Source organism: Grampus griseus (genome assembly GCF_964374135.1).
Source record: "Grampus griseus genome assembly, chromosome: 19".
NCBI classification, from domain to species: domain Eukaryota; kingdom Metazoa; phylum Chordata; class Mammalia; order Artiodactyla; family Delphinidae; genus Grampus; species Grampus griseus.
Window position 1 is genome coordinate 9,105,983 of NC_139013.1, and position 142,518 is coordinate 9,248,500.

A 142,518-nucleotide genomic window follows, 5' to 3' on the forward strand; every position below is an offset into this window, starting at 1 on the left:
AAGAGGGAAGCAGGAGGGTCAGAGTCAGAGAAGGAGGGAAGCAGAGTTCCGAGAGAGGCACGGAAGGGCCGTGAGCCAGGGAATGCAGGCAGCCTCTATACAATGGAAAAGGCAGGGAAAGGGATTCGTCCCTCGAGCCTCTAGAAGGAAGACAGCCCTGCTGACCTGTTTAGATTTCTAATCTCCAGAATTTAAGACCATAAATGTGTATTGTTTTAAGTCACTGAGTTTGTGGTAATTTATTACCGTAGCAGAAACTCGGTAGAGCAGCTCTCTTCATCTCCCTGGGCCTCAATTTCTCAATCTGTAAATTGGGGATAACTGAATCCTCACAGCATTGTAATGAAGGTTTGGTGCATGGATACATTGGAGGTGCTTAGGGTGGTCGCTGGCACACAGTAAGTGCACAACCAACAGCAGCTCTCTTTATCTTCCAAATGGAGATCAACCATTCCTGTATCCAACTGATATTTATTGAGCATCTTCTATGTTTCAGGCACTGTTCTAAGTGCTGGAGATGCAGCATGAATGAGACAGGCAAACACCCCAGCCCTTGGGGAGCTTCCACTCTAGAGAAGGAGAAAAACAAAAGAAATGAATAAACTCTACGGGCAGTTAGATGGTGCTAAGGGCTAGGTAACCAACAAATCAAGAAGGAGGAACTGACAGAGCTGGGGGACTGGGTCAAGGAGACCTTGGGGAGAAAGGGACATCTCAGTAGAGACCTGAAGGAGGCGAGGGAGCAAGTCCTCTGGAAATTGGGAAAGAACCTTAGCAGAAGGATTTAGCAAGTGCAAAGGTCCTGGGGCAGGAGCATGCCTAGAGCTTGCAAGAAAAAAGCAAGGAAGCTAGTGTGGCTGGCAGGGTGAGAAGTAGGGGGAAATGAGGTCAGAGAGATGACAGGTGGAGGGAGGGCAGATTGTCTGAGGCTTTTGGGTCCACGGCAAGGACTCTGGCTTTTACTGTGAGTGAGGGAGGAGCTGTGGGAGGGCTCTGAGCTAAGGAGAGACATAATCTGACTTCAGTTTTAAAGATTCCCTCTGGCTGCTGAGTGGGGAACACACTGTGGGGAATACGAGTGAAGCTGTGAGCCCAGTGAGGATATGATCATAGGAGTAATCATAGGGTTTGTTTGAGCAATAAATGAGTCTGTGTTTGTAGAGCAGGTGCCTGGCACATATGTTAGTTGCTAATTATTACTGTTGTATTATTATTGTTGTTTCTGTTACTTCCCCCTTGTCACAGAAGATTCCAGAGTCACAACTGACCATGGATTGTCCCCCAGCTGTAAATTACACCCCCCATAGAAAGGAATCATCCTCACACCCCATAAGAACTTCTGTTTCCTCCTTGTCTCAGGCTCTTCCTTATTCATCACATTCATGACACTGAACTCCAGTGGTTCCTATGGTAACCCAAAGATCATTCCCAGCCCCCTTCTTCACTACCCACCACTGTTTTCGAGGCTGAAAGACAAGGACTCATTTTCCCAGCATCCTTGACTATTACTCACAGTCATGTGACACCATCATGGCCAAGGAGATGAAAGCAGAAGTCAGCTGGGAGGCTTCGCGCAAACCTTTGTGTCCCTGATAATAAGGGTCAGAAAGGGCTTTCCCCTTATTCGTACCTTGATTGTGGATGTGATGGTCAGAGCTGTAGCAGCCATCCTGTGGTCATGAAGCAACAGGCACAAACGTGAAAGTCAACACTCTAAGGATGGTGAGGCAGAGAGACAAAGAACCTGGGACATCAGATGTCATTGAACCAATACCTTCAATACCATTGAACCAATACCAAACCACATTCTTCCGGATTTTTTGTTATGCGAGAAAAATAAGTACATATTTTTTATATCATCGTTTTCTATTACTTTCGGTCAAACACATTCTTTACTGACTGACTTACAGAAGAGAAACTGGGCCCAGAGAGCCATGGGGTGTTACTCAGCATTACGCAGACAGTTGTTGGAGATGCCAGGACAGGATTGCAGGAGGGGACAGGTGGGCTCTCAGACCTTAAGACCAGAGACAGCCTCAATTCTTCTTTGGAAAAATGAGAATTTGGGGAATGTGAGCTTAGAATGTGCCAGGAGCTTCTCCTGAAAAAAAAAAAGGTGGTCTCAGATTCAAAAAATAAAGCCAACAGGCAGAGACGTGCAGAGAAGGCAGACTCAGAGAGACAGCCATTTATATCCCAATTGTTGTAAAGGTGTCCAAACAAAAAACCAAAAAATACAACCCACTCTGCTCTGCCCGCACTGTATTTCCAAGAGCCAATTCAGCTTTTTTAAAACAGAAGCCTGAGCTTCTGTAGCTTAAAAGTAAAATAGCCTAATAAATACAGCCTCTTAAGTTGATGTGATCAATACATAGGGAAGAGGGTTGCTATCAGTCCTCCTTGGAAAGACACTCCATGAATTTTATACCAGAACCTGCCTTTGACTACTAGGTCCAGAGCTGGGAAAGGAATATGTATCTCTCTATCAACTAGACTTCACCTGGGGAAACTATAAACCTCATTTCTCCTGTTGTCTTAGTCAGGGGAACATTAGCTGCTGTAACAAACACGCCCCCCAAAAATGTCTAATGGCTCAAATAATGATAGGAGTTTATTCCTGCTCATGTGAAGTCATGGTTGTTCTTGATCGTAGATGCTTTTCCTCAAGGTGTGATCCAGGAACCCGAGTTCCTTCCACCTTTTAGCTCCTCCATGTTCAACTTTTGGCTTCTGAGGTGGTGCCGGGAGGCTTCTCTGTTCCAGTTGGCTTCAACGAGGAACAAGTAGAGAGAATCATGGGCAGGAGGTTTAAATTCCCTTCCACTCAGGTCCCGTTGCTTAGAACTCAGTCATGTGGTCAGAGGAGGCTGGGAAGTGTCTTACAGAGGTGTGCACAGCAAAAGAAGGAAAAAAGGGCTTCCCTGGTGGTGCAGTGGTTAAGAATCTGCCTGCCAATGCAGGGGACACGGGTTCGAGCCCTGGTCCGGGAAGATCCCATGCCGCGGAGCAACTAAGCCCGTGCGCCACAACTACTGAGCCTATGCTCTAGAGCCTGCGAGCCACAACTACTGAACCCGCGCACCTAGAGCCTGTGCTCCGCAACAAGAGAAGCCACTGCAATGAGAATCCCACGCACCGCAAGGAAGAGTAACCCCTGCTCACCGCCAACTAGAGAAAGCCCACACGCAGCAACTAAGACCCAACGCAGCCAAAAAGAAAGAAAGAAAAAAAGAAAATTCCTGCCCTCATGGAGCTTATATTCTAGTAGGAGGAGACAAATAAATAAATAAATAAAACAGTAAGTGATGAAGTGATAAATTCTAAAGATATGGGGGGGGAGGAGGGAGGCATTTTTTGGTAGAGTGGTCAGAGCGTGTGTCATTGAAAAGATGCCATCTGAACAAAGACTTAAAGGAAATGAGAGAGTAAGTCATGGAACTATCTGGAGCAACAGCAGTTCAGGCAGACAGAACAGCCAGTGCAAAGGCCCCGAGGCAGGACTATGCGTACTGTGATCAAGGAATAGCAGGGTAGCTGTGTTACGGACCAGGGTTCTTGGCCTTCTTCAACAATAGAAATTGATCAGAGGCCAGACAAGAAAGTCAGGCAAGGCTTTTTGGGGGCCCCTGCGGCAGCGGGGGGAGCGAGAACAAACAACAGGTTCCCTTGCTGGCTCGCTCCCTGGGGCCAGGGGGTTGGGGGGGCGAGCTTGTTCCTTACATGGGGTGAGGGTAGGGGTGTGTCCAGGGGTCCGGCTGGAGCGGTGGCTTAGGTGGTTTGCCCACCCCTTAGGTGGTGTTGTGTGCAGGGGGCGAGCGCAGTACCCTGTCTTTGCTCCCGACCCCCCACCCCCACCCCGACCCCTGCTTTTGCTCCAGGCTCTTCAAAAGTGGCAGTTGGGTCTTTTTGGTCTCTTTGTATCTTTGGTCCAGAATTTGCCCCAAGTGCACATGCACACAATTATTTTTAGTCCCACACAGTTTCTTTGTATTCTGTTGCTGGAGGAGAGGAGTGTCCAGGTGCAAGCATGGCAGCACTGCAGCAAAGGGTCCCAGGTCCCAGCCTGTCTCAGCTGGAGCAGAGTAAACAAGGGACAGAGTGGAGGGAGGTGAAGGCAAAGAAGTAAGTAGAAGGTAAAGTTAGTAGGGCCATGATGAGATTTTGGGCTTTGATTCTGAGGGATATAGGAGCCAGGGTTCTGAGCAGAGAGGGACATGATCTGCCTTAGGGGCTAACAGGAACCCTCTGGCCGCATGTGGGGAATCTTCTATAGTGAGGCTAGAGGTTGCTGGATATAATAAATTAAAAGGTAGGTTGCCCAGTGAAATTTTAATTTCAGATAAACAATGAATATTATTTTAGTTATAAGCATGTCCCATACAATATTTGGGACATACTTATACCAAACCAAATCATTTATCTGAAATCTAAATTTCATTGGGTTTATGTGGCAATCATGGGAGCAGGCAGGGAGGTGGGAGGAGATGGAGACCAATCCAGGGTAAAAAGTGAATGGATTCTGGGTCCATCCGGAAAGTAGAACTGATGATATTTCTTAATAGATCCTGCGTGGGGCTTCCCTGGTGGTGCAGTGGTTTAAGAATCCACCTGCCAATGCAGGGGACACGGGTTCGAGCCCTGGTCCGGGAAGATCCCACATGCTGCAGAGCAACTAAGCCCACGAGCCACAACTACTGAGCCCGCATGCCACAGCTACTGAAGCCCATGCACCTAAAGCCCATGCTCTGCAACAAGAGAAGTCACAGCAATAAGTCCACGAACCACAACGAAGAGTAGCCCCCACTCGCTGCAACTAGAGGAAGGCCTGCGTGCAGCAACGAAGACACAATGCAGCCCAAAATTTAAAAATCAATTAATTAATTAATACAAAAATAGATCCTGTGTGATATATAAGCAGCTACTTATGCTGTTATCACAGACACATATACAAAAACACATACACACCAACATATATGCATACATTTATACATGCACACATATACATGTGTACATATCCAACCATGTATACAGATATAAATACATATGCGTCTATATACATATACATACATTTACACACCTGTACACAAGACATATAGACACAGACACATATACACACACAAATATATGCATACGCACACACATAGAGAGATGTGCGCCAGTATATACATAAACATTTTTTCTCTTTTAGAAGGAAAAATGTGAATGTGCTACAGCCATTGGCTTTAGGGGAGGCAGAGGACAAGTGGGATGGGATCGTGCTTTCTATTTTCAATCCTGCACTGCCTCAGTGTCTAACACTGTGCATATCTTATTTTTAAATGTCCACAGGGGCTATTTTGGCAGTAGGTTAATGGGTCACTTCTTGTTTTCTTCTTTATATGGGTCCTTATTAAATAAAAACCAAGCCACCACAACCTAAAAATAGAATCTGTTGGAAGCCAAGACCACATTATTGGCAGCAACCACAGTGATGCTTTTTTCTTTCTTTCTTTTTTTCTTCCCCTTCCTTTTTCTGCAGCTCTGATTGCGCTTGTAAATCTGTCACTGAATAAAACACTTATAGCCGTATCTGAATAGTCCGGCCCTGGCACGTCCTCGCCAGTGAGATTGTTTAAGCCAGCAGTTGCCACCTCTCACATTCCTCAGGCTCCACAAAATGACAAGAGCATCTGCTAAGGATTTATTCAGCCTTGTGACATAACAGCTTTATAACAAATGACTGGGTGACAAGTTTGAACACAAGGGTTTGCTATTCTAGATGGCTTCATGCTGGCAAATTCAGGGTATTTCCCTTCTCATCTGTGGTAAGAAATGACAAGAGTTTCACAATTCCATTCAGATGTTAAAAAAAAAAAGTCCCCCACTGCACCACTTTGAATCCTTCTGGACCTGCGTAACCAAGATTAGAAATGACAAGAATTTCACAATTTGATCAAAAATTTAAAAACCCCCACAACTTCCTCATTGCCCCACTTTGAATCCTTTTGGATATGTGTAACCAAGATTAGAACTGACAGCTGTTTAAAAACTGGTACCAGGGCTGGGACATTGCTGAAAAGAAAGTTGAGAACAGCTCATTTAACAACCATTAAAATGTTAAAAAAAAAATCAATTAAAAGATTTTGGAAATGGAGAAAAAAAAAAGAACGCATCGATGGAATGATTTCAAATATAGGCATTCAGTTTGTCAGTTTTTTAGACTTTACAATTCTTTGATCGTATACAAGCTTTCAAATTCAAATGTATCAAGCTTGCTCCTCATAGCGTCTGAGTTCTGTTTTTCCACTTAGAAAAATATTTCCCCCACTTCTAAGTGCATATATTAATTCACCAGTTTTTTTTGGAGTGCTTGATGGCTTCATGGTTTGCATTTAACTTTCGGATCCATCTGGATTTCAGTGAAAGGAACGTAGAAATCCAGCTTTTATCCCCTCACTCTCCAAAGAAAGGTTTGGCTGCTTGGTCCTCATCTTGCCTGGTGAATAGCAGGGCTGCCTTCATTAAAACCAAAAACCTTGTACCTGGGGGCACCAAACGGTTAGGACGCATTTTGCTGTCTGAAAGGGCTTACTCTTGTCCCTACCTTCAAAGTTTCTCCATTATTCTCTTATGGTAACAATTTTTCAGCAGCTTCTCCTGCAAGCTTATGTCAATTTCCAGGAGGTGGACAAACAGGTAGGGGGGGATTTTCATTTTAGAGTTAATAAGAATCTCAGCTGTTCGCACTCCTTAGCCTGAATGTCAAAGTCACGGGGAGGCACCCAACCCGTGTCCCCGACAGCATGTGATCACGCCTCAGTTGTTACACATTCACTGGCTTTTATAGAACTATTACTCAGGGATTGGAACTTTCTCCACGACAGCAGTGCCCAAGGTTTACTTGTCATTACGTTGAGTGTGACAAGGCTTGTGCTTTGCAGAAATGGTGGAGTTTTTCAGGCATGGACCTGCCCAGACGAAAAATGTTTAAAAACTAACGAGCGTCCAAAGGGATACACCTTCCAAGACAAAGGTACTTTATAAGAAGTACATATTGTACAGAAACGACAGGAAACACTGCCAAGAAGAGCAGAAAAATCTGGTTAACTTAGCAAATATCTATGAATGTGGTGTGCGGGTAATTTCATTTTTTTTTTTAAACTACAGTGTCATTTTTTAATGCAAAGAGGTACAGAGAAAATGAAAAAGTCTTACTATCTCGCCATGTCGGCATTCTAAAAAATAATGTGCTTTCAAATGTGAGAGCTACAGACAAGGATGGCAGTAAAGCCCTCCCACACCCACACCCACCCACCTTCCACTCATTTCCCTACCTCAGAAGAATCCCTTTTCAAAGTTTGTTGTTTTTCCTTCCAGGGGGAAAAAAAAAAGAATTGATGCATATACTACCATTTGTAACCACATAACATTTTTTTTTTTTTTTTTGTGGTACACGGGCCTCTCACTGTTGTGACCTCTCCCGTTGCGGAGCACAGGCTCAGCGGCCATGGCTCATGGGCCCAGCCGCTCCACGGCATGTGGGATCCTCCTGGACAGGGGCACGAACCCGTGTCCCCTGCATCGGCAGGCGGACTCTCAACCACTGCGCCACCAGGGAAGCCCCACATAATATTTTTCATTTATACCAAGGTGATCCCATGTGCCCTACTGCACCTGGGTATTTTAAAAATATTTTCCGGAACCTCACTGGTGGCGCAGTGGTTAAGAATCCGCCTGCCAATGCAGGGGACATGGGTTGGAGTCCTGGTCCAGGAAGCTCCCACATGCCACGAAGCAACTAAGCCCGAGCTACACAACTACTGAGCCTGTGCTCTAGAGTCTGCGAGCCACAACTACTGAGCCCACGCGCCACAACTACTGAAGCCCGTGTGCCTACAGCCTGTGCTCCGCAACAAGAGAAGCCACCACAATGAGAAGCCTGCACCCCGCAAGGAAGGGTAGCCCCCGCTCCCGCAACTAGAGAAAGCCGGCGCACAGCAACAAAGACTCAATGCAGCCAAAAATAAATAAATTAAAAAAAAAAAAGAAATGCTTAGATGTCTATCACTGATGTATTATAGTACAACTTGGAAAATATTTTTCAATTAATTAATTTTATTTATTTATTTATTTTTGGCTGCATTGGGTCTTTGTTGCTGCGCGCGGGCTTTCTCTAGTTGTGGCGAGTGGGGGCTACTCCTTGTTGCGGTGCGCGGGCTTCTGATTGCGGTGGCTTCTCTTGTTGCGGAGCACGGGTTCTAGGCCCACGGGCTTCAGTAGCTGTGGCACGCGGGCTCAGTAGTTGTGGCTCACAGGCTCTAGAGCGCAGGCTTAGTAGTTGTGGCTCACGGGTCTAGCTGCTCCGCGGCACGTGGGATCTTCCGGGACCAGGGATCGAACCCATGTCCCCTGCATTGGCAGGTGGATTCTTAACCACTGCGCCGCCAGGGAAGTCCTAAGCATTTCTTTTTCATGTCTATAGAGTGTCCCATCCTCCCAGCGTTGTACCCCAGTTCATTTAATCAGTTCCATACTGATGGACCCTTGGATCACTTTCATTTTCCACTCTTTTTTTTTTTTTTTTTTTTGCGTTATGTGGGCCTCTCACTGTCGTGGCCTCTCTCGTTGCGGAGCACAGGCTCCGGACGCGCTGGCTCAGCGGCCATGGCTTATGGGCCTAGCCGCTCCGCGGCATGTGGGATCTTCCCAGACCGGGGCACGAACCCGTGTCCCCTGCATCGGCAGGTGAACTCTCAACCACTGCGCCACCAGGGAAGCCCCATTTTCCACTCTTACAAACCCTCCCCTTTAATAGCTCTTGAGAGCTATGGCATATATTTGAGACTATGTGGCAGGAGAAAACTGCTAGCAGCAGGTTCCCTGGGACCCAAAACAGAAGTCTTTTGAAACTTTGACAGCTATTGCCACATGGCCTTTGGACCAGTTCACACTCCCAATAATAATGAGTGACACTGTTTCACCACATCCTGGTCAACACTGGCTATTACACAACTTTTAGAACTTTTGCCAATCACGTACGTGGACAATGGTATCTCCTGGTTGTTTTCTAGGCTCTCGGCTCTACTCCCCTGATCTCTAAGTCCATCCTTATCTTGTGACTGTTTCTGCTCTGCTTTTCTTTAAGTGTGACGCTGAGCATCTTTTTATGTGTTTACTAGCTGTGGACGCTTGTTTTCCGGTAAACTTCCAATCCGTGTCTCTTGCTTATTTTTCTCAGCTGTTCCTCTTTCTGTTGATCATTTACATGCGTTTTTTGTAAAGGGAGGCAGGAAACCTCTATTTTTCCCCAGTTTGTCACTATCTTTTGACTTTGTTATTTTTTTCTTGTATAAAAATCTTAACTTTTCTGTTAATCACAGTGGCTGAGAAGCCGGTTTTCTTTGATGGTTTCAGGTTACATGAGACTGGAACCCCTCGCTGGGTCCCGGCTGAGCCTACATTTGTGTTAAGATCTTTGAACTCTGCGAGTCCACTCAGCTTTGAAAAGCTTCCTCCCCTCCAGAGGATGTGGAGAAAAGGGAATCCTCCTACACTGTTGGTGGGAATGTAAACTGGTGAAGCCACTATGGAGAACGGTATGGAGGTTCCTCAGAAAACTAAAAATAGAGTTACCATAAGATCCAGCCATCCCATTCCTGGGTATATATCCAGACAGAACTATAATTCAAAAAGATGCATGCACCCCTATGTTCATAGCAGCACTATTCACAATAGCGAAGACATGGAAACAACCTACCTGTCCATTCACAGATGAATGGATAAAGATGTGGTACATATACATAATGAAATACTACTCAGGCATAAAAAAGAACAAAATAATGCCATTTGCAGCAACATGGATGCAACTAGAGATTAGCATACTAAATGAAGTAAGTCAGAAAGAGAAAGACGAATACCATATGATATCACTTATATGTGGAATCTAAAATATGACACAAAGCAGCCTATCTATGAAACAGAAACAGAATCAGGGACCTAGAGGATAGACTTGTGGTTGCCAAGGGGGAGGGGGTTGGGGGAGGGATGGAGTGGGAGTTTGGGGTTAGCAGATGCAAACTATTATACATGGAATGGATAAAAAAAAGGTCCTACTGTATAGCACAGAGAACTATATTCAGTATCCTATGATTATCCATAATGGAAAAGAATATTTAAAAAAGAATGTACATATTTATATATATGTGTGTATATATATATAAAACTCAATCACTTTGTACAGCAGAAATTAACACAACTTTGTAAATCAACTATACTTCAATTTAAAAGAATGAAAAATAAAAAAGAGACAAGCTTCCTCCCCTCCAAGATGATCAACGATCCACCCATCTTTCCCTCTGCAACTCTTACAATTTCATTTTATACACTTGGATCCGTCTGGAATTAATTTTGATGTAAGGAGTGGGCTGTTTTCCCCCAAACTGTTAGCTTGTTGTCCCAAGACCACTTTTTGAATAATTCACCTTTCCTGTGCCGATTTGAAACCCCACCTATATTTGTAAACACTCTTCGTCGATTTACGTTGCTCTGTTCCTCCCTTTCTTCGGTCTGTACTGGACTGTTTTAATTATTGCAGGCTCATCATACAGTTTCATATTTATCCGAGCCAATCCCCTTGCGTGACTGACCTATCTCTCTGTTTTCCGGTTGTTTATTCGGGATGTTTCCCTCCCTATTCCTACATGTTGACAGTTTTAAAAGCAGCTCAGCCTGCCCTCATAGGAAATGCTTCAGTTAAGTGCGTACAGGATCACGGAAAAGCAGTGGGAGGGAATTTTTACTTCAGCGTTTTGCCCTTGAACATTCTGTAAATGCTCTCATTTCTCATCGAAGTGTGAAAGTCATAGGGGAAACACCCAGAACACGCCTGGAGCATGAAAGTGGGCTGTAATCGTTGACATTAGCTACACACTCACGCTTGTTTCAGAACGTTCCCACTGAGGCGGGGGCCCCATGGCTTCGCTTTGCTTGAGCATGACCAGACTTGTACTCTCTGCAAGCCCTCTTCCTTTTCCAGTTTTGTGAGAATGGAAGAGCCCAGGCTGGAATTTTAAAAACTGACCCTTGGAAAGCTAAAAACTTTCCAACCAAAACATGTTGATTAAAAAAACTCAAATACGGCTTCCCTGGTGGTGCAGTGGTTGAGAGTCCGCCTGCCGATGCAGGGGACGCGGGTTCGTGCCCCGGTCCGGGAAGATCCCACGTGCCGCGGAGCGGCTGGGCCCGTGAGCCATGGCCGCTGAGCCTGCGCGTCCGGAGCCCGTGCTCCGCAACAGGAGAGGCCACAGCAGTGAGAGGTCTGCGTACCACAAAAAAACAAAACAAAAACCAAACCAAAACAAAAACTCAAATACACATCTAAAGAGGACAGCAAAAGTTTTCTTCCGAGATCTGCAGCAGAGCTACATTCCCCAGCAGCCAGAGCTAACACGGGCGTTTGGCTTTGTGGCTTTTTAAATTCAAGGTGAAGTATAAAGAAGAACCTCTACCGTACCCCCCCTCAAAAAAGGTCCATGATCCAGATGCCAGACTTTTTTTTACTACTTAAAAACATTGCACTGAAATTCACGTGACATAAAATGAGCCATTTTACTAGATTATTTATTTATTTATTTATTTTTTGCGATACGCGGGCCCCTCACTGTTGTGGCCTCTCCCGTTGCGGAGCACAGGCTCCGGACGCGCAGGCTCGGCGGCCATGGCTCACGGGCCCAGCCGCTCCGCGGCATGTGGGATCTTCCCGGACCGGGGCACGAACCCATGTCTCCTGCATCGGCAGGCGGACTCTCAACCACTGCGCCACCAGGGAAGCCCCAGTTTGTTTTCTTTTGACTTTGTGGATTTTTTTTTTTCTAAGTATTTGTTTAATATAATCAGGTTGATTTCATCTTTTCCTTCATGACCTCTGGGCTTTGAGTCCTTCTTGGAAATGCCTCCTGCTTCCAAAATGGTAAGTAAAGTTACTCCTGTTTTTATCTAAATATTTGTTGATTTCTTTTTTACATGTACGTCTGTGATCCTTCTGGAAGGTATTTTGGCAGAAGGAAGCAGAGAACCCAACTTTAGTCCTGTTTTCCAAGTGGCTGCCCAGTTTTCTAAGCACTAGCTATGCCTAGAAAATCCCCTTTCTCCCCTGCTAACTTAAAATAAATAGCACCATAGTCAGAGTCTAACTTCTCAGCTGTATGAATTTCTATTTATGTACTCATTATTGTCTCACTGTTTTGTTGGTTTATTTCGTTTCTTTTTTTTAAATTAAAGTATTTTGAATTAAAATACCGTGTTAGTTTCAGGTATACAGCAAAGTGGTTCAGATATATATATATATATACACACACACACACGTTTTCTTTTTTTTTTGATTCCTTTCCATTATAGTTTATTACAAGATATTGAATATAGTGGTTGGTCTATTTCTTCAGCATAAACAAACTAAGTGATATCTCAGCTTCATAATCCATTTCACTATCTACTAGGACTCACTCCCCTATCTTAATTTTCATTTTCCTGAGTGTTCTGGCCGTTCTCAGAGGGTGGCAGATTTTAAGTAGTTTGCCTTTATAATGTCAGGATGTGGTTCGGTTAAACCAAATGCTTGTAAGTCAAGTATGGGGAATTGGGTTCATTTGAATCATTAATATCCTTTAATAACTGAGCACCTTCCCCTCAGAAGTGTCAAGGTCACAGGATCCAACAGGAAAATCCATTCCAACAGCTCCTCCTCCGGGGCGGAGATTTGTTGCATCCTCACACTGGACCAAGCAGCCTCCACCCCTCTGTCTGAGCCCCCGACCTTGAACTGAATGTGACTTCCACACCCCTGAGATGTGACTCACATGCACAGTTTTATGAGAACGGACGTGTCAGACCTGAATTGCAAACAGAGACCCAAGCTGGGCTATAACAGTCTTAATCCACATCGCGTTGATGGGTAATGTAAACAGGCTCACAAAGTGAGCTGGAGCTGGCTTACCACAAGATTTATAACCACACACAAAATGCGTTAAACCAGCCCCGTCACGGTGATGTGGCTTTTAGTGTACAACATAGTTATGGTTTTGGCTGTTAATCATTCAGTGCACAGAACTATAAAGATGAAAATAAAATCACCCCCCTTTTTATTTTTAAATATTTATTTTTATTTTGGCTGCGCCAGGTCTTAGTTGCAGCACGCAGGATCTTCTTTTTTTTTTCTTTTAGGATCTTCTTGCAGCATGTGGAATCTTTTAGTTGTGGCATGCAGGCTCTTAATTGTGGCATGCGGGATCTAGTTCCCCAACCAGGGATCGAACCCGGGCCCCCTCCACTGGGAGTGTGTAGTCTTACCCACTGGACCACCAGGGAAGTCCTCCCCTTTACTTTCTGTTTAAAATAAATTTATTTATTTTATTTATTTATTATTTGTTTTTGGCTGCGTTGGGTCTTTGTTGCTGCACGCGGTCTTTCTCTAGTTGCGGTGAGCGGGGGCTACTCTTTGTTAAGGTGCGCGGGCTTCTCACTGCGGTGGCTTCTCTTGTTATGGAGCTCGGGCTCTAGGCGCGCGGGCTTCAATAGTTGTGGCTCACAGGTTTAATTGTTCCGCAGCGTGTGGGATCTTCCCAGACCAGGGCTTGAACCCGTGTCCCCTGCACTGGCAGGCGGATTCTTAACCACTGCGCCACCAGGGAAGCCCTACCCCGCTTTACTTTTTAAAAACTGTGTTTATTGAGGTGTCATTTACGCACAGTGAAATGCACACATTCTAAGTGTATAATTCGGTGAGTTTGGACAGACACGTATACCTGTGCAACCACCACCCCGGTCACAGAACATTCCACCAAACCCCCTCGCAAACACCTTCCCCCAACTGAGGCAAGCACGGTTCTGATTTTTTCCACCAGAGATTAGCTCTTCCTGTTCTAAAACTTCTTATAAATGGACTCATACAGTAATGCTACCGATTGAATGTTTGTGTCCCCCTAAAATTCATATGTTGAAATCCCAATCCTTGAGGTGATGTGTTAGGAGGTGGGGGGTCTTGGGGGTGATTAGATCATTAGGGTGGAGCCCTCCTGAATGGGATTAGTGCCGTTATAAAAGAGACCCCGGAGAGATCCCTAGCCATGTCAGGATTCAAAGAGAAGTCTGCCATCTGCAACCTGGAAGGAGGCCCTCCCCAGAACCATGCTGGCATCCTGATCTCGAATTTCCAGTCTGCAGAACTGTGAGAAATAAACTTCTGTTGTTTATAAGTCGCCGGTCTATGGCGCTCTGTTCAAGCAGCCTGAACTAAGACTAGTATGTGTATTTATTTTGTATCTGGGTTCTTCCCCTTAAAATAAAACCTTTGATAGATAAACAAGGACCTACTGTAGAGCACAGGGAACTAGATTCAATATCTTTTAATAACGTCTAATGGAAAAGAATCTGAAAAAAATTATATATATATATGTATAATTGAATCACTTTGCTGTACACCTGAAACATTGTAAATAAAGTGTACTTCAATTTAAAAAAAAAACAACCTTGAGATTTGTCCATATTGTTGTGGGTATCAGTATTTCATTCCTTTTTGTCATTGAGTAATATTCCATTGAGTGGATGAACCACTTCCTAGGTAACCCAAGAGAAAAGAAAACATATGGCAACCCAAAAATTTGTTACATGAATGTTCACAGCAGCATTATTCACGACAGCCAAACAGTGGAGACAGCCCAACTCTCCATCAACTCATGGATAACTAAAATTGGTATGACATTTGGGTTGTTTCCAGATTTGGGCTATAATCAGCAAGAGGCTGCTGTGAACGTTCAGGTACACGTTTTTGGTAGATAGAGGTTTTCATTTCTCTTGGGCAAAAATACTAGGAGTAGATTGCCTGCGTCATGTGGCAAGGGTACGGCTAACCTTAAGAAACTTCCAAGTAGTTCCCCAGAGTGGTTGTACTATCGCTGGTTATTTTGTTTTCTTGTTTGTTTGTTTTATTTTTGGCAGCATCGGGTCTTGGTTGCTGCGTGCGGCAAGCAGGGGCTACTTGTCGTTGTGGTGTGTGGGCTTCTCATTGCGGTGGCTTCTCTTGTTGCGGAGAATGGGCTCTAAGTGTGTGGGCTTCAGTAGTTGTGGCGCGCGGGCTCAGTAGTTGTGGCTTGTGGGCTCTAGCACACAGGCTCAGCAGTTGTGGCACATGGGCTTAGTTGCTCTGTGGCATGTGGGATCTTCCCAGGCCAGGGATCGAACCCGTGTCCCCTGTATTGGCAGATGGATTCTTATCCACTGATGAATGAATGAATTGTTCATTGTTGGAATATTCAGAGTACTTAAAGACAAAATATGAAAAGTGAGACTCACCTTATTGCTACTCCTCCCCTAGACCCTTCCCCAAAAGGACAGCTTTGTTATTACTCTTTATTTACTTGTTACTATCAGAAAAATAAATTATTCATAAACCAGCATGTATATACAAATCTTTTGTGTTTAAACAAAAATGATCTTAATATGCATTCTTCTGAATGTTTCCTTAAATTAATAAGATAGCTCAGAAATCCTTTTGCGTCGGCACATACGAATGGCTGATAATTGATTTAACCAGTCCTGAAACCACAGGCATTGAGATCATTTCCGGATTGGACACATTCACCTCCCTACAAACAGTGGAGGAGATTGCCCATTTCTCCACAGCCTCACCAGCAGTGGGTTGTTATCCAATTTTCAAATTTCTGATTGGTGAAAAACTATAATTCATTGCTTTTGATTTTAATTCTTAAAATAGGAATGGGGTCGAGCGTTGTTCTTTTCACACACTTAATAGTCATCTTGTTTTTTTTTCTCCAAACTGCCTGTCCTGGCCTTTGTATACTTTTCTGCCAGGTTGTCTTTTTCATATTATTATTCTGAATCAGCTTTTGGTAAATTAATTAGCCCATGTGTGTTATACATGCTGTTAACATTATTCCCAGTTTGCAGTTCATCTTTCTTTTTTTCCACTTCCTCTTCAGTGGCTAAAAGCACAGACACTATACTTCTAAATGAATTAAGATATACATGTTTACATTTTTATGTGTTACATACATTTTTTAAGATTATGTGGTAATCCCTACTCAGTACATTTTTTTTCCCCAGAAATTTCCCTATCTTCTCGTATGATCATTTTTCTATAGCTCGCTTTGCAAACCCAGGATACACTTCAATTAAATGGAGCCAGAAGCTTGAAAGTGAAGTCAGAGGAAACGTGGTCTCATAGTGGACCCACTAAGTCTATCTAATAAGTCCTTCCTTTCCTCATCAAAATTGCAGCAGTCACAGGACAAACGTCAAATCTTACACCGGGCACTAAGATGATCCCAGGACCATGGAGTCATGCTGAGACCTGCCATGCATCCTCTTGCTGTTCCATGGCCATCAGGGCTCGACAAGAGCCAGGACCCAAAGGACCTGGGACGGTCCCACCTGACGCTTAACTGAGAAGGACAGACGCGCTCTGTAGACCCAGGACTTCCGGGGCCACTTTTACAGGCCTGGACGTACCCAGGTGGTGTTAGCACAGACCAGCACAGCTCTCTGATCTCAGTCACTCGTTCTGTTGCAAAAAGGACAAATCTCTAAGCACAATGTGTAGAAAAAGTCACTGCTTTATCTGTGGAGAAATGAATTCATCCGACCACACTGGCTAATGTTTGGATCGAATCATGTCTCTGTTTGCGTGCTTTTAAATCTCTGTGGTGTTGTATTTTTTAATGTGAGGAAATATAAAAAAGTAAATTTTTCAAAGTATGTGGCATTCCACCATGTAAGTAGCACCACCAGATTGATTATTTTGTTAAAGTAACAGAGGCTCACTGGTGCTCTGTGAAAATATTAGTTGTAATCACCAAATATCGATTAAAAACTCCAGAAACTTGGCATCAGTTTAAACACATACGCTCTACGAAGCTGCCTTTCCCTAATATGGTTGCCAGGAGGGAGTATGTACGATGTGTAAGAAGGTTTGCCCGTCAGGTGAACAAGGCTCTCTTGTTTTGATTTGCACTGATTGTAGCTTGAGTGCAGTAAGCTTACTTTTCACATAATTTATCAGTTGTTCGTAATATCTTCCCAGTGAATTGCCTGTTCATATGCTTTGCCCATTTTTCTATTAGGGTGTTCATCTTTTGCTCATTAACTTGAACCAGCTCTTACTAGAGTTAAAAAATTAGCTCTTTCCTATGATATACATTAGAAACATTCTGCAAGTGTATCGTGTCTTTTTTTTTTAATAGTAACATCTGTCACAGGGTGACTTTTAATTTTTATGTTGAAAAATGAATTGATTTCTTCCTTGGTGTGGCCCTTAGGGTTTGTATCCTGCTTAGATCTTTCTCATGCCAGAATGACGGACAAATTCGCCTGTATTTTCTTCTACGACTTTCATCCTTTTAGTTTTTTGTGTTTTATTCTTTGATACATCTGGAATTTATAAGAGTAACTAGCCTCTCTTCCCACTGCTGCCACAACATCAGCTGTTCAGTAATCTCTCTTTTCCCACTGATTTGCAAAACCACCAAACAAAATTCCCCAAATCTGTGTGTCTATTCCTGGATTTGCCGGTCTGTTCTACTGCACTATCTGTTATTGTGGATTCATAACATATTTTTATAATATCTTTAATAACCCGCAAGGCTCATCCTCTTTCCTGGTCTGTTTTAGAATTTTCTTGGTTACTCCAGCTGTGAGAATGTTAAAACTGTTCACCCTGCAATTACCGGAAATGCTCAAAGTTAACAGATCTTAAGGCCTGGAAGAAGAGTGGTGTACTTTTGTTTCAGTGTTGAATTTTTAACACTATTTAACAAGTGCTCACATTCCTTCCCATAAACAGAGGGTATTAGGAGAACACCTCAAATTTACAGTAAGCACAGCCATCCTCTGTCATGCCAGATTATGCTGGCAAAATCTGTTCCAGGTTCACTCATCATTATCACAGTGAAAGTGGAGCATACTGGCGGCAGATGGGCCGGAGAAGTTTCTGCCATGTGGTCCCCTGCTTCTACAATTTTGCAGAAAAAGGCTGGGATTTCAAAATCAAGGGAGCATGGGACTTCCCTGGTGGTCCAGTGGTTAGGAATCCGTCTTCCAAAGCAGGGGACGTGGGTTCGATCCCTGGTCGGAGAACTAAGATCCCACATCCACGGGGCAACGAAGCCCACGCGCCACAATTACTCAGCACGCGAGCCACAACTAGAGAGCCCGCATGCCGCAACTACTGAGTCTGCGTGCTGCAGTGGAGGATCCCGCATGCCACAGTGAAGATCCCCTGTGCTGCAACTAAGACCTGATGCAGCCAAAAACAAAACAAAACAAAAATGAAAACAAAAAACCAAACCAAAACAAAAAAATCAAGGGAGCAGGATGGAAAACAGTATGGCAGTTCCTCAAAAAATTAAAAATAGAATTACCATATGATCCAGCAATTCCACTTCTGGGTATATACCTGAGAGAATTGAAAGCAGGGAGTGAAAGAGATATTTATACGCCCATGTTGATAGCAGCACTATTTGCAACAGCCAAAAGGTGGAAGCAACCCAAGTGTCCATCAGTGGATGAACGGATAAACAAAATGTGATACATACATACAATGGGATATTATTGGGGAAGAACATTCTTCTTTTTTAAAAGGAAGAAAATTCTGACACATGCTATGACAGAGATGAACCTTGAGGACATTATTCTAGGTGATACAAGCCAGTCATAAAAAGTGAGTCCACTTCTATGGTGGTTGTTGAACACTGGAGGGAGGATGCCATGGAGTTATTGTTATCGGTTCGAGTTTCAGTTTTACAAGATGAAAAGATTCTATGGATGGATGGGGGTGATGACTGCACAGCCACGTGAATGTACTTAATGCCACTGGACTGTACACTGAAAACAAACGGTTCAACTGCTACATTTTATGTTATGTGTATTTTACCACAATTTTTTTCAAAGGCAGCACAAAGCTACCAATTCACCTACCCGTGGCACATTTAACACGATGTCAAATATATGTGCGTATCTCAAAGGAATCTTTATTCCAAAACCTCTAGAAAAACAAGTTATCTCGGCAACCTTAGTCAATGCGCTTTAGGTTACAGAACACAAATATTGGGGAGGAAAAAAACGGCCTGTCATCCCACCTCTCAGAAAACAGCCCTACTGACATCTTACAGAAGTAAAAAGAATTCATGGGCAAGGCCAAAAACGCAAAAGGTACAAAAAAGGAACAAAATGAAAAAGAAATTCTTCTCTCCCCATCACCTTCTCATCCCTCTCCCCAAAGACACCCCCCGTTTAAAATATTTCTTACTTACCTTCTAGTTATGGTGCTTATCATAAAGGATTTTAAAGACCCAACAGTCTTACCCATTACTGTAGAGTCTCCCGCCTTGGGAGGACTCTGTGAAGTTGATAGGCCCCATTTTACGGGTAAAGAAATGAAGGGGAAGGGACCTGCCCAAGGTCACACAGTCAGAGAGTGGAGCTGGGATTCAAACTCAAGCAGGTTGTCTCCCTTACCCACTCCCCTAGGCTGTATCTCCCCCAGGCCCATCCTGTGGCCTGCCCTCTAGGGTCTCTCCAAGGCTTTACTCTGAGCTGGAGAACTAAAGATTTGTCCTGAATAGGAGTCATTCGGTATCTATTTTGTCCTCTCTGCATCCCTCTTGAAAACCGGTCCCTCCCTTCTTCCACTGATATCTGGAGGGGCTGGCTGTCTATCAAAGGGACTACACCCACTGTCACAGGGATATGTGACCCAGGCTGGCCAATCAGCCACTCTGGTTTGGAGCTAGACATGTTATGGGGGGTGGGGGGGCTATCAGAAGTCTTCCCTGAGACAGTATCTGGAACCATCGGAAAACACACCCATTTTTACTGGGAGCTTTTCAGGATCAAATAGCTTTACACTGCTGGCAGCTACCTTTGTCGCCATGGAGAGGCTGGCCCGAGAAGGAAACCAACACACAGGAAAGAGCTTAGAGTGGCCGGGGAGCCAGATTCCTGAGACTTGTCTTTGAGCTGCTGGATACAAACGTACCTGAAGCCATTAACCCAGACACTAGGCAGCCAGACGATGAAAACTGGAACATTCTCTAAGATATATCAGGTGAAAAAACAAGGCCCAGAAAAATGTGCATAGTATTCTTACATTTGAGTGAAAAAGAGGATGAAAATATATCTGCATATAAATGCTGTAAATCTTCCATCTACATAGAGCATCTCTGGAAGGACACAAAAGAAACCACTAAACTCTGGAATCTAGGCTGGATGGGTGATTTAGTTTTCATTGTACTCCTTTTCGTAGTTTCATTAATCAGGAAACTGTCAGGCGTGAAATAAGCTAATTCAGATTGCTGGGGGGGGCGGGGGAGAGGATAGGCAAAGGCAAGAGAAAGAAAAGAAAAAGTAAGGTATTTATTGATTCATGTAACCCCAAAGTCCAAGAGTCTGGCTTTCAGGCAAGGCTGGAGCCAGGCTCTCACTTAATACAAACAATATTCTCTTTTTCTCTCCTCTGCATCTGCTTTCCTCTGTATTGCCTTGGGTTCAGAAAGTCTACCCACTCTGACCTCACCTCCTATTTCCCCTCCTGCTCACTCTGTTCCAGCTGCACTGGCCTCCCCGACACAAGAAATACTCCTGCCTCAGGGCCTTTGCACTTCCTGATACATGGTGGCAAGATGACCTCCATCAGCATCTACTGGTCTGGTTTTTTTCTGTTTTTTTTTGCAGTACGCGGGCCTCTCACTGTTGTGGCCTCTCCCGTTGCGGAGCACAGGCTCCGGACGCGCAGGCTCAGCAGCCATGGCCCACGGGCCCAGCCGCTCCGCGGCATGTGGGATCTTCCCGGACTGGGGCACAAACCCGTGTCCCCTGCATCGGCAGGCGGACTCTCAACCACTGCGCCACCAGGGAAGCCCTTATCTACTGGTCTTTTACATCTAGCAGTTTACATTCTACTAGTAGGGAACTCCAGAAGAGAGTGGAAGGACGTAAAAACAAATCAGCTCGGTGGGCTGAAGTGCATGATGTTTCCCCAACGGTGGTGGAAGAATTAAAGTGGTAAAATCCGCTTTGGTTTTTACTGACTCATGAGTGATGGTCAATGGCCTGGCCATGGGAAACCTGGCCTTTAAAGGGATGTCCAGGGGCTTCCCTGGTGGCTCAGTGGTTGAGAATCCGCCTGCCAGTGCAGGGGACGTGGGTTCAAGCCCTGGTCTGGGAAGATCACACATGCCGCAGAGCAACTAAGCCCGTGCGCCACAACTGCTGAGCCTGTGCTCTGGAGCCCGCAAGCCACAACTACTGAGTCCACGTGCCACAACTACTGAGTCCACCTGCCACAACTACTGAAGCCCACACACCTAGAGCCCATGCTCCACAACAAGAGAAGCCAACGCAATGGGAAGCCGGCGCACCGCAACAAAGAGTAGCCCCCACTCAACGCAACTGGAGAAAGCCTGCGCGCAGCAACAGAGACTCAACACAGACAAAGATAAATAAATAAATAAAGGGATGCCCATATGGGGCACAGCCCTGTGGAAATCACTAGGGGAATTTAGGAGGTGCGTTAAAGTAGGACATGCCGGTGCCTTTCAGAACTCCCAGGTTTGGAAGGTGACTGGAATCCACAAGCAGATATCCTCATGTGGTCCCTTGAGTTGGTCACCTGGGGCCACGGAATGAGTGGCTATGGGGGCACTGCAGCAATACAGAGAGGGGCTGAAGCCAGACACAGTCCTCTTGCACCCTCTGAGGCACAAAATGCCAGTAAGAACTGCTGGATCTGCCAACGAGAGACAGAGACTGCACATGGCTGTGCGGCAAACCCTCTGGTGGGAAGGCCTGATCTTAGGTAGCCGGCACGTGAGGCTGACGCCGCTAGCCCGGGGTGGGGGGGCTCCAAACGGAGGTTGATGGAAATGGAAACTGACTCCAGACTAGGCTTTTCTCACTCAGCGGAAGATGCAAGTGCCCAGAGTCCTATAAAAGAGCCACAAGATACTGGACCAGTTTGGACGGCGGAGCATCACTTCTTCAGATCAAGGATTACACTTTACAGCCTGTATGTCCAACCACGAGCAGAGAAATCTCCTCCTCAGAGTAACAGTTGGATGGAGAATTGGAACGGGGAAGGGAGCCTGTGAACATCGTAGCTGGATCACGACCCTCCCCTCTCCTGACTCGCTCAGACGAAAGCCGAATTCCATCCTTCCTGAGTCGTTTCCTCACTTCTTCCTTGCTTCCCTCCACTGCAGCCACGCCGGCCTTTTTCTCAGACCAGGCACCCTCGTGCCTCCTTTCACACCGATTGTTCCCTCTGCTTGGGATGCTGTCCCACCAGCCGGTGGTCTGTCTCACCCTTCACCTCCTTCAGGTCTGTTCAAACGTCACCTCCTAAGAGAGGCGCTCCCTGACCACTGTGTAAAACAGCCAATTCTCTCTTCTCTCTCGCACACACACTCACCTCGACCCTCTCCTGCTTTATACCTTGTCACGGTACTCACCAACTCTTACCCGCCGTCATATATCTATGCATATCGTCCACTTCCCTGTTGGAATGTCAGCTCCCGGAGGGTAGGGCTCTGTCTTGTTCCTGGCTGTCCCATGGTAGATGCTCGATAAATTCTGGCTAAACAGAAGCACGAATGGATGAGCAAACTTTACCTTCAGGTCCTCCTGGTGGCGTGCAACCCTCTCCTCAGCACGTGCGCCTTGCCCTGGAGGCCCCTGCGGCCAGGCCTTGCTCTGAGGCCCGCCCCTGAACAGAATGCTGCCCCGTCCAAGCAGCGGTCTGAGGGGTTTCCTTGGACGGCTGACTTCCCCTGTACCCCTCAGAGCCCCATCCCAGGATCTCCTCCCACTTCCGGCCATGTTCCCCCACTTCCAGCCTTTCCTGACAGACTGGGTGCAAACTGGAGGGAGGGGCTGGTCATGGGAGGTGCATAAAGATCTTGGCCAAACGTGGCTTTTCCCATAGAGGGGCGAAGTAAAGGACCCAGTAAATTAACCTCTGACCTGGGTTTTTAGGTGTGCATACTCCAGTGCCTAATTAGCTCCCCCGTCCTCAAAGTCCAGCTTCCCCTTTGGTCTCTTGTGCAGCAGGGGTGCACTCTGATGCGGTGGCCCCCTGGTTCAGGCGTCCCAAGCAGGGGAGGGGCTTGGTCAGGAGGAAACTTAACTCGAATTTTTCTTGAAACACCTCAGCTTCTGTCTGAGGGGAAGCTGCTTTTAAAAATAAACTCGCCTTCTCAGGTTAATTCACAACACCAGGTACCTGTTCTAGAAACTTCTAAAAAACGCAGACTGTCTGGGGAAGGCTTTCACGTTGGTGGCAGGCCATGTAGCAATGAGAGACATCTTGATGACTTCTTCTCTCACAGGAAATTGACGACCCTTCCAGCTTGAACCCAGGTCTGCAACAGCTGGGCTGGGTGTCTAGGACAGTGTGTATCGTTCAGCGTGGGGGGGGGAACCCTTTTCTCAAATTAAACAGTCCATACCACTGGCGCCTATAAGAGACTCAACAGATACTTAGTTTGCTAAACTTTATTTTACAGCATATACATTTACATTTACTAATCATGGTGTCAATCTGTTAACACAACGAAGCCCTAATGGACCTGATTCTGAAATTAGGAGCTGGAGAGCTGGAGGCTTTCGTCACCTCGAAAGGCCAATTCACTCCTGTTTTGTTTTGCTCGGACCCAAGGAAAACCGTGACGCGCGCAGGTGAAGAGCTACAAACGGAAACCACCTCCTTTCTTCCTGCATCCTCAGACTCATCCAGGCTTTTGAAATGAATCGTCAACAAGAAATCTGTTTTCCAAGTTGAATCACCAACAACGTCTAACAACTGTTCACGTTCTTCATCACAAAAACTGAAGCCAGAAGAGAGACCGTAAAGCTCTCTCGGATAGAATATGAATTACTGCGCGCCGTATTGATACATCTACCATCACACAATTGAGCATCACAGCAGGACAAGAGGATGTGAATTACAAAGGGAAACTTCTTTCCGAGTGTTCTACGACAGGCCATGCGCAGGACCAACTTCTCCCACGTGGAACTTTTCCTATCAGTCACATTTACAAGCAATTCAATTATAGGCAAATAGGTGGTGGAATGGACGAATTGGATACCTGTACCAAAACAAGCTAACGGGTGAACACAAGGTCCTATTTTGATAGTCTCTGAGGTGACTTGTTTGACTTACAACACCTTCAAGTAGTCATCTTTCAGTTGCTGTTGTTTTTTAAATACATGAAAAAATAGATTCGGATTACTTCTTTAAGCACAGCTCGGGCTTCCCCGGGATACAATCTGGAAACCACTGAGCTCAGGGAACCCGCCCCTCCCCCGACTCCTGCACACCCAGGACACATGGCATTCTGGTCTAGTCAGAGAGCAGAAATTCACAGCCAAGTTTTAAAGAATGTTTTTCTCTCTCTTCCTAGAATGTGAGATTTGGTCTTCAGCCTCAAAAAGAGTTTGGGGGTATTGGATGGAATTAGAGCCAGGGAGCCAGGAAGGCCAGAGTCCTTTCCTACCCATCGCTCCCCCATGCTTCCTGCAAGGGTTTCACCCCAAATGGGAATCCAAGTCCCATTTTTATTAACAGGACCGAAAACCAAACACTTCAAGGCCTAAGTGGACGATCTTTTTTCCCCCCAAACCGATGCTTGGACCTTAACATCCTCTGGTTAGAGAACTGGAGGATAGATATCGCAGACCAGTAGCGGCAAGGAAGTCAGGTCTGCAGCAAAGATCTTCGCTTAACCTACCCGGTGGTCGAAGCAGAGAAAGGGAAGGAGGGAGCGAGCGGTCGCCTCGTCCTTTACAATGCCAGGCCCTGCAGAGGTTGGCTGAGTATCCAGAAAAGGAAGCAGGGCATGGGGGAGAAAGGCCGAACGTGAATGAACGTAACAGTGACCTTGCCCATGTGCCAAGGTGAACGTTTTAGAGTCTTCCCAATCTGCTTAGTGACTCTCCAACCTCTGAAGGCGAGTCTAGGAGGAGGTGAAAAAGCAGGCCTGGCAGAGAAAAAGCACAGGGGTACGCCTCCTTACCCTAATTCCTCCCACCTACATCTCACATACCATTTACCTCTGAGAGCTGGATCTCTACGAACTGGGTGGGTCCCTAAAACAGTGAAAAGTCGACGACAAGAGAAACGTTGTTCCCCGCTTGGAACTTCTTCCTTGGTCTTTTTTCGACTGCTTAGGTGCAGACGGAAATCTAGGTTTTCTGGGTTCTGTGGATAAATTAGAACAGCTCGAGAGGGGAAGCAGGGAGAGGTGTCACTGGAAAGTTTTTTCACTTCCTTGGAACTTCTAAGTCCTTGAACATTTCCATCTCCCAAACAGGCCTCCAGAAAACTCCACCCTGAAAGCCACTTACTCTGACAAACAATATATAACCCCAAATGATTCAATTCTTACTGAGGGAGATGGAGCAGATGAAGTGTCAGATGACCGGAGAATACCACGGAGACACTCACCAACAAAAGCTAGGTCAGTGGGTTTGCTCCGCCACCTCCTGTCCCCACAGGTATCCCCAATGTTGGCCTCAGGGGCTCCTAGGAGGGGGGTCAGGGCTCCCAGCCTCTAAAACCTCAACTGGTGTGTCACCCACTCCCTCCACTGCACTGGGGTCCTCCTCAAAGACCATTGGACCCTCTGTCCCCTTGGGTTCCTCCGTCCCCACCTGCCCGTGCTGTTCCTCCCCCTTCAGCCGCTTGTTGACACAACCCAAATGACTTCTGCTGTCATTCTCACCACTGGAGGCATGAGGAGAGCCTTGTGGCTTGGCCTTTGGACCCTGGGAGGTTGAGGCTGGTGGCTCAGCGGGCTGTGGGCTCTGAAGGGCCTTCTGATCCAACGCATCCCTTCTCGAGCCTTGCCCTTTCTTTGGAATCTCTGGCTTCTTCCTGGTGTTTTCCGAATCGACAAGGACATAAGAGACGGGGCCCAAGCTCACCCTCTTCTTCTTCCTCGTGGGAGCAGGGCTCTTTGCCGAGGCCCAGACCATGGTATTCTTCTTTTGTGGACCCTCTGGACCGCCGTCTTGGTCTGACTCAGAGGCAACTCCAGGGCTCGCAGCTTCTGCCTGGGCATCGTGGGGCGGGTTGCTGGGAGACTTCCAGGCACATTTCGCTAGGGCCTTCTTCAAAGCTGACCCCTCCCGCTTCACACAGGGCTTTCTGCTGCTCCTGATGTATTCTGACATCTCCATATTTTCAGCGTCATCAGCTTCCGGATCCTCCAACAAGGCCGAGCTGTGGGAATGGCTGCCTCTGGATTTCTTCCAGGGCACTGGTTCCTGCTTGGGAGTTTTTTTCTGCTTCTTTCTCCTGGGGAAAGTCTTAGCTCCAGCCTTTTGAACCAGAGGTTCAAGAGGGTCACCCTCATCTTCCACGTCATTCCAGCCGTCCAGGTTCTCCATCTTCAAGGCAGAGCCCACCTCTGCAGCCCACCCTGGCTCCTTCTTGACCTTCCTCGCTGTTGCCAAAGTCAAGGATGCCACTGCTTGGGCTTCAGCCACCTCTCGAGCCCTAGCTTCCTCCCGGCTGCGGATCTCGCCCTCCATGCAGAAGATGATTTGCACCACCGCCCCCAGAAGCACCCCCAAAGCTTCTGCCCAGTCCTCTGGGGGCTGATTCCGGTTCTGGGGTGGTGGGGACTGGCTGAGCTGCAGCAGGCGGACCACATCCTCCCGGGTGCGCCCCTCTGCAGCCAGGAATTCACTCAGGTTTTTTAAAAACTCAGCATCCTGGGTGGGGTCCCTACTGACCACTCTCCAGATGCCCCCCCTTCCTGGGAATTCCCGGGGTACGGCCCTCAGATTCACACCCTCGCCTACCTCAACGAGGGCAGCTTTGGCATTCTCTTCCCTCAAAAAAATCTTGTTGAGCACAAAGTATGGGCCCAGCGGGGAGAGGACCCCATTCAAGGTCTCCTCAATTTCCACTTGGCCACAGTCCTCCGGGATGCCTGTGACCAACAGGCACCTGTGGATGTCCACTTCCATCCCCCGGCACCAGTCCTCCAAAAGGTTCACCGCCATGGTCGTGGACACCTGGCAGCTCGATTCCCACGTGTGCTGAAGAGTCTACGACGTGGACCGGGGCTGCAGTTGTCCCTAAACAGCAATCCTGTAAGGTGACAGGAGAGGGAGGTCAAATTCCCGGGAACAAGGCCAGGCCCAGAGCTCTCAGCTGCCCCCTCCAAGGCTGGCCTGCAGGAGGCCTCGCGCTTTCCCAAGGTCTTCCTCCCCAAACCGGGCCCCGGGTGCTCACACGTGTCCTGGAATCGCCGAAAACCGCGAGCGGCCTCCCCGGGGCCTGGCTCTCGGCCAGCCCGTCAGGGAAGCGGCAGCCCCGCCTCTGACCGCCCAGACGGGCCAAGGAGAGGCCGCCGGGATGCAGCCGGCTTGCCAGGTGCCAGCTCGGGCCACGCCGGCACGGATGCTCTGGGCCAAGTGCCCGAGCCGACAGCGTCCGCCCCCGCTCGGACAGGGCGCGTCAGGTGGCGTCTCGCCTGGGTCCAGGCAGCTGCGCTGAGCCGAGGCCGGCGTCCCAGGGCGCGCTTGCGCACTTGCTCCCGCGTAGTACCCGCGGTCTCCATGGCAACCGGTGGTTGCAAGCTAGCGCGTGGGCTGTGCAACTGGGCCTGGGGAATCGCGTGGGAGTGCGACTGTTCACCTATTCACCGAGCCCGAGGTCTGCATGTTCTCTGATTGCCCTCCCGGACCCGGTCTTTCCACCTTTCTCTACTCAACATGGGCCTCCGGGACGGGGGTGGGGGTGCTGACTTCTGTGGCCGCACCAACTACCCTTCTTACCCTCAGCCTTCCTGTTGGGTTGAGCCAACAAGACTCCTAGGAGACAACAGAAAGCAGAGGGCGCGAGGAAACAGCAGCTTCAGTCCCCCTGAGTTCCCCTAATAAAAGCCACAGCTCTTGTTGAGAGCCTTCTAGGTTAGCTACAGTTCCTTGTTCCAGAAATTTGCAGAAGTTTCTAGAAACTTCTCGATTTTCCACCCCCTTCAAGCCTGGGGATAGTGCCTCACCTTTCCTTGCTGGTTTCCTCAACTCACTGCCTACAGGTAACACCTTTGTTAATAGTTAATGAAACAGTCCTCAGTGACTCAGGATGAGTTGCCATGTTTCCTGTCAGGCCCTCACTGATACATCTATCAATGTGGCTTCCTAACTGTGCGATCTTAAACAAGAAATTTGAGCTCTCTGAGCTCCTTCCTCTTCTTCACAATAGGAATACCAATAAAAACTTTCCTGATCTGGAAATTTTGAAGATTGGGGGAGATCACATATGAAAAATGCAGTGGGCCTGGGTGTTCAACCAAAATCTGTTGTTTGGATTCCATTTTGGAATTGGCCTTTGCAAGACCAAATAGCCAGGTATCCATTTCACTTTCCTCTCTGATATCCCTGAACTTGGGCATGATCAATATTTGTGTGATTGATTGCCCGAGCTGCCATCATATTTTAGACATCATTCAAATTGCTAAATTTGAATATTCACATTCCAGTAAAGACAAACACTCTAGCTATAACTAAAGTTTTATTAGTTTTTAAAATTTATTTATTTTATTTTTGGCTGTGTTGGGTCTTTGTTGCGGTGCACAGGCTTCTTATTGCGGTGGCTTCTCTTGTTGCGGAGCATGGGCTCTAGGTGCGTGGGCTTCAGTAGTTGTGGTGTGTGGACTCAGTAGTTATGGCTCGAGGGCTCTAGAGCGCAGGCTCAGTAGTTGTGGCACACGAGCTTAGTTGCTCCACGGCATGTGGGATCTTCCTGAACCAGGGCTCAAACCCGTGTCCCCTGCATTGGCAGGCAGATTCTTAAACACTGCGCCACCAGGGAAGCCCATAACTAGAGTTTTAAAATCTCAAGTGTTTAACATGTTGAAATTCTATGAATCAGCTGAAGAATGAATGTATGTCACTATGCAGTGGTTTTAAAACGTTGCCATAAATTCTTTAACATTCTTTCTACAGAGAGGTGGGGATCTATGTCCCCTCCTCTTGAATCTGAGCAGACTTGTAACTGCATTAACCAATAGCGAGTGTGGTAGAAAGGAAATGATTGAACCAATAGTATCATGGAAGGGAAGCTATGTGACTCCTCAGGCTAGGAGGCCATGCAACTTCTTTTTTTTTTTTTTTTTTTTTTTTTTTTGTGGTACACGGGCCTCTCACTGTTGTGGCCTCTCCCGTTGTGGAGCACAGGCTCCGGACGTGCGGGCTCAGCGGCCATGGCTCACGGGCCCAGCCACTCCGCAGCATGTGGAATCTTCGCGGACCGGGGCACGAACCCGTGTCCCCTGCATTGGCAAGCAGACTCTCAACCACTGCGCCACGAGGGAAGCCCCGCAACTTCTTCCTTGTTCATTGGGACAATCTCATCCTTGGATCTTTGAGCATCCAAGTAAGAAGTTCAACTATCCTCTGGCTGCCATGCTGTGAGGAAGCCCAAGCCACATGGAGAAGCCACATGTGTGTGCTCCAGTCAACGATTCCCAGCTGAGCCCAGCCTTCAAGTGATCTCAGTCCAGGCACCACACATGGGAGTAAAGAAACTTGTAGATGATTCTACCCCTCAACCACTTGAGTCACTCTCTAACCACTTACATCATCCCAGTTGAGGGCTAGACATGGCGTAGCAAAAACAAACCATCATTGCTTTACCCTGTGTAAATTCCTGACCCATAGAATCAGTGCGTATAACAAACAGTTGTTCTATGCCGCTAAGTTTGGGGATGGCTTATTATGCAGCAAGTGATAACAAGAAGATATTGCAAAAGTAGAATGCGTCTAGGATTGGTGATGATTGACATCACTTCAAAAGATGCAGAGAGCCACGATCTTTGGTCCCTGAAAAGATTCCCCAAGGTAGCTTTTTCTAGCAGTGCACCGAGTTTCACTTCATGGGTTTGTTTCAATGATATACCATCATTACTATCAACAAGATCCTCCAGTTTCTCAGATGATGAGACAATAAATCTTCTACTCTAGTCAGTTACTTTTAGCAAGGAAGGAAAGGTTGATAGTTGGGTAAGTGTCACCATCAGCTGAGCTGGTCAAATATGTCTTGTTTCTTCTTCCTCCATTTAGTATCATAAAGTAGAGTCGCCAAAAGAGCAAGTTGTAGCTGACTTTGCTACAAGGTTATACACCCAAACTTAAGAAGAAATTGCGTACTAAATTTAAAAAATAAAATTGTAATAAAAAATTTTGAATTTGATAGAATTTCAGATTTATTCTTTTATTCCCTAAAGTTCATTCTATGATGATGATTTTTGCCTGTGACCAAATACTCAGCATTCAACGTTTTATTTTTAAAAAATGTGTATTTGGGGGCTTCCCTGGTGGTGCAGTGGTTAAGAATCCACCTGCCAATGCGGGGAGGCGGGTTTCATCCCTGATCCGGGAAGATCCCATGTGCCGCAGAGCAACTAAGCCTGTGCACCACATGTACTGAAGCCTGAGCACCTGAGCCTGTGCTCTGCAACGAGAAGCCACCGCAATGAGAAGCCCGCACACCGCAACGAAGTGTAGACCCCGCTGGCCGCAACTAGAGAAAGCCCGTGAGCAGCAACGAAGATCCAATGCAGCCAAAAAATAAAATAAAATAAAATAAAAAATGTGAATTTGGAGCTTTCCTGGTGGCTCAGTGGTTAAGAATCCTCCTGCCAATGTGGGAGACATGGGTTCCATCCCTGACCCAGGAAGCTCCCACATGCCACGGAGGAACTAAGCCCATGTACCACAACTACTGAAGCCCGTGCACCTACAGCCCATGCTCCGCAGCAGGAGAAGCCACTGCAATGAGAAGCCTGCACACTGCAACGAAAAGTAGCCCCGCTCTCCACAACTAGAGAAAGCCCACACACAGCAACGAAGACCCAGCGCAGCCAAAAATAAATAAATAAGTAAACAATGTGTATTTGGTCCTGACACATAGTAAACTGTTATTATTGTAAAGGCAAGAGTTCCAGGAGTCCTCCCACTGTTTGTTTGTTTTTTGTTTTTTTTTTTGCGGTACGCAGGCCTCTCACTGTTGTGACCTCTCCCGTTGCGGAGCACAGGCTCCGGATGCGCAGGCTCAGCGGCCATGGCTCACGGGACCAGCCGCTCCGCGGCATGTGGGGTCCTCCCAGACCGGGGCATGAACCCGTGTCTCCTGCATCGGCAGGCGGACTCTCACCTACTGTGCCACCAGGGAAGCCCCACTCCCACTGTTGAGTGGAATTCTTCTTATACCATCTTTCCATTGACCTGGAGTTTGTTCTGGGATGGTTGAACCATTGGGTCCAGGAAAGTAACAAGAAGATTGGTAGCATAATGTCTACCAAATGGGATGTTCTTGTTAGAAGAGTGTAGCAAGTTGTACTAAAATCTAGTGGTAGCACAAGGGCGCTGTTGTAAATTTGCTGATGGAAAATGGATAAAATTAAAAGGTCAAAAAATGCCAAGTGTTGATGAGGAGAAGATTGACTGGAACTCTCATACGTGTAATACGTGTACACGTCCCGTGTATGTGTATTTTGGAAACGCTTTGGCTGTATCCACTAAAGGAAAGCAGATGCTAGCCCTACAGCTTAGGAACCCCACGCCTAGCTATGTATGTACCCAACAGAAATGTGTTCACTAAAACTATAGACAAGGATATTCATTGCAGCATAGTTCCTAGTAGCCAAAATCTAGAAGCTACCCAAACACCAGTCAACAGAAGAGCAGATAAACTGTAGAATGTTCACACAATAAAATACTAAACAATTAGAATGAATGATCTACAATGACACGCAACAATATAAATGAATCCTGCAAAATCTTGAGCAAAAGAAACCAGATACACAAGAGCACATACTGTATCATACCATTTATATGAAGTACAAAAACAGGCAAAATTAACCATGTTTTTAGAAGTCGGGAGAGTTGTTTCCTGTGGAATGTCTAATGACTTGAAATGTGTCTCCCTCCCGCTCTGTTTCTTGTTCTGGTTGTCGGTTATAGGTGTGTTCCGATTGTGAAAATTCAACATGTTATATGCCTATGATATGTGCACTTTTCTGTAAATATTTCATACCAGTCTTCACTGTTTTGCTGATTGATTAGATGTAGGGTGCAAGGTAAACTAAGCAAATATGACCCCAGGGTTTTGGAACGAGTAACTAGAAGGGGCATGACGGCACTTAGTTTTAAGTGCCGGGGAAGGTTTGATGGAGAACAGACTTGGGAAAGAAGGGAGAGGGTGAATCAGAAGTTTAGTTTGGGCCATGATGAATTTGAGATACTGTGTTGAGGGTCACAAGACCACCCTCAGTTTCAATGATTTGCTGGGAGTCTTCCTGGGACTCAGAAAAACGATTGTACTCACAATTATACTTTATTACAAGAAAAGAATACAGTTTAAAATCAGCAAAGGGAAAAGGTGCCTAAGGCAGAGTCTGGGAGAGACCAGGTGTCAGCTTCCAGTTATCCTCTCCCAGTGGAGTTACATGGACAGCACTTACTTTTCCCAGCAACAGTGTGTGACAACATACACAGAGTATTGCCAGCCAGGGAAGCTCACCTGAGCCTTAGAGTCCAGGATTTTCTTTTTCTGGGTCAGTCATGTAGGCATGGAGCACACATGTGACTGACTTTAGTTACTCAGCCGTCAGCATCTCCAGAGGTCAAAGCGATGCTGCGTGGCACAAGGCCACCACCATAAATTGCATTATTAGTACAGGATCCTCTAAGGCTTAGAGGTTACCCAGGAGTCAGAGAAGGGCTAGTTGATGCTTTAAAAGGTATGGGGTTTGGACAACGCAGACCTGTTGAGTTAACTCTTCACTACACGGATGCCTGAGAGTGTTTCAGTCAGGGTTGAATCAGAGAAGCAGATTGAGTTAATTAAGCATTCCAAAATAGTAAAGAGATAAATAAATGCGTGAGAGAGAAAAACTTTAAATTTGTTATTTATATATGAGCAAACAAATATTTATAATTACATATACAATATACAATTATATGTATAGGTAATTATAAATATATATTTGTACATATGTATATATGCATGTGTATATATATGTCTGTGAGTGTGTATGTGTGTGTGTAAGTGGAATCAGCTGCCTGAAACTTCTCCCAACAGTGAACCACCGATGATTACCAGTGGATCTAAAAATAGTTTTGAAGCAACTTTGGTAGGAGTCCTGGCTGTGGTTTCCATGACAACACTTCCAACTGCAGTTTCCATGACAACGCGTCCATGCAGCCCCAACACTTTCACCCGTCTTGGCACTTTAGGGTTACCTTTGCATCCTCTTCCTCTCTGTTTCACCTTTAGGTTTTTATTTTGTCTTCTTGTGTACTTTAAATGAGAACACACAGAATTTCCATGAATACTGAGGTCCAGGGGCTCTGGGCTCCCACCCAGATTTCCCCTCCTGAGTAAGTTGTAATAACCCACTGTGGTGGTTCTGTGACTCATCTGACTTGTTCTATCAGGTTTGTGCTGTGAGAGCTCCTTCTTGCTCCAGAGTTTCTTCAATTTGTACTTTCTAAAGGTCCTGTGACATGGCTTTCCCTGTCAATGCTAACCCCCAGACTGCTAACCTCAGCATCTGATGTGAGTCTGCACATATATTTCTCCGTCTCATATAATCATTAAAAATACACAGACTATAGGGAATTCCCTGGTGGTCCAGTGGTTAGGCCTCCACGCTTCCACTGCAGAGGGAATTAAGATCCCACAAGCTGTGCAGTGTGGCAAAAAAAAAAAAAAAAAAAATACACAGGCTATTTCCAAATACCCATATAGTTTGAAAAAAATTATGGTTAAAATACTCCAGAAAAAACAAGAGGGTAGGGGGATAGAAGGAACAAGATTGGCTGTGAGTTGACCCTGAAAAGAAATTTTTATAGGTAGAGGTAATTATACTATTCTCACTACTGTCATTTACATTTTTTAATTTCCATGAATTTTTTTTTAAGGAAAGAAAGAAAATGTCTTCTATCTTTGGTATTTTATTTTTCATTTTTCTTGCTAACAGAAAGAGTAAAATGCATCCCCACAGGATTTTATTGTTTTAATCCTAACTGTTCTCATAATATCTGGTACTACAACTTTTAAAAGGTAAAATTCATATTGTTAACTGGTTAGAAAGAGTCATCCTATCTGTCCTTGTTTTGTTGAAATATTTAACCAAATAAATATATACCCTGTTCTCTATTTAAATAATTATTCTCATAATTTTAGAAAACTGTCATTATTAAATATTTAGATATATGAAAAAAGGTATATACAATAATAGAATGAGTGCCTGCGTGCCAGTTTACCCACCACCCCACCCCCAGCTTAAGAACTGAATCATTTCCATGTTCATTTACATCTTTTTCAGCCATGATCTTCCACTATTCTCACCTTAGGATGTTTGTACTTGCTGTTCCCTATGTGGTTCCCTCCTTGCCCTTCAAGCCTTGGTCCAAATGTCACCTCCTCTAAGAAGCCTTACCAGATTCTACCTAACTGCAGGAGTTTCTCCTTCACACACACTCACAAAAATCACTATCACATCACGTTGGCTTATTAGTGTATCAGTTAGCATCGCTGCGTAACAAACAATTCCCAAAGTGGTTTAAAGATAGTACATACACTATCTAAATTTGTACTCCCCATGACAACAGAAGCCCCCAAGGGTAGGCACCTTCCCTGTCTTTTTCACCATCAGATTCCCAGAATCTAGACAGTGTTCGCCATAGAGGGACATTTAATCATTCTTTACTGAATGAATAAATGACTGCATCCATTGACTGTCCTGGGTTGGAAATGGAGCCGGCCATTTGGACAACCACTGGAACTCTGAAGCCAGAGAGTGAGACACTCTCTTTAAAAATAAATAAATAAGACAAAAGAAAGAGGGTTGCCTCTGTCTGCAGTGCTGGGAAGGGAGCCAGAACAAAGGAGTGCTTATTCGTCAGTGTAGACAGGTAAACAGTAAACTCCACAAGAGAGACGCCCGCCCTCCGCTGCCTTGGAGGGTGATTTTTTTTCTTGATGACAGTCAATAAGGCCAGTCAATCCAGGTGGCCATAAATCCTGTGGGTGGCCATTCCAGGGAAACTTTTCAACCTGTACTCTCTCTGCCTCTTCTCTCTAAGCTCAGGTCCCCCTAGTCAAATCAAGGTTGGAGTATTCACAGCTCAAGTCCCCTTCTCACCACCACCCTCCATTACTCTTCACATGTACATTTTCAAAAATCTCCACTGCTTGTTAACAGGCCTTACCACAAAAATTTACTTTTTATCCTGGCAAGCTTTCCCAGTGGATTTCTTGAATTCCCTCTCCTTGTTGGTCCAGCTAAAAGAAACATCAGATGGTCAGAGCCAATGAGAGCCATCTTCTAGGACAACCCCTGCTGGCCTGACTGTAGTGCACGCTGAGACCCAGAGAAAGTGAGGGCCAGAGGTAGGGGGGTTGTAATCAGGAAGAACAAATCTGACTCCGTACTGGATCTGTTTCTTTTATTTTAACCTTTGTATTTTATTGCTTTTGCTATAAGTTATTCACTAAAGGGATGTTGCCTATAAGCTTAAAGTATACATAATAGCCCATCTCCAGGAACTCTGTCTCCCATGCCTGAGCGTTAAGCTAAAGTACCTTTGTTTAGCTCACAGGAAACATCCTGACCAGACTTACCTGTGAATGGCTGCAGGAAGGAAGAAATTAACACATGCCCTCTGGAATCTGGCTGGAACCAGGAAATACAATAACTTATCACCTTTTATACTTTACCTCCTTACCTCCCCCTCTTTGTTTTATAGAAGAAACTAACATCCACCCCAGGCAAGGTGGTTCTTTGGGACACTAGTCCACCATCTTCTCAGTCTGCTGGCTTTCCAAATAAAGTTGCTATTTCTTGCCTCAACAATTCATCTCTCGACTTATTGACCCGTCATTCAGTAAGCAGTACAAGCTTAGACTTGGTAACAAGGTAACCTCAGGGATGGAGCTGAGCACTTGAATATGCCTAGGGGCTCTTGTAATAATTATGATCATCACTAATATCATTGTTATATTAATATAATATAATATAAAATTACTATTATTATTATTAAGCATGGTTCTAGTACTGTTTATACAGCAGTGAACAAAACAGATAAAATCCATGAGCCTTGCAGATAGATGGAGTAGAGTCTTTCCAGACAAGGAAACAGCCAGTGCAAAGGCCCAGGGGCTGGAGATCGTGAGATGTCTGAGGAGCAGCAAGGAGCCTAGTGTGACTGGTGCAGAGGGAGGGAGGGGGAGAAGGTGGGAGTTGTGATCAGAGAGGGACTGAGGTCTTGGGAGGACTTGGCTTTTTCTCAGAGGAACATGGGAGACACCATGGGGTTCTGAGCAGAGGTGTGATCTGATATGAATTTAACCCTCACAACAGGCACACGGACTAGAGATTATCAACCCATTATATAGATGAGGACACTGAGGCTCAGAAACCACACATCCAGGTTGTAGGGAGCCAGGATTTGGTGAGATTTTTTAAAAAATATTTTGGCCACACCATGTGGCATGTGGGATCTTAGTTCCCGGACCAGAGATCGAAACAGAGACCCCCGCAGTGGAAGCATGGAGTCTTAACCGCTGGACCACCAGAGAAGTCCCGGGAGTCAGGATTTGAACTTACATCTGTCTGGCTTGCTGTGTCCCTGACCGGGGACTTGGACCCCAAACAAAGAGGATAAGGGCAGCCTGGTGACCCTGGCTCTGGAACTGAGCAGAGTAGAGATCCACAGAGCTCCCTGAGTAGGGCTGGGCCTGGAAGAGACTGCCAGCTGCTCTCATCAGAGACCCTCCTCCTCTGTTCCATCACCTGCCCACCAGAGACCAAACCTCATGGCCAGTCCTAAGATATGTGATTATCCAAGAGCAGTTCTGGGGAGGATCTGGAATTTACCTTTCTTGTTCAGCTTGGATTCCTCCACTCACTGTAAGTTTTTCTGGAGTCTCACAGTGCCCTGGGCTTCTCCCTGCAAAGCCTTGGTCACACTTGACCTGGATCACACCTCCTTGTCCTTCAGGGCTCAGCTTCCTCCAAGAAGCCCTCCCTGACTGCCCAAGATGGGTCCAGCGCCTCCTTGAGGCTCCTTTGTCCCAACTCTGCACACTCTGGGTCATCACTGCCTGGAGATGGGTCTGTCTCCCCCACTGGATTGTGAATCCTGGGGGGGGTCAGAGCTGGGGCTGTCATTGGTCACCTCTGTGTCCCCAGCACAGGCCGAACACAGAGGAAGGGCTTGGGAATATTTTTATTGGATGGATTTGCCATAAATTCTCCAAAGACACTAATGCAAGAGGGGAGGACGTTTAAAGTGATGGTCATCTTGGGTCAGGCTCATGACCTCAGAGCTGGGAAACCTTGAGCACATCACTCCATCTTTCTGAGCCTCAGCTTCTCTGTTTGCAAAATGGGGTGTTGGGAGGATTCTGGGGATGTTACATATGAATCTCAGGGCCTGGCACCTAGAACTCACTCAGCACATAGCTTTCATCACTATTATTATCCAAGATGGGGAAATGAATGGTTTTCTGGACAAGCACTTATTTTATCTTTTCCTAATTTGTGTGAGGGGGGCAAGTATGAATAAGTGTCTTAATCTGATTATAGAACACCAAAAAAGAGCAATAGATAGCTATTATGAAAGAACATACTGAAAAGAGGACAATAAAAATCTCCCACAGGGCTTCCCTGGTGGCGCAGTGGTTGAGAGCCCGCCTGCCGGTGCAGGCGACACAGGTTCGTGCCCCGGTCCGGGAAGATCCTACACGCCGCGGAGCGGCTGGGCCCGTGAGCCATGGCCGCTGAGCCTGCGCGTCCGGAGCCTGTGCTCCGCAACGGGAGAGGCCACAGCAGTGAGAGGCCCACATACCGCAACAAAAAAACCCCCCCAAAACAGAAGCAATATTGTAACAAATTCAATAAAGACTTTAAAAATGGTCCACATCAAAATAAAAAAATTTAAAAATAAAATAAAATACGGCCTCATGCTTCAATACCACGGAACTGGCAACTCTATCCCCTCCCAGGGCCATTCTGAGTTCTCTCTCTCTTCCTCTCTGGAAATAATCGACAAAACCTTGGGATTATGTGTTGGGGGGAGAGATGTGTTCTCATCTGAGCTGGGGCTCAGGTTACAGCCACCAGCTGCAGGCCCTGAACTTTCTCCTGACAAAAAAATACCCAGCAGCTGTCTCCACTCTCTAAAGGGAAGGAACAAGGTTCCAAGGGAGGAAACATAGCCAGGAAACTGGGAGGCCCCATGTTCTTTTCCTTTGCTTAAGTTATTTTTCCTGAAAATCAGCCACACAGCAAAATAATCTATACAGTAGGATTGCATGAATATAACATTCAAAACTAGTCAGATCTATAGTGTTGAGAGATGCATAGCTTGGTAATAAACATACATATCTATAGAAAAGCAAGGAAGTGTTTATCACAAAGCAGGGTATGATTTACCCTGGGGGGAGGGAGGAATTTGTGATGAGCAGGACACGTGGGGCTTCTGGACTGACCGTTTCTTGATGGGTCATAGGACCATGGAGTTTGCTATGCTTTTTGTTAAACTGTGTTTGGGGCACATGTCTGTATGCATGATACATGTTCCATGACTTTAAAAAATGTTTTTTACAAGCAGCTACTCATTCAGGTACAGCAATGGAATGAATGTTATGTCTACTTTCTAGAATGTTCCATGGATGAAAATCTGAACCCAGCGGTACAAGTGCGCATTTTAAAAAGACCAAATGCACAAAACAGTCAGGCGAAGCTTCTCTCGTTTATGTTGTGGACACTGATCATATTTCTTCCTGGTGTCTGGAAAGTGTCACATGATGAGAATAGTCGTCTTGGCTGGTGACTAATCCTGCGTTTTTGTCTGAAGACTTTAACTAAAGGACAAGAGAATAAACTATTTTATTTATTTTTCTGAAAGAAGATGTGTATTGTTGTCTTCAAATTCTTTGAATACTAAATTATATTTACGTTTGCCAAACATTATAAATATCTACTTGAAGATGGCAACACAGCAGAAAGACAACTGGTAAACCAAATTTAATAAACAACATGAAGAGAGGTAGATCATACTCCCTTGTGGGCCTGAAAGCTACCACATGGAGGGAAAAATCACATATCTTTGGGTGTGTCCTCTTACACTGTTGCAGGGAATGTAAATTGGTGCAGCCACTATAGATAAGAGTATGGAGGTTCCTTAAAAAACAAAAAATAGAGTTACCATATGATCCAGCAATCCCACTCTTGGGCATATATCTGGAGAAAATTCTAATTCCAAAAGATACATGCACCCCAATGTTCATAGCAGCACTATTTACAATAGCCAAGATGTGGAAGCCACCTAAATGTCCATCAACAGATGAATGGATAAAGAAGATATATATATAATGGAATATCACTCAGCCATAAAAAGAATGCTATTTGCAGCAAAATGGATGGACCTGGAGATTATCATATCAAGTGAAGCATGTGAGACAGAGAAAGACAAATATCATAAGATATCATTTATATGTGGAATCTAAAAAAAAATGATATAAATAAACTTATTTACAAAATAGAAATAGACTCACAGACATAGAAAACAAACTTATGGTTACCGGGGGGATAGCGGGAGGTGGGAGGGGGAGATAAATTAAGAGTTTGGGATTAACACATACACACTACTATGTATAAAAGAGATAAACAGGGCTTCCCTGGTGGCGCAGTGGCTGAGAGTCCGCCTGCCGATGCAGGGGACACGGGTTCGTGCCCCCTCCGGGAAGATCCCATATGCCGCGGGGCGGCTGGGCCCGTGAGCCATGGCCGCTGAGCCTGCGCGTCCGGAGCCTGTGCTCCGCAGCGGGAGAGGCCACAGCAGTGAGAGGCCCGCGTACCGCCAAAAAAAAAAAAAAAGAGATAAACAACAAAGACCTACTGTACAGCAAAGGGAACTATATTCAATGTTTTGTAATAACCTATAATGGAAAAGAATACATATATATGTATATATATATATGAATATTCATATATATATATGAATCACTTTGCTGTACACCTGAAGCTAACACAGCACTGTAAATTAGCTATACTTTCATTAAAAATGGTTTTTAAAAATGACATATATTTAAGCCCTAAATGCAAGGAATTGGGCTATGGAGGACATTAGGAGAGGGGTCGTGGTAATGAGGCACATACGTCTGACCCACGACTAGAGAGATTTTATTCCAACTGAAATAAGGTTTATGCAGGAATGAGGCCACCCTCCAGGGCCACCCACTCACACACCAGGAAGGTTTTGAGCTTAGAGGTTGAAGGAAAAAATGAATCATTTGTACATTTTTCTTTTTTTTTTTCCTGGCTAGAGCTGGCGTTTCCATTAAAATGCTCCGTGGTCGCCTCACCCTAGTTACTTGTTTTTGTTTTTTTTACCCTCAGTGTCATTTCTATAGACATTCTTTATCTAACGATGTAAGTAATATATGATTACTATAGAAAAACCTCGATAAACATGGAAAAATGAGCCATCGTTTTGCCACGTATACACCATTTAAACATTTTGCTGTGGAACATTTTGCTTACTAAAGTTAGATTATTGGTTTTAATTCAAAGAACGTAGAAGCCTTTTGGGGACTTCCCCGGCAGTCCAGTGGTTAAGACTTTGCCTTCCAAGGCAGGGGGTGTGGGTTTGAGCCCTGGTAGGGGAGCTAAGATCCCACATGCCTCGGGGCCAAAAAACCAAAACATAAAACAGAAGCAACATTGTAACAGATTCAATAAAGACTTTAAAAATGGTCCACATCAAAAAAAAAAAAAAAAAATGGTCTACATCAAAAAAAAAATCTTAAAAAAAAAAAGAACGTAGGAGACTTCAAAGTAAGCCATATCAGTCTCCTCATGGCACATAAAAATAATTATTATTACTTTTAAAACAGCACCACCACCGACAGGGCCCAGGGCCGCCATATAGAATGAAAGGAAGCTTTGAGGGGGAATCAGGACTCCTGCGTTCTTCTCCTTCTCTGTCACCAACTTGCCCTGTGACCTTAGCAAGATCCTCCCCTTATCTGGCTTCAGCGTTTTGCCTCTGAAATTGGAGGATTGCAGTAGAAATGGTTCGAAGCCCTGGTCACACGTTAGGGTCACCTGGAGAGCTTTTCCAATTACGATGCCTACGCCCCATCCCAGACCAACAGGTCCAAACTCTCTGGGGATGTGGCCAGCGCATTCCGATTTTTAAAATGCTTCCCAGGGAATTCCAATGAGTAGCCAAGGTTAAGGATCACCATCCTGGGAGTTCTCTGGTGGCCTAGTGGTTAGGATTCCGGGCTTTCACTGCTGTGGCCCGAGTTCAGTCCCTGGTTGGGGAACTGAGATTCCCACAAGCCACACGGTGCAGCCAACAATAAATAAATACATGAAAAGAATCACCATCATCATCTTTTAATCATCCTTTATCTGGGGTTCTGAGTCAGTAGTTTCCAGGGAGGAGAGAACCCAGGCTACTGCAGCTGCTCCAAGGAACACATCTTGAGAATCACTGCCGTAGATGTTAGTTAACTCTCTCCCTGCTGTGACATCCTACAAGTTGATGAGTCTCTGGTCATTATAAACAAAACCGAGAAGGATTGGGAGTCTGGAATTAGCAGATGCCAACTACTTTATATAGGATGGATAAAGAACAAGGTCCTACTATAAAGCACAGGGAACTATATTCAGTATCTTGCAATAAAACATCATGGAAAAGAGTAAGAAATAGAATACAGATACATGTATAACTGAGTTACTTTGCTGTACAGCAGAAATGAACATGACATTGTAAATCAAATATATGTCAATTAAAAACAAATGATTCCTGCATGACAACACGTTTTTAACAGTGAAGTCCTCTTGTGGTTGCCCCATAAAAGGTGGTTTTGTGGTTGGGTGGATCAAACACACCCCAAATCAGTTGGGATGTCGAGACTTATGATACCACAAGCACCAAGAGGGTAGGAAAAGGTTTCTTACTCACAGGATGGATCTTTCTGGAGAGTCCAGGGCAGGCACAAGGCAGTCTGGTGGCTTGAACAGAGTTGGAGTGAGTTGGGTCTTTACGGTAGGTGGGGCTGGGGGTTGTAAGCCTTGACCTTCACACCATTGTCAAGGACAGGAGGGAGCGGGCTTTTCTATGAGCTTTCCCAGACATGGGGCGGGTGATCTAAACGCTGTGGATGGTCAAACCTCAAAAAGAAAGTCGGGGGACTTCCCTGGAGGTCCAGTGGTTAGGACTCCACACTTTTACTGCGGAGGGCCCGGGTGGACCCCTGGTTGGGGAACTAAGACCCCGCACAATTGCGTGGCCTGGCCAAGTGGTTGGTGGGGAGTTGGCCCCTTTATGACAGAGGCGTTACACTGTGAGTACATTTATACATGATTACAAAATGTAAGTGGCACAAGGAACGGGCAGACCTTGCTCTGGGCTGGGTACTCTGAGTCCTCTGTGCTGAGGACTAAAACTTCACAGCGACCAGCGGGGAAAGGGCTGCATCCAGCATCACCCCATTTTCAGATGTGGAAGCTGAGGCCCATGGAGCTGAATGACTTGTCTAAGTTCACACAGCCTAGGAGTTCGGAGCTTAGCACTTGAACCCAGATCAGGCCTCCAGAGATTAGACTCTTGGCCATTCGTGCTGTTCTCTCTCTCTTTTTTAAAAAAAAATAATTGATTTATTTTTGGCTGTGTTGGGTCTTCATTGCTGCGCCCGGGCTTTCTCTAGTTGCGGTGAGCGTGCGCTACTCTTTGTTGCGGTGCGAGGGCTTCTCAGTGCGGTGGCTTCTCTTGTTGCGGAGCATGGGCTCTAGGCGCGTGGGCTTCGGCAGTTGTGGCTCACGGGCTTAGTTGCTCCGCGGCATGTGGGATCTTCCCAGACCAGGGCCCGAACTTGTGTCCCCTGCATTGGAAGGCAGGTTCTTAACCACTGTGCCACCAGGGAAGTCCCACGTGCTGTTCTCTTTTTTTTACAGGAACCCAATGAAAACAAAATCCTTTGTTCATCCATACACATATTTTCTCTTTTTTTGGTAATTCAGATGGTAATGCGCAAATGGTAACGTGCACCCAGGTCACCTCGGTTAAAATGCAGATCCTGAGGCAGTAGTTCTAGGCTGGCGCCTGGTGTCTGCTGTTTAACCAGCTCCCAGATGATGCAAAAGGAGATGGCAAGCACTGTTCTACACTTGCCATTTTCAGTAAACAATACTTTTGTTCTATCATCTATCCATGTATCCAATCCAACTTTTTTCTTTTTTTTTTTTTTTTTGTGGTACGCGGGCCTCTCACTGTTGTGGCCTCTCCCGTTGCGGAGCACAGGCTCCGGACGCGCAGGCTCAGCGGCCATGGCTCACGGGCCCAGCCGCTCCGCGGCATGTGGGATCTTCCCGGACTGGGGCACGAACCTGTGTCCCCTGCATCGGCAGGCAGACTCTCAACCACTGCACCACCAGGGAAGCCCCCTGACAACATCTTTATTTCAGACTTCCAGCCTCCAGAACTGTAAGCGAATACATTTCTGTTGTCTTAAGCCACCCAATTTATGACAGGTGGCCAGAGCCATTGCTTCTGTGATTGGCTGTGACCAGCACACCAGCTTCTGGTGGCCCCAGGTGGTCCTGGGCTTGTGGCAGCATCACCCCATCTCTGCCTCTGTCTTCACGTGGCTGTCTCCTCTGTGTCTCACTGTGCCCAAATTCCCGTCTCCTCCCTTTATAAAGACACCAGTCATATTGGATTTGGAGCCCATCTAGAGATCCTTAAAGGATTACAGCCGCAGGGCTTCCCTGGCGGCACAGAGGTTAAGAATCCGCCTGCCAATGCAGGGGACACAGGTTCAAGCCCTGGTCCAGGAAGATCTCACTTGCCGTGGAGCAACTAGGCCGGTGCACCACGACTACTGATCCTGTGCTCTAGAGCCTGCGAGCCACAACTACTGAGCCCATGTGCCACAACTACTGAAGCTCGCGCACCTAGAGCCTATGCTCCACAACAAGAGAAGCCACCGCAGTGAGAAGCCCACACACTACTACGAAGAGTAGCCCCCGCTCACTGCAACTAGAGAAAGCCCGCGTGCAGCAACAAAGACCCAACACAGCCATAAATAAATAAATGAAAAAAAACCAAAAAGAATTACATCCACAAACACCCTATTTCCAAACAATGTTGTGCTCCAAGGGACTGGGTGGACCTGAATTTTTTTTCCTTGGCCGCGCTGCGTGGCTTGCAGGATCTTAGTTTCCCAACCAGGGATCGAACTCTCGGCAGTGAAACCTCAGAACCCTAACCAATGGGCCGCTAGGGAACTCCCTGGACCTGAATTTTTAAAAGACACTCTTCAACCCAATACACCGCCTTAAGCAGAAAAGGCTTTGTTGGAAGTTTCAGAAGTGGGCTCAGAGAGACTCTGACAGCTTGACAAGAAGAGGATCATCCTACAATTTTTCTTTTAAAAAGTAGTTCTGCTTAATTTCCTTCTGCACACACATCACTTTACATGACTGGATAAACATGATCGCATAGGTGGTGACCCTTTGTGCCCTTTGTGGTTTAGATCCACCCCCCACCCCACCCCATTCCCCTATAAATGCCCCTTTTCCCTGCATAACCAGGTTAACTAGTGACTTGTGTACTTATTGAGCACTTACTGTGGGCCAGGAGCTACTAGAAGCCCTTTACATGTCTCCCAGTCACCCTGCAAGGCAGATACTATTATCTCCATTTTACAGATGAGGAAACTGAGGCCCAGAGAGGTCACCTGAGTTCACACAAGTCACAGAGCCAAGATTTGGCTACGCTGTAACCCTCACCTTTATAGCCTGACACAGCCGTTCACATTTTCTCATTGTTCATGGACTCATAGAGATACAGAGGTTATTTGCAGTATTTTATTTTTGACAAAAAAAAAAAAAAAAAGGAAATCCTATGACATACAACTTTTCTTGCCTCTCTCTGTGCTTACTCCAAAGGACCCCAGTCCATACATTCCGGGTGCATAAGACACCAGCGTGGTGTTGCACCATCATTTTCAGCCACTCTCCCAGCAATGGCATTTCCGGTGTTTCTGATGTTCTGCCCACGCAGGTAAGCCACCCTGAGGCTTGAAACCCAAGCCCCAGGCCAGCCTGCACTGCACTAGAAATCCTCACTTCTTTCTGAGCCTACTAATTGTCTTGTGCACATCAGTGATTGTCTTTATTTGTCGCGTGTACTCCAGTCTTCCTTCCTTAAATGTAACTGGTCAAATTAGACCACTGTTTAGTGGTGTGTTCAGAATGTTTGGACACATCTTCTTCTTTTTTTTTTTTTTTTGGCCGCACGGTTTGTGGGATCTCAGTTCCCCCGCCAGGGACGGAACCCGGGCCATGGCAGTGAAAGTGCTGAGTCCTAACCACCAGACCACCAGGGAACTCCCGGGCACATCTTCATTTTTTAATGAACTAGGGGACTTTTTAAAAACTGCGATGTGATTCTGACTTTTCTAGGGGGTTAGAGGTATCCTGAAGAGTTTGCCTGAGCCTTGGTGTCTATGTTTTTGTTTTTTGTTTTTGTTTTTGTTTTTTAAAGAAGATGTTGGTGGGTAGGAGTTTATTAATTAATTTATTTATTTTTGCTGTGTTGGGTCTTCGTTTCTGTGCGAGGGCTTTCTCCAGTTGCGGAGGGTGGGGCCACTCTTCATCGCGGTGCGCGGGCCTCTCACTGTCGCGGCCTCTCTTGTTGCGGAGCACAAGCTCCAGACGTGCAGGCTCAGTACTTGTGGCTCACGGGCCTAGTTGCTCCGCGGCATGTGGGATCCTCCCAGACCAGGGCTCGAACCCGTGTCCCCTGCATTAGCAGGCAGATTCTCAACCACTGCGCCACCAGGGAAACCCTGTCTATGGTTTTTATTGGGGATTGGTCACGTAAGTCTCGTTACTCAGTCTCCAGCCCCTCCAGGGATCAAACTCAGCAGCCTGGCCCAAACCCCCCCATGAACAAAAACAGGCATTCAGCATAAATCGCGTTGTTAGCATAGACTCTCTGCCCCAAGGCCCCAGGGGAAACAAAGACATTCTTATCAGGCAGTACATTCCAAGGGCTTAGAAGTTCCCTCCCAGGAGGCCAGTTCTTTTTTTTGAAAGTGCACGGGCCAAGCCCACTGAGTTAACCCCTTACCGCACAGGGACCATCTCTGGAGCCTACAGAGAGGAGGCTTGAGTGCCAGGATTGGAGGGAGGGAAACTGCTGGCCACAGACTCAGGAGCCCTCACCTATTTGGGAATCTGCAAGGTGGGAGGGTGTGGGAGAAGCAGAGATGGAGAGAGACCCTGGGAGGAGTTCAGGGAGCTGGGATCGGGGACCGCTGCCCCAAGGAGCTCAGAGAGGAACTCATGCTATAGCAGTTTCTGGTAAACCCTGCTCAAAGCCAGCTGAGTGTCCTTTTGTGCCTTGGTCACATGAACAGACCCACCCTTGTTAATCTTGAAACTGTTCTCCCTGAGGAGACTGTTTACTCCCTCCCTCACACCTACACACCCACAATCACAAACACACACAGGCATTCACACAGCCACAGACATGCAGACACACACCAAGGCATAAAGACTCATTCACGAATTCACAAACCATTACCCACCTTTTAAAACACCAGGCACCTGCTAGGACTTTCAATACAATGTTAAATAGATATGGGGAGATTGGGCATGTTGCCTTGTTCACAATCCTGGGAGGAAACACTTCAATCAAGTATGATGAAGTTTATGATATAGTATTTTGTTTTATCAGATGCCCTTTATCTGGTTGAAGAAAAATAAAATGGAATAGAATAAAATAAAATAAATAAAAAATGAAATGAAATGAAATAATATACCATGCACCAACACCCATCAGCCCAGATACACACACACACACACACACACACACACACGAGCCTACAATCAACACAGGTCTATACATACACCCACACAATTCTCTGGGTAGACATACACACCCACTCATACACACACTCACAAACACACATTCACATGGACACATGCACCCACATACACCTAATGGTTGAGACACAAACACACGCTGGCATCCACACTGGGGCACTGACGTATGCACACGCAGTTTCACCCACCACAAACATGTGCAAACACACACTCAGAGACACACTTGTCAAATCACACACAAGGTTCTCATCTTCACACCCCCTCTGAGTAGCCCTGAGACTGGACAAATTTGTCCCTTACTGAGTGTCTGTCTCTCCTTTGAGTGGACACAGGTTTCTCTGCCCTGCCATCCTGTGTCCCCGGCATGAGGATCCAGTGAGACCCCCAAGGTGGGAGGTCCCTTGGGTAACCTGAGACAGGGCTTTCACTATTACTTTTAATCCAAGGGGGCTTCAAATGTCACCAGCAGGGCCCAGTCCCCAAATGCAGTCTGTTGGTGCCTTCCAGGCTGTGGTTTCAAATGTGCCAAGATTTTCAGGGAAGAAGCCCCAGAACTGGAGTTTTGACTCCAAACCAGCACTTATCTGGACTGACCTAGCCGCCATTCAACTATCACCACGGAGAAAAACAGTGAATCACAGACGTGGAGGGGATAGATACCACCCTGTGACAGGTGAAGACCTCCTGAGTCCCCCACCCCAGGGCCCAGGGTGGTGTGACAGGAAAAGAGGAAATCGTTGCGGGGGATAAGATGAAGAGGGATTTCTGGAAGAGAGATTTGGAGCCTGACTCACCCCTGGCACTGCCAATTATAAGCTGTGTGACCCTGGGCTGATTACTTAACCTCTCTGGGCCTCCACTTACTCATCTGAAAGGGGGATCATAATAGAGCTTTCCTCTCAGTTCAGATGTAAGGATTGAAGAAGATACTGTGTCAGTGTATCAGGGGCTGAGAACCGCTACCCTAGGGTTCCAGGGGAGATTCCGACCCCACAGCAGGCGTTCTCAAACGGGTCGTGCATCAGAATCACCTGGAGAGCCTTTTAAAACACAGATTGTTGGGCACCTCCCTCCGGGTTTCTGATTCTGTAGGTTGGAGGCTGGCCCGAGAATATGCATTTCTAAGTTGATGCAGCTGACCTCAGGATCTTACTTTGAGAACCACTGCCCTAGAGGAAAGTCCACTTTCTGCAGCCTGGCGTTCAAAACACAGGCGGAGGGACTTCCCTTGGGGTGCAGTGGTTAAGAATCTGCCTGCCAACGAAGGGGACATGGGTTTGAGCTGGGAAGATCCCACATGCCCCAGAGCAACTAAGCCCATGTGCCACAACTACTGAGCCTTCGCTCTAGAGCCCGTGAGCTACAACTACTGGGCTGCATGCCACAACTACTGCATCCCCCGTGCCTAGAGCCTGTGCTCTGCAACAAGGAGTAGCCCCTGCCCGCGCACAGCAACGAAGACCCAACACAGGCAAAAAATTAATTAATTAATTAATTAATTAATTAACGAAACAAAACACAGGCGGAGCTTTGGAGCTTAAGACGGCAGGCTAGTGCTCCGCACACCTTGAGCGCTCAGGAAACGCCATCAACCTCATGATTTTAACCGTCAGTCCTAGAGCGCCTCCTGGTGGGGACCGTGGGCGCACCCTGAGAGCCACCGCGGGCGCGACTTTAACCATCGGTCTTGGAGCGCCACCTGGTGGATAATCGGGCTACGGCAACTTGCCTGAGTTGACACCGTCTCCGCAGGCCTAGACGAAGGAGAGGCGGGGCGTCCTGTGTGAGGGGCGGGGCCAGCAATGAGGAAGGCGGGGCCTTGTGGGCATAAGGCTTTGGGGAACCTGATGGCAGGAAAGGGGGGTTCTTTTCTGTTCTTGGAGTCCTGGCTTCTCACTCCGGCTCTTCTAGGACCAAGTCACATCCCTAGGAGTCTCAGGGCGCCCCCGTCTGTTTGATCCGGTCAAGGGTCGGGACAGTGCCTCTTCGAGGTCCGAGCCTGGGGCACGCTCCCGGCCTATCTGTACGCCGCGACCTGCCCCCTACCCCAGGGACCTCTGCAAGCAAGGAATCCTGGCACCAGAGGGGTCAGGGGTTACATGTGAATAAATCCCGATCACTACGGCCCGGCTCGGGCCTTTTGCACCAGCTGTTCCTGCCTCCTGAGTGCGGTTCCCTCCTGCATCCTCCGGCCTCACCCCTCCCCTCCTTCGGGTCTTTGCTCAGAAGCCACCTACATTTTTAGTGAGGGCTTCTCTGAACAACCTTAACTAGGTCATGACCGCGAACCCTCTCCCGCCCCAGCTTCCTCAGGCCCCTGCCCTCCTGATTTTTCTGCTCTGCAGTCACCACAGCACAGGGGAGAAGCTTGTACTTGTCTAGGAAGCTTATGATTTGTCCCCCGATGACGCTCCGCGAGGGTCTGTGCTTGTCCGTCCCGCTTCCTGCCGCAGCCCCGGCGTGGCCTGGATCCGCGGCTCCCTCGGGCCTTTCCCGGGACGCCGCCTTCTTTTCCCGCCAGAGGCCGCCGCGTCTCCTCCGTCCTCCTCGGGGCCCGCGGCAGCTCCGGGGCTTCCCTCTCGGGGACCAACCCGCTGCTGCAGGGCCTCTGCGGGCTCCGCGCGCCGCGCTGTCCAGGCGGGAGCGTAAGACTTTGACGCGCGGAGACGGCGGGAGACGCTCCTCCCCGCGCCCCCTCGGCTGGCTCCCACCCCCGCGTAGCGTTCTAGCACCTTCCTCGCCCGGCGCATCTGGGCTCGGGTTGCCAAGTCCGCGCGGTTCACACCGTCCGTCAGTCACTCAACAACTAGAATCTGCGCGGCCACGTGGGCGGGCACCGTGACGGCACTGGAGACGCGGCGAGGGCCGGGGGGACCCGACGGACCTCAGAGCCGCCCTGGCCGCCGCGCGGAGCCTGAGCGGCTCTGCTGCCCTTCCCCCCTCGCAGAGGCCCCTCGGCCTCAGCCACGAGTCCTCTGCCAGCTGCGCCGCCGCTGCTGGCCCATGGACACTGGTGGCAGTTGGAAGCGGGAGGAGGGGGACTCAGGCTGTGGTGGCAGCAGCAGTGACGTGGGACAGGGGCTCCGGGAGCAGCGGCTGCATTTCTGATCTTTGGGCGACCTGACCTTCCCCTTTTTGCTCTTTGCCTTCAATACCCGTGTCCTCAATGCCCTCTATTAACCCCCCAGACAAACAGAGTCAGTGCACTGTTTAGAAACGAATAAGTGTGCCAAGTGACAATCAGAGGTCTGAAATAAAGTGGGGATGTGCGGGGAGGGTTACATTTTTAGCAGGGTGGTCAGGGAAGCCCTCCTAGGAATGTGGCATTCGAAGAAAGACCCACACGAAGTGAAGGACACAGCCCTGCAAATATGCTGGGGAAGGGCACTCCAGGCAGCAGGAACAGCAAGTGCAAAGGCTCTGAGGCAGGAATATGCCTGGCGTGTTCCCTGAACAGCATGGATAACTGGGTGGCTGAAGTCACGTGAGAGTGGTGGACAATGAAGCAGAGACGGGACGTACGGACAGAGTGAGTAGACCAGTGCTGTCCAAGAGAACTTGCTATACTTGCCTGGTATGGTAGCCATGGCCACGTTGTGGCTCTTGAGCACGTGTAATGTGGCTGGTATGGCTGAGGAAATGGATGTTCAATCTTATTTAATTTTAATTACATTTAAATTGCCCCTTGTGGCCATTGGTTACACTATTGGACAGAGCAGGTCTAGACCACCGTAAGGTCTGTGGCTTTGACCTTAATTGACATTGGAAGCCATTCGAGGGTTTGGGGAAGGGAGTGATTGACTGGACTTGACTTCTTAATCAAGCCAAGTCATAAGGCCAGCCCAGATTCAAGCGGAGGGGAAACAGACTCCACCTCTTGATGGGAGAAATACCAGGCATAGACAGGGAGGGAAAGAATTGATACTGGCCATTTTGGAGACAATTCTCCGCAGTGCGCCCTCTGGCGGCGGCTGGCAGAGAAGAGGCCGGAGTCTGTTTGCCCTGCTCCACTCAGAGTGGACACGACTAACTCCACCTTCCTGACCCCAGTGTGAGCATCTGTCAGGGGCAGGTAATAAATTGTAGGAAGGTGTTGGCTTGAATAAGAATCTGTTGAGAGAAGAGTTCTGACTACAGGTCACAGCCGTAAGTTCTTTTTTTTTTTTTTTTTTTTTTTGCCGCACTGTGCAGCATACGGGATCTTAGTTCCCAGACCAGGGATGGAACCCGCGCTCACTGCAGTGGAAGCGCGGAGTCTTAACCACTGGACCGCTATGGAAGTCCCTGTAAGGAAAATTTGGAACAGAATCTTCTGGGAACCATGGTCACTTCTTCAACAACTTTTTTTTTCATAGACAGCTGGTAACCAAAGGATAGCATGGAGCAAAAAGATGGACCGTAAAAGGTGGATTTGTTTAAAAGGAGTCCTCTGTTGATTCCATTCACCTAGAAGTCCATGATCTGTCATTCCTGTGACACTCTCTAATCAAATTATTTCATTTGATGATTCCCGAGATATTCATTTTAAGTTTTGTGTACAGAATATAAGAAAGTACTTGCTGTCTGAAGCCAGAGGAAAAAGACCTGAATTTTTTCAGGGTCGGCAGACTGATGTTACGAAGTGTATTCCACAACAGAAAAATGGCAGTGACTGTGGAATCTTTTGCTCCACATACACAAAAAGGCACTGCAAGTGCCTCTCCAGAGGGCAGCCTTTCCGGTGTTCACCAGAAGACATGCTTGAGTGTGGAAGAGGATTCACAAGTTGCTGTGTGAGTGCTGGCTCCTGGGCTGAAACTCAGCAGGGACTCTGGGAAATCTGACCAAGTCAGAGCAGATGATTTTGTTGCTTGAATCTCCAAACACTTATTTGAGTTTTTACAGATATTTCAGATCAGTGATGTTGGGCCACTCTTGCTACCTCAGGTTTATCTTTTTGTCCTTATTCATTTCTCCAGTTACCATGTACTATTTTTTAATGTTCGGGTTGGTTTCAGGTTTTTCTTTTTGTTTTTTGGTTTCAGTTTTAATTTGATGAATTCCATGCATCCCCTCTCCCTCATATTTAATATTTATATCCAAATGCATGCATATAGACAGGGCATGCGGTGCAGAGGGTGTTTTGTTTTTGTTTTTTTCAAGTCTAAAAATGAAATAATCGGGCTTCCCTGGTAGCGCAGTGGTTGAGAGTCCGCCTGCCGATGCAGAGGACACGGGTTCGTGCCCTGGTCCGGGAGGATCCCACATGCCGCCCAGCGGCTGGGCCCGTGAGCCATGGCTGCTGAGCCTGCGCGTCCGGAGCCTGTGCTCCGCAGCGGGAGAGGCCGAGGCAGTGAGAGGCCCGCGTACCGCAAAAAAAAAGATGAGATTACCCTGAATTATTCAAGTGGGCCCTAAATCCAATGACAAGTGTTATTATGAGAGAAAGAAGAGGAGAACCCCATGTAAAGATGGAGGCAGAGATTGGAGCCAAGAAATGCCAGGAGAGAGAAGCTGGAAGAGGCAAAGAAGAAGTCTCCCCTAGAGCCCGGCTGACACCTTGATTTCGAACTTCCAGCCTCCAGAATTGTGAGAGAATACATTTCTGTTGTTTTAAGCCACCCAGTTTGTGGGGATTTGTTACGGCAGCCTTAGGAAACTAACACAAATCTGGACATAGATTGGCTTTGGATATCATTGTAGATACACATACAGATAAGGACGCAGTTGTAGATACGACTGTAGCTCTAGATAAGGATACAGCTGTCAGTGTAGATATGGATGCAGATGTACTTAGACGGAAACCTACAGACAGAGACAGAGATAACACAGATCTTGAGGAAACCCTGATACAGGAATGGAGCCAAGCTGGGCTAACCATGGGGGCACTGCCAGAGGGAGGCCACCGCAGATGTCACAGACACAGCCTCCCACAAATGCTCCGCAACCAAACTCTCAAGGTTTTCTGGAGAATCCCAAATATCTGAAATGGCTTTCTTTAATGGCCCCAGAAAGCCTGCTCTTTTCTAGCTGCTAGATAATCATTTTGCCCCCCACCACCAAAGTGCAGAAGCAAAACTCATCCCCAAACCATCTGAAGCTTTCTCTTATCTTTCTCGTATAAATCCCGTTTTGCCTTTATGCACTGACAGTAGTCCAAGGCCATCTGCCTCCCCTTCCCACGCTGATAACTCTCTTTAAGTTAGACACAGGGCTTTGGAGCCCAGGAAAGAAGAGGGAGCTAGAAAGGGCTGAGAGAGGGGGCGCTGGGCCCCTAGGGAAAGTCAGGAGGGGAGTGCCCACCAAGCCGCTTGGGGATCCAGCAGCCAACGCCTTTAAACCAGCTCCAAATGAGCGTTGGGGCAGCTCTGGGAAAGAGGTCCCAAGAAAACTCCTTTAAACATCCCTGTCTTAGGGACAGGAAAACAGGCCCAGATAGGAGGGGACATAGAAAAGGGTAAATGCCAAATACTTTGATTCAGGCTCAGTTAAAATTGGTAGTTGAAACCAAGTGATGCAAATTAGAAATATGTCTGTCATACAAATGATTAGGGGAAAAAATGCGGAATAGAGAAGAGGTACTCCCTTTACCCCGGTACTTTACTGCCATCTGCTGGAACGGTGTTGTAATGAATATAGAACACCACGACGTTAACAGCGCCCCCTAGAGCTGTAGAATAGACAATCACAAAAGTATCTAATGAGAAATCTTGAAAGGACAGATGGTTAACAAAAATGCTTTGAGAATTGCAAAGCTCTGAGGGATTTATGAGCCTTTATTATCCGCGGTAAGACTGCAAACCATCTGTCCTAAAAGGAGAACAAAGAGATCACCCAGGTGGGATGAATTCTTATTTAACTTAAATCTTTATGTATTCTGTGTCTCATCATCGTGAAAATTTAGTTTGTCTGTTTTGTTTGCTGAAAGGGGTCAAAAGCTTTCCCCCAAATGTTCTGCTTTTAGCATTAGCGTCAAAGGTCTTATTGTCTCCCATTCAAGAAGCTCTGCCCCTTCCTAGCTGTGTCCTCAGGTAAACTGCTGCCTGACTCTGTGCCTCAGTTTCCTCATCTGTAAAATGGCGATTCTTGTTATGAGGAGCCAATGTGTTCATGCCTGCAATACGCTTGACACAGGGAGTGCTCAATATTACTGCAGACTGGTTAAAGGCACAGACCTGAGCCCAGCTCTGTGTTCAAGTTCCAGCTCTGCTGCTTGCTGGCTGTGTGATCTGGGACACATAACTTAACCTCTCTGTCCTTCAATTTGTTTATCTGTAAAATGGGCATCAAAAAGCATGTCTATTCACACAAATGAACTTATCTATGGAACAGAAACACTCACAGACAGAGAACAGACTTGTGGTTGCCAAGGCGGTGGCGGGGGGGGGGGGGGAGGGAAGGATTTGGGATTGGGATTAGCAGGTGCAAACTAGTATATATAGGATGGATAAACAAGGTCCTTCTGCATAGCACAGGGAACTATATTCAATACCCTGCGATAAATCATAATGGAAAAGAATATGAAAAAGAATATATATATATATGTATAACTGAATTACTTTGCTGTACAGCAGAAATTAACACATTGTAAATCAACTATACTTCAACATTTTTTAAAAACTGCGTCTATTCATAGTGTTGGCATAAGAATTAAATGTTCATGCATGTAAAGTTCTTAGAGCCGGCTATGTAGCAATTACTTTATGAGTTGCCTGAAAAGGTGTCCATTTTATAGGTGAGGAAACTGAAGCTTGCACAGATGCAAGCGTTTCCTTGAAGGTTGCTATCCTGATTGCTATCCTGCCCAGGGTCTCTGCGAGGCCAAGGTGAGTGGTATCCCCCCCCCCCCACCCCTGCCCTGCCTTCTTTCCCACCACATTTGCATCCCGCATCCCTGTTTTGAAAGTGAATGCGTTTATTTTTTATTGTGGAAAAAACACATAACATCCAATTTACCATTTAAACCATTTTAAAGTGCACACACAATTCAAGTGCATTCACTGTGTTGTGCAACTTTCATGTCTATCTAGTTCCAAAATATTTCCACCCTTAAAAAACCCTCGTATCCCTTAAGTAGTCACTCCCCTTTCTCCCCGCCCTCCAGGCCCTGGCAACCACTCATCTTTCCGCCTCTACGGATTTGCCTCTTCCGGACATTTCAGATCAATGGAATCGTACAGTACGGGGCCTTTTGTGTCCGGCTTCTTCAGTTAGCATCATGTTTTCAAAGGTTCTGTTGCAACATGGATCAGAACTTCATTCCTTTTGAAGGCTGAGTTGATATTCCGTTGTATGAATAGACCACCTTTCTTAATCCATTCATCTGTTGGTGGGCATTTGGGTAATTTCTGCCTTTTGGCTACAGTGAATAATGCTGCTATGCACATTCGTGTACTAGTTTTTGCTTGAACACCTGTTTTCACTTTCTTCAGGCATATACCTAGGGGTGGAATTGCTCTGCGTCAGGACTGTACCTGGGAATGGTAATTCTGTTTAACCTCTCGAGGAACTACTAAACGGTGTGCCACAGCGGCAGTGGCGGTCTCCATTCCCACTACGAACATGGGAGGGTTGCAATGTCCCCGTGACTGTTTGTTTTTAAAGTACAGGCTGCAAAGCATGAGGCCCCCTGAGGCTGCCCCTTTAGTCATCCCGAGATGGGCGCTCGCCCCAGCCTTCCCGACACTCTCAGGCTTTAATTGCTTCTGCCCATGTTCATTCTCCAATGCCTCAAGCGGGCTCCCTCATTCTTTGGGCCTCTAGCCCTGTGGTCATATTAACTCTGGATGTAGGCAGACCTGGGGGTCCAAATCCTGACTCCTTGCTTATTCTGTGTGCTCCGGGCAAGTGGCCTCAGTTTCCTCACCCTCTTCGTGCAAACACCAGAAGGAAACCTGAGGGAATTTCCCTGAAATCTGGGTGGAGGGAAAGGCGTTCTAACTCTGACTCACAAGCCAGAAGCAATCAAAGAAAAACCAATACATTTGATTTCTTACAAATAGGGAATTCCCTGGTGGTCCAGTGGTTAGGGCTTGTCACTTTTACTGCCGGGGGCCTGGGTTCAATCCCTGGTTGGGGAACTAAGATCCCACAAGCTGCGCGGTGAAAAATAAAAAAATAAATAAGTAAACTTTTACATGGCAAAACCACCACAAGCAAAGCCTAAAGATAAAAGACAGGTTGGGACAGAGTAAATTTTACGTGATGTGATTTTTTTTTTTTTTTTTTACCACAATACTAGTATTAAAAAAAAAAGGCAGGAGGGAGAAAATTATTTGCAACACACATGACAAATACAGGGCCTTTTAGTACCTCACTATGTACTGTTCTGCCTGGAGATCCACAACCAGAGTCTGATCAGGCAGAAACATCAGACGGACCCCAAATAAACATTCTTTAAACAAAGAGGATGGGGAGGATTGTCTTCTTCACAAATGTCAATATCATAAAAGATAAAGAGGCTGAGGAAATGTTTCCGATTAGAGACCAAAGAGACAGGAGGACTAAATGTAACCCAGGGCATTATTGATCGGGTCAACAGATACAACTGGAATACAGTTAGTAGGATAAATACAAATAGCACAGCCATGTTAAATTTACTAGTGGATAACTGTAGTGTGATTATGTGAAAGCACCCTTAATCTTAGTTAAAACACACTGAAGTGCATAAGGATAAAGGATCATGAGGTATGCCACGCAATTTACTCTCGACTCAGAAAAGAAGTGTGTGTGTGACACATACAGACACACACACACCAGTGCAAGCAAATGGAACAAAATGTTCTGTAACAGGTGAGTCCAGGTAAACGGTACACAGGGGTGTTCTTCGGACCTTTTTTGCAACTTTTTACCTTTAAAGTTGTTTCCAAATACAAAGTTAAAAAAGAAAAAAAGGAACCGTCGGTATTTTAAGAGGACTGCCAGCAGCATGCAGTCTGGAATCGAGTCATCCTTAAAATAAAGAGCCAAACCGAACAGCTGACAAAATAAACACTAGCTATGCGCCTCTTTCTATAGGAATAATTGCATCTCTGGGCTTAAAGTTAATTCTAAGCAACTTGAGACCAACCAATAAATTGACTTTTAATCAGAAATTTAAGTAAATTATTAAAAAACTTCCTCTGAAAGTGCTGTCAACATGGGTCTTGGTGAGGCCTCGCGTGGCAGGCGGTGTTCCGGGGAGGGGACTGGCACAGTGTCTCCCATCTATTTCCCCAGCCCCTTGAATCTGGGTCGGTCTAGATGACGTGGTCGATGGACACGATGTGGGGGAGGGGATGCATCGGGACTTCCAAGACCAGGTCGTGAGGTCCTGCGGCTTCTCTCTGGGCATCCAGGATGCTCCCTAGTGTGCCCCGGCTGCCGTGCTGTGAGAAGCCCGGGCCACAGGGAAGGCCAGTGTGGGCACTCCAGCCACAGTTCCCAGCCAGTAGCCTGCCCCAGCCGCCAGGCGTGGGAGTGAGCCATCCTGGACATCCAGCCAGGCCAGTCTTCAGGTGAGTCCAGGCCCAGAGACCACCTGACCGACCACAAATGCCTGAGACTTCAAGTGAGAACTGCACGGCCGCCCTGTCAATCCATGAAACAGAGAAAGACGGGGGTGGGGGGAGGGTGTGTGTGTGTGTGTGTGTGTGTGTGTGTGTGTGTGTGTGTGTGTGTGTGTGTGTGTGTGTGTGTGTGTGTGTGTGTGTGTGTGTGTGTGTGTGTGTGTGTGTGTGTGTGTGTGTGTGTGTGTGTGTGTGTGTGTGTGTGTGTGTGTTTAAAGTGAGTTTTAGGGTTTGCCCAAAGAAAGGTCTGGCCAAGGCGGGGCTCTAAGCCCTGGGAACATCCTCCCAGATAAGGGTCTTTTTTTATCCAAGTGGCCTATACGTACCCGAGATTTATGCTGGGGACCCTGGGCCACACGGCATCAGCTAGTCTCTCTGGAGACTAAGGTCCGCCATGTGGGATGGGTGGCCAACGTGACCAAGCCCAGTAAAGACCCTGAAAACCAAGGCCCAGGTGACCTTCCCTGTGCGTGCTGTCACATGGTTGCTGGGAGAAAGCAGCGCTATCCGTGTGACTTCACTGGCAGAGACAACCGGACACCCGCGGCTGATCTCTCCTGGGCTCCGCCCTGTGTGCCTCTTCTCTTTGCTGATTTTTTTTTCCTTGCTGTGACAAACTAACCGTGCGTATAACAGCTTTTCTGGGTTCTGTGAGTTCTTCCAGCAAATGACTGAACATGAGGGTGGGCCTGGGGACTCCTGAACTCCTGGGTTACCAGCAGGAGTAGTCTCAACACCCGGATGCCGGGCGCCTCGCCCGCTGGAATTCGCCCTGGAGGTCTGGAGGGCTCCTCAGAACACTTGTTTCCCATGGGAAGTAAATGCAACTGGCACATTGGGACTCGTGCCTATTTTCCTCAGGACAGCCCAGTGCATACCCCCTGGAAGGTGGTTCATTCACATCCACTGCAACACTGACTTGCCGTGGAGAAGAGGACCTACCCGCAGGACCTCTCTGAATGCAGAAACAGAATTAGGACTGAGATCACCTCATTTCTGTCCCCCGGGTCGGGGTGGGGGGACACCTGAGGGGTCAAGGTACTCACCGGACTCCACCCCTCCATCTGCTGTCATCTGGAAAAGGTGGATCCAAAAGAGCTCAGACTTAAAAACAGACATCTCTCCAGTGGCCCAAGCCAGGGAGAGCAGCCTGAATGGGGTTCAACGGTAACCTCTGATGGAGAATAAAAGGGGAAGTGGTAGAAAATACCTCCAGTCTTCCATGGCGGGTGGAGACGTCTGCTTCGTTGCGTGATGTAAGGACCGAGGCTGGCCTGCCCAAGAGGGCTCTGCCCCGCTGGGCTGTGAGCAGCCTCAGTGAACACTTGCTGACGGGGATCGGCAGAGGGAAGGAGGAGCTTCTGCTCTGCCCTGGTCTCCCCACCTGCACGTGAGCCGCTGATGGGGGTTCTCTGTCCCAGGCGGCAGAACTCTCCCTCAGGAGCCCACTATGATGGGCCAAGGGGCTGCTTGGCTGGCCGGCCCCAAGACCGGCCTGTCCAGCTCCAGGGTGCCCCAGGGAGATGAGAGATGAGGGGACAGGACTTTATGAAGCGGTCACCCCCATCCCAGCAGCTCCCGAGGCTCCACCATCGGAGACAAGCTGACTTACAATAATGACTTTATTTTAACATAATTAATTACAGACATAAAAGAGCCGGGAAGGGGGTGAGCCCCAGCCTAGCCCCGCCCTGGGGCTGCCAGGAGCGGGTGAGGTGCAGGTGAGGCCTCCCTGATGACCCTCCTTCCAGGGGTCTTCCCATGGCGGGGACCTATTGCTTTAGCAGGGGAGGGGCCACGCAAGCAAGGGGGCGGGGAAGCCTCTGGGCCCCGTCCCCCCCAGCAGTGCTGGCCTCCCTCCAGAATGCCGGCTTGGTGCCCCACCCTCCGCCTCTCCACCTCCTTCTTCTTTGTCCAGGGAGCAGACCATCTGGCCAGCCCCCCACCCCCTCTGCAAACCTAAAGGGGAATAAATACAAACTTTACAAAGTAAAAGGGGGTTCCAACGTTGCCCTGGGCCGGGCCTGGGGTCGGATGGGGAGCAGGGTCCCTGTCACGTGGGCCTCACATCATCCCTAACTGCAGCAGCGTGCTGGCATAGGCCATGGGCTTGACGTCGGGATGAGGCTGAGAAACCAGAGGCACACAGGTTAGACACAGACAGAAATGGGCCGGCGCGTGGAGGAGGGTCTTCTGAGCACCAGATGCAGAAACCAGCCCTACCCCTGAGAGCCTCTTCCCCCCGGGGCCCAGGCCAGGGAGAGCAGGGGACCCAAGGGGGTGACTCACCACTGCTGTGAACTGGTGGAACTGGGGCCGCAGGTCAGAGCCCCGGAGGTGGATGTAGGCAGCTTTGTTCCCCATCTGGTCGCTGCGGGGACAAGGGCAGAAGGGCCGGTGTGGTCCATCAGAGGCTGGGTGGGCCTGGGGCATCAAGGAGGAGGCGGGGCAGGGAGAGGGAGGGAGAAGAGCCCTGGACAGAGTCAAGGACATGGACGGACAGAGGCTCACCAGGCAAGAGAGAGGAATCCAGGTGAAGAGGGGCCCAGGGGGCCGAGGCAGGAGGCGTGGGGATGAGGGGGAGAGAGGGCCACGTGGGAGCCGGGGGCGGGGAGGAGAGGGCCCAGGGAGCAGGGCCGGCAGAGGGCCTTCCTGACAGGATGGGCAGAGGGCACGGGCAGCCCCACAGAGGCAGGACTCTTGCCAAAACCTGGTCTCCAGGCTGACCATGCCCCGGCTCTAATCAACAGGAAACACAGGGGACAGAGGAACGTGGTGTCCGGCCACCTGGGGATGGAACGGCCAGAGCACAAGAGACTCCGGTTTCTTCAACCAAAAACCAGCAAGGGGGAGGGCAAGAAGAACAGGCAACTCGAAGATCAGGAGACTGAAAACGTGGCCCTTGTTTGGGTCCTGCTTGGAAGAAATCGACTAAAATGAGACTTTGATGAGAGACGTGGGGAAATGGAACTCTGGCTGGGTTCAGGTGACCTCTTTAGAAGGTGTGACAGTGGCATCACAATTACACACAGAAAAGAAGACTTCCTTCATTCAGAAATATACTAGGGCAACAACGGGTAGAAGCGAGAATGCCTGGGGTTTGCTTTACAATAGCCCACGGTAGGGATGGTGAGAGCTGGTAACTGTTGAACCTGGGTGACAGGTACGTGGACGTTCATCATACTATTTTATCTACTCTTATGTATCCTTGGAATTTTCTATCACAAAAAGTTAAAAAAAGAAAACCACCAGATGGGTGGGGCAGGTGGGGACGTACCAGTAGTTGGGGGCAGAGAAGACGGTGACGCAGCGCCCGCCGTGTGCCACCTCATAGCCCTCGGCCTTGACCTCGTGGCTACGGATGATGTAGTCCAGGTTGTTCTCCTCCAGGAAGGCCTTGGTGACGTCGGGCCCGAACTGGCAACTCACACCCCGCTTGCTGACCGAGCGCCCGTTCTGGGGAGACAGGGAGCTCAGGGTGCCTGCTGCTCCAACCCGCCCGCTCTGCCCACAGCCCGCACCTGCTGGCCACGGCCCCGGGCAGACTGACCTGTGGCTGCGGGTCCGACCAGAGCAGGTCACACATGGGACCTGGAAGGGAGCAGAGGGGAGCGTCGGGGCCTGACGGAGGGCAGGGGAGGGGCCGTCCGCCGCGGGGCAGGCGTGGGGCACGAGAGACAGGACTCTGAGCTGCTGCTCGCCTCCCCGCTGACCTTCCCCCGGGACCAGACCCCATTCAATCCATTAGGGCCCCAAAGCTGGAGGGAGCGTTTCTTTGTTGTTGTTTTTTTTAGCCGCACCACACAGCATGCAGGATCATAGTTCCCCCACCAGGGATGCAACCCGAGCCCCCTACAGTGGAGCGCGGAGTCCCAACCACTGGACCGCCCTGGGGCCACGGAAGTCCCTGGAGGGAGCTTTTAACACTGCAGTTCTGACCAGGTCCCTCTGTTGCTCAAGCCTCTGTGGCTCCCACTGCCCTAGGAACAAAGACCAAGCTCTTCACCCAGACCTGTGAGGCCGGACAGGCTCTGGCCTCACCAGCCCCTCCGCGCCCCGCGCTTGCCCGGCCGCACTCCTGCGAGAAGGCACCTCCTCCTCCTGCCCTGTCGGTGTTCGCGTGGTGTCCCCAGGAGGCCCTCCCACGGCCCGCTACCTCACCACTCCACACACACCCTCTCCCCACAGCTGTGTGTGGCTAACACTCTGCTGTCTGTCCCCATCACATCACTCCAGGGGCAGCAGGTGAACTCACAAATAAATAAATAAATGACCGCCGTGTGCTGCGGACACTCATGCTCCCCGGCCAGCACTGCCTCACGAGGGAGGTGCACTGACCCAAGTTACAGGTCAGGAAACTGAGGCTCAGCCTTGCTGTCTCTTGCCGAGGGCGCAAAGCCCATCGGGGCAGGGCTGGAGCCCCCGAGCCCCAGGAGGGAGGGGCTGTCCCCAGCCTTCCCCAGTCACCTGAATCTGGGGGCTGCCGACTCCGCTCGATCTTCCTGATGTCGTCCAGGGTGACGCCGTCTTCACTGAACAAGCCCCCGTGCATGATCTGGGGTTCAGGTGGGAACAGCAGCGTGAGGGCAGGGGCCAGCCACACCTCAACCCTCTGACTCGCTGCACCTCATAGCGGCGGCGGGGGCGGGCCTGCCTCACCAGCACTTTGCCATTGATACACTGGGCCAGCGGGAGCCACTCGAACACCTCGCTGAAGAGCTCGTACATCTGGGCTGTGTACTTGGCCTTCACCTCACCCTCAAAGCCGTAGATCTGGTTCATGTTGTCCGTCTCATGGTTGCCTGGCCGACAGCAGGACAAAGAGAAACCTCAGCACCGCTGGGTGCCCTCTGGCTCGGACCCCGGCCAAGGCTGAGGACAGTCTGGTGGCCCCAAGCCAATGGCATCCACACAGCAGCTCACTGGTCCCTCCCAGAAACCTGGCCCCTTTCTAGAGGGGCAAACGGGCTGAGAAGGCACATGGCCACAAGGCCCAGGCCTGCAGTGATCATCACGGAGTGGGTGAGGCCTGGGTTCAGCCCTGGCCCCAATCCCAAGTGACCAGAGGCCTGTCCCTTGCCCCTGTGAGCCTTGGGCTCCTTCTTGAAGGACTTGCCGTACATTTTGGGCAGGAAGTACCAAGGAGGGGGAGATATTGACAAAGAAGAGGCCCCCTGCAGAATGCCTGCTGTGGGCCAGCCCCACGCCGTGCTTTTATCTTCCCACCCGCAACCTAATTCCTCCCTCCCGGGGCTTGGGGGAGACAAGGAAGCTGCCAGGCCCCCACGGCTGCAGCAGGCGCTCATCGAGCATCTGCCACATGCCAGGTCCTGCTGCAAGAACCCCCCGAACCTGGCTGTGAACCTGCCCGCTGTCAGCACTCGTGCCCCCAGGAGCCCCCAACCCAGCCCGCTGCCCTCACTTCCTCCTGGTTCTCCCCCTCTCCTGGCTGCACCTTCCACTCACCACCCCACCTCTCAGCGGGCAGGTCCTCCGCCGGCGGCCCTCACTCCCTGGTGAGCTCATCCTGCCCAATACCACATGTACGCTGAGGAACCCACACTTTACAGCCCCCCGGGTGCCCCCAGACATCTCTCAGTCTCACAGCCACATCCAGAGCCAAGCTCCCCATCTTCCAGCCTACATCCTGCTCTTCCTGTCCCCGCATCTGTCAGTGGCAGCCACAGCCCTCCAGATGCTCCAGTCAAAACCTTGGAGTACCCCCTTTGACCCCTTCTTTCTCTCACACTCTCATCCAGCCCACTGGCAAACACTCTGGGTTCTACTTTGAAAAGTGAGCCCCAATCCAACCACTGTTCCCACCCGGGTCCAGCCACCACCAGTCTCCCTGCTCCCACTCTCAGCCCTTGGTTTGTTCCCCACATGGAGGCCCAAGCGATCCTCTTAACACCAGAGAGAGCCCCTGACCCTCCTCTGCTCAGAGCCCTCCCATGACCAAGTCCTCACCAGGGCCCACAGAGCTCCATTAACGTGATGCCGCTGCACAGTGCACAACCTGCCCAACCTTACAGGGCAGGCCCGTGCGTGATCTCAGTGAAGACACAAAACAAACACACCTGCAACCGGTATCCCCACTTCTTAGATAAGAAATGGGAGGCTCACAGAGGAAAAAGCGAGGGCTCTGCCCAGGTCCCCACCCTGACCCCAGACCCTGCTGCCTCCCAGCTCACCTCGAAGTAGGTGAAAGTGATCAGGGTACAGGAGCTTAAAGCCGAAAAGGGTGAGGATCACCTCTACGGAGAAGGAGCCGCGGTCCACGAAGTCGCCATTAAATATCTGCTCTGCTAAGGAAAACAAGGGTGGGGGGACTGCTCCCTCCTCAGCCCCTCCACACCCCGGCTCCTGGCGGCACTGCCCTGGGGTCGAGAACGCCAGCAGGGCTTGGGGCATCTGGGCTTTCGTCTCTCCTCACTGTGTAGGTCTGGCCCAGCAGCTTGGCCTCTCCGAGCCTCGGGATGGTACTAAGATCTCCAACCTCGCCTGCTCCTCAGGGAAACTGATGGCAGAGGGGGAGACCCCAGGTGGTCAGCCGGCTTCAGCTCTCCCCCCAGTATAGGCCCAAAGCCATAGGGCAAATGGGACACAGGCCCTCCCACCCGACACTGCACAGGCCTGGTAGCCCCACCCAGTGGCCATTCATCAGGCAGTTATAACATGAGCAAATACTTATTCAGCATGGACCGTGGGCCACTGAGCACGTCACAGGTGTTAACACACTATTCCTCTCAGTAGCCCGATGAGGGAAGCCCACTTTACCACTACCTCTTCTCCCCATTTTACAAACGAGGAACCCGAGGAACTGCGAGGTGAAGTGACCTGCCACAGCCATAGCTGGAAAACGGCACAACCAAGAGGGAAGCCAGGTGTGGGCTGGGCCAGGCGCCCCACGTATATGCTCTTATACCACACACATCCAGCCCTCTTTCAAGCCGGGGGGAAGCTGGGGCTCGGACACACTGGCCACCTGCCCAGGTCACACAGCAGGCGGGGACTGGCCCTGACCGGTCTGGCCCCAGAGCCCGGAGCGCAAGGCCGCCAGCCGCTCCACCCCCGCTCAGTGCCAGTGCAAGCACTCAGGCCTCTCCCTCCTCAGGCTCACGCCTGTTTCCCAGGCAGGGGTTCCTCTCCCTCCTGCACCCCATACCCGGGAGGCGGGGCAGGGGAGGGGCCTGCCCTTCCGAGGAAGGATACGTAGGGGTTGGTGTCCGAGGGTAAACCGTTGAGCTCAAATATGTTGAGGAGGTCATAGAACTGGCCGTGGGTGTCCCCGCACACTGTAATCTTCTCTGTCTGGAAGAAAAGAGGCCACCGGAGAGGGAGGGGCCCAGAGAGAGATGTGGGGAGGGGGGAGGAGCGAGGGGAGGGGTGAGAGGTCACAGCAGACCGAGAAGAACCGTGCAGAACACACAGGCGTAAGGCACAGAAATGAAGAGGGGAGGAGAGAGACAGCCAGGAGGAGAGAGACAGGGTGGGTGAGGAGGGCAGATGTCAGGGAGAGAGAAGGCAGACCAAGCCCGGTGGGTCTGTGAGTTTCTGAGCTCCGTGGCCCCTCCCCAGCCAGGGAGCCACCCGCCCCGGCCCGCCTGCCCGCACACTGCCCCCAGCGCGCACCTCTTTGAGCGTAGTCTCCACGAGTGTGCTCAGCTTGGAGAGGACCTCTTTGACCTGTACCAGAATCTGGAAGGCAGGGCAGGCTGTGAGTGGGGCCAGCTGGAGGGCCTGCCGCCCACCCCAGCCCCAGAGAGACTGTACTGGCTAGGAGACGCTGCTGGGTTGAGGGTGAGGGAGAGGCAGGGAGGGGAGAGGAGAGGAAGGGGCAAGGGAGGCCTGGCTGCGCGGGTGCTGGCCGGGAACAGAGGCGGCCCCCAAGCTGTGACCCGAGTGTCCCATGCGGTATTTAAACATCAGGATTATTTCATGGGAAAACCTAGATTCTTGGTTTCTCTTAAAACAATCAGCATGGATGGACCTAGAGACTGTCATACAGAGTGAAGTAAGTCAGAAAGAGAAAAATAAATACCGTATGCTAACACATATATATGGAATCTAAAAAAAAAAAATTGGTTCTGAAGAACCTGGGGGCAGGACAGGAATAAAGATGCAGACGTAGAGAAGGGACCTGAGGACACAGGGAGGGGGAAGGGTAAGCTGGGACGAAGTGAGAGAGTGGCATGGACATACATACACTACCAAATGTAAAATAGATAGCTAGTGGGAAGCAGCCGCATAGCACAGGGAGGTCAGCTCGGTGCTTTGTGACCACCTAGAGGGGTGGGATAGGGAGGGTGGGAGGGAGACGCAAGAGGAAGGAGATATGGGGATATATGTATATGTATAGCTGATTCACTTTGTTATAAAGCAGAAACTAACACACCATTGTAAAGCAATGACACTCCAATAAAAATGTTAAAAAAAAAAACAAAAACAATCAGCATCATGAAGAAACACATAGGATGAAGCCAGATGTGGAACATTTTATAAAACAACTGGCTTGGAAACGTCTAAATGTCAATGTCACGAAAATCTCCCACAAAGGCTTGAGACTGCTCTAGATGAAAAAAAGGTTAAAAAGGCAGGTCATATGCAGTAGCTGATCCTTCAGTGGATTCTGGATTTTATTTTATATTTTATTATTATTATTTTTGGCCACACCACACAGCTTGTGGGATTCTTAGCTCCCCAACCAGGGACTGAACACAGGTCCTCGGCAGTGAAAGCACAGAGTCCTAACCACTGGACTGCCAGGGAATTCCCCGGATTTTGGATTTTTTTTTTTTTTTTAAAAAAAACAGCTAAAAAGAATGTCTGGGGGGAAAAAACTGGGGAAAATTAAAATATTTGTCTAGAAACACAGAATATTAGTTCTTTCAGATTGAAGATGACCTTGACAATGTCATGTACACCTGACAGTGTTTGAAAATCTTATGGACAGCCTGTGGACTGTTTGCATTAGTCAGTATTATTGTATTGGTACTAAATTACTAAGGTGGGATGACTAAATCATAGTCACGTAGGAGAATGTCCTGTTTTTAGGGGATACAGATTATGATGCAACTTATTCTCAAATGGTTCAGGAAAAAGAAGGAAGTGTATGTGTATCTACACACCCATATACATAGAAAGATGAAGTGAATGTGTCAAAACGTTAACGGTGAACCTAGGTGTGAAAGGGGTATGATGTTAACCACACTGTTCTTTTGACTCTTCTGTAGGCTTGACAATTTTCTAAATACAAAGCTGGGAAAACAGAGTGTTAAAGAGAAGAGGAGGGAATTCCTTGGTGGTCCAATGGTTAGGACTTGGCACTTTCACTGCCAGGGCCTGGGTTCAATCCCTGGTCGGGGAATTAAGAATCCCACAAGCTGCACAGCAGGGCCTGGGGAAAAAAAAAAAAAAGTAGGAGATGTCCACTTCAGGTCAGAATGTAAAGAGTTTGTGCAAGACTGTCATTCTTGCCCTAATGATGAGAACAAGCCAAAAAAGAAACAAAAACAAAGGAACAAACAAAAAAACCCCTGAAACATCTGAGAGCAAGGACACAAAGAAACCTAAATTAATCAAACTGCAGGCAGTAACGGTGAGAAACCCTTCCCTGGGAGAAAGGGACCATGACTGCATCCCCCCTGGCAGCGCGCCAGGAGGGCAAGACCCTTCAAGGCTGAGGGGAAGGCAGCAGAACCCTCGTGCCTGCGTGGGCTGGCATTACAGAGCCCTGAGGGGCCCCGCCGCAGGCCTCCACCCTCGCCCTCGGATTCTCTCCCACAGCCACCCAGAAGGCAAGGCGCAAGGCGGCGTGGTGGAGAGAGGCCATCTGAGGCACAAAAGTGGGGGTGAGACTGGAAGGCAGAGAACTCCCCAGCCACCCCATCTTGGCAGCGGGGCTGAAAATCAGAGCGCTTTCCTCCAGTTCCAAAAGCTGGAGACTTTACAGCATAAAGACATCCCTGGGATTTTGCCAGGGCTGAGATCCCAAGCCCTGCAGACGGGAGAGTCCTGATTCCACTCTGAAGACACCTGAAACCGGTGGTGAACTAAGTCCAATAAGACCTGCCCCTGAACTGCAGATGAGATGGACACAGACCCTCACAATAGCAGCCCGACAGAATCAGGTCCTGCCGTTTCCTGAAGGAAAGTTTTGCCTCAGTCGCTACTACTCTTTTACACAAGATGTCTGGCATACAATAAAAAATTATAAGACGCAGAGAGCACACAACGGAAGCAGACCCAGAGATGGGGGAACATCCAGACAGAGACTTTAAAATAACTATGAAAAAAATGTGTTAAAGGATCTAGCAGAAAAGGTAAATGACATGCATGAACATATGGGGCAGAGAGATGAAAGCTATTGAAAAAAATAACCCAATGGAAATGCTAGAAATAAAGAATTCATTTGCAGGGTGCCAGGCACACCACGGGCTCAGCAAGTGTTCGCTGCCGGTACCACCCTTCTCCTCTCGTGCCCTGTGATGGGGTTCAGGCCCGGCTGTGATGCTATCCTGGGGTCACAGGCGCGTTCAGCCCTCGACAGGGGCGTTACCTGGTAGGCGCATTTCCGGTGCAGTTTCTTCTGGTCCTTGTACCACTGCATGAGCTCTTTCATGAAAGTGATTGTCACTTTGCCGTCCTCAAGCTTGGGTCCACTGTACTCATCCTCGATGGCTGGTGTGTGAATGGGGGGATGAGAGTCAGTGGCCATAGCCACTGTGAGGGTGGGAAGTCGGGCCTGGCTCCCAGGCACGGGGCACATGGCGCTGGACACACAGGTTGAGAGGGGGATGGAGTGAGAGAAGATGCCACTCCCCGGCCGGGTCCTCTCATGGCCCGCTCCTTCCGTTCAGGTCAGCTCAAAGGCCCTCTCCTCGACTGGACTTGATAGCACTTGACACTGTTAACTGACTAGTCAATCCTCTCTCCCCACTAGGACACCAGCTCCAGGAGGGCAGGGGCTGTTTTGTTCTCAGCTGTGTCCCCAGTGCCTAGAACAGTGGCACCTATTAGGTGCCCAATAACCATCTGTGGAATGAATGACAGACTCAGCTGAGCGCCCAGAGGACCTACGGACAAACCAGACACAGGAGGCCCATGACGGGTGAATGCAACTGTGGAGGGCAGGGTGGGTGGTACAGCAGGGAAGCTCGCCCGAATCCGGAACCTCCAGACCCAGCTCTGGACTGTGGAGTCCCCAGAAGCGCAGGCGAAGGAGCAACAGACAGCGTGTGGGGACGGGCACCAGAGGCACCACTGAGCCCCATCCCCCCTGCGCCCCAGCATGCACTGGGAATGGAGGGCTCAGGCAAAGACGAGGAATGCTCTGGGATGGGCACAGCGGGGCACCCAGGCCTGACTCACTCATGCTCTCGATGTCGAGTGAGTCCACGACGGAGCGCTTGTGCTCGTCACCTGCGATGGCCCGCTCGAAGGCCTTCTGCTTCACGATCTTGTTGCATTCCTGGTATTTCATCTTGGCATCCTTGTCGTGGGGCTTCACCTTCACCACCTGGGTGCGTGGGTGGGTGAGAGGGGAGGGAAGGAAAGAGGCATCAACACCCAGGCCGGGGTCGGGGCCATAGGGAGACGGGGACGCCGCGGCTGCCCTCGGCCTGCCTGGCCCGCGGCTTCACGACTGCTGAGCAGAGCACCCGTGCCGGGTGCACTAGGGGTGCAAGCCTGGGCTCGCTTCACCTCTGGCCCTCAGCTTCTGCATCCCCAAACTGGGCCTGACAGAGCTGCCCACACAGGGCTGCCGGGTGGGTAAACGTGCCAACCCACGCAGATGCTCTTAATAAATCTTCGCTCTGACCATCATCAGAATAAAACTGGCCCCACTTCAGCCTCCTCATTGGAATCAGAGCGGGCTGAGATGCACTTTACTGATACCGTTACAGTCAATACCAAGGAGGGTGGGATTGACAGGAAAGGGTGGGCCGGATCCAAAGTCATAATTTACAGCCCAGACTCATCTGAAGAGGCAATGACTTGCTGGATAACCCGGACTCGCTGAGCCTAAGTTTTCTCATCTGCAAGATGGGGGAGATGACAGGCTCCACCTGCCAGGGCTGTTGGGGGTGATACACAGGGCCTGGCATGCAGCCTGGGCTCTGTGGGCAGCAGCGGGCACCTCGTGGTGACGTGGCCCTTGTTCAATCTTGGGCTCTGGGGAGACCCAGGACAAGTGAGTTCCCTCAGTTTCCTCCTGTGTAAGGTAGAGGTGACAGTGTTTCTACCCTGGGGGCTGGGAGGACTAAACAAGTGAACACTTGTGAAGTGTGTGCAGCGGTGCCAGGCGTGAGTCAAGTCCACATTAGCGTAGGCTGCTCTTCAATGCCCCCTCTCGTGGGCTGCTGCATTCATTAAATGAGATCGTATGGAGGAAGCGGCAGGCATACGGCTTTGGGACACACTCAGCTCTCAGGAGAAGGAGCCTGTCCTCTCCGCTCTCCTTACCTTCTACCCCGCTTCCTAAAAGCTCTGATCCTCCAAGCTGAGAGGCAGGCAGGGCTGCATTCAGATCCCAGCTCTGCTCCTTACTTGCTGGGTGACCCTGGGCAAGTGAATTCACCCCTCTGAGCCTCAGTTTAGTTATCTGTAACTGTTCCTGTAACTATTAGTGGACCCTGCCTGACCTGCGCACCCTGTTGGCCTCCCCAGGAGCGGACTCCCACAGCTCCTGTGCCGGGGGGGCCGAAAGGGGTGTGCCAGGGCTGGCCCTCAAGGGCAGGGATGCCCCCCGGTTGGAAAGCCTGGCAGAGTGAGTCAGAAGCCTGGGAAAAGGCATCTGCTAATAACCCCTGAGGGTCAGTGTGGCTCACGCCCCTGAGAATGGGTGTGCAGGCCAGGAGTAGGGGCAGGAAGCTGGTTCGGGGCAGGCTCAGGCTAGGGCACCCTGCCAGGCAGCTCCACCCAGGGTAGGGGTGCAGTGCGAGGCTTGGGAGAAAGGCAGCACCAGACCTTCCCTGGAGTCCTCCCCACCAAGGAGACCTTACGAGTCCACACCGCAGAACGAAGTCCAAATCACCACTGGGCCTGGCCCACAGAGGCCCGCCCACCCCTCCACGTTCTCTGTTTGCCCAGCACTACCAGCCAGACCAAACTCCCAAGTCCCCAAGCACCAGCTCCTTCTCAACTCCAGGCCTCGTACAGGCAGCCCCTGGCCCAGAGCACCTCATTTCTACCTCCAGCGACTTTCTAGCCCCTCCTCCTCCTCCAGGTCTCAGCTCCCCTTTCCCCTCTCCCCCAGGCTGGGTCAGGCACCCCCTCTGGGCTCACACAGGGCCCTGGGCTCCCCCCGCCCGCCCCAGCCCAGAGCACTGCTGGAGATGGGTCTGCCTCCCCACTGCAAGGCGGCCATGGCCACGAGGGCAGGGCTGAGGCCGAGTCCCAGCTGGGAACGAATGCCCGGAGTGGATGGATGCCCCACTAAGCATTCCCTCTGAGCCACTACCCTGTTCGCAGACAGCTCAGAGGCTGGGGTGCGGGATGCAGGCAAACGCCGACGACCCCGGGAACAGAGGGGCGGGAGCAGCGACAGCAGCAGCGGCACCGGAACACAGCTAAGTGTTCGAACGCTCACCACGCGGCTGATGTTGTGAGCAATTACCTTGCTCACTGAATCCTAGAGCAGCTCTATGTGATGTTATCACATCTCCACTTGACAGATTAGGAAACTGAGGCCCAGAGAGGTGAGGTCACTGACCCGAGAAGCCAGGATTCAGCTCTCTCGCTGCTTGAGATCCTGCTCCCCCAGCACGCTGGGATGTGCTCCCCTCCCTACCGCTGCCACCGTCCCCACGGTGCCCTGCGTGGCCTCCAGGGAGACACCGTCGTGGTCATGAGTGCAGGCTCTGGGGCCAGGCCTCCAGGGCCTGCATCCAGGCCTTCCAGGGCAGGCAGCCCTACCTCTCCAGCCTCCCTCAGCTTCTAGAAAGCGAGGGAGGCTGGAGAGGTGGAGGGTGGCTGTGAGAATTTAACATCAGGCCCATCACAGGGCCCAGCAGCGAGCGAGCGCCTGTGCCAGGGCCTGGGGCTGCTGCGACTGCTACTATAACTGGCTGCCTGGCTGGGAAAGGGAAGTGACCCTGCCAGGCTTCCGCTCCTGGGGAAGGTCGTTTGCTCCAGGTTGGAGGGGCCTAGTGGGTCCCAAGGCCTGTTGGGTCAGAAGCGAATGCTGGACTTTTCTTTAAAAAGTGGGATCTGGGGGCTTCCCTGGTGGCACAGTGGTTGAGAGTCCGCCTGCCGATGCAGGGGACACAGGTCCGTGCCCCGGTCCGGGAAGATCCCACATGCCGCGGAGTGGCTGGGCCCGTAAGCCATGGCCACTGAGCCTGTGCGTCCGGAGCCTGTGCTCCGCAACGCGAGAGGCCACAACAGTGAGAGGCCCACGTACCGCAAAAAAGAAAAAAAAAAAAGTGGGATCTGGGTTGTATCCGTGTCAGTATTCAGATTCTGATAGTGATGCCAGATACGTCACTGGGGAAAACTGGGAGAGTGGGATCTCTGTATTACCTCTTACGGCTGCGTGTGAAGCTACAACGTTCTCAAAATAAAAAGCTGCTTTTAAAAAGTGGTATTTTCAGCTGGGAGTATTCACAGGCAGTAACTACAACGACTCGAATCAATGAAATGATAACATAGGCTTGTGATCCCCACGTGAAGCCACGGGGGCTGCGCGTGTTTGGGAATTGGGAACTCTTCGGATTTTAGAAAGGTGACACAGTGCACCCGCGTGCTGTATGTTACAGGACACCTCCAGCAAGTCCGGGTGGCACCTGGTAACCACACACACTCCCGTTTCTGCAGTGAAACTTCTGGTCGCACTACATGGGGGCAAACAAGACCATCAACGGCCTATCAGTTCAGATTGGATTTTGCCACCAAATGAGCTGCCCAAACTTACCAGACTATTTTTCACAACGGCTCGGGTTTATAACTGAGGTGAAGGAGCAAGAGCTCACTTCAGGGGACCCACGTGACAATGGGTTGTGGGCCATTATGACTATTTCCAATGTAGAGGTGAGGGGATGCAGCCCAGAGAGAGGCCACGCCTGCCAGTGGCACATGGGCAACCAAGGAAGCCAGGGGTCTGGGGGAGGCAGTGGGAAGCAGGACACTAGGGTTTTCACCCCATGGGTCGAGACCCTCCAGTGAATTCATCTAGGAGGTCACACCAACACTCCTTCCATAATAAATCAGAGTGAGACCATCGGAGCACGCTGCCTGAGCTAAGGGCGATGATTATGCCACCAAGTCTGGGACCAGGCTGTCCCTTCCTGGCTGCGGGACCTTGGGGCAGTGACTACTCTCTGGGCCTTGGTCTTCTCACCTGTAAATCAGGGATAGTAAGAGTCCCCACTGCGTAGGGTTGTCATGAAGATCACATGAGTTTTCACAGCACGAAGGTCACCAGCGCACCCGGCCCCTGAGAGCGCCGTGTCAGGTGTCAGCTGTGACCGTTCCTGTTACTATCATACGTCCACACCTTAGGGGAACGGGCGTTCGTACAGGCTAGCGAGGCAAAACGCACTGCTAACTGACTGTGCTGGGCTATGCTGTAAGAAGAAACCCAAATGCAAACCATATTACAAACCAAACCCCAAAAATCCCAGGAGAGGGTGAGGAGTGCTGAAGGAGTCCCCAGATCCGGCCCGGGCCCGTGTGAGTCACCACCTGAGTTCCAGTCACAGACGGGAAAGAACACAGGTGGAATCTTCTGAGAAGAGGACCCAGTAAGGGGGCGGGGAATCCTGGAGCCAGAGTCCCCCGGGAAGGATGAGCTTGGAGATGAGGGGCATTGGTGGGGGGATTCAACATGGACCCATGGAAAGGGGAGATCAGCTCCTGCCCTGGAGGGAGAGCAGAAGAGAGGTGCCCCCACGTCCCCACCCCCTAACAAGGCCCTGTGCCTGCACACGGCCCTTCCTGGGGGCCGCAGCCTCTTCCCCAGACACCCCCAGGAGAAAGCGCACCCAGTACTGAGCACAGGCAGGCCCTACTCTGAACGTACTACTCTTGCCGAATCCTCACAAGGCCACTGAGGCAGGCTCTGCTGTTCTCTTCCGTTTACAGATGAGGACACTGAGGCCGAAGATCCAAAGCTCTCAGAGATACACAGCTCATAGCCGGGCGTCCTGACCGCGGAGCCGGCGCCTCCAGCCCCTGCATGAGTGACCTTCAGAATTTGAGACTATGACTCACAGTAAGAAATATATATTTTATCACACCTAATACGCATCCGTATTCACATAAATGAAAAATACTCTTTCACAAATATATACGTACTTCCTCCAAACAATGAACTGCTGTCTTCTTCTCTATTCTATTTGATGAAGGCAGAAGTGCTGGTCTCAAACTGTTACACTGACTTCACGGTCCACTAACCATTACAAGCATGGACTATGGGTTCAAGTCTCAGCCCTGCCACTTCGCTGCTGGGTGACCTTGGAGGAGGGACTTCCTCTCTCTAGACCTCTTTTTCCTTCTTGCAGAACGGATTGAACGCATTTTCCTTCTTGTAAAAAGCACGTCAAGAGCTCACAGCAGAGCTAGGCCCACAGTAAGTATGCAGGTGAGGAAACTGAGGCTGAGAAAAGAAGGGTCCTTCACCTGAGGGCCCAGGCTGCTGTGAGACACAGCCTCAGGCTCTTCGTTTAACCACGGTCACATCTTGGTTCCGCCTCCGAGGATGCCATGACCTGAGAGGGGGCCTGGGCACATCCTCCGTGAAACTCCAGCACGTCCCAAGGTAGCCCTGGAGGCAGAGACTGGATGGGGAGCCACCCCAGGGCCCAGCCCTCTGCCCTGCACCCAGAGTCGGATGAAACATGTCAGAAAGGACGACCTGCAGGCGGGCGGCTGGCCCAGGTGGGCAAGGATCTCAGGCTCGTGCAGGGGCTCCCCAGGGCTGCTGGCAAAGCCCTCACAGGGAAATGGGCCGTGACCCGGCCCCCAGGGCATCCGCAAGGCCCGGGAGAAGACTCAGATGCAGTATGCCCACAAGACGGCTGCAAGTGACCTCTCAGCCTCATGGAATATGCGGGGCGAGGGCCCAGTCTGGGCCAGAGCTGTGCCGCAGACCTGTGCTTGGGGTTCCTCTCATCTCCTGCCCCCTCCCATCTCCTCCAGGCCCCTCCCCCCATTTGGGGACCTGCAGGAAAGGCCCCTCCCCCCATTTGGGGACCTGCAGGAAATCCCCATCCAACCCCACCTGTCTTCCGAGTTACTCATTACGGAGCCCTCCAGCCCTATGATCTTTACGCACACCACTTCACCAGAGCCCAACAGCCGCCCAGGAGGTGGCCACTCCTCTTGTTACCATTCTCCAAATGAGGACGCCAAGGGACAAGGGAGAGGTTTGGCTGGGGAACGGCCTGGGAGCCCACGCTTGCAAGGGCTCTGTTCTGCTGCTCCTTCCTCCGTCCTCCTCCCGGGGGGTCACCCCAGCCCCCTCCTCCATTCCGCCCCTCAGTCTCTGAATTATCTCTTCCTTCAGGCCTCTGCCCGACCCTGACACAGGTGCCCCCGGCCCAGCGCCTGGCTGGAGGCTGCACTTGGCCTGACAGCCGCCCTCCTCTCCGGGCCAGCAGCCAGCCCCAACCGTCTGCCCTGGCTCCCTCCAACTGCAGCCTGTGGCTCTCAGCCTCCCCTGCCGCCTCTCCCGACACAACAGAAGCTGCTCAGAGTGCGTGACGAATGAAATGAAAGGAGGGAGTGCCGGGTGCGTTGCGGGGACGGGGGCAGAGTGATCATTCATTCAACGAACACTAAGCCCCTGTTGGATGCCAAGCACCGTCCCAATGACCAGAATAAACAAAACCCCTGCTCTCGAGGAGCGACTCTCTCCAGCGGGGAAAGAGTGGGCCGGAGGGCCGGGCTGCCTGCGTTCAGATCCCAGCTCTGCCGTTCGCCTGCGCGTGCTGGTGGGCAGGGGACTTGAGCCTTCTGGGCCTCAGTCACCCCATCTGTACGATGGGAGTAATCACAGTTCCCACCTCACAGGGCTGCCTCACGAGTCCCTCAGCCAGCTGACAAGAAGGGTATCGAACATGCCTGGCCCGAAGGCATGTGCTCTGGGAGTCCTTACCACTGTCGTTATCATCAGAGCAGTTACAGTGATGGGGTGGCAGATGAGCAAGTGAACTGGTGAATTCTTGCCATCCTCTAGGTCCCCTCCCTTGTCACCTCGTTAAAACACATCCCCCGTTTGCTCCCTCTACAGCATATCACCCTCGTCTATTTTCTCCCAGGCCCATATCCTCACCTGCAAAGATTCTGTGTACCCTCACAATGACGGGCTTGCTTTTTGCCCTCCTCCGAATTATAAGCTCCACCAGGAGAGCTGTGTGCCTCTTGTTCACCAACAATAACAGCAACAATTATCATAATAGTTAATTATTACAGAACACTGACTACATGCTAGGGGCAGTTCTAAACACTTGGAAAGCAGAGGCTCATTTATTCTTCACGGCAACCCTGAGAGGTAGGTCTTACTGTCCTCCCATTTCACAGATGTGGGAAAGGAGGCACAGAGAGGCCAGGTAACTTGTCCCAGGTCACCAGGCGACGATGGCAGAGCTGGGCTACGAGCCCGGCTGGCATCTGTTGGATGAGCAAACGGCAAGTAAACATGTGAATGGCCCCCTCATACCTTCCCCGTCTAGTCCAGCTGCACACACAGAGGCCGTCCTCCCCCAGCCTGCCCCCACCCGGCCCTCAGCACCCGCCTGGCTCAGAAGCTGGGAGCTGGCTCACCCCCCGAGGCCTGGCTCACCGTCTCATAGTCGCGCAGGGCGGCCCGGAACTTGCCCAAAGCCATGTTGCTGGCGGCCCGGCGGTAGTAGCCCTTGATGTACTTCTTGTCCATCTCGATGGCCCGCGTGGCGTCGGCCAGCGCGTAGCCATAGCACTCAGTGCGCAGGTAGGCCAGGCTGCGGTTGCCATAGTAGATGGCATGGCTGGGGTTCAGCTCGATGGCCTGGCTGTAGAACTTGATCGCGTTCTCGTAGTCCTTGGCTGTGAAGATGGAGGAGGAGAAGCGTGAGGCGAGGCTGCCACCGCCCAGCCAGAAGAGGCCCTGGGCTGGGTACTCGCCCAGTCCCCCAATTTACAAATGGGGAAACTGAGGTCCACAGCTGAGCTCAGAAACGTCTCTTCAGCCCACCCCCCTTCCCTGTCCTGTCCCACCCTAGCACAGGCCTTGTCTCCTCAGGCCCAAATCCCTAAGACCCCAAATCACTTCCACACACCCATCCACCCAACCATCACCCCCCAAGGCCCCAGGTGGACAATACTTCTTCCAGGACTTCAGGAGGGTCTTACTGAATGTTCCCCATGGCCCAGAGAGGATATGTTACTGAGTGCCAGACCTGGGCTGTGAGCCAGCAAGTGTGAGTCTTCCCTGAGCCCCTTGGTTGTCCAGCCCCCCAAGCAAGTAAACAAGCCCAAAGAGGGGTTCTAGTAGGAGAATAGGAAGTGGGGAAGGAAAAGGAACCTACTTAGGTCTCAAGAAGGGGACACGTCAGCAGAGACCCAAAGGAAGTGACAAACCAGACCAGAGGAAGAGCATTCCCAACAGAAGGAACAGCAGGTGCAAAGGTCCTGGGGGGGCGAGGGAAGGGGTGAGAGAGCATTATGTTCCAGGACCAGCAAGAGGGTGGTGTGGCTGGGGTGGAGTGAGCTGGGGGAGGGCAGAATATGAGGGCAGGGAGGCTGGCAGGACAGATCCCAAAGACCACAGCCAGAGCTGGGTGTGGACATCAATGTTCTAAGTGTGGAGTGACAGGATGTGACATCTGGCCAAGGGGAAAGGTCAATTTTATTTGAAATGAGCTACGGCCATGCCTTGCACGTTACATCTCAGCCTGTGGAATCCTCACATCCCCACGGCATAAGCACCGTCTGGTGCTCACTTTACAGCAAGCCACAGAGGTCTTGTTCAAGGTCAAACACTCAGTGTGTATCTGCAGAGCTGTCTTGGGTCCTGCCCATATGGCCATTCAGCAGGCAGGAGGCCGCAGCTAGGAGGTGTGCCCGAACTGCGGAGGCCATGACGTGCCAGGTGCCACACGGGGCTCTTGGCGCATGAGTCGCCTCACCGAACCCTCACGGCAACCCCGAGGACAGCTGCATTAGCCCCATTTTCCAGGCGTGGCTCTAGGAGGGAAACCCCAACACACAAAGTGGCAGGCAGGAATTGTGAGCCAGGCCAAGACCCAAATGCTCCCACTCTCATCCTCCGTACCAGGTGGCCTCTCAGTGGGAGCCTGGCATAGAGACAGGCACAGACACAGGGGCAGGTAGCCTGGGCCCAATTGCTGGCTCCACTCCTTACTAGCTGTGTGTCCTTGGGCAACTTATGTGCCCTCTCTGGTCTAAGGTTTCAGAGTCCTCCAGACACTGAGCCTAAAATGAAAATTCCTGCCCTAACTTCTACTACTCTTTTCTCCAGAGCCATCTGATAAACCATGGCTTTCCTTTGTTTGCTTATAATCCATCATCCCAATTTGAACCTAAGCCCCAAAAGGGCAGGGGCCCTGATTGTCTTACTTCTTTGAACCCTTGCCCTGTCGGAGGACACAGCAGCCCCCAGCAGCCCCCAGCCCTGCCCTCCTGGGGCTCACAGTCCAGTTGCAGGGTGGGAGTGACTCAGCACACACAGATCCACCCCCAGGCAGTGATGACCCAGAGTGTTTTACAACTGGGGCAACCCAGAGGGGATGCCGGAACTGAGACCTGGAGGAGGAGAAAGAGTGAGCCAGGTGAAAAGAATGGAAGAAGAGGATTCCAGGCTTCATGAATGGTTCCTGAATGAAGGCAGGAAGGAATGAAAGAAAGAGAAAGACAGGACACACCTACACTAGAGAAAGAAGCCAGGTGCTGGGAGATGCCAGGAACAATATAACAGCGAGTCCTCCTACAGGCTGACGTCTGGCAATCTTTCAAATGGCTCGGGTGTCACCTCCTTTGGGAAGCCTCCCTTGACACCCAGGCTGGATCAGGCACGTCTCCGGCTGCCTCGGCCCCTGGGCTCCCCTATGCCAGCCCTGCCCCCTCTGGGTAGGCACCGTTAGGTGATGGGTGTGTCCCCCAGGATGGTGAGCGCTGGAGGGCAGCCCAGGACTTCCCAGAAACACGCAAGGGCAGAAGCAGGCAGCCCAAGTCTGACTGACCCTCCCTGGAACACCAACACCTTCGAGGGCTCCTTCCAGCCTCCCGGCTGGGCTCCAGAGGCAGACTGGCCAGCGCTCTTGCCGGGCCGTTCGGCATGCGGTGGGGAGCCTGGTGCCTCGGAGCCGGACATCTGGCTCTGAGGATCCCGACCACGAGACCGTGGGCAGACAGCCTCCCCGCTCTCAGCCTCAGCTTGCTCATCTGAACTGCGGGAACCACAATCGGCCCTGCCTCATGGGCTGGTTGTGAGGGTGAAAGGAACTCCTGGCTGAAATGTGGCTACAGCAGAGAAAGAGGTCAGCAGAGGCTTGTAAAAGAAGTGAATAAATGACCAAATGAAAGGAAGAAGAGACTAGAGCAAACAGGAGGGGCCTGTGCTTCGCACAGCCACCCAGCGGCACCAGATCCCAGCCCTGCTGTGTGTGCTCGACAAATATGAACGCATTTAATCCTCAAGAGGCCCCATTTTAGAGGACGAGACTGAGGCGCAGAGAAGTTAAGGTTTGCCCAGGGGCCACACAGCAGGTAAGAGGAAGAAACAAGATTTGAACCCAGGCAGCCTGAGCTCTTAAGCCTGTCTACAAACTCTTAGACTCAGAGGCCTCCTGGGGGGTCAAACAGAACCCCTCTCTTTTTACAGAAGGGGGTGGGGGGCAATGAGGCCCAGAAAGAGGGGAAGAGAGCTGAACGACATTGGGGATCAGGCTCTGCCCCACCAGGGCCTCTGGAACGGGCCTGAGTTCACAGAAGTGATCCAGCCATGCTGATGGGGGCGGGGGGCCTGGGGCCCCTCTTCTCCCACCATATTGAGCCCCTGGGCCCCTCTTCTCCCACCATGTTGAGCCCCTGGGGCCCCTCTTCTCCTACCACGTTGAGCCCCTGGGGCCCCTCTTCTCCCACCATGTTGAGCCCCTGGGGCCCCTCTTCTCCCACTGGGGCCAGGACGGCTCCAGGTGAGGCTGTGGCTAAGGACTCTGAACGTGGGTACCAAGCACGTGGTGAGGAAGGGGGATATCCGGGCTGTGCTGCTCACACACCCTGACCTTGGGCAAGCGGTTTCACTTCTCAGAGCCTCAGCTTCCTCTATAAACAAACAGGCCCGCTCCTACCTAGTACCTGGGGGAGGATTAAACAAAGTGGTGTACCTGGCCACCACGGGGGCTCAATTCAGGCGAGCTGTAATTATTCTTTTCATTGCTATTCCCCCAGCCCTGGAGACTGGGGCTCTGCGCCTGCAGCTGCCTGCCAAACAGCGAGGGACCTGGACCAGAAGGGGCATTCCCCTCCGTTCCAGCTCAGTGCCAGGACCGCTGGCTACCTGCCCAGTCTCAGGCCTCCTAAGAGCTCAGATCCCAGGTCCTGGAGGGCAAGGAGCCCTTCCCGACGGCCTACTGTTTCCCAGAATTCTTCCCTCGCCACAGCATCACCCCCATACTTGCTGCTCCTCTCGAGCCCCACTGCAGGAACAGCCCCACCTTCCACACCACCCCCAGCTGGAGACTGGACCCTGTCCTGGACACCTGACCCCTCCAGCCCCAAAGCCAGGCAGTCACCCTGTTCTGTCATGTCAGCCTCCGGAACATCTCTCACATCTATTCTCTCACTTCCACCCCGAGAACCCCTCTCTGCCCTGGTCTGGCCTTCACCCTCTCCTGCCCAGGTTCCTGCCCCAGCCTCCTCCCAGCTCTCCCAGCGTACGCACCCCCCGCCGCTCCCGAGGGGCCTTCCTGAAGCACAAACCCAATCCAGTCCTTCCCCACTCAGAACCATCCACGGCTCCTCGGGGTCCTCAAGTGGAAAGCTCGGGCTCCTGCCTGCAGCCTCACCATAAACTCCTCTGGCCTCTTACACTCCAGCCCCACTCACTTCCTTGGTGCCAGGCTCACCTCTGGGCCTTTGTCATCCAGCTCTTCCTGCCTGGGGTTCCCTCCTCCCTCTCTCCAGGCGGCCGCTGTCATTCTCCCTCTGAAACATTTCTTGAGTCGATTTCCGTCTTTCCAGCCTAGTGGGCACCACCCCCCTCCCCACTCACCTGTCCACCATTCTAGTCTCCTTCCTGGTCTCCAGCCTTGCCCTTGGTTGGGTCCAGTCTCTACAAGGCCGCTGGGGGATCGCCTTCAAACGCGCTAATCAGTGTTGCTCCTCTCTTCAAACCTTCCTTGGCTTCCTACCACCCTTGGGATCATGTCCCTGACCTGCCTCCAGGGCTCTACCTTCCAGCCTCACCTCTCACCAGCCCCACCTCCTTCTCGCTGCTCTGGCCTGACTTTCCCACTCTTAAAATCTGTTCGTGCTCCCACCAGAGGACAGCTCTCCACTAATGCTCTGGATTCCTCCCATGCCCCACCCCTCCTCCAGGGCTCTGCTGCTGTAGGTCTCCTCTCTCTCCTGCAAGATCAACTCTCTCTCTGTAGGACCATACTCTTAGTCTCTTCTACTCTTAAAAAAAAGCACCCTCCCCCCATTTCTCCACTCCCCCTCAGAACCAAAATTCTCAAAACCCTTGTCAACAATTGCTGTCTCCACTTCCTCATTTCCCATTCACTCTTCAGCGCCCTTCCCTCTGGCTACCATCGCTATCATCCCCTAGAAACTGCTCTGGTCAAGGCGACCACCAACATGTTATAGAGGCAAATCCCATGGTCAATGCTCGGTGCTCGCTTTGGCAGCATCCGACCTCAGGTAGAGCCCCTCCTTCTAGATGCACTCTCTTCTCTCAACTTTCCTGATTTTCCTTCCACCTCACTGACCACTCTTCTGTCCTAAACATTAGAATCCCTTGAGGTTCCGTACTAGGCCCCTTGTCTTCTGAGGTGACCTCATCCATTCCCAGGGTGTTCCAGTCCACCCATAGGCTGATCATACCCAAATCCCTCTCCAAAGACTTCCAGACTGGCCCGTCTACCTACTCAATGTCTCCTCTTGGATAGCAGAGTCAAATTCTCACTAGTCTATGCAGTGACTTGTGACACCCTACATGAACTGGCCCCTGTCCTAAGCTTATCTTGTACCTGTTTCCCTACTAACTCGTTAAATCTCCAGCCAAGCCAGCCAGTCTCTTTTCATTCCCGACCTCAGGGCCTTTGCACAGGCAGCTCCACCCACCTGGGACACTCCTTCCCAATTCTCTTTCTCAACTTAAATTCCTTTTCCTCAGTACGATCTTCCTTGACCGCCCTCTCTAAAGTACTAGCCTCTAACCCTTATTCTCTACTTCACACTACGTTGCGGTTTTTCCAAAGGACTCATCACAGCTTCTAAGTATTTTAATATTTATCTGTGTGTTTACTCAATGTCTGAGTCTTCTGCTAAATTACAAGCTATATAAGGGTAGGGCTACATCTGTCTCATCTACTGCTACATCCCTAACGTCGAGCATGGTCCTTAGCACATAGCAGATGCTCAATAAACGTAATGAATGAATGAATAAATGGGTGCCCCCACACCTTTCTTTCCCAAGATCCTAAGTCATACTATTCTTGGGATTGCCTCACCTCTACTCCCAGAACCTCCTTTCTCCTGGTGTAACCCCAAATCTCCTACTTCCTTTCCCTCCCATCTAATGATCTATTCTCCACTCCCATGATTTCCTGCTCTATTGGGACAGTTCCCCCCTCCCCCCCACTTGGTGTCTCTCCACTTGGTAGCGCCATCACTGCTCCGCCCCATGTCACTACTTGGTAGCGCCCTCTTCAGGTCTCACCATAAGCTGGCACCTCTGGGGTCTCACATTTGGTAGTGCCCTCATTCCCGTCCCCCTCCCGTTTCATACTTGGAAGCGCCTTCCTCAGTCTCCCCACTTAGCACCCGCTCCGTACGCCACTTCTAGGTGTCACCCCTTCTCTCAGAAGGCCCCTCTGTCGCCCCTTGGTAGCGCCATCCTCGGCCTCCCCACGCCCAGTCACTTGGTAGTGCCTGCCCCGCGCCCAGGCTGGCGCTCCTCGTTGCCATGGTTCCGCGCGGGCCCGGCACCCCTTGACCTGGGCCGCTCTCCACCCTCCTTCGCTCCCTCCAGGGCGGGCGTACCTTTGAAGTAGTCGTTGGCCTGCGTCTTGAGCTCCTCTGCCCGCTTCAAAGCGCCATCAGCCGGGGGCTCGTCCCGGGGGGGCTCAGCACACTCAGTCCGCTCGCCCTCCGCCATCGCCATGCCGCAAAGCGACCCCCCCACCCTGGCAACCGCGGCCAGCGGCACCCGGCCGAATCGTCGCGAAGGAGTGCCGAGTTGCCGCTGCCGCTGCTGCACAAGTGTCGTAAAGCGCGGGCCCTGAAGGCTTCCTTCGCGCGCCTGCGCAGGGCGCTTTAGCCATAGAGCGCGCGGAGAAGGCGACCAGAGGGCCCCCTGACGGCGCCCTTCCTAGCATGAGCCAATGGGGAAGGCGAAAAGGGGCGCGCGGGCAAAAAAGGCCCGGCGTGGCCCCGTCTCCCAAAGTTCCATGTTCCGAGCCGCAGAAGTTTCTCGGGGTCTTAAAGTGGGATTTCCCTGCCGTCTTCTCCCGTTGGTAGGTGGGTTGCGAATGCTGCTGGTGGGTGTGGCTTTTCTGCGAGGCACCACCATGCCCAACGCGGAACCGGAGCCGGGGGTCAAGCCCTTCTGTCAGTTTACCTGCGTGACCTTAAACAAAGAAATCTTCCCTTCCTCTCTAGGGCCTCACTTACCCCTCTCTGAAAAATGGGCGGTTTCTCAAACCAACACCAGAAAGGGCCAGTGTTTCTAAGTTATTAATTAAAGGTGCCCTGGATCCCCTAGCCCTGAGCTAGGCTTAGAAGTTTGTTGCACCATCTCCTTTCTCCTTCCTCACGCCCCAGTCACCAAGCCTTCCATGGCTCCTCAGTGCCCTTAGGAGAAAACCCAGACTTTTTCTGATGACCTAAGAGACCCTGAGTAGTTTAGCCTCAGGCAACATCTCCAGATGCCACTCCCAACCCCAATCTTCATTCACGGTACACCATTCCCGACTATCCTTCCTAAACCCACAGCCGCTACTCAATACCGAACTGTAGCACTAAATCCTTTAAGGCCCTGCTCTGGCTCCCCTCCTGGAGATAGCACAAGCTCTCCCACCCCCAAAACTTCTTGTCCTGGCAATCTGACCCTACCACATCCGACAATCACCCGAGAAGGTAAATACTAGTATCGTCTTCACTTTACAGATAAGGACACTGAGATTTGCAGAGGTCAACGTATTTGCCCAAGGTCATACAATAAGAAAGTGGCAGAGCCAGAACTTGAACCTGTCCCACCTAATTCCTGTGCTCTTAATTCCTACTCTACTGTTCCTGTGTGCTCCAGAGCCTACGCTGGAGGTTAGATTTTTTTTTTTTTTTTTTTTTTGGTGTGTGTGGGAAGAATGCCATAATGGATTTGAATCCTGGATTGGAGTCCAGCACAGCCCTTCCCTGCTGTGTGACCTCGGGCAAGTGATCATCCTCTTTGAACCTCAGTTTCATTCACTGCAAAATGGGGATAAGAACTGCCTATTGTATAGGATTAGAGGAGAGTTTGATAAGATCACGTAAGTAAAGTGACAGAGGGCCTGACACAGTGTAAGTACTTTTTATATCCACCCCGAAGTACTCAAAGTGGGACAGAGTACCTAGAGCTGATGGGGGGTGGGGCGGGCAGCTCTCAGGTTGTGGGAGGACCTCACCCAGCTGAGGTAGGCAGGGAAGACTTCTTGGAGGAGGGGATGTCTGAACCAAGATCTAATGTATGAGTAGGAGATAATCAGGTGAAGAGAGGGGAGAAGAGAGAAGGGCATTTAAGGCAGAGGGAACAGCAAGTGCGAAGGCTTAAAAGTGGCTTTCTTTTCTTTTTTTTAATTTTTATTTATTTATTTATTTATTGCCACACCGTGTGGCTTGCGGGATCTTAGTTCACCCCAAGCAGGGATTGAACCCGGGCAATGGCAGTGAAAGTGCCAAGTCCTAATCACTGGACCACCAGGGAGTTCCTAAAAGTGGTTTTCTTCCTTTGAAAAGATTACTTTGTGGAACATAGGAGAGGGGTTATGAGGGTGACATGACAGAACAGGCACACCCGTCCACACAGGAAGCTGTAGACACAAAATCTCTCTTTGGCACGTGCGCACGCGCACACACACACACTCAAGTACAGAGAATCATGTCACAGAGACAATACACAGAATTATACTGTCACACAGTCCCATGCGTGCATCTAGAATCACACCACCACACAGACAACACACAGGTACAAAAAAAAAAATCGCAATGCCTCCTACACTCAGGAACACAGAAATCCACAGTAATGAGAAACACACATAAGGCTGAACCATTTCACCCAGACAGTAACACATGTAGGAGGAATTACAACCCTCCCCACACACAGGTTCACAGAATTATTTCACAATGACCCACACAGAATGAAAACATCACCAGACACACAACGTTACATAGACCTATATCACAAAGTGACATGGACACCCAGTCAGCTGGTGCACCCCCACCCCCTGAAGCGACCCCACAGATGAGTCAACACACAGAGCTCTGGTGCCTACCAAGGTGAGATCTTTATGGGGGTTTAGAGATCAGTGGGTTTCACAGCCAGCATGGCTGGTCCAGTCCCTTCCCCTCCCCCAGCCCACACAGTTCCCTCCATAGAGGGCCTAGGTCACCCGCTGAGAGAGGGAGGGGTCAGACCCTTCCCCTCATAGCACCGATCTGGACAGGCCATCCCTTGACAAAACAGTGAGAAGTGCCTTCCATAAAGGGGGTGAATTGGGTTGAGAGAGGGAGGCCTTTTCCTGTGGGAGACCGAGAATAGCACCATCGTCGAAAGAAGGTTGGGGGAAGGGGACGGGGACACATAGGTGGTGGTGGAGTACTGAGGAGTCCTGGCCTCTCTCCCCACCCCATGATATGCAGATAGGGCTGTGCGTGTGCCTGTGCAGCTGGGGAAGTCACCTGGATTGTGAGAGAGCCCCAGGTTCCCCAGATACCTGGGGTTAAGTAATAGTAAGTACATATCTGAGGGCTGAGGTGGGGAGGGAGGGGGTTCTAGGACAGAGAACTTTTAGGGATATGAGACTGAGAATGGAAAGGCTTGAGCATGAAGTCCATTAGCTCAAGGACCTGGAGGGTAGGGATCTGGAATGGGAAGATTTAAGGCAGAGAGTAGTAATTAGAGCAAGTTGAGTTGGGCGGGAAGCCCAGAATAGAGTTAGGAGGGTGGGGTCTGGAGTGAGGGAGTCAGAGGTCTTAAGATTCAGAACTAGAGGAATCTACAGGGCAAGGTCCAGATTCTAAAATCAGAAGCCTTTGGAGGCTGAGTTCTAGAGCCAAAAGAATGTGGATCTGAAATAGAGGCACTTGGACGCTGTGAGGTCTAGAACCAGAGATACAGAGTAAGGACTAGAATTTGAAAAAGTCTGAAGACCAAGTTCTAGGACCAGAGGGATTTGGGAGTTGTAAGGTCTAGAATCAGGAATTTAAAGCTGTAAGGTCTAGAACCAGAAAAATTTATAAGGCAAGGTCTGTAATCAGAAGATGTTTGAAGGCTGAGTTCTAGATACGTGGTAGTTTGGAGTCATAAGATGTGGAATGAGGGGCAATTGGAGATTGTGAGGTCTAGAATCAAGGCAATTTATAGGACGAGGTCTGGAATCAGAAGACATTTGAAGCCCATTACTAGAACCAGAAGAAAGGGAGATCATCAGATCTGGAATCAGAGGGCGCTGGAAACTGCAAAGTGTAAAGGTTGTATAGTCCAGGACCAGTCAGTGGTAGCGATGATGAGGTCGAGAGCAAAAGAGAACTGGAACATTGTGTCTGGTTCTGAAAGGTCCAGACACGAAACCCATAAGGTCAAGACATGAAACCCATTTTACTTCTTTTTGATGGGAGAAGCAAGTCTCGAGTGTAGAGTTGAAAAGGGATGAGCTGGGCGTCACGAATCAAAATGACTGAGACACCACGAAGTCTAGATTTGGAACGAAATGCGCTACAGATCAGGAAGACTAGGACCAATTCCAAGCTTGGGGATGGGGGGTTCCAAAATCAGAAGAAACCTGGTTGTAAGAGCTGGAATCAGCAGGAGTAGGAGCATGTGCCATTGAGAAGAAGGGAGACCTGTGGGGAGAGCTCTAGAACCAGAGGAAGGCGGAGCGTGAGCTCTAGAACCAGAGGAAGGCGGCGCGTGAGCTCTAGAACCAGAGGAAGGCGGCGCGTGAGCTCTAGAACCAGAGGAAGGCGGCGCGTGAGCTCTAGAACCAGAGGAAGGCGGCGCGTGAGCTCTAGAACCAGAGGAAGGCGGCGCGTGAGCTCTAGAACCAGAGGAAGGCGGCGCGTGAGCTCTAGAACCAGAGGAAGGCGGCGCGTGAGCTCTAGAACCAGAGGAAGGCGGCGCGTGAGCTCTAGAACCAGAGGAAGGCGGCGCGTGAGCTCTAGAACCAGAGGAAGGCGGCGCGTGAGCTCTAGAACCAGAGGAAGGCGGCGCGTGAGCTCTAGAACCAGAGGAAGGCGGCGCGTGAGCTCTAGAACCAGAGGAAGGCGGCGCGTGAGCTCTAGAACCAGAGGAAGGCGGCGCGTGAGCTCTAGAACCAGAGGAAGGCGGAGCGTGAGCTCTAGAACCAGAGGAAGGCGGAGCGTGAGCTCTAGAACCAGAGGAAGGTGGAGAGTGAGCTCTAGAACCAGAGGAAGGCGGAGCGTGAGCTCTAGAACCAGAGGAAGGCGGAGCGTGAGCTCTAGAACCAGAGCAAGGCGGAGAGTGAGCTCTAGAACCAGAGGGTTCTGGTGGTCCTAGGCCTGAGGGAGTTGGAGGTTGTGAGGCCTAGAACCAGACAACTTTAGAAAGCGTGAAGTAGAAAGATAGACAGAGTTGGAGATTGTGGGGTCCAGAAGGAGAAGACGGTGAGATCCGGAATCACAGCAGTTTGGAGGATGCAAGGTCTAGAACCAGAAAGGGTTGGAGGTGGTATGGTCTGGAAGCAGAGGTCGGAAGCTACACCTGGGATAGGAAGACCACCTATGGAGTCGGGGTCCAGGTCAGGCAGGAGCCAGCAGAAGTCCAGAGCGGAGGGGTGGGCAGAGCTGGGTGGCTGCTTGGGAGGCTAAGGGCTCAATCAGGAGTCGCCGGGGGTGAGGTCTGGCCCAGAGGCCTGCCGTCCCCATTGACACCTGAGTTGGTGGGAAGATCAGGGTCCCACATTCTTGTGGACCCCAGGCAGTTCGTAGCGATGAAAAACATATCATGAAAGCAACAAAAATAAAAATAAGAATGAAAGAAAGATGGATGGAAAGCAAGGTGCTTCTGGTTATCAATACTCCCCCAAGCCCAGAAACGCAGACCTGAGCCCCAAACTCCCCCACCCCTAATTACCGAAAATAAAGCCAAGAGAATTGGAGAAAAGGATGAGGTAACCGGTACTGAGAACCCCAAGGGAAGTCCTGAGAGAAGCAGGAGGGGGCCAGGGACCCCCTCCCAGAGGTCACTGAGCTGAGACCACCCCGGAGCACCCCCAGACAGTGGGGGTGGGGCAGAGGGGTGGGGACTGAGGTAGGCCTGAGGCGGGCGGGGGTCACCGAGAGGAGAGAGGGAGCCCCTCTCCCGGCACCTCCGTCCTGTGCATTGGCTGCCGGCTTGGAGTATGATTGACGTCCTTTCTTGTGGGGGGAGAAGGGAGGTGGGAAGAGGACCTGGCTCAGTTGGCCTGGGCCAAGCCTGCCGCTGGCTGAAAGTGGCTCCTGGGCTGGGCGGTGTCCTCGTCCGGGTAGAGAGGGAGCAGGGAGGGGCCCAGGCCTGTGGGGGAAGATGGAAGGTAAACCAGTGGGGAGTTATCACCCCAACCCGTCTTCAGACAGTTAAGAGCATGGCTGGTGAGGCAGGCATGCCCGGATTCAAATAGGACTGAAATCTTGGGCAAGTGCTGTTCTCTGAATCTCAGGTGTCCTGATGTTAAGAAGCCTGGAGCCAGATGCCACCTGGGTTTGAATCCAGGCTCTGCTATTTACTTGCTGTATGAACTGGGACAGGTGACTTTACCTCTCTGTGCCTCAGTTACCTCATCTGTAAAATGGGCTAACAACAATACCTCCCCTGCCTCCCACAGGGCTGTCAGTGAGGAGTAAATGAGTGAATCCACGTAAAGCGCTTTGAACAGTGCCCAGTGAGCTGTGGTCATCTGGGAAACAGGGATACTTAGACCTACTTCACTCATGAGAATTCACTCATTCAAAAAATATTTGTTGAGCACCTACTGTGTGCCAGGCACTGGGGACACAGTAGTGAACAGGATAAATGAAACTTCCCGCCCTCGTGGGGCTGACATTCCAGTGAGGGACGTCAATTGGATCATGTACGTACGTAACAGACTGAGCACAAAGCTTGGCACAGAATGAGCTCTAGATAAACGTTAGCTCTTCAATTACAAATATGTACTGAGGCCTTGCTCTGTGCCCAGCCTTGCACACACGGTGAAGCACAATGACCAAGACAGGCCAGGCCCCTGCCCTGTGAGGAGCAGACAGACAGTAATCAAATAATGTTACAAATTCCTATGTGAACATGGACTGTGATGAGTGTTTCAAACCATAGCTTGGGAAATGAGGGAAGGCTCTGTGGAAGGAGTCGTATTTGATCTGAGATCTAAAGGATGTGGTAATTAGACAAAGAATGGAGGGAAAAGCATTCCAGGCAGAGGGATCAGCATATGCAAAGGCCCTGAGGCAGCCTCCTCAAGCAAGATGACTTCAGAGTCCTCACAATGCCCCACAGTGGCCCTGTGGAATCTGCTTCTCTCCTCTCTTCTCTGTGTTTTAGCCACACTGGCCTGATTTTTCCCCATAGAAGACAGATACACTCCCACCTCAGGACCTTTGCATTCGCTGTTCCCTCTGCCTGAGATGCTCTTCCCCCAGAAATTGTCACAACTCACTCCCTCACCTCCTTAAGGGCTTTGTTCAAATGGCACCTTCTCAGTGAGACCACCCCTAATCATACTGTTGAAAATGGAAATCCCCCCACCACAGAACTCGTTTTTCCTCTGCACACATTATTTTCCCAAGTAGCACTACTTTTCATCACGTGTACTCTTTATTGCATTTGTTTCTTTGTTCTGGACTGTCTCCCTCACTAGCATGTCAGCTCTATGAGGGCAGGGGTTTCCGTGTGTTTTGTTCCCAGTTTTGTCTTCAGCTCTTAGGACAGTGCCTGGCACTTACTGTGCGTTTAGTGAATATTTGTTACACACATGAAGGAAAGAATGAATTAAAGGATAGTGACTGTGGCTGAAACGGAGGATGTGAAGCAGAGTGCAGTCTGAGACGAGGCAACAGTCAGACCCCGCAGAGACTGGAGTCCAAGGTGAGGGGCTTGATCTTTCTCTGAAGGGCGCTAGGGAGGCATAGAAGAGCTTTGAGCAGAGGAAGGCCAGGGTCAGATTCGTGCTTTGGAAAGCTCCCTCATGGCCAGTGCCTGCAGGTTTCAGGTGGAGCTATGGCTATTCATAGTTGTGCTGGAAGATGATGAGAGCAACACAGACAAAGCAGCTTGTCTCATACTCTGCAGCGTTGCGGGGGTGGGGTGGTCTGGGACCAGCATCACCTTAAGGGCGACATTTCTTGAGCATTTATTGTGAAACAGGTCTCGTGCTAAGCTCTTCCTGGGCAGCATATCCACAAGTCCTCAAAACATCTCCTTAAAGTATGAACTCTTATATTGGGTGGGCCAAAAAGTTCGTTGGGGTTTTTCCTTACGGAAAATAGGCCCCCACTGACAAGAAGGGGGAAACCGAGACTCCAGAAGCAGAAACTATCTCCCAAAGCCACACAGCTGGGAATGACCAAGGGACAATCAGACACAGGCTTCGGGAGACCTAGACTCAGGCCCGGGCTCAGCTTCCACCTCAAGGGACAGCTTTGGCCAGCCCCTGCCTCCCTCAGGGCCTCTCTTTCCTCCCACAGTGTCCCTGAGAAGAGGGAGGGGCTGCCTGTTTCCAGTAAGGTCATGTCCAGGCACAGACAGACCCCCCCACCAGCCTCAGAATCATCCCACCCTCTCTCAGCCATCTAAGGCACCTCCCACAGGAGATGGGGACCCAGAGCCTCTCTGTCTACCCAGGTTGCTACTCACCCAGGGGCTCATTCAGTTCTAGGAGGTGGGTGCTGGGATCCTGCTGGCTCCCTGGGGCTGGTCCTCCTGTCAGAAGGAAACTCTAGGGGACACAGACAAAGCCACCATCATCATCGCCATCATCATCACCATCATCATCATCATCATCATATCCAAGGAGGCAGGATGGGGCAGTGGTTACGGGCACTGTGGTGTTCAGTGGCTGCTTATTGGCTGTGTGAATTAGGGTGAGTCACTGTCCCAGATGTCCTCTGTGGGTCCCTCCAGAGCCTTGTTCTCCCCTTCAGTGCCCCAGCAGGCTGACCTGTGCGTGTGGACTCCACCAACGTGCAACCTTGCTCTGTGTGTTCCTTTGAGGTTCACATGATGGGAGATACCAGCAGGTGGGAGGAGGAAGACAAGGGGTATTTGATCTTCTAGCTGCTTCCCTGCTGGGTCATCTTGGGTTGGCTGTGTCCCTCCATGGAAGGTTTCAGCTCTTGCGAGGCGGACCCTACTCTCTCCAGGATCCAGTGGCCACCCCTCTGCCCTGTGCCTTCAGGCTAGGGATGGTGTTGCTAGCCCCAGGGTGATGCCTACACCTTTGCCGACAGTCCTGTTACTAAATTCTCCTCAACACCCCATTTGAACACGTTCTCTGTTTCCTGTCCAGTCTCTGACTGATACAGTTGCTTAACCTCTTGTGTGTAAATGTGAATAATAATAGTATTTCAAGAGTGGCTGTAGGGACTGAATAATCATGCAAGGCACTTGGTGCAGTCAGCGTCTGGCACATGGTAGGCGCTCAATAAATCAGAGCTGTTGATATTATCAACCACACTCTCATGTTCCAACAGCGCTGTTCAGGGCTTCCCTGGTGGTGCAGTGGTTGAGAGTCCGCCTGCCGATGCAGGGGACGCAGGTTCGTGCCCCGGTCCGGGAAGATCCCACATGCCGCGGAGCGGCTGGGCCCGTGAGCCGTGGCCGCTGAGCCTGCGCGTCCGGAGCCTATGCTCCGCAACGGGAGAGGCCGCATCAGTGAGAGGCCCGTGTACCGCAAAAACAAAACAAACAAACGAAAACCCAGCCCTGTTCAGAGTGAGGAGCCCGAGGTGCTGCTCTTGTTTGGTTGGTGTTTATACGCCCACTTATCAATAGCCCACTAAGAGCAGCTAAGGGCCGTCTCATGCCAGTCCTGTGAAATTTAACTATCTGCTACTTCCCAGATGAGACTGAGGCTGAGAGGTGACGTCACCCACCCAGGGTCTCACAGTTACTGAGTGACGGACCTGGGACTCGAGCCCAAGTCAGTCTGACTCTAGTGTCTGTACTCTTAAAGCTACACTAATAATCAAAGGCCAAGACCTGTGCTAGGTTTGGGAGGGAGTGTTCCGTGGGAGCAGAGAAGATTCCTAGAGATATTCACCCTTGTCATTTCTCCCCTTACCCTGCTTATTTTTTCTTCTTAGCACCTACCACCAACTTACGTCTATTTGCAAAGCCCTTCCATACCTGTTGCCTGAACCAGCAGATCAAGGTCCTAGCCCTAGCTGGATGGCTGACCGTCCATTTGACCTTCAGCCAGGCCCTCCCTGCCTCTCTTGTTTTTCCATCTATAAAAACTAGGTTTAAGCCTGCTGGGTTCTGAGGGCCAGAGAATCCCACGAATCCCCACACATACCAGGCTGAGGGGAGGCAGCAGGAAGTTTTCGGGTTCTGGGCTGGGGGACCGTTTGGGGGGTCTCACTCCCAGCAGCTCCACCCCCTCTGCCTCGTCCTCTGCGCTCTGGGCCAGGGCCCTGGAGGAAGACAGGCAAGAATCTCAGAACCCAGCAAACCTGGGCAGGTGTGGGCACCAGTGTGAGCAGGTGATGAGCGTTCATTCACTCCCCCAAGCACCTATTTATTCCTTTACTCATACACCCACCAATCCATCCATTCATCCATCTGCCAGTCCATCTTCCCATTCATCTACCCAGTGATCCGTCACCCACCCACCCACCCACCTGTACAACTACCATCCGTCTATCCTTCCATCCGTCCGCCTATCTGTCCATCCACTCAGCCATCCAGCCAGCCAGCCATCCAACTACTAGATTCACTAATTTCCTCCCTCTCACTTCACAACTCTTTATTAGGCACCCACTGTATATCCAGCTCCAAACTGAAAGCCTTGGAAAATAATGAGATGTATCCATGAAAGCCTTATAAGGATAGTAACGAGACCACCCTGGAGACTAAATGGGCACACGCCTACAATCTGGAGAGCAAAAACTTGAGTATTCGTAGTGTAACATCTTTGGAAGGGGGACATGGATCCTCTGAAATTATACGCGAGATCATGTGTCTATATGTGCATGTGAATCTTCTTGGGAAGGGTCCATGGCTTTCAACAGATATTCAAAGGTGTTAGGGAACTTAGTTCTAGACAGTTTCTCTGACACTGTGGCAATGTCCTCTGAACTATGACAAAAATTGTTACTAAGCCAGATAGAAACAAATTCCAAAGGAGAGGGCCGTGGTTGACTGGTGGGATTTGAATAAACAATGAGAACGGCGGAGGGCACTCCAGAAGGAAGGCACAGCCTAGGCAAAGATATAAAGTTTGAAACAAACATGACATGTGCTGGGGACACTGCGGGCCTGGCTGGAGCAGAGGTCAGGGTAGGAGGAATAATGAGGGATGAGGCTGAAGTAGGAGGCAGGAGAAAGATGGGGTCAGGGACCTTCTCTACACTTCTTTTTTTTTTTTTTGCCACGCCACTGCTTACAGGATCTTAGTTCCCCGACCAGGGATTGAACCCACACCCTCAGCAGTCAAAGCGTGGAGTCCTAACCACTGGACCGCCAGGGAGTTCCCTCTACACTTCTTTATATCCCACCTGTACTGTGGCTCACCTCTTCCGAGCCCCAGCCATGGGGGAGGATGCTGAGGGGTCCCCTCTGGAGGGGCTGGAACAGCTCAGCCGGGGGTCACTCCCCCAGCGGGGCAGCAGGGAGGGCTCAGGGGTTGGGGGCGACATGCCGTGGAAGCTCCGTGCACGGGGCCGGGGGACAGCCCCTGGAGGTCTGTGGTAGGCCCTGGGTAGCTGCTCACTGGAGTTGAGCTGGAAGTCATCATCCATGGAGATGTAGGGGGCCAGCATCTCCAAGTCCAGAGCATCGACGTCCTGCGGAGGGCAGGAGGGAGTTAAGAGCATGAGCCTTGGCCTTGGGTGGACCCGGGCTAGAGTCCCAGCTCCACCACTTCTGAGTTGTGTGCCTGAGGTCAAGGGTCTGAGCCTCAGTTTCCTCATCTGTAAAATGGGTAGAAGGACTCTGTGGTAGCCAGTTGCCAAGATGGCCCCCAAGGATCCTCACCTCTTGGTATTCACACCCTAGGTTATTCCCCTACTGTGGTGACTAGGGCTGACCTGGTAACAATAGGATACTGAGGAGATGATGGTGTGTGACTTCCAACATTAGGTTGTAACGATACTGTGGCTTCCGTTGTTGCTGTGCTCTCTCTCTCTCAGGTCACTGGCTCTTGAGGGGAGCCCTCTGGAGAGGCCTACGTGGCAAGAAACAGACCTCTTGCCAACAGCCAAGGGAGGGATCTCGGAAGTGGATATTCTAGTCCCAGTCAAGCCTTCAGATGACTGCAACCCAGCGTGACATCTTGACTGCAACGTCATGAGAGACGCTGAGCAAAAGCCACCCAGCTAAGTGATTCCCAAACCCCTGGCCCTCGGAAAGTATGTGAAGTAATACACGCTTGTATTAACCTTCGAAGTTTTACAGTAATTTGTTATCCAGAAATAGATAGCAAATAAGATTTTGATAAGGAGTGTGGGGTGTGGCTGTAACAAAAACCTAAAATGGGAGAGGGGCTTTTGCACTGGGCAGTGAGCAAGGGCTCGAGGACTTTGAAGGGCCCGTTAGACGAGGCCTAGATTGCCTTGAACAAGGCATTAGTCAAAATTTGAACCACGAGGAGCCTGCCACTGAGGGCTTGAAGGCAAGCGAGGAACACGTTATCCGAAGCTGGAGGAAAGATTTTTGCTGGGAAGTGGCTGAAAGTTTAGCAACACTGTCACCTGCAGTTTTGTTGAAAGTAGAAAATGTAACTAGTAAGCTGGGTGATCCAGCTAAGGAGATTTCCAGCCAAAGTGTTGAAGGGGCTGCCTGATTTCTTCTTGCTTACTCGGAGTAAAAGGCAAAGGGAGAGAAAAGATAAAGGAAGAAATGTTAAACACGAAGGAGCTGGGGCTTGAAGGGCTTGAAAATTCTCAACCTCCCTGTGCAGTGAAGAATTTTACCCAAGAAGAGGTTCGGCCTTTGTCCTGGCTCCTGGGAGGTGACATCTAAACCCTTGGAATTTCCCAAGTGATAGGTGTGTCTTGGCTACTCGTGATGGACCCCTTGGACCACACCTGATAGTTTATTCTGACAAGACAACTGAGGATGGGGACTCTCCATGCCAGAAAAGCCAACCATGGGATTTGAGGGCTGGGGCTTTGGGCCCCATGAAATCAGCCTGACCTCCAAGGAAAATGTGTGTGTGTGCTGGGGAAGGTGGAGATGCAGATGGAACTCAACTACATTGGCAATAACTCAATTGATCATGCCTACACAACGAAACCTCAATAAAAACTCTGGAGACCAAAGCTGGGGTGAGCTTCCGGGACTGGCAGTATTCCATATGCATGTTTCCACACATCAATGACAGGAGGGTAATACCATCCCTGGGGACCTGAGAGCTTTGAACTTGGGACTTTCCCAGTCCCAGATTCTACCCTATGAATTTCTTCCTTTGGCTATAATATTCTTTTGCTATAATAAGACTGTAATCATAAATACAGTGCTTTCCTTAGTTTTATGACTAGTTCTAGTAAATTATAAAACCTGAGGGAGCCCATGAGAGTCTCCGAATTTGCAGGCAGCTGCTCTGAAATGAGGGTAGCCCTGGGGACCCCCAAACTTGTGGCTGATGTCAGAAGTCTTGGGCAGACTTGAGAGTCTGGAGGATTGTGCCCCTCACCTTGGGTTTGGCTGACTCTGGGAACCAGATAGCAAGTGATGCTAAAATTAAGAAATGGTTTCTGAGCAAAGAAGGGCACTCTCAGGAAAGCATGGTCTAAAGCTTAAGCCCAGGGTGTGTTTATAAAATTCCTTGTTAAGACCCCAGAAAGACAAAAGGTGGTGCCTAGAATATCCTCAGTCAGACAAAAGGTACTCTAGGGTTTAAGGATGTGCCTCATAGCTCTTCTCAATCAAACAATAGGGCTTCTATTAAACCTCGGGGCACTGTCACTCTGCCATCTCAACAGAAGCCCAAGGTAGAGAAGGGTTTCTCTCAGAGATGTGTGGGTATGGCTTTCGTCTAATGGAGTGAACTCCAAAGAGATTCATTTAAGACATACAATGTTTTTTGTTGTTTGTTTTTTTTTTTAAAGAGAATTATATGAACAGAAGCATTGCCAGCTTGGCCTGAAAGGGACAGAGATGGTACAAAATGAAAAGAGACCTTCGGGCCATCAAAGTTCTAAAAGCAGGAAGCAGGTTACAAAAACCACTCAGTTGCAAATACATGTTACCTTTTTATGAAAAAGGAAGGATGACTCAGAGTGAATTGCCAAGAGCCCAGAGGGTGGAGCCAAGAACCACGGAGAAAAACTCCTGGGATGTTTTTGAGTCAGAATGGGTTCTGACCAAGGAACTTTTGACATTTGCCCAACTGGATTTCAAAACTGCTGTGGACCAGTGATACCTGTGTGCTCTCCTTTCCCCTATTTTTTGAATAGGAGTATTTTTGGCAGTTATTCTATGCCTGTCCCATCACTGGATGTTGGGTACGTGGGTGGCAGACAACTTGTCTCTTTAGTTCACAGACCAACAGATTGAGAGGAACTGTATTTGAGGTGCTTTGCCACACCCAGACCTGACTGAGGTGACGAGATTCTGGACTTAAAGTTGATGCTGTAGTGGGAAGAGACTTTGGGGGACTTGGGAGGGGGTGAGTGAGTTTTGTGTGAAGGAGAGACATAAATCCCAACGACCCTGGCCTTTTGGTGTTCCCACTTGTTTGTGGCTGCCTTCCACATTGTACCAGGGTTGGTCTGTATGACCAATACAATACAGCAGAAGTGATGGTATGTCACTTCTGAGATTAGCTTATAAAAGACTGCATCTTCTGTCTTAGGTTCACTCTCTGTCTCTTGGATTACTTGCCTTGGGGGAAGCCAGCTGCCATGCTGTGAGGTTGCTTAGGCAGCCTCTATGCAGGCCCACATGGTGAGGAACTGAGGCCTCCAGCCAAAGCCAGTGAGGGACCGAGGCCTGCCAACAACCATGTGTGCGAGTTTGGAATTGAATCCTCTAGCCCCAGATGACTATGGCCCTGACTGAGAGCTTGACTTCAACCTCATGACAGACTCAGAATAAACCATCCAGCTAAGCTGCTCCCAGATTCCTGATTCTCAGAAACTGTGTGACCTAATAAATGTTTGGGTTTTTTTTTTAAGTTTTTTTTCTTTTTGATGTGGACCATTTTTAAAGTCTTTATTGAATATGTAGCAATATTGCATCTGTTTTCTGTTTTGGTTTTTTGGCCCCGAGGCATGTGGGATCTTAGCTCCCCGACCAGGGATTGAACCTGCACCCCCTGCATTGGAAGGCGAAGTCTCAACCACTGGACTGCCAGGGAAGTCCCATAAATGTTTGTTTGAAGGTACTGAGTTTTGGGGTAATTTGTTACACAGTGATATATAGCTAATACATCCATGCCACTGTCATTTATCTCTCCAGACCATCAATCATCCAAACATTATCCATCTATCATCCATCCAACGGTCTATCTATCCAGCTACCCATCCAAACATACATCATCCATCCATCTGTCCAAATACCTAAGCATTCCCCATCCATCTCTCTACCATCATCCACCTAGTGAATTCAATGACCCATCTATCCATCCATCCACTCATTCCCTTAACCATTCCACCATCCTTCTCTAAAACTTAGATATGTCACCCAGAACCCAGAGGTAAAGACCGTTCCTTCCATGCCAGCCCTTACCTGAGCTATATCTAGATCTGTCTCCACTGCCTCAAGGTCTTTCCCAGAGGCGAAGAGTTTGTGTGCATTCTCCACATCCACAAGTAGTTCATCTGGGAGATCAGCCTGTGGGGAGAGAGAATAAGAGACTTAAGGAAATCTTGAGCCTGGGAGATGTTAGGCAGTAAGGCAGTCTAAACATTTGACCTCAGGGGTAGAAGTGAGGGTCAAATGTCAGTCAGCTGGGACACCAAAGGGGTCAAATAGCAAATGTGAGTTTCTGCACCTGGGTGTTCAAAAGTCTGAGTGCCTGGGTATAAATTTTTTTTATATATAAATTTATTTAATTTTATTTATTTTTGGCTATGTTGGGTCTTCGTTGCTTCATGCAGGCTTTCTCTAGTTGCGGCGAGCGGGCTTCTCATTGTGGTGGCTTCTCTTGTTGTGGAGCACGGGCTCTAGGCGTGTGGGCTTCAGTAGTTGCGGCACACGGGCTCAGTAGTTGTGGTGCATGGGCTCTAGAGCACAGGCTCAGTAGTTGTGGCGCACAAACTTAGCTACTCTGTGGCATGTGGGATCTTCCTGGACCAGGGCTCGAACCAGTGTCCCCTGCATTGGCAGGTGGATTCTTAACCACTGCACCACCAGGGAAGTCCCTCTGGGTGTAGATAGACAGAGCAAACATCAAAGGTTCAAAAGACCAAAGCCTGAGGCCAAGATATTCTGGCCCTCTGGGGTTAAATGTCTTGGAGTCTGGAGGAAAACAATGCCCGGTCCAGCTTCCCAAGGTAAAGAGTGAGGTCAAAGGTCACAGTCTATTTCTCCAGTGGAGAGAAGATATTTGGGGGGGGGGGTCACAAAGGTGGGAATAAGGAAACTCAAGACCAGATAATATGGACCCGAGTGAAAGGTCAGACTATCTGGACTCTTAAGTGAAAACAGTAACCGTTATGGTCTCTTGAAGCCTTTCTGAGTGCTTCTCATGAATGATTTTGCTGAACCCTCACAATAACCAATGAGGTGGCAACTTGCTATTATCTGAATTTTACAGGTGAAGAAGCCGAGGCCCCACTTGTCCAGGGTAACACAGCCATAAATGGCAGAGTCAGGATTTGAATCCAGGTTTGTGCAGTTTAAGACATTAGACATTCTGGACTCTGAATTCAAACCTCAGAAAACCTGGACGCTTGGTCACAAGCAATGAGGGGGTCGCCCACGCCAGTCCCAAACATCCTAGGTTTTGGTCCAGATAACAGTTGAAGAATCTGGAATCTAGGTCTTGAAGGAACCCCCGACTCCATCTCATCCCAGCCTTTCCACTACACAGATGGAGAAACTGAGGCCCAGAGAATAGCAAGGTTCAAGCCAAAGGCCAAAACAGCCTAGATCCTGAGGGCTGAAGTGGAGGGGACTGCTTACCGGAAGAGGACTTCGGGGGCGTCGTGGGGCTGGGGGTGCACTGGGGGTAGCGGCTACTGAAGTCCCATCCAGGATCGGTGCCAGGAGGCGACGGAGGTCAGGGCTACAGAAACGACGGGGGTCAGCGGCCAGGGCGGCCTCACTCAGGGCAGGGGGGTGCAGGAAGGCTAGGATCCGGGGACCAGAGGTGTCTGCAGGACACATCAAGATGGGGAGGACACAGGAGGGTCACCCAGGGCTGAGGGGCAGAGCCCTCTGCCAACCCCCGGGAGCGTAGCTGACTAGGTAATCAGCACAGACCCCGCTCACAGTGCTGCCGAGTCCTGGAGAACCTCTGTCCCTTCAGTTGCCCTGGAGGGGCTAACGTGGGTGAGGGCACACAGTAGGCTGGGGACTGGAGCAATTGCCCAATGGTGGGGAAATGTTTTAATATTTAAAATTGACATGGCTGGACCACGGCACGTGACTGACCCGGTTCCCTGGTGGCACAGAATAACATTCAGCCTGGGGGGCTGTCATGTTAGGAGAAAAGACTGGCCCGTGATCCTCAAGGAGATTCTAAGGTCCCTGGAGGTCGAGATGTGGCCCTGAGCCAGTTCTAAGCCAGAAAAGGAAAGGAGATGGGGGACCTCATTACCACACCCAGGAGCATGGGTTGCCAGCAACGGTTTGGAGACGGTGAGGCCCTGAAGAACAAACAGGGAGGGAAGCTCATCCGTCCAGGATTGGAGGGGGTGGGGTGTTAAGCAGAGGAGAAGGAAGAGGTAGAAAGGAGCCAGACGTGGAAGGGTCAAGATTACCGGAAGCCAAAGAACAGTGAAGTGGGAGCACGGAACAAATGGAAAGTGGGGGCGATTGGAAGCCACAGCAGGATTCAGAGCAGAGAGCAACAAGACTGAAGCAATCATCCTGGGGACAGAGAAGAGGGAGGAGGGAAGAGAGAAGGGCATTCTGGGCGAAGGAAACTACACGTGCAAAGGCCCTGAGGCATGAAAGAGTTTGGTTTGTTCCCAGAGCACTAAGGAGGCTGGTGTGGCTCAGAGAGTAAGAAGGGGAGGGAAGCAGGTCACACAGGGCCAAGCGAGTGGCATTAAGGCACTTGGGCTTTCTTCCGAGCATCCTGGGGACACAACCCCTCCCAGCCCCAGCCCTGCCCCATACCAAGACTGTCACCAGGATTAGGGGCATCCTTCTGAGAGGGGGTGCCCCGCTGAACGTGTCTGCGAGAGTGTCGCTCCGTTTGCTCCAGGGACAGCACCACTTCGGTCTCTTCCACCCGGCTGGGGTACAGGGCAGAAAGGGGAGTGGGAGTCAGGGAGGGTGCCTGGCAGCCTCCACATATGATGTCCTGTTAGAGGAGGGCAGTCTCATCCGGGGGCTGGTGGGCATTGTGCAGAAAATAATTTGCCACATTGACTTGTTTTAAAGATTTAAATTTTGTTGAATGCTTTTTAATTATAATAGCATTGACAAGAAAGTGAAGTGTGTCTTCCCAAGCTCCCTCTGTGGAAGGAAAGGCAGAAAAAAAGAGGTGGCATTTAGCATAGGCTGGGGAGAGAGAGAGAGAGAGGAGAGACTGAGGGGCCATGAGGGGCAGAGAGCAGGGAGAGTGAAAGGCATGAGAACTAAATATTCTCTTTATAGATATTTCCTTATAAATACATTCTTATAAATGTATTGATGAGGATTATGCACTTACTATATTCTTATGTTGCCAATTAGGAAGAATTTATGGGGATATATTTTTATGAATAAGAGATTTTATTTATGAAGCTTCTATTCATAGGCATTTGTCACATTCAAGGGAACGAATTTATAAATACATCCTTACGTCCCTCGTGCCTTCCTGCCGCCCCCTCCCTCCCCAGTCTGTAGCTGCAGAAGCCACTCAAATGTTCTCTCTGCAAATTGGCTTCTGGAGAATGGGTCTGGGATGGAGGACCAGACCTTCATTTGCATCTCATTTGCAGAACACTATCCAGGTCAGAATGTGGGTGGTCCTTCTGCCAGCTCTTTGAGAAGCTGTGATCCTTCCCCATCCTCACCCACCCCTTCTGAGCTGGAAACATCCCAATTTAGGCTGGATCCAAAGCCACCCCACCCCTCTAGAAAAAATAAGGTCGCACAGTCACACGTGTATGCACCCTCGGCACAGGCACAAACAGGAACTCCCATATACACCCAAGTGTATACATCAGATATGCACACATGTTCTATACACTTGGGCTCGCACATATGCATACATGCCACATGAAATGCACGCGTTCATTCATTCCACAGACATTTCCTACACAACCAGTAATACTTAGTGGTTAAGAGCAGGGGCTCTGCAGCCAGCAGCCTGGGTTCAAATTCCAGCTCTGCCACTTATGAGCTGTGTGACCTTGAGCATATGGCTGACCTCTCTGGGCCTCATTTTCCTCTTCTGTAAAGAGGGAGTAATAATAGTACCTCCTCCCCAGGTTGTCGTGAGGCCTAAATGAGTTAGTGTATGTCAAATGCATAGAACCGTGCCTGGCGCGGGGTGAGCTCTATGTAAGTATTTGCCATCATTGTTTATTGAGCAACTACTGTGTGCCAGACACTGTTCTAGGCGCTGGAGATTCAGCAGCGCACAAGACAGACAAAACTCCCTGCTCTCATGGGGCTTAAATGCTAGGGGGAAAAGACAGACCTTCAATAAAAGATATTATTTGTTGGTAAATGTATCTATCTAGTTACAAAATATATATTTCCACTAACGAAGCACTTGAAACATGGCTGGTTGGAATTGAGGTGTACTGTCAGTATAAAATACACCCCAGATTGAAAAAATTGAGTATGAAAAAGAATCTAAAATATCTCATTAATAATTTTTAATATTGATTACATGTTGAAATGACATTTTTGGATGTATTAGAATACACACATATACCTATATTACAATGTATAATACACTCAATAGTGTATTATTAATTACATTAATTAATAATGTATTACTGGTTTAACAATATTATTGATGTGATATATTATTGTATTTAATAAAGTATTATTGAAACTAATTTCACCTGTTTCTTTTTACTTTTTTGGGGGGGGCGGGTATAGTTGTTTTACAATGTTGTGTTAGTTTCTACTGCACAGCGAAGTGACGTAGAGTTCCCTGCGCTATACAGCAGGTTCTTATTAGTTATCTATTTTATACATATTAGTGTATAGATGTCAATCCCAATCTCCCAATTCATCCCACCCCCCCACTTTCCGCCTCTTTTTACTTTTTTAATGGCTATTAGAAAATTCAAAGTAACATATGTGGCTCATGTCACACTTTTTTTTTTTTTTTTTTTTCCTACGGGGCTGGCTTGAGGGATTTTACTTTCCTGACCTGGGATCAAACCGGGGCCCTCAGCAGTGAAAGTGCAGAGTCCTAACCACTGGAGTCCTAACCACTGGACCACCAGGGAATTCCCATGTCACACTTTTATAGGACAGTAAGTATTAGGGGAAAGAAAGGCGAAGAAGGAGATATGCAATTTTGAGAAGGGCCATCAAGGAAGAAGGCCTGGTTAAACACACAAATGGTTCTAACTGCTCCGAAGCCAAAGGACAGGACCAGGAGGGAAAATGGGGAGATATGACCTCCTGTAGGGGTTCAGGAAAGGGTCTCGCAGTAAGTAATGTCTGAGCTGAAACCAGAAGGATGAGTGGGCGTCATTCAGGAGAAAGAGGAGGAGGGAAGGGGGAGGAGCATCCTGGCAGAGGAATCCGCATGTGCAAAGGTCCTGGAGTTTGGAGTGATAAGGGGAGGCATGCAGGAGTCAGGTCACACGGGGCCTGAAGAGCCATGTTAAGGTTTTGGGACTTTCTCTTCTGGATACTGGAGAACCACAGAAGGGCTTTGAGCAGGGGAGAGACATGAACCAATTCGTATTTTCAGAACCTGCCCCCTGACCTCGGCAGTTGTGTGATCAGTGGAATCCAAACCAGCTTTAGATCTCAGTTAGGAGGTTAATGCTATAAACAAGGTGTGAGATGGTGGTGGCCATGGAGACAGAGAGAAGGGAAACAAATTCAAGATCTATCCCAGAGGTGGATAGACTGGATGTGGATAGGAGGGAATGAGAAAAAGGATGCAGGAGAGACTCCTAGGTTTCTGGCTTGAGCAAATAAGAGATTGTGTGGTTTGGTGGTTATTAGCGTAGCCTCCTGACCAACCTTGGGTCAAAACCCAGCTCTGACATTTACTAGCTGTGTGACATCAGGCAAATGACTTCCCCTCTCTGGTCCTCAGTTTTCTCTCCCCAAAAATGGGGATCGAAATAATTGCTATACCTCATGGGGTGGTTGTGAACACAAAGCCCAGGGCCTGCAATGTTGTAAGTGCCCCGTGCAAGTGAGTTGTATTTTTATGGAGCAGGTGCTCACTGCAACGGAAGGAGGCTTAGGTGTGGAAGGATGGATTCTACAAAGTGTCAGCACCTGGGCACGCACCAAGAGCCACGCAGCTGCACGCCACACAGTATGTACACAGCACTAAGCACGATTCATACCATGTGCTTCTCATCTCACTGTTACTAAGTAAACACCTATTCTTTCTTCACCCATTTTCTGCCAGTAAAACTGAACTCGAGGCAGATTGAAATTCCAGGGACTGGCCATCAAAAGGCAAATCTTCATAATGAATGAAAGGAGCTTGCCGCAAGATATGGGGGCGGGTCCCCTCTCCTTAGCTCTCACAGTGAGGAGACTTCCTCCCAAGGCTACAAGTTATTCAAAGATTCTGATTTGAAAGGGTGTTAAGGAGAGAACATTCCAAGGATGCTCAGCCTTGTTTTCTTGTGTATGAAGACTTAGATGAATATTCCTGTTACCAACCTCTGTTTTCTAATAGAATCTGTTCTTGATCGAAAAGACCCAGGGAAACTCCTCTGGCTTTAGAAATGAATGCCATGTCCTGGAAGATAATCTTCAAAGAAAAGCTGTAAGTCTCCGTCTTGGGTGATCGTTTGCTGCCCTCGTCACAATGTTGTCATGGTGAAAAACTTCTAAGGTGCATGATGGAAGCGGCGGGAAAGACTACGATTCACCACTACACACCCGTTAGAATGTCACCCAATGAAGACAAAACAAGACAGAAACAGACAATACAAATGCTGGCAAAGATGTGGAGGAACTGGAACCCTCACACGTTGCCGATGGGAATGCAAGAGGGTACAGCCTCTCTGGAAAGCAGTTTGCTAGTTTCTTAGGAAGCTAAACATACACTGACCATATGACCCATCCATTCCATTCTTAGGTGTTTGCCCAAGAGAAACGAAAACATATGATCTCAAAAAATCCTGGACAAGAATGTTTACAGTAGCTTTTCTTGTAATTGCCCAAAATAGGCAACAGTCCAAATACCTTCCAACTGGTGAATGGATAAACCGTGGTCCATACATATTCATACCACAGAAGATTACCTAGCATCAGAAAGGAACGTATTGATACACACCTCAACGTAGATAAATTTTAAATGTATTAGGCTATGTGAAAGAAGCCAGGCTCAAAGGCTACATACTACAGAATTTCATGTACATGACATTCTGGAAAAGGCAAAATTCTAGAGTCAGAGAACAGATCAGTGGTTGCCAGAGATGACTGGGGGGTGGAGTGGGGTTCACTATGAAAGAATTTTCTTGGGTGATGAAACTACACTATAGCTTTTTTGGGGGGGGCCACACTGCATGGCTTGTAGGATCTTAGTTCCCTGACCAGGGATTGAACCCAGGCCCCTGGCAGTGAGAGTGCGGAGTCATAACCACTGGACCGCCAGGGAATTCCCTACTCTATAGCTCGATTATGGTTGGGGTTACACGATTCCATGCACTTGTCGAAACTCATAGAAGCGTATACCAAAAAGAATGAAACTTCTCTATGTAAATTACACATCAATTTTTAAAAAGCGCAGAAAAGCCCCCAAGATTCAGCTAGATTTCTTATTTTAACTTGAATATAGAATCCTTTTAGTTGAAATTACACGCTCACACACATTTGTGTCTACATGCAGATACGTGTGTGGTCAGTCACACCTGTGCACATTCCCTCACACACGTGTGCACCATACACATGCACACTTGTGCATATACACACACACACCTGTTCACACGTATGCAGACCAGAAGAGAACCACACACAGCCACCCCACCTCATTCCCGCTTACCTGATCAGGAAATGGACGCAGACGATACTCTCAGACTGGGGGCCCCGGCCCCCCGACACCACTGTGGCCTGGGTCTGGGTCCACAGGTAGCCACCACTCCGGGCCAGGAAGCGGTACTGCCCCGTTACTGCCTGGCCCTTGCTCAGCACTGGGGAGGGGCATGGGGAGGGGTTAGGGCAACTGGGGAGAGAAGGCCGTGGGAGCAGGGCGCTGGGTATGAAGGGGCCAGGGAAGAGAAGGTTCCTGGGGACTTGGGGAAGCAGGCAGCTGGTGTTGGCTGGGGCCATGCAGCACCGGAAACGGAACCTGAACACGTACAGGTATGGATGCTCTGGCCGACTGCATCTGAGTCCAGCGCATGGATGTACTCATAGGCAGAACAGCCAATCAGGTCATCGGGGCTGTAGCCAGCAACCTCCGCAATCCTGAAGTGGGTGCAGTGGACCCCGGTCAGTTCAACTGGCGAAAGTGGAGGGTGGGTGAAAGGAAGGAGAGGGGGACACGGGGATGAAGCCAGCAAGACAGACAGAGACAGGGTTGTAACAGAGAGAAAGGGAGAGTAAGAAATAGAAAACGGGGTGTGGCCGGTTGAATAATGGCCCCTGAAGATGTCTCCGTCCTAATTCCCGGAACCTGTGAATATGCTACCTTACACGGCAAAAGGGACTTTGCAGATGTGATGAAGTTAAGGATCTTGTGATGCGGAGATGATCCTGGATCATCTGGGTGGGCCCAGTGTAATCACAGGAGTCCTTATAGGAGGGGAGTAGGTGATCAGAGTGAGACTAGATGTGATGATGGAGGCAGAAGCTGAAGTGATGCTCTGTGAAGGTAGAGAGAGGGGCCACAAGCCAAGGAATGTAGGAGGTCTCCAGAAGCTTTCATGGCAAGGAAACAGATTCTTCCCTGGAGCCTCCAGAAGGAACATAGCCCTTGATTTCAGCCTCATAAGACTCATTTCAGACTTCTCACCTCCAGAACACTGAGATAGAGAATTTGTATTGTTTTGAGCCACTACGTTTGTGGTAACATGATACAGCAGCCATAGGAAACTAATAGGGGAGGAGAGAGAAGGTAAAAATTGGAAGAGTGATGAAAAGAAAAAACAAAAAAGGGGACTTCCCTGGTGGTCCAGTGGTTAAGAATCCGCCTTCCAATGCAGGGCACGCAGGTTCGATCCCTGGTCGGGGAACTAGGATCCCACATGCGCGGAACAACTAAGCCTGTGTGCCACAACTAAAGAGCCTGCATGCCGCAACTACAGAGCCCACGCACTCTGGAGCCCGCGTGTCAAAACTAGAGAGAAGCCCACACACCACAGTGAAAGATCCCGGGTGCCGCAACTAAGACCCGAGGCAGCCAAAAAATAAATAAATAAATATTAAAAAAAAAAAGAAAGAAAGAAAGAAAGACAAGAGAGAACGTGAAAGAAATAGGAGAGGGGAAGAGAAAGAAAGTCACAAAAAGAAAGATAAAAAAGAATGAATAGAAATAAAAAGTAATCATGATGATAATGATTTTAAAAAATAGGCACTTCTAGAGTGCTTTGTACCAGGCAACTCACTGAATGCTCAGAACAACTGTTCAAAGTAGGTTCTGCTATCACTCCATAGGACGGATGAGGAAAGTGTGGCACAGAGAGGTGAAGTCATTTGGCCAAGGGTGCACAGCCGGCATTTGAACCCAAGCAGTCTGAACCCAGATACGAAGACCCACAGACAATTCAGAGACAGAGAGATACACAAAGACAGAGATAGATGGAGTCAGAGAGATAGAAACAGAGCAGAGAGAGCAGCTGGGGGGTAGGAGAGGAGACGTGAATGAACTTGGGCAGAAAGGAAGAAGAGGAGCCAGGCTGGCAGGTGGTGGGTGGGCCCCTGGCTCCTGCCCACCTCTCATCACAGTAGGTGAACTTCATGTCCAGGCTGTGGCGGCTGAGGAAGGCCCCCCGGCCCAACGGGGGCTCCAAGCTGCCAGGGTGGGGGATGGCTTCACAGATTAGCACCAGACATTGCAGGGGGGGCTCCAAGTGGGGGCTCCCGGCCGGGGAAGACTGTGCAGGGGGCTTGTAGGCCCTCATGTGTCCAGAACAGTGCAGTACCTGGTGGGCAGGGAGCGAGGCGATGATGCACCTGGGCCTAGGGCTACCCAAGGGGCGGGGAGGTATCTCCCTGTAGGCCCCTCCCCTCAGGGAGCTGAGAAGAAGAAACCCCTGAGGATTCTAGAGACCCAGCTCAGGGAGCTCTGAGGACCCCCAGACCCCAACCGCACAGAGACCCAACCTAAGAAGGTTCGGACAATCTCTAGATTCTTAAGACTCAGGGAGCTCCGAGGACCCCGGATTCCAACCCCATGGAGACTCCAGGCCCAAGATGCTGAGGAGCCCCAGCCCCAGGCTCACAGAGACCCAGACTAAGGAAGGATACAAGGACCCCCAGATCCCCAACCTCCTAGGTACCCAAAGGATGCACTAGACCCAGCCTGAGAACGCCCCACTGGATCCCCGGCCCAGGAGACTCCCGGACTCCAACCCACTGTGAGACTTTAGGGCTCAGGTCCAGCCCCAGCAGGTCCCTTGCCCTCCTCCAGGCCAGGCCCTGCCCACCTTCCAGGTGGCCGCCTTGAGGTTGAGGGTGCGCCCGCGGCTGGTGAGGGTGCTCTTCATGCGCAAGGAGAAGCACCGCTCGGTGGGGGCCTCCGGCTTCTTTTTGGACAGGCCTGAGGAGGGCCGTGGGGGGGGGGGAGCAGGTCACCGGGCAGCTTGGGACAGGGCCCAGTCCCTCCAGCACCCTGGTTACTAACCTCTCCCCAGCCTCATCCCCCAAATTGAGACTTCCGACCCAGAGAGGGTCTCCACGGGGTATGCTATGCTCCTTTAGACCCCCGGGGTGCAGCCATGTCCCTGTATTCCCCTGGGGCAGGGCCACATCATCCTCATCCCATTTTTCTCAGTCCAGTATTTCAGAGGGGGAGAAGATATGCTGAAGAAAGAATGGAGGGCTTCCCTGGTGGCGCAGTGGCTGAGAGTCCGCCTGCCGATGCAGGGGACACGGGTTCGTGCCCCAGTCTGGGAGGATCCCACATGCCGCAGAGCGGCTGGGCCCGTGGGCAGTGGCCGCTGAGCCTGCGCGTCCGGAGCCTGTGCTCCGCAACGGGAGAGGCCACGACAGCGAGAGGCCCGCGTACCGCAAAAAAAAAAAAAAAAAAGAAAAAAAAAAAGAAAGGATGGAGCCTCAGTTTCTGTAATTTGGGGGCAGAGATCTCCAAGGACTCACTCTGCCGGGGAGTCAGGGCGTCCTGAAGCTCCTCTTGGTCACAGGGATGGACAAAATCAAAGATACTGTGTCCGATCAGCTCAAGCTGGGAGGGAGGGAAGCAGGGGGTGTCTTAGAGGAAAAGCATTTTTACCAGGGCCTCTGACCCATCTCCTCCCTCCCATCCTCATCAGCCTGCCCTAATTCATGAGCCTGGATTATTTCCCCAGTCTCCTTATTCATTCATTCATTCATTCATTCATTCCTTTGGCATATAATTTGCTGGGCATTCTTTTACCTGGTATGGGCACAGCAGTGGCTATGAAGACAAAATCCCTGCCTCTCACAGCTTACTGGCTAGTGGCGGGAGATAGCCAATGAACAAACAGAACAACACACATGCATAAAACAATATACTAAGTGATATGAAGAAAACTAAAGCAAGGTAAGATGATGAAATGATGAGACGCTATCTTAGAGGCAGTAGTCAGGGACAGTTTCTTGAAGAAGTGACATTTACCCAAATTGCTGAACAAAGCCAGTGAGGTGGCTCTCTGGAGTGGAGTGTTCCGGAAAGAGAGAACAGTAAGTGCAAAGGCCCTGAGGTGAGACCCTATTCAAATTCCATTTGTTGTGCAAGCCGAAGACACAACTCCTTATTTCAATTCAGGAAATGAGACTGGTGCTGGGAGGAGGTGACACAGAGGAAAGGGGACCCACAGAGCCCACAGTCCAGAGCTAATGCTGAATAGGGGAGGAGTGAGATCTTGTAGTTGGATTTGAATCCGAGCCCTGCCACTTCCGAGCTTTGGGATCTTGAGACATTCACCTACCTGAGCCCAAGAGCTCAAACTAACAGAGAAATTGGTACCAAGAGTGGGATAACAAGGTAGGGGAAAGGAAGGGATGCCAACTGTGGAGCCCATTTATGTGAGCTAAGAAGAAGAATGGTATTGCTGTAAGGATCAGCTGAAATTAGTTCTACTCTCTAAGTGTCTCTTGTTTGTCCTCCCATCCCCAGGCCCCTAATCCTACTTCTTTTCTCCCACTTGGGGCCCTGCATCCACTTCCTTATGGATTTTCCAGCCGCTAGTCTCACTCCCTCTAATTCTATCTCTGTGCAGTACCTAGAGGGATCTTTCTAAATAAAATGAAATTCTGATTCCACCTTTCTGACACAACCTCTCCCCTGCTTAAAATCTTTCCGTGGCTCCACAGTGCCCTAGAGATAAACCTTCTATTTTGGTCCTAAATTATGTCCTCTCTAGCCTTTTCTCTCTCACTTTCTCCCATTGCACTCTGCACCTAGCTTGGATTAATGTCTTTGTTTCCCCCAAATGCTGTTTTATCTCACATCTGTGTCTTTGCATATTCTGTTCCCTTGGCCATGTACATTGCCAGTCTTCTCTGATCCCATCCATTCGCCATACCCTTTGAATGGCTAAGCCCTTCAGGTTTTAGCTCAGATGTCTTCTCCTCCAGGAAGCCCTCAATTCCCACCCAGGCTGGGTCAGGTACCACCCTCCACCCCCGGCTGGTACAGCCCCCTAGGCTGCCCCACCCCAGCCCTGACCATTCTGAATCTTCCTGTCTGGTGACATATTTGTCTCCCCTCTGCACTGTGGGCCTTGTAAAAATAGGGCTAAGGTGGTTCTGGTCACCTCTGTATCCCAGCATCACCTGCACAAAGCAGGCAGCTCCTCTTACCTGACTGAGGCCCAGGTGTTTGCTGACATTCTCTGACAAGTAAGCCATGTCTCCCTCGGCGGTGAGCACCATAACGAAGCCCTCCAGGGCCTTCAGGTAGCAGGCATCCAGTGGTTCGCCCCCTGCTCCCACCTGGTTCCACTCCCCTGGTGTCCGGACCAGGATGGGGCATCTCTAGTCAGCGGTAAGGCCACCCTGGCTAGCCTCCCTCTGCTTTCCTTCACTCAGAGGAACTTATAGGTACCTCCAGGTGAGTGGGGCACATCCCAGTGGCTTGGAGTCCAAGGAAGAGGGCAAGGACTGGAATTCTAAGGGAGCAGAGCCTCCCAGGGGTACAGAATTCTAAGGAGACAGGGGTTTCCTAAGGGAACAGAACTCTAAGGAGGGCAGAATCTTAAGGGGATGAAATTTCCAGGGGTCAAAATTCTAAGAAGCCTAGGAGGAGTCAGAATTCCAAGGGGGCCAAGCTTCCCAGGGGTTCAGAATTCTTGGAGCAGGACCTTCCAGATCGGCGGGATTCTAAAGAAGCAGGGACTCCCAAGCAACAGAATTCTAAGGAGGCAGAATTCATCTAATGGGCAGAGTCTGCCAGAAGAAAAGCTTTTCAGGGTCCTGGGATTGTGTGTGTGTGTGTGTGTGTGTGTGTGTGTGTGTGTGTGTGTGTGTGTGTGTGTGTGTGTGTGTGTGTGTGTGTGTGTGTGTGTGTGAAGGCGTCCTACAGAGAATTCTAACAGGGAGAGAATTCAAGGGAATGGCTACTAAGGGGACAAGCAATAGAACTAGGGACCTGAGGAGGGGAAGCGGGACACTTTCAAGTAATTAAATATTGGGCAGTGAAGCCTCCTGGGGATATCGATTATAAGGGAAGGAAGCTTAGCCGAGAAGATCTCTCAGGAGACCAAATCCTAAGGGTCCAGATGCCTTAGGGAGTTAGCCGGCCTCCTATTCCCTAGGGTTCTAACTCTAAGGAGGCGGAGCTTCCCAAGGGCGCGTTCCAATGGGCGGGGCCCCACAAATGATAGACTTCTAAGGGGGCGGGGACTCCTAAGAAACTGGGTTCCGATTGGACCAGAACCTGAAGGGGCGGGGCCTCTCCCACTAAGTGGATTCCAGACGGGTGGGGCTTCGCCGGGAAGACATGGGGGGCGGGGTCTTATGGAGATGAGGCTTCCCGGAGGAGGGGCCTCCCTGGGATGTACCTTTCCGAGGGCGGGGTCTTGCTGAGGTGGGAATTCCCGGGGGCGGGCCTCACCTGCGGCGCAGAGTTGGTGCATGCGCAGGTAGCTGATGGTGAGGCGCATGATGGAGGCTTTGTCCAGGTGGGCGCTCACCCCGCGCGCGAAGGGCAGCGTGTGCGCCAGCTGGTACAGCACCTCGGTCTCCTGGCTGCGCCGGCTGCGGGCCGCATCCCGGGACTTCTCCTTGCGCAGCTCCGTGCTCGACCTGCGGGCATGGGCAGCGTTCACTGGCGGCGCCCCGGGAAGGGAAAGAGTTGGATGGGACAAGAACGTGGGTTGCTGCCACATGGGTCTCGGGTTCAGAGACGGCAGAGCCGCGACTGTGCTGGCCTCGCAGTGTGGCCCGGGCGAGTTGCCGGAGCTCTCTGGGCCTGGGTGGATTATACCGTGGAGTCGCTCCTTGCCTCAGGTTTTATCTGTCCCGGCGCCAGCCCATGCTGCCCTCCGGTGCCTCACTCCTCTCCAAGGCGTGCCCAGGGCCGCTCTGTCCCCTCCCTGACTTATCTGCTGTTTATTCTCCGGGCTTGGGAAGACCGGGGAACAGGGAGGCCTCCGGCTGGGAGGGGGCTGGCAGAGCTGGCCAGGAGCCAGGGAACGGAGGGCGCAAGAAGATGCCTCCAGCCCCCCAGGCCCCCTGCCCTACAGCCTCCCAGAACCCCCTCTTCTGCCCTTTCCCCTCCTCAGCTGAGCTGAGTCCTCAGAATCTTGGAGTACAGATCTCAAAGTCCAACGACCCACCAACAGGGGCCCTGCCAGGGTGACACAGCAAACCAACCCCAGGGCCAACGGCTCACCACTCATCTCTGCCCTTTAATCCACTTCAGATGCCTGAATTCTGCATGTGGGGTTGGGAGGAGAGGATGAGTGTCATTTTTTTTCAGAAATATCTACCACTTATCCAGCTTTTACTATTAGGTCAGACCCCGTGCCGAGTGTGTAACTTACATTAACCCGTTTAGCTCAGACATCCCTAGAAGGAAGGTAGTAACATTTTCCCCGTTGAACAGATGAAGCCCAGGCACAGAGAGGTGCAGTGCTTGCCCACAAGGAGTGAAGCCAGCGTTTGAACGCTGGTCTTCCTAAACTCTTCAGTTTCCTCTGTTGTATGGCCCTGGGTTTATCTCCAGATTTCAGTACTTCTCCCTGTTTCTGCCACTGTCTTAAAAGTCAAACTCCAGGTCTGTCTGAATCCAAATTATAGTTTTGGGGAAGAAAATTATAGAGTATGTTACATATAGTATGGTATATGTAATCTTATCTATATTGATACTATTGATAAAACCATTAATAAGCAGCTATAAGTTGCTAAGCATTTATGCGTCTGGCGTTGCACTAAGTAAGGACTCAGCCTATGTGTACTCATTCAGTCCTAAGAAAGCCCTAGGCAGAGAGCACTTTAAACCTCCACTTCACAAAGGGGAAACTGAGGCTCTGGAAAGTGAAGTCCTTTGCCCCAAAAGTCACAAAGCCATTAAGTGGTGGAGCTGGCATTTGAAGTCAGGCAGTGAAGTTCCAAAGCCTTTATTCTTCTAATTCCTTTCTTGTGACGTCCCCGCCAACCTCCATGGACGCAAAGCTCTAGGAGGGGAAGCTGCCCCTTCCTAAAAGCCAGAGGCCACTTCTGGGGCATCAACCTCACCCCCGAGCAGGAGACCTGCAGCCCAACCCACAGGCACGATGGAGGGAGGGGAGTGGACTCTTCTGACTCTTCAGATGGGAAAGAACTCCTCAGTGCAAGTGGGTGGGAGGCACAGAAGGGGGCAGCTGGGTGGAGGGAGCCAGCAGTTGCCCTCATCCCCTCCCTCCTGGCTGATGGGGGGCAGGGGCCTCCAGTCCCGCTCTGCCCAGGGGACATTCCGTCCTCCTGTCCCGTTCTGTTCCAGCCCTGTTTGTCTTCCTGCCCAGAGGGTGGGGGTGGGCGGGCCTCGCTGAGCTGGGGGCCCAGACAGAGGGAACAGGGAGTAGGAACAGGAACGGGGTTGGGGGGTGGGGTTGGGGGGTGGGGTTGGCCCCCCACCTCCTGGGCAGCTGGGCTCTATAATCCTCTCTGTGGCCAAATGACTCCTCCCTCCATAGAAGAAGCTAGCTGGTGGCTACAGCGGGACCCTCCTTCTAGCTCCCAGCCTGTTCTCCGGATGTTCTGACAGGAAGTGTGGCCTCTCACTTGCTCCACAGATGCCTGGTCTCTGGCCTTTCCCTTTAAACAGAGTCGAGGCTAGTTCCTCTGGTGCAGGGTTCCAATCTCAACTCCATTACTTAATAGCTGTGTGACTTTGGACAAGTTGCATAGCCTCCCTGAGCCTAAGAAGAGCACAAACTCATGGGGCTGTTGTGAAGATTAAATGAGTTAATATATGTCAAGGGCTTAGAACCGGGCCCGGCAATTGGTTGGTGCTATATAAAGGTTCAACTGTTATTATTTCCCCTTTGTCCACATCAGGGATGGAAGGCTTAGGAGCATCGTAGGCACTGGAGAAACCCTCGGGCTTCAGTGGGAACCCCATGGTGTGGTGTGTGTATGTGGGCAAGTACACACGTGATTTAAACAACACCTTGGGAAGAAAACGAAATCATAGTGATACTAATAATAATGATAGCTTTGGTGGATCAAACACTCATGAGCTTAGAGACCCCATTAAATCCTTTCAACAAACCCTAAGAACCTGGAAAAGTGATCTCCCTTTTACAGAGTCAGAAACCAAGGCTCTGAGCAATTGCATCACCCAGCCAAGTAACCAAGCTGGTAATCCCAGGGCCCTCCACCAATGCGCAACCATGCCCAACGCTTCTGTTAGTCTGACCACGTATCTGCTTCTACCCAGAACCCTGTCGGACTTGAACACAGTTTATTGCTCACCTATCGGGTATCCTGCCCCAAAGATCTGTCCCCTCACTGCTTCTCATCTTGAGCGGGTGCAGGGGAGGGGAGGTATAACCCTCATTTTCCAGGCTACAAAACTAAGGCTCAGAGAGCAGTTGCTGGCACAAAGCCACACAAGCCAGGAAGCGGGTGAGCTGCAATTTGAACCCTGATCTGGGGGCCTGTGCTCTTAAATGCCATGCTTTGGTGGGCATGCCACCCAACGGACCCCTGTCCTGCCCCTCCTCTGTCCATTGGCCCCAGTCCCTTCCCCTTGTCCCACCACTGCTGCCTCCAGATTTCCCCAGCTGGCCAGTCTCCCCAGCTGGCCCCATGCCCAGCCCTGGTCCGTCCCCTTGGCACTCTGCCCAGGTTGGGACGTGCAGCTGGAACCCTGCCACCCTTCCTCTGTGTTCCAGTAGAGAACGGGGGTGGAGCCAGGCTGGGAGGCCCCAGGGTAAGGCCTGGGAATGGGGACTAGGGCTTGGTGCCCCCCCCCACAACCAGGAGAGGGAGAAGCCCACCTCTTCCCTGCCCTGAAGAACTTGCCACCCGAGAACAAAGGCATGGAGAAGCGGGGACACCCTTCCCCACGTTCAGGGCTGCTCCTGGGCCTCTCTCTCCTGATATTCAGCTGGGTACTGGGGGTCTTGCAAAAAGTGTAGAGGATTTGGGTGGGGGCTTAGGTTGAATACATGCAGGGACTCCTCTTGGCATTGCGCCAAGGTGGCCTGAGAGGTTTTGGGTTTGAGAAGGGACTTGGGGTGGGGGTCGGTGGGAGTCTCTCTACCCCTGACTCTGCTCCTTCCTAAGGACATGATAATCCCGTGGGGCGCCTGTACCCAAAGCCCTATGTTCTCTGGGAACCCTCTGACCGGAGGGGCACCCTGGGCCGAATGCCCATCAGGGACTTCCCAAGAATCACCCTTGCCTGGGGTGGGATGGCAAGGATGGAAGAAGGGAGTATGGGGGGCCCACTCACCATCACCCTGACCCTCTTTGGCCCTAGCGCCATCCTAGGGGTGCAGGAGAGGATGGAGCGTGGCCGGGATCTGGGTGCGAGTTATGAGTGGGTGGTACGTGGGCTCGGATGACACCGCAGGAGAGGGCTGGCCTTGGATGGGGAGGGAGGAGCGCCCCAGCTCCGCCAAGAGGGGCCCCCACCTAGGCAGGAAGGGGTTCTGGGAGGGGCTAGACCAGGGTTGGCCTAGAAGGGGTGGGATAGAGTTCCCTGGCAGGCCCAGAGCCAGAGACTAGAATAGAATTGGGGGGTGTATAAGTGGGGGGAGTGAAAACATGGGGGTGGGGAAGGATCCAATCAGACCTGCGAAGCCAGGGAGGAGGGAAGGGGGTGAGGCTTCCTGGACGCCTCAGATTGGACAGGAGAAACCAAGGGCGTGGGATATTTTCCGGGGTCCCATGAAAACATGGCCAGATAGGACCCCCTGGCAGTGGACCCAGAGCACGAGTTCCCTGTGCTGCCCCAGCAAATCTGCACCTGCTGGGAAGGGAACACAGAAACCCACCACCTGTCCGGGATGACCCCAGCTGGGCTCTGCGGCAGGGGGCGCTTCCCACAGCTTGCACTGAATCAGGCACAGCACCCTCTTTGGAGTCTTCCCCAAATAAGGCTTGGGTGCCCCTTCCCACTGTCACAGGGACTGGGTGGGAGTGGAGGAGTCAGATAAGAGGCTAGACTTTGGGAAGTGGGTCAGGCTGTTTTCTTGTTCTTAAAGGAGGTGACCCTACCTTCCAAAAGGCCCCTGGGAAGGGTCCCAAGGTGGCTTCTGAAAGGTGACCATCTCTGCCTATTTCTAGGCAACTCAAGGTTTGGGAGGCTGTCAGGGAGGGTCCAGTTAAAGAGGCTCTCTCTTCTCTTGAACTCAGAAGCTGACTCCGCATTCCAGGGGACTCCCTATATCTGGGAAGGCTCAATTTGGGGGTACCCCGGATCCCCTAGGACTCTAGGGGTCTGGTGTCAAAGGACAACCTCAATTCTGGGCGCTCGGAGGCCAGAAGGGTCAGTATGTGGAGGGAGAATGCCTCCCGCAGAAGCCTGGGAACTGCTCAAACGCAACTACCCCCGATTCCATGGGGACCCCGAGTTTCAACCCCAGTCAGGAGGGGAAGCGAACACGGAACAGCAGGAAATCTGGGATCACGACCCAGATGTCGCTCCTGGCTAGAGGGGCGTGGCAGCCTGGACTTGGGGAAATGCCCCCACCCCTGCAGTCCCCTAGGGTGGAGGGTGCGGCGGGGATGTGTCTCCAACCGCGCGCCCGAGTGGCCCTAGGCTTGCACCCGCGCCTTCCCCACCCGGCTCAGGGGTCGCTGGAAGAGGAGCCCCCCCAATTCTTATCATTCCTGACCCCAAAGCCCAGTACCTTGCGCGCTGTAGCCCCAGCGCCATGACTCGCCAGTCGCCGCTCCGGAGCCCTTCGAGGCCCCTAGCCCCCTCCCCTGCCCTGCGAGCCCCCTCCCCAGCTCCTCCCCCCGCCGAGCGGTTGGCTGCGCAGCGCCCGGCCCGCGGCTCTGGTTGGTTGACCGGTCTGTCACTTCCATGAAAGAGGCGGGACAAGAGACGAAGACTTGGAATGCCGGGGGGGTGCGGGGGGGGGGGAGGGAGAGAGAGAGAGAGGTGTGTGTGTATGTGTGTGTGTGTGTGTGTGTGTGTGTGTGTGTGTGTGTAGAGGGGGCGGGTGCAGTGGAATACACCCCCCCCCCCAGCCACACTCCTTGCCGCGGACTTCTCAGCAGTGTCGCCAGCGCGGTGCAAGCAAGGTCGGCTGGCCGCGCCTTCTGGCCCAGTATCTCCCGCCAAGTTCCGACACCAGTACTCTTCTGAACCCACCTAGTTCACTCCAGCCCCCACCCTCTAACTCGCACCCCTGGCTCACTCCTCCATTTCCTACCCCCGGGTGGGCCCCTCCGACCTCCAATCCCACCCCCTCCAGTGGCCCAGCCCTGCCTCCTGAGTCGCCCAGCTCCGCCTCCACCCCTTCCCTATCCACTGAGTCCTCCGCTTTTCCTCTCCGCCCCCAACTCCCGACCCCACCCCAGTTCTACAATCCCTCCCCTCTCTGTACCCCATCGTTCCCTCTCAGTCCCGAGCCCCTTCCTTCCACCTTCACCCCTCCATCTAGTGCCCAATCCCTTTGCTCCCCACTCCTCCGGTCTGGCACCCTCTGTACCCCAGCCCCACCTCCTTGCCTCTCTAACTCCGTTTTCAGATTCTCACTGGTGAGTGATCAAGTTTATGTCAAGTAAATATGTAAAACTCAATCACACCCACTTTTCAAAAGAGCGGAGAAATGATCTTTCTACCAATGAAGTAAGAAGGGAGAGGCACAAGGTCACCAAGGAGTGGTGAAAGTGTTACAATTGGATAAGGAACAGGGTGTGTGTGTGTGTGTGTGTGTGTGTGTGTGTGTGTGTGTGTTGGTGGTGGTTGGGTTCTAATCCATAGCAGACCAATATTCAGGATGCAGCTTTGGGCAGGGAAGAGGACACTATAGCAGAAGTCTGTGGTTTTTGCCCACCCTAGTGTCCCACTCAGTTTTCTTTTGGGGAACCACTTCTCTCCCCTCTCAGTCTATTTAATTTGAATAGGGCTGGCCATAACCCTCCCCTCACCAGCTCCAGCGACTAGACCTAGCCAGTTTATTCTGTTTTTCTGATCACAGTGATTGGTTCAGGGAAGGCATGTGACCTAATCTAGCCCAGTGAGAAACCAACCCTGAGACATTTGCTGCAACTATCACAAAAGAGGTTCTCTTTCTACTGGAGTTGCCAAGCTGATGGGATGTGAGCCTGGAGCTCATGGGGCTCTGTTACCATGAAAGAAGAGGCTTTATGCTGAATGTCAATGCAGAGGAAAGCAGAAATGAAAGTTTGTAAAAGACAGTCCTAACACTAGCACTTAAGTGCCTGGATCCAGCCATACCTGAAGTCCATTTTAATCTTAGAACCATTATGGGTTTTTTGGTTGTTGCTGTTGTTGTTAAATATTGTTTTATTCATTTACTTTGTGCTTAGATTAGTTGAGTTGATTTCAGCTGCTTACCCCCAAAAGAATCTTGATAAACTGAGAGAATATCTCCTGAGCCTCAGTACAGAGACATGTGAATGAGAGGTCAAAACTAGGAAGGGCTGCAGGAGAAGCAGGTCCTATCTGAGGAAGCAGAGGCTATCTGAGTCATAACAGATAGCCAATCTGAGGATTTACGGTGCCCAAGGAAAATTGACATTTGTTAAACAAACATTAAAACAGGACTAAAACTTATATACACAGATGTGCCAGGCATCTATGATCTAGGTTAGTGTTAAACTTCACTTGATGGTTCCTGGCAGCAAAGGTGATATGGGAAATGTGTTCTTCGAAATGATTTCCAATTTTTGCTAAAAGGATATGTTCTTGTTTGGGGCTTCCCTGGTGGCACAGTGGTTAAGAATCCGCCTGCCAATGCAGGAGACACGGGTTTGTGCCCCGGTCCGGGAAGATCCCATATGCCGCGGAGCAACTAAGCCCAGTGTGCCACAACTACTGAGCCTGCGCTCTAGAGCCCACGAGCCATAACTACTGAAGCCCGCACGCCTAGAGCCCGTGCTCCGCAACAAGAGAAGCCACCACAATGAGAAGCCCGCGCACCACAACGAAGAGTAGTCCCTGCTCGCTGGAACTAGAGAAAGCCCGTGCACAACAACGAAGACCCAACACAGCCAAAACTAAATAAATTAATTATTTTTTTTTTAAAAAAGGGATATGTTCTTGTTTTTCTGGAGAGACAAGTTTTGTTCCTGGAGCTGGAGCTTAGGGGAGAGCTTTACATTATTAAAATGCAGAGTGATGCGAGCCACCAGGAACTATGGGAGCTCAGTGCAGGCACCTCACCCAGACTGGGGGGGTTGTCGAGAAGGTTTCCTAAGGAGGAGACCTCTGAACAGAGACCTGAAGGATGAATAAGAGTGAAGAAGGTAAAGAGAGGGCTTCCCTGGTGGCGCAGTGGTTAAGAATCCGCCTGCCAATGCAAGGGACAGGGGTTTAAGCCCTCATCTGGGAAGATCCCACATGCCGTGGAGCAACTAAGCCCGTGCGCCACAACTACTGAGCCTGCGAGCCACAACTACTGAAGCCTGTACGCCTAGAGCCCGTGCTCTGCAACAAGAGAAGCCACCGCAATGAGAAGCCCGCGCATCGCCAAGAAGAGTAGCCCCCGCTGGCAGCAACTAGAGAAAGCCCGCGTAATGAAGACCCAACACAGCAAAAAATAAATAAATAAAATAAATAAATTTATTAAAAGAGAGGGAGAGAGGGAGAGAGAAAAGTATTCTGGGCAGAGGGAAGAGAATGCAATGGCTTGGAGGCAAAAAAAAGAGCTTGGGACCTTGAGATATTTGAAAGGTACCTGTGGCTACAACGTGGAGTGTAAGGAGAGGAGGTGGGCAGTGATGCTGGAATGGTGCATGCAGGTGAGATCAAACCAGATCTGAAAGCCGTGAAAGAAGTTTGGGCAATATCCTGGGAGCACTGGGGAGCCATGGCAGAGTTTTGAGCAGGACAGGAACACAATATGTGCCTTAAAAAGATTCCTCTGGTTGCCATGTGGAGAGTGGATAAGAGGGGTGAGACTGAAGGTCAGAGAACAGGAGGGAGGCTGGGGTGCAGATCTGGGTGTAAAGAAGAGATGCCTGGGCCAGAGAAGGGGCAATGGGGGTAAAGGAGAGGAGACAGACTGAAAAGATATTGAGGTTCACCCACACATCAACATATTACTATACTGATATGGATAAACAAGCTGTGGTACACCCATACAATGGATACTACTCAGTAAGAAAAAAGAATCAACTATTGATACACATACAACACAGATGAATCTTAAAATCATTATGCAGAATGAAAGAAGACAGACACAAAAGAGAATTACTATGTGATTTCAATTCCATGAAGTTCCAGAATGGGCAAGGCTAATCTACGGTGGAAAAAAAACAGTGCAAGTGTCCTGAGGTGGGATTTGCCTGGTAAGTTCAGGGATCAGCAAGGAGACCAGTGTGGCTAGAGCAGAGGGATGGATGGGAAGATTGGGAGATGAGATCAGAGAGATGATGTGGGGAGGAAGTGGACAGTGGTGTGGAAAGATCATGCAGGGTGAGTTTTTTTTAGGTTGTGTTGGCTTTCACTCTGAGGGAGATAGAAACATAGAAGGCTTTTCAGCAGGAAAGTGACATCTGAGTTAGGTCTGAATGAAGTCCTCTTTCCCCACAGGTTGGAAAGAACTGGAAGCTCTCTCATTTGCAAAACAAACCACCCAAACGAGATTTATTTTGCTCATGAATCTGCAATCTGGGCAGGGCTCAGTGGAGACAACTCATCTCTGCTCCACTTGGCATCAGCTGGGGCAGCTTAAAGACTGTCGGCAGGAATGATCTGATGCTTCCTCAGTCACATGCCTGGTGGTTGATGCTGCCTGTCAGCTGAGACCTCACCTGGGGGCTGTGGCTGGAACATCTACATGTGACCTTTCCATGTAGCTGCTTGGGCTTCCTCACATCATGGCAGCCAAGCCCCAAGGGAGAGGGTGAGTGAGTGAGGAGACAGGCAGAAGCTGTGTCTCCTTTATGACCTAGACCTGGGAGTCATGCAGTGTCACTTCTTTTCATCAAGGCAATCACAAAGTCCTGCCCAGTGGAGGGAAATAGACTCTACTTCTTTTTTTAATTAATTAATTAATTAATTAATTAGGCTGCACCGGGTCTTATTTGTGGCACACGGGATCTTCGTTGCAGCATGCAGGATCTAATTCCCTGACCAGGGATCGAACCCGGGCCCCCTGCATTGGAAGCATGGAGTCTTAACCACTGGACCACCAGGGAAGTCCCCAGATTCTACTTCTTGGTGGGAAAGGTCAAGCTTCCACAGGAAGAGCACGTGGAACTGGAAATATTATTGTCGCCATTTTGGAGAAATATCTCCCACATGCTTTATAGAACATCTTGGAGCTCTGCTATGAGCAGCACCGTGGAGGTAGAGTCTTAGGCTTTGGGGTATTGGAGAAAAAATGCTTGATTTATTGACAGGGAAATAGGGTTCAGCAACAAAACCCCAGAACCAAGCACACACCCAATCTGACAAGTCAGCATCTCCGGCTACTGTTTTCTGTACATCTGCTCAGACATTTGAGTTGCTGGTGTTCACCTCTGTAAGACTCACCCTCCCTACTGCCCAAGACTGGGGGGGAGTTGCTCCTAACCTCTCTACTGCTGCCTCTTGTGATCTGATTTTCTCTCTGCTCTCCCTTCCCCTGGCTCTGACTCCTCATAGTATGGGTTTATAAAGGTCAGCTGGCATTCCTGGAACACGGCCAGGGGCAGAAAATCCCTCCAAACTCAAGCCAAGGCCAACCTGGAATCAGATGATGGACGTAAGTAGGGCGAGGGTTCTGTGCCCAGTGCTGTTCTGCTTTGACTGGAACATCATGAAGCCCCATTAGGTGGGCTCCATTATTTTCCTATAGTTTAGTGGTTTCAATATATGGTTCTAGAGACAGCCTTTGGGCTCCATCACGTGCCAGCTGTGTGACCTTGACCATGTTATTTAACTTCTCTGTGGCTCAGAGAGTCATTTCTGAAAACTGCATTTAATAAAAAAATAATACGCCCTGGGGTAGATTGGATGATTGTTTCCAAATCTCCGCTCCCCTGCCAGCCAAGGGGCTCCATCCTGGCGGGTGGACAGACGAGGCTCAGACAGGCACGGTCACTACCCACACGTCCACATGCATACATGTCCATGTGCATTTTGATGTCACACACATAGGTGTCATGTAACAGGCTGCCATTAACACACAAGTCAGTAGCAACACGTGGATTCTGACAAATAGACGAGTCAGTACATACCATGGTCAAGATATATGTCTTGGCATTAGGCATGCCTTGATGTGAGCCTGTTTGTTGATGCTAGCACGTGGATACATGTTGTTGCACGCACAGATAGTGACATCTATCTGGGTTCTGTAAATAAGGGCACCTGTCATCAATAAAACATGTGAAACACACGCACGGCTATAATCACACACATGTAAAAGTCTCTTGCATGTCATGGTTCCCTATGCAGACGCTGATGTGTATGTTGGTGTAGATGCAGGTAACTGCCCCGCCTCTGCACTGTGGCCGGAGTCCCCTGCTCGCGTGCTCAGCGCTTTGGCGCCCCCTGCAGGAGAATCTGTCGCTCCACTCTGGGAGGCCAGGAGGCCCCTCCCAGCGCCCTGAGACCCCACCTCCCTGGCACATCCCTCCTTCAGGGTTCAGTGAGCAAGACCCAGTAGCTGGGGCAGTCCCGGGAGATGTATGTGAATCTGTAAGGCTTCTGGTATTTGGTGGCCAGGGCCAGGGAACCCAGATTCTTGCAATGCACGGTGCAGCCCAGACCAGGAGGGGTTTCCTGGGTTCCTGCCCGAGTTCGTAGGTGCAGGAAGAATCTGTTAAGGATCATCTTAGGCTACAGCGGCTCCCATTTTACATATAAACAGCAGAAATTTTACACGATTTTAATATACTCTGAATTTTCCAGGAAAGCAACGACATGTGAATCAAGGGAAGATCATACCCTGTTTGGGGCAAAAGTTGGTATTACGAGTGCTCACCATGTCAGAGAATCAGATCACTGACATTCTCCCTCCTTAGGGTATTTGAATCCCAGACAATCTAGCTGGTCACCCTGTTTTGCTTTCTCTCTTAATAGACCTATGAATGTTTTTTATTTAGCTCTTATTTCAAAATGTCAAATATAAAGATAAAAATCTGACTGAACCTTGTCTTCTTCACCTTAAATCTAAACTTATCATTCATCAAAAGCCGGAGCATCGGGCCCTGTAGTGTCTGAGGACACTGACCTAATGGAACACTGCATATTGAATCATAGATTACAGGCTCACCATCAGTCATCCACAATTCCAGGATCCAAATAGCTCTGAAAAGGAGAGATTGTTGTCTAGTGTACTTGACAGCAAAACCTGACCCGACCCGGGCTATTTTGGTCATCTATATTTATCCCACTGTGGTGGGATAAACAGCCCACACTTCACTGTGGAAATATTGATCTGTTTGATTCCAGGAGCCACCCTGAACCTAGCTGGGCTGACCTCATATATGCCATATACACAAACCACCTTTCTAAAACCCAAACACATGCTTCATTCCTAAACACACATGTCTAGCAAAGGATTGTAGAGTGTATTTTTCTTTTCTAAACTACAGATAATGTATTGCAATAATTTTAAGTTAGAGATTATACGTACAAATAAGTTATGCTGTGCATGAATTTTGTTTCCTGGTAATAAAAGGAATACTATAAAAATCTATTATTTTTAAAGGGGGTACTGGATTGAATAGATTTAAGGTATATTATATTATATTATTTTATATTATATTACTAAGCCAGTGATTCCCAAGTATGGTCTGCAGACCCCTGGGAGTCTCTGAGATCCTTTCATGAGCTCCACAAGGTCAAAACTATTCTCATGAGAATACTAAGATGTTATTGGCTTTCCTCTTCTTCCTACTATAAGGTAAAGTTTTCCAGAAGCTATGTGATGTCTGATGATATCATTGCTCTGATATTAACATGTAATGGATTTATCATTGCTACTTTTCAATGAATAAATAAATCTTTAAAATTTATCAGTTTAAATTTATATAAGGTAAATATGAATAACTACCCTGTGGTGTGCTGGTGCCAGCCCTTACTGGCTTGGGAGAGTGAATTGTTAAATTTAAGATCATGTGTACCAGTTGTTAAAACTTTGATAGCATGAAATGGGCCATGGTGAAGTATTTACACCATAGAAACATCATATCATGGATTTTTTTCAGAAGGCTGGTTGAACAGTACACCATATTGTATATTACCCACACAAGCAAAGACTCTCTGGGGGGTCCTCAACATTTTTTAAGAGTATAAAGACGTTCTGAGACCAAAGCATATGAGAACGAGTGGTCTACCTAAACTAAAAAACAATGAAGCCGTAACCTATGCCTGACGCGCCCCCTGGTGGATGTGATGATATACACACTCAAACATACATACGTAAAAAGCGTGTGCGTGAGAGTTTGTGAAGAAATAGCTACAGGTAAAGGTCACATTGATTACATATTTTTAGTGTCTTGATTTTACATAATAAGAACACCTTCAATTTAGTGAAATATTATGTGCCAAGGAATGTTACAAGATCTCACATCATATCATTTAATCCTCACATCTATCCTATAAGATAAATATTATTACCTCGCTTTGGTTTCCAGAGCCATTGAGAGTAAGTGGCCGACATAATGCCTCATCACCTCACCTTTGAATATTTTGTGCGTAATTACTGCAAACAAGGGCCCCTTTTCCTACATAACTACCTTCAATATCAGGAAATTCACATACAACACTACCTTTTAAGCCTCAGACTGCATTCAGGTTTCATAAATTGTCCCCCTTTATAACAACAGAGCCCAAGTCAGAACCACCCACTACATTTAATTGTCATGTCTTATTTGAAGTTCATGGTCTTCACCCTTTTGAAGCTTGCAGGCCAATTATTATTTATTTTAATTTTTGGCTGCACCGCGCAGGATGTGGGCTCTTAGTTCCCGGACCAGGAATCGATCCCACGTCCCCTGAAGTGGAAGCACGGAGTCGTAACCACTGGACCACCAGGGAAGTCCCAGGCCAGTTATTTTGTAGAATATCCCTCGATTTGGGTTTGTCTGATGTTTTCTCATCATTCACTACAGGATATACACCTGTGGCGGGAATGCCGCAGAAGGGATTCAGTCTTCTTACTGCATCCTTTCCAGTGACACGCGATTATGATTTGTCTCATTATCCATGAAATTAACTTTGATTACTTTTAATAATTTGAGCCTATTAATACCTCTCACTTTACTTCAAAGTGATATTACTGGGGAAAGGTGGGGAGGAGGGATAAATTAGGAGTTTGGGATTAACATATGCACACTACTAAATGTAAAATAAATAACCAACAAGGACCTACTGTATACTATAGGGAACTCTACTCAATATTCCTTTTTTTAAAGATTTTTTTTGAGGTGGACCATTTTTAAAGTCTTTATTGAATTTGTTACTATTTTATATTTGTCTCTATTTTATGTTTTGGTTTTTTGGCCTTGAGGCATGTAGGATCTCAACTCCTCGACCAGGGATCGAACCCTCACCCTCTGCACTGGAAGGCAAAGTCTTAACCACTGGACCAGGGAAGTCCCTCAGTATTCTGTAATAACCTATATGGGAAAAGAATCTGGGGACTTCCCTGGTGGCGCAGTGGATAAGACTCCACGCTCCCAATGCAGGGGGACTGGGTTCCATCCCTGGTCAGGGAACTAGATCCCACATGCATGCCACAATTAAGAGTTCGCATGCCACAACTAAGGAGCCTGCCTGCCACAACTAAGGAGCCCTGGAGCTGCAACTAAGGAGCCCACCACAACTAAGACCCAGTGCAACCAAAGAAATAAATAAATATTTTTTTAAAAAAGAAAGAAAAGAATCTGAAAAAGAACGGATATAAGCATATGTATAACTGAATCACTTTGCCATACACCTGAAACAAACACAATATTGTAAATCAGCTATACTCCATCCAATATAAAATAAAATTTAAATTAAAAAATACAAAGATTAAAAAATGATATTACTTTCATACATTGGTGTGGAATGTCTATGCAAATTAAGTTCTTTCTTAAAAAGTCCTCTGTGTAAATCCAGAAGTAAAGACAGACAATTGTTACTTTATCTTCCATAGACAATACCACATAATACTCCCCTGAGGAAGATACTTACCAAATATTGTAAAATAGATCATACTCCTGGATGGGAAGAATTTCTTTTTAAAATGCTGCACTAGACGTAGAGAATGGACTTGAGGACACAGGGAGGGGGAAGGGTAAGCTGGGACGAAGTGAGAGAGTAGCATTGGCATATATACACTACCAAATGTAAAATAGATAGCTAGTGGGAAGCAACTTCACAGCACAGGGAGATCAGCTTGGTGTTTTGTGACCACCTAGAAGGGTGAGATAGGGAGGGGATATGGGGATACATGTATACATATATTCACTTTGTTACACAGCAGAAACTAACACAACAATGTAAAGCAATTATACTCCAATAAAGATGTTAAAACAATTAAAATAAAATATCACTTCCTTGATAATAAAAAAATAAAATGCTGCTATATATAAAAATATATCTAGTGCCATCCTAACCAGTTTTTCATACAATTTGAAAATGAAGAGTAGCCCCTGCTGGCCACAACTAGAGAAAGCCCAGGCGCAGACACAAAGACCCAAGGGCATGATAAATAAATAAACGAACGAAAGCATTCAAAGGCCTTTGTAAATCCTAGAAAACAAGTGCCTTTCTCTAGGTCATTTTCCTACCCCCAGCCCCTCCTCCTACGCACCTGACATTCTCTCTGTAATCCTGAAAGTCCACCTCTTTCCTGCCTGTTTCCTGGGAGAGGTTCCCTGTGGCCAGATAAAAATAACACCTAGATGCTGCCAGGAGGAAGATTCAATCAATTTATTCCTGGGGCAAAGGGGAATCCAGTGAAGAAGTATGTGAAGACAGGAGCTGATGGGGACTTCTCTGGTGGTCCAGTGGTTAAGACTCTGCACTCCCAACACAAGGGGCCCAGGTTCAATCACTGGTCAGGGGACTAGATCCCACATGCCGCAACGAAGACCTGGCGTAGATAGATAGATAAATAAATATCTTTTTTTAAAAAAAACAAGAACTGACAGCATCCTCCTAGGTTTCACATCCAAGAGCCCAGCTCCGCCATCCTTGACTAAAAGCTGTGGGAAGGACAAGCCAGGTCTTGTTCAGGGGTGTCTGACCAGGTCCAGCCTGTCCTTCCTAGAGAGTTTGGAGGCTCTTGGACTGGGATTCAGGAGACCTGAGATCTATTCCAGCCTGTATCACTGACCAGCATGGGACCTCAGGTCACTATCTTGCTTGAATCCAGGGAGCAGGTTGAGAGAATTCAATAAATGGCCAATTGATCTCACCCTTACTGTCCAGAAACCCAGAATCTTTTAGACATGGTAGAAGCAGAGAGTCCCAACACCTGAGACAGCTTCCACCCAGCAGCCTCGGCCCTGCCTCACGAAGCTGGGCTCAGGAGCAGAAGACAGAGCCACTCCCACACAGAGAGGACCAAGGTGGGCAGAATAGGATGGGGCCTCTGAGGGAGCTGGTGGTGAGATTGGATAGTGCTGTGTGTAATGGCTTTTATGACACTTGAGAAGGGATAGAAGCAGGATGCCAGCACAAAGCCTCATCACTGTCAAATCAGGGGCTCTCAGCGTCCATCGAGCCCTGGCCTGGTCCCCGCTGCCCTCCTAACAGCACAGCCTCTGAGTTTCCCCTGCAGTGTCAGGATCTCTCTCCACTTTCCTACCCCAGGGCCTGACTCAGCTGCCCTGAGAGATCAGACTCCAGGCCAGGGAGGGTGGGCTGGATTCCTCCCTCCACAGAGATGCTAACCCCGACCCTGGCCTGGGGACTGTGCTTCTGTCTCTCACCCTGGCTGGGATTCAGTCCTGGCATAACTTCTCTTTTTGGTCGAGACAACCAGGTTTGCATTCCTCCAGGAAAATCCTGATACTGAGGACCAAAGAGATGAACCCCTTTATTTATTTATTTATTTAGGCCATGCAGCACAGCATGCAGGATCCTAGTTCCCTGACCGGGGATGGAACCTGCGCCCCCTACAGTGGAAACCATGGAGACCTAACCACTGGATCCCCAGGGAATTCTCGAACCCCTTTATTAGAACACGTGATGGGGCAGGTAAGTTAGTGATTCTTATCTTTTTCTTTTTTAAAAATTTATTTATTTATTTAATTTTATTTTGGCTGCGTTGGGTCTTCGTTGCGGTGCGTGGGCTTCTCACTGCGGTGGCTTCTCTTGTTGCAGAGCACGGGCTCTAGGCACACGGGCTTCAGTAGTTGTGGCTCATGGGTTCTAGAGCGCAGGCTCAGTAGTTGTGGCGCACGGGCTTAGTTGCTTCGCCGCATGTGAGATCTTCCCGGACCAGGGCTTGAACCCGTGTCCCCTGCACTAGCAGGCGGATTCTTAACCACTGCACCACCAGGGAAGTCCATTAGTGATTCGTAGGAAAAGAGGAGGTGATCCCCAAACCTTCTCTATTCTCAAGTGTTCTAACCACTTGTCTGTGACTCACTGGGGAAAATAGATATTACATCATTATGTAGCTTATACACAGTCACAGGAGAAAGTGCATTAAACAGTATAGCACAGCATCCTGTTCAGAGCACACTCTCCCGTATTCTAGTCTATTCTTATTCAAGTAAAACATACTATTGTTTATGCCCAAGTGAATTGGTTTTACATCCTACCAGGATGCCCCAGTCTTTTCCTTGGGAAATATTGTTCTACCTGCTGCTGTAAGAGATGGGGCCAGAGAGCAGAGGGGGAAATGGTCCTGCAAGAGGAGGTGAAATGACCGCATACTCTGTCAGGAGAAAGGGGGTGATCAGTTCTCTGCTATAGGGTGGTGACTTCTGCTTCAGAAGCCTTCTCCCTGGTCTCCTGCTTCTACTAACTCTCCTGTCCACCTTCTTCACAGCAGACAGACACCAGGAAGTTCCACAGACACAGATTTGACCACCTTCATCCCCTGCTTATGATCCCTCCACAGTGCCCCGTGAGCTCAGGATCATACCCAGAGTATCTGAAAGCCTCACGAGACGACCTGCCCTGCCACCTCCAGCCCCTCTCCTGGCCCCACCCTCTGCTCTTAGAGGCTCCAGATTCACTGAATCAGCCACAATTGTAACTCATCCTTGAAATCTCAGGGAAGATGCCGCTTCTCCAGTATCATCATCGCAGACTCTCTCCAGGTAACACTTGCTCTTCCCCGCCTATGGCTTTCCAACCAGCCCTGACCTCCCTGAGCCAGAGGCTGGATCTGTGTCCCCAGTGATGGCACAGGATCTGCTACTGAATTGGCACTGTGTCCTCACATCGCCTAGTGCTACAGAACCAAACTTGGGCCTGCTCGCCTGTGTGCAGTAAAGCCAATCTACTGACATCAGGTTGTGATGAAGGAAAGTGCGGCGTTTACTGCAGGGTGCCAAGCAAGGAGAACGGGCAGCTAGTGCTTGAAAGACCCAAACTCCCCAATGGCTTCCAGTGAAAGATTTTTAAAGACAGGGTGAGGAAGAGGGGTTGTAGAGTGCGTGATCAGCTCATGGGCATTCTTCTGATTGGTTGATGGTGAGGTAATCGGGAGTCAACATCATCAACCTTCTGGTTCCAACTGGTCTGGGATCTATGTGCTTGTGGTCAGCAAATAGTTAACTTCTTCCACGTCGTGGGGCTTTCAGTATCTGAAAAACAGCTCAGGGACTTCCCTGGTGGTCCAGTGGTAAAGAATCCACCTTCCAACGCAGGGGACACAGGTTCGATCCCTGGTCAGGGAACTAAGATCCCACATGCCGTGGGACAACTAAGCCCACAAGCCACAACTACTGAGCCCAGGCGCCTCAACTAGAGAGTTCACGTGCCACAAACTATAGAGTCCACCTGCTCTGGAGCTGGTGCGCCACAACTAGAGAGGAGCCCACGCACCACAGCGAAAGATCCCACATGCCTCAATGAAGATCCCGCGTGCCACAGCTAAGACTCGAAGCAGCCAAAAAAAAAAAAAAAAAAAAAATGCTGTCAGAGTCAAATATGAGAAAGCAAGTCCTCCTCTTATACAAGGACAGGAATAGCGTTACCTATAAACGGCCTATTTGGCCCTTTGAGAAAGTATAGCAATTCAAACCCAAGGTTCTCTGACCCTGAAGCCTCATCACTGTTGAGTCTGGTGTTCTCAGTGTCCACGGAGCCCTGGCCTGGACCTCAATGTCCTCCCACCAGTACAGCCTCTGAGACCCACCCTCTAGCCCTGCCCTGATCTCCTCTCACTTTTCCACCCAGGTCCTGACTCAGCCCCCTGGAGAGATGAGGCTGCAGATGAGGGGAGGGGAGGGGGCTGGGCTCCTCTCAAGGGATGCCAACCCCAAGCCTGCCCTGGGCAACCAGCTCTTCTCTGGAACTGGCAGGTATCCAGACCTACCTCGCCCCTCTTTTTGGTATAGATGCCAGGCTGTGTGCCAAGCCTACCTTCAGCCACTCCAGGAAGCGCCTGGGATGAAGGATGTGAGAGCTGAACCTATTTTTTGGGAAGACATGATGGGACAGCTAAGTCACTGGCTCTTAGGAAAGCAGAAGACAAGCCTGTGCCTGGAGTCTTTCCAATCGTGTGCCTTTATTAACTATTGTATGTGACTCACTGGGAAAGATAGATATTACATCCTTATGTGAGTTAAGATTCTCTGCAGTGCACGCTATTCTATCTTCCATCAATTCTCTTCTCATTTTAAAAGAACCCATTAAGATAAATTCATTGGTTTTACAACCTGAAGGAGTGTCACAACCCACAGTTTGGAGAACGCTTTTCTACCCTGCAGCTGTAAGAGGAGGGGAGGCCTGAAGAACAGGGGAAGAAACGGCTCTGGGAAACGAGTGTGCTATACATCCCACCCCCTTGAGAGAGGTCAGACATTTAGAACTCTGGTAATTGCATGATTATTTCTGCTCCAGAAGCATCCTCTCTGGTTTCCTGCTTCCTGTCCGTCCACCCTTCTGTCCACTCCCCTCACAGGAGACAGACACTAGGATTTTCCACAGACCCAAGTCTCACCACTTTCATTCCCTGTTTAGCATGTGTTCTTGGCTCACAGTGCACTCAGATTAAGCCCGAATCCTCACCAAGGCCCACAGGGTGACTCGCCCTGTCCTGTCCTCCGCCCTCCCAGGGCTGAGCCCCCTCTGAAATAGTTACAATTCTTGCTCATTCTTAAAATCACAGCTCAGATGTGCCCTCCTACAGGAAGCCCTCCCTATCACCCTTGGCCCTTCTTCCCAGACCTGCTCACTCTGGGTCATTATCGTCTGTGCCCCAACTGGACGTGGGAGTCAGAGGGAAAGGGTCTGGGACTAAGTCACCACTGTGTCCCCATCATCAGATAGCACAAGGCTGGTGGCAGAGCAGGTGCTCAGGGAATATTGAAAGAATGCACGAATGAATGAATGAAATCATAAATGGATGAAGGAAGTGTGTATCTAACTCAACACGTCTTTGTGACATACTGAGAACTGGCGCCTGAAGTTCAAATCTCTCCCTCTCTCCAGACATCTCCCTTGTCCTCCCTGTAATATTGCTCCTCAGCAAGGCCTGTTGGGATCTCATACACTGGGGAAGGCCTCAGGGTCCCTCTTTGCAGAAGGATCTCCCTCCCAGCCATCTCTCCCCTGCTTCCCCACCCCACAAACATAGGACTCAGCCCTGTGTTGGGCACTGGAAACCCAGGCTACCAACAGCATCAGGGCCCTGCCAGGAGTGAGCAAGTTGGGATGGGGCTCAGAATCTTCTCTATTCTTGATTTTACTGACTGCCTGGCGGCATCTATTAGGAAAAATAGACATTACATCATAATGCATCTTTGAGATACATGCATCATGCATCTCAAAAAAAGCGAAAAGAAGTATAGGCAAGTGGCTTCTCTAGTGGCGCAGTGGTTAAGAATCCACCTGCCAATACAGGGGACAGGGGTTCGAGTCCTGGTCTGGGAAGATCCCACATGCCGCAGAGCAACTAAGCCCGTGTGCCACAACTACTGAGCCTGAGCTCTAGAGCCCGCGAGCCACAACTACTGAAGCCAGCGCACCTAGAGCCCGTGCTCCACAAGAGAAGCCACCACTATGAGCAGCCCACACGCAGCAATGAAGACCCAATGCAGCCAAAAATAAATAATTTTAAAAAGTAAAAGAAGTATAGGCGGGCTTCCCTGGTAGTGCAGTGGTTGGGAGTCCGCCTGCCGACGCAGGGGACGCGGGTTCGTGCCCCGGTCCGGGAGGATCCCACATGTCGCGGAGCGGCTGGGCCCGTAAGCCATGGCCGCTGAGCCTGTGCATCTGGAGCCTGTGCTCTGCAACGGGAGAGGCCACAACAGTGAGAGGCCCGCGTACCAAAAAAAAAAAAAAAAAAAAAAAGAAGTATAGGCAAAAATGTGCACTGTCAGCCTCCCTCAGGGGAGCAGCTCTTTCATCTTCTGATCCCAACTGGCTTCTCTCAGAGGAAAAACTACTCCCCTCTCCCTCAGATCTACTTAAAATCTGGTGTGGACTTTTTGTCCAGAATGGCAACAAAACAAACTAGTATGGTAACGATCTTGGTCACATCAATCACCTCTAAAGTCATCTATTGCTTACCAAGTACCCAGCACAATTTCTCCCATTCTCTCATTCATATTCTTCACATCTCCCAAATCAGTTATCATTTATATTGTTTAGATTATTCCCAAAGCAATCAACAGATTCAATGCAATCCCTTGCAAAACCCCAATGACTTTTTTCCTTCTTCCAGTAATGTGAAAGCGTATTCTCAAATTCATATGGAATTGCAAGGGACTCTGAATACCTCAAGGAATCCTTAAAAGAACACTCTTGGGAGACTCACAAGTCCCAATTTTAAACTTATTATAAAGCTACAGTAATCAAAACAGTGTGGTACCGGCATAATGATAGACATATAGATCAATGGAATGGAATTGAGTTTCCAGAAATAAACTCATGCATTTATGGCCAATTGATTTTTTTGTTAATTCTTTATTTATCAAGAGAAGCTATTCCTTAGCCCAGATATTCATAGTTCATAGTTTCATAGTTCAGAAACACAGGTAAGTGACAAACTTCCACAGAACTCAACCCAAAGAAATTCTTTGCATTCCAAAATCACTTTGCACTCTGAAAGATACCAGCCTTCCTCATCTCCTCAAAATCTTTTATAGAATCATAATTTCTGTAGACAGACTTCCCTGGTGGTCCAGTTGTTAAGAATCCGCCTCCCAATGCGGGGGACGTGAGCTCAATCCCTGGTTGGGGAACTAAGATTCCACATGCCGTGGGGCAACTAAGTCCACGCATCGCAACTGTTGAGCCCGCGCACTCTACAGCCTGTGTGCCACAACTAGAGAGAAGCCCACGCACCGCAACAAAGAGCCCACGTGCCACAACTAAGACCTGACACAGCCAAATAAATTAATTAATTAATTTTTTAAAAGAGTCTCTTTTTAAAAAATAATTTCTGTAGAAATCTGCATTTTCAACTCTCAGGGAGACAATGAATGCTCCAACAATATGAAATCACAGATTCTTGGCCAGAACGTCACACATCTGAGGTTTTGTCAAAGAACTGGAAGCCATGGTAGTTTTTCACCTTGACAGCTCAACAACAATGTCCTTACAGACTGATGGAGAAATGGACTTTGGCCAATTGATTTTCAATGAGGGTCCTAAGACCATACAAAATGGGAGGAGGTTTTCAACATGTGGCAGACTGGGTCAAATGCATATCCACAGGCAAAAGGATGAAGCTGGACTTCTACCTCACACCATAAACAAAACTAAATCAAAGTTGATGAAAGGCCTAAATGTAAGAGTTAAAACTAGAAAAGTCTTAGGAGAAAACATAGGAGTAAGTCTTCATGACCTTAGATTTCAAAATGGTTTCTTACATATGACACCAAAAGCATAGAGGCAAAGGGAAAAAAAAAAAACCCAGCATATATTGGACTTTAAAAAATTTTTAAAGTTTTGGGTATCAAAGGATACTGTCAAGAAGGTGAAAATACAACTCACATAATAAAAGAAAATATTGAAAATCATATAGCTAATAACGATCTGGAATATAAAGAACTCCAACTGAATAACAAAAAGATAAATAATACAATTTTAAAATTGGCAAAGGACTTAATAGATACTTCTCCAAGAAGATATCCAAATATCCAATAAGCACATGATAACATGATCAAAGTCATGTTTTAAGGGAAATTCAAATCAAAATTACTAGGAATTACCACTGTATAGCCACTAGAATGGTGGTACTTTTTAAATGATAAAAAAAAAAATGTGTTCACAGGGATACGGAGAAATTGCAAACTGCACACTTTGCTCGTGAATATGCAAAGTGGTGCAACTACTGTGGAAAACTGTTCATTCCTCACTAAATTAAACATGTGAACAAACAAATCTGCTCCTGGATTATAACCAAAAGAATTGAAACAGATGTTCAAACAATCATTTGTACATAAATGTTCATAGTAGCATTTTTCACAAGCGTCAAAAGGTGGAAACATCACAAATGTCCACCAAGTGATGAATGGATAAAAAGATGTGGTACGCCCATACAATGAAATATTATTTCTCTTAAGAAATGAAGTACCGATACATGCTGCAGCACGGATGAACCTTGAAAACACTGTGATGAGTGAACGAAGCCAGACGCAAACCACCACATCTTTCATAATTTATAGGAAAACTTCAAAGCAGGTGAAAACATTGAGACAGAAAGCAGATCAGAGTTTTATAGGGGCTGGGAGGACAGCGGAATGGACAGTGATTGCTTAATGAGTATGAGATTATTCTTCTGGGGCGATGAAAATATTCTGGCGATGGTTATACAACATCTTGAATGTACAAAGTGTCACTGAACAGTACAATATACAAGGGTTAAAATAGTAAATTTTATGTTAGGTGTATTTTTCCACACACATAAAAAAAGAAAAGTAAAAACATTTGAATGGGGGGGGGGTGTGTGTCCAAAGAACAGCAGGAACTGTCCACACCTCTAGTGCTGACCAATTCGATCTGTTTCTGGAATGATACATTCTCTGAGTATCTTCACTTCATAGTGTGATTTTGATTCCCAACTGCTCGTGCAGAGCGAAGGTTGGTGTGGTTCACCGAAATCTGAAACCCTTGATCTGTTTGGTCCCAGAAACGACTCATTCCCTTCTCACTGAGCATCAGAAGCACAACTGGCTCTGATTCTCAAGTGTCTTCCTTGACAACAAAGCCACACACACAAAAAAAGCTGTGAAAAGTGCTCAAGAGAAGACGTCCAAGGTGCTATCAGGATGTAATGAGGTTACAGACCACATCCTCAGAGTTCAGGGACATTTCATGTGGGCAACATTTAAACTGAAAGCTGCTGTGGGGGTGGTGCGGGGGCCGCGAATAGAACGCACATGAAGAGATTGGAGAGAGGGTCAGACAGAAACCATCATGCATGAACCCTGGAACTTGTGGATGTGGGGGGCACAGACACTCATGCTGGGGCACAAGTAAGAGGGAAGAGAGTGGTGAGCCGTACAGCTGAGGACTTGGCGGTTGAGCCGTGGGAGACATTTTGGGTTGTAATAAGCAGTTATAATAAGTTGGGGGCAAGGGGGAACCATGAGGAATGGGCAGGACGCTTGGCATCATTGCCCTCCACTGAGGGCCTCCTTGTCTGCAGAGGCTGGGAAGATTCAGACTGCCTTTCCCACACGGCCTTGCAGCTGGAATTCTGGGTGTATTTGAAGCTCTGGGCATCACAGCCAGGTGTTTCCCCAGCAGCACCCGTGAGTTTAGGCAATAGCTTTGAGGTGCTGAAAAGCCACTAAGCAGAAACAAGGGCGTCCAGATCCTGGATCACAGCTCAAGAGTGCTGTCCTGAGTACCATTCAACACAGCCTGGAGCCTGTTGCTCCAGCCACTCCTATGACATGTAGGCTCTTAATTCACTATATCATGTGGAGGATGCAACCAGGGCTGGGTCAAGTCAGATCATCCATTCTTTCATCACTTGAAGTCACTTTGCAGGGAGCAGGGGTCTCTTTCTGTAATCCCAGGGATATGGTTGGTGCAAAGGGTTGACACAGCCTCCCCATCAGCCAGCAGAGGAGGAACCTCCTGGCTCTGGGGAGCCCCAGCCCCTTCTCCTGCATACCTGACCTTCTCTCCATACACCTGAAAGTCTACCTCATTCCTGCTTGTTTCCTGGGAGGGGCTCCCTAAGGCCAGATGGAAATAACACCCAGATACTGCCAGGAGGAAAATCAAGTCTATTTATTCCTGGGGCAGCAAGGAAGCCAGTGGGGAATCCAGTGAGAGCAGGAACTAACAGCATCACCCTGGGTTTCACATCCAGGAGCCCAGCTCTGCCAGTCCCAAGAAAGGGCACATGGGAACGTTAACCTGGGTCTTCCCCAGGGTTGTCTATGAGCAGAGGCTGTCCTTCCTAGATGGGCTGGGCCAGAGATGTTCGGAGGCCCCCGGACTGGGGTTCAGGAGACCTGGGTTTTAGTCCAGCCTGAGTCACTGACCAGCAGTAAGACCTCGGGTCAGTGTCTTCCTTGGATTCAGGGAACAGAATGAGAGAATAAAACAAAGGGCTGTTTGAAGTCAGAAGTAGAACTTTCTCTAGCCATAAGTAGTGGCAGGTCCCGACACCAAATGATGGCTCAATCAACACAGGCCAGGTCCCTCCCAGATCTGGGCTCTCTTGCAGAAGACAGAGCTGTCCCCAGACAGTGAGGTCCCATGGTGGACACAGTAGGATGGGAGTCTCTGAGGGGGCTGGTAGTAGGATTGGACAGGACTTTGTGCAAAGGATTTTTTGATACCTTGAGAAAGGGGCCAAGGCAGGATGTGAACCCAGGACTATCTCATCCCAAAGTCTCAACGCTGTTGAGTTAGTGGCTCTTGGTTTCTACAGATCTCAGAAATGGCACTGCTCTCCCATCAGCACCCAGGCCCCCCTACCCTGTCCTGATCTCCTTTCACTCTCCTGCCCTTTAGTGACTCAGCTCCCCTGAGACACAAGGCTCCAGGCCCTGGAGTGCAGTCTGGGCTCGTCCCTCTTCAGAGACGGAACACTAGCCCTGCCCTAGAAAACATCCTTTCTCCCTCACCCTGGTTGCTGTCCAGGCATCTACTGCACTCCAGATTTAAGCAGAGGCAACCAGGCCTGGGCCCCGGCCTGCCTGAAGCCATCACAGGAAGCGAATGGAATCAAGGTCATGAGCAATGTGCCCCAACCTGTAAAACATGACGGGGCAGCTAAGTCTGTGGCGCTCATCAAAGGAGGAATCCACCCTTGCCCTGAGCCTCCTCCATTCAAGACTTTGTTAACCAACAGGCTGCAGCTCTCTGGGAAAAAATAAATATTACATTACGTGGCTTCCAACATCCTTGAGGGCAAGTTTAGGACACAATGTTTAATTGTTGAAATCCATTCCCTAATCTACATATTTTCAGTTAAAAAATAACATAGCTATGACCAACTCTAGTGGTTATCTAACCTACTAAAATGTTGCAATCTGCTGTTTGGAGCTACTCAGCGGCTGCAGGAGAAAGGACACCAGAGACCAGAGGGTGATATGGGGTTGGGAGGGGAGCATGCTGTACCCCTGCCCCCATGGGTGATAAAAAACAGTTAGGACTCTGGTAATTGCACAAATATTTCTGCTATAGCAGCACCTTCCCTGGACTGCTAACTCTAGTCTCAACCTTCCTGTCCACCCTCCTCCCAGCAGATACTGGGATATTCACAGACACAAATCTGAATACTTTCCTTCCGTGCTCAGGACCTGGCCATGGTGCCCAGTGTCCTGAGGATCAAGTCCTGAGTCCTGGGACTTCCCTGGTGGTGCAGTGGTTAAGAATCCACCTGCCAATGCAGGAGACATGGGTTCGAGCCCTGGTCCAGGAAGATCCCACATGCCGCGGAACAACTAAGCCCGTGTGCCACAAATACTGAGCCTGTGTGCCTAGAGCCTGTGCTCCGCAACAAACAGAAGCCACTGTAATGAGAAGCCCTCGCACCTCAACAAAGAGTAGCCCCTGCTCACCGCAACTTGAGAAAGTCCCCGCGCAGTTAGGAAGACCCAACGCAGCCAAAAATAAATAAATAAAAATAAATAAATTTATTTTTTTAAAAAAGAATGGAACTGTCAGCTTACTACCAAGGGTAGATTTGAGGTCAAGTCCCAGTGATGCTTTTTTTTTTAAATTTACTTATGTTATTTTTGGCTTCGTTGAGTCTTTGTTGCTGCGCGCGGGCTTTCTCTAGTTGTGGAGAGCGGGGGCTACTCTTCATTGCTGTGTGTGGGCTTCTCATTGCAGTCGCTTCTCTTGTTGCAGAGCACAGGCTCTAGGCACGTGGGCTTCAGTAGTTGTGGCACTCGGGCTCAGCAGTTGTGGTTCACGGGCTCTAGAGCTCAGGCTTAATAGTTGTGGCGCACAGGCTTAGTTGCTCCACGGCATGTGGGATCTTCCCGGACCAGAGCTCGAACCCATGTCCCCTGCATTGGCAGGCGGATTCTCAACCACTGCACCACCAGGGAACCCCCCACCTCCACCCAGGTGATGCTTACGTGGCACTGTGAGTCAGACATCTTCTAAGGGATCGACCCATGAGTTAGATACGTTATAGTATCAGCCCCATTTTGCAGGTGGGAAAACTGAAACCCAGAAAGGTTGTCACTTGCCCAAGCTCACACACTGGAATGCCGCCAGAATTCAAACTCAGGCAGCCTGGCTCTGAATGAGGGCTCTGGACCACCAGGCTTTACTATCTCCCATGTGGCAGCAAGGTGAGTAGCCCTCTTCTGGCCTGTTTACTCAACTGTGAAATGGGCTTCCCATTAGTCACCTCTTCAGTTTGCTGCCAGGGTTAAATGACATCGGGCTTAGGTCCAGGAGAAGTGTTTTTAAAATGGGCCCCTTTGTTTCTTCAGTTCCTTGCAGGAGGATGGGAGAAGAGGCCTGGCCGCCTGCCTCCCATGTTAAGTCCTGGTGAGCTGTCCAATGCTCCACTGAGAGGAGAGACAAAACAGGGCAGAGATCCAGACCCTGGGTCTTCCAGAAACCACGGGGCGAAGTGCCCAAGGGCCTGTGTGCCTCTCCCCACCCCCAACTCTCGGCTGGGTGAGGGGCCCCTTGGCTTTACCATGGTCTCCTCCCTCCGGACCGGACCACACCGCATCCTGTTGGGGCCCTGCCAGAGAAGGAATCGGAGTCTGGGTTCCCACTGGGAAGTCCCGCGGGGTGTGATGCAAGGCCTTCCCTGCCCCCCAGGCAGATAAAGGCGCAGAGCCAGCCTGGAGCTGCTAGCCATCTCCGCGCGCCCTGCGTGCCATGACCCGCCGCTGCGCGCTGCTCGCCTGGGCCCTCTCCGGCAGTCCTCAGCCTCGGAGCGGCTCAAGAAGCCTCGGTAAGCTGCATCCCCATCGTGCCCCGCAGAGAGTGGAAGGCCCTGGCGTCCGAGCGCAACCAGCGCTAAGACGGGCCCGTGCGCTACGCGGTGGTGTCGCACGCAGCGGGCAGCGCCTGGGACACCCCGGCCTCTTGCCTGAAGCAGGTCCAGAACGTGCAGCACTACCACGTGCGGACGCTGGGCTGGTGCGACGTGGGCTACGAGTGAGTGAGGAAGAGAGGCAAAAGCTGGAGACGGGACTGGAGCAGAGGGAGGAGCGCGGGCCCAGGAGACCGCAGGGACCCTGTTCTAGAGCCGCCTGGCCGACACCCCGGGCACCTTACTCAACCGCGCAACATCTTCGTCTGTCCCCAGGGTCGCCGCTTAGGGCTGGGCGTGTGCAGGCAGCGCAAAGATGCTAGGAGGAGGGGAAGCAGCTGCAGTCCAAGCTCTGCCCCCAGAGGAACGGACAGACTTTGCCAATACACAGGAAGATATCCTGTGCACTGGATTCCCTTGGTAAAGTCCGGTGCCTCGTTAAGCACCAGGCCGGGTTGCCGTCCCAGCTCCATTTACTGATGGCTGAGCCCTGGGGCAGGCATTCACCCTCTTTCAGCTTCAGTTTCACCTTCCTCCTCTGCAAAGTCAGGGGGGTCGTGGCCCACCCTATCACTAAGCCAGCCAATACCACTTAGGGCACCGCCTGGTGTGCAGTGGGAGCCCCCAAATCCATGGACTGCTGGCGCCTATTACTATGTGCCAGGCTGTGCGCCATATGCTGGGACGGGGGCACAGCCATGAACAGTGTGAATCTAGCCCAAAGGGATTTAAAGACCAGCAGGCAGCAACAGGTGAGAAACAAGCAAAGTCAACAAGATGAATTCAGATGGTGAGAGAAGCGATGGAGAAAAGGAACAGAGTGACTGACGCGGCTCCGGCATATGGGAGCCGAGAGAAGAGTGTAGTAAGCTGGGGGTACAGCAGAGGTAGAGGCCAGGAGGCTGAGTGAGTGGGTCATTCCTGAGGGACAAATGTCAGGGTGGCTGGAGGTAGCTGGGAAGAGTGATATGAAATGAGGAAGGAGTTGGCAGGGGCCGGATGGCACAGGGTCTTGTGGGCCATGGGGAGGACCTCCGTTCTACTCTAAGACAGGAGCCATGAGAGGGATGTGAGCCTGCTTGGATATAAGAAGCTCCCTCTGGCTGCAGTGTGGAGAACAGACTGTAGGGGGGTGAGGGCAGAAACAGGGGCAGGGATTGGTTAGATCTGCCTCTGGGGCCCATGCCCACCAGCTCCCTTTCCAGGGTAATAGGCTGGGGTCCTGCATACGGGCTTCTATAGCAAGAGACTCTACTGGTTCTCAAGCCTCGGTAAACACCAGAATCACCTTACTGGAAATGAAGGTCCCCAGGCTCCACGCTTAGAGACTGCTTCAGTAGAGCTGGGGTGAAGCCAGAAAGCCTGAGGACCTCGCTTGGAAAAACCTGGAAGGCTTCAAGGGTATCCCCAGCTCTTCTGGCTCAAGATTTTACAATTCAAAGGCTCCAACTTCAAATTATTTTTCCAAAAGTCAGGCGCTCCAGTTCTAAGCGTTTCCCTGAAGGAACGAAGAGCAGAGCTTGGCTCCACAGCCTCTGGTCTAAATTACTTTATAGAAAAGCAAACTGAAGTTTGTTTCTCAGATTTTAGGATTCAGAGTCTGATCCAAATGTTTGGAATCCCCCTTCCTTGTCGCATCTTGTTCGGAGCCTCAGTTTCTTCACCTGTAAAATGGGTCTCCTGACTGCCCACCAGGTGGTGGGGTTTGAAGTTTAAATTAGATGCATCCATTTAGCTAATGTACAGAGAGTACCAACTGCTTGTGCCAGATGCTGGGGCTGTGGCAGGACCATAACTGGCCCAGTCCTGGGGGTCGATATCACTATGGTATTTCTAGTCTCTTCAATCCAGATTCTGAGAGTCTGCCTTCCCAAGTGGCAGATTCAGGACCAGTATTAGAGTTCCCAAATTCTGCGCATCCTTGGTGACCTTGTGAGCCAGAGGACCGAGGTGACAGATATCGCATCTCCAAAACGCCAATCTGGTTAATTCCAAATTTGTGCCAAATCAAACTCGCTCAAGCAGGACGTGTTGAATGACTGAACCTGACAGATCTGCTGCCAGGATTGGAAACCTCAAAGAGGCAGATGCTGGGGCTCCAGGGTTTGTGTCTGGTTGCAGCGCCAACCCTCGAGTCCCTGATCCTGTCACTCAAGTGTACCCCAGCAGGGAAGAGGAAGCAGGAAGCAGGCTGGGGAGAGGGCAGAAGAGCTTCTCAGTGGAGAGTTCTGAGAAGCATTAGTGTCCAGGACGTGATCTTGGGTAAATAATCTAAGTCTGCTTCCTCAGCTTAAAGTGGGGATGACAACAGTGCCTGCCTCCGAGGACTGCATGTGAGAATTCAGCAAATCAAGAGCTCAACCAATCCTCCGGGGAGGCAGGAGAGAGCCAGACCATGTGGGTGGGAGTCACGGAGACCTGGGTGAAAATCCTGACTCCTCACGGGGTTGAGGATGCAAAAAGGCGCATGTAGAGCTGTGCTTGACAAATGGCAACGGTCACGGTCATTGTTCTTACTGTGGAAGATTAGAGGATAGGAGGAGGGTGTTGGGGAAATTGTGTGTGAGTGACAGGGACAGGGGCGGGGCAAGCAGAGGACAGGGAGGGAGTCCCCCCCCAACCCGGGGAAGCCCTCTGTCACTCATCCAGACCACCCTCCCACCCCCACAGCTTCCTGATGGGAGAAGACAGGCTCCAGTATGAGGGCCGGGGCTGGAACACCTTGGGCGCCCACTCAGGTCCCACCTAGAACCCCATATCCCTCGGCATCTCCTTCATGGGTAACTACGTGGGTAAGTGACTGTCCAGCCATCAGCTAGGGGGCT

The 142,518-nt window shown here is 50.0% G+C and overlaps 4 protein-coding genes across 5 annotated transcripts in view; 1 reads left to right on the forward strand and 3 right to left on the reverse strand.

Annotated features, from left to right (window-relative positions):
* Positions 1-25,554: 25,554 nt before the first annotated feature.
* On the reverse strand, positions 25,555-27,051 carry PNMA8A (PNMA family member 8A; the record flags this gene model as incomplete). Its single annotated transcript, XM_082677743.1, has 1 exon — positions 25,555-27,051. One exon carries the CDS (start codon positions 27,049-27,051, stop codon positions 25,555-25,557), a length of 1,497 nt encoding a protein of 498 aa, XP_082533869.1.
* Positions 27,052-59,118: 32,067 nt separating this feature from the next.
* PPP5C (protein phosphatase 5 catalytic subunit) lies at positions 59,119-82,909 on the reverse strand. Its single transcript, XM_082677744.1, has 13 exons — positions 82,712-82,909; positions 76,287-76,528; positions 68,873-69,020; positions 68,061-68,182; positions 65,135-65,200; positions 64,715-64,813; positions 63,694-63,799; positions 62,162-62,304; positions 61,970-62,057; positions 61,053-61,093; positions 60,780-60,958; positions 59,792-59,873; positions 59,119-59,629 (listed from the first exon to the last, which is right to left on the reverse strand). The coding sequence occupies exons 1-13, from the start codon at positions 82,830-82,832 to the stop codon at positions 59,567-59,569; spliced, it is 1,500 nt and encodes a 499-aa protein (XP_082533870.1). The 5' UTR covers positions 82,833-82,909; the 3' UTR covers positions 59,119-59,566.
* Positions 82,910-88,341: 5,432 nt separating this feature from the next.
* Positions 88,342-116,850, reverse strand: HIF3A (hypoxia inducible factor 3 subunit alpha; the record flags this gene model as incomplete). Of its 2 annotated transcripts, XM_082676678.1 has the most annotated exons (15): positions 88,342-88,439; positions 90,771-90,852; positions 92,431-92,548; positions 93,648-93,919; positions 97,806-97,910; positions 99,204-99,394; positions 100,365-100,483; positions 105,382-105,529; positions 105,700-105,806; positions 107,274-107,482; positions 107,987-108,099; positions 108,657-108,741; positions 110,343-110,488; positions 111,595-111,785; positions 116,825-116,850. In XM_082676678.1, 15 exons carry the CDS (start codon positions 116,848-116,850, stop codon positions 88,342-88,344), a joined length of 2,010 nt encoding a protein of 669 aa, XP_082532804.1. The 2 variants fall into 2 exon arrangements, with proteins under 2 accessions (XP_082532804.1, XP_082532803.1); XM_082676677.1 differs by lacking the exon at positions 116,825-116,850 and having other exon boundaries at positions 111,595-111,868.
* Positions 116,851-139,536: 22,686 nt separating this feature from the next.
* PGLYRP1 (peptidoglycan recognition protein 1) overlaps positions 139,537-142,518 on the forward strand; it is a gene marked incomplete at both ends in the record, with an annotated part of 3,694 nt that continues 712 nt past the window's right edge. Inside the window, 5 exon segments of the mRNA XM_082677191.1 lie at positions 139,537-139,575; positions 139,577-139,678; positions 139,682-139,818; positions 142,364-142,439; positions 142,443-142,485. Coding sequence (XP_082533317.1) covers positions 139,537-139,575; positions 139,577-139,678; positions 139,682-139,818; positions 142,364-142,439; positions 142,443-142,485 — 397 coding nt within the window.

Excerpts from the sequence above, each read along its gene's own strand:
- PPP5C (XM_082677744.1), bottom strand. The coding sequence starts at position 82,832 with ATGGCGATGGCGGAGGGCGAGCGGACTGAGTGTGCTGAGCCCCCCCGG. Across the intron at positions 63,800-64,714 it reads CCTCGGACACCAACCCCTAC|ATATTTAATGGCGACTTCGT; the intron begins GTATCCTTCCTC and ends TTAGCAGAGCAG. Across the intron at positions 59,630-59,791 it reads TCCACCAGTTCACAGCAGTG|CCTCATCCCGACGTCAAGCC; the intron begins GTGAGTCACCCC and ends CTGGTTTCTCAG.